The sequence below is a fragment of the Carcharhinus amblyrhynchos genome, unplaced genomic scaffold (genome assembly GCF_965287045.1).
Source record: "Carcharhinus amblyrhynchos unplaced genomic scaffold, sCarAmb.v2.hapA scaffold_419, whole genome shotgun sequence".
NCBI lineage: Eukaryota > Metazoa > Chordata > Chondrichthyes > Carcharhiniformes > Carcharhinidae > Carcharhinus > Carcharhinus amblyrhynchos.
Genome location: NW_027650159.1, coordinates 22,501 through 142,500, shown reverse-complemented (window position 1 = coordinate 142,500; position 120,000 = coordinate 22,501). Strand labels below are relative to the sequence as shown.

Sequence of the window (120,000 nt, the reverse complement as noted above, 5' to 3'; positions counted from 1 at the left end):
AATCCTTCAGACAAACCATAATGCAGCTGGCCCTCCCTGCTCCTGTACCAAAATCATCTCACTATGAAGGGACTTGGGTAGATTCCCTCCCCTCCTTCCCATTTAAAAGTTACTCACCTCAAGGAATCAACCTCATTGTTCCTTGGGAGCACTGAACAGAGGCAGCAATTTGTAGGAGGAGAGCTTGAGGGTGAGTTAAAGCTAACTGTGCTAGTTTCTTCTGACTTTTATAGCAGAAACAGGAAGCAGTTTGCAAAGGGACTTGGGTAGTTCCAGCCCCGCCCCGCCCATTTAAAAGTTACTCACCTCAGGGAATCAACCTCATTGTTCCTTGGGAGCACTTTACAGAGGCAGCGATTTGTAAGAGGAGAGCTTGAAGGTGAGTTAAAGCTAACTTTGCTAGTTTTTATTTAAATTTTATAGCAGAAACAGGAAGCAGTTTGCAAAGGGAATGGGGTAGTTCCAGCCCTGCCCTGCCCATTTACAAGTTACTCACCTTAAGGAATTGACCTCATTGTTCTTTGGGAGCACTGAAGAGAGGCAGCGATTTGTAAGAGGAGAGCTTGAGGGTGAGTTAAAGCTAACTTTGCTAGTTCTTTAAAACATTTTATAGCAGAAACAGGAAGCAGTTTGCAAAGGGACTTGGGTAGTTCCAGCCCAGCCCCGCCCTGCCCATTTAAAAGTTACTCACCTCAGGGAATCGACCTCATTGTTCCTTGGGAGCACTGAAGAGAGGCAGTGATTTGTAAGAGGAGAGCTTGAAGGTGAGTTAAAGCTAACTTTCCTAGTTTTTATTTAAATTTTATAGCAGAAACAGGAAGCAGTTTGCAAAGGGACTTGGGTAGTTTTTTTTCCTTACCATAAATTGGTCTGCTGAGGCATCCCGATACTCTACACAGGTAGATTATCCCACCCTCCCACCTCCTCTAACCTAAAAAAGAGAGAGAGGGGCTTGGAGTGAGAACAGATAAGTTGGTTTTTGTGATCTGTAAGGGCTTTGGCTCACAGGGTGTGGCAGTGTAAGTTTATAAGTTCCTATTACTTTTTTCTCTGTATTTCTAAAAAGGGCAAGTATGGGTGTGAGGCAAGTATGTGGTTACCAATGTAATATGTGGGAGGTCCTGGAAGCTTCTGGTCTCCCAGACATCCATATCTGTGCTCGGTGTGTGGAGCTGCAGTCCCTAAGGGACCAGGTTAAGGAACTGGAACTGCAGCTCGAGGACCTTCATCTCATTAGAGAGAACGAGGAGGTAATTGCCAGGAGCTACCGGCAAGTGGTCACACCGGGGCAACGGGAAGAAGGCAAGTGGGTAACCCGGCTAATTTATAACTCTCCAGTGTCCTAACTGAGCCTCCGCGTCTCAACTTTACATAAGCCTCCTTGTTCCTCTTCACCAGAGATTCGACTTCCTTAGTACGCCACGGTTCCCTCGCTCGACTGCTTCCTCCCTGCCTGACAGGTACATATTTACCGAGAACTCGCAGTAGCTGCTCCTTGAATAAGCTCCACATTTCAGATGTTCCCAGCCCCTGCAATTTCCTACTCCACCTTATGTATCCTAAATCTCACCTAATAGCCTCATAATTACCTTCCCCCAGCTATAACTTCTGCCCTTCAGTATACGCCTATCCCTTTCCATCACTAAGGTAAACGTAACCAAACTGTGGTCACTATCACCAAAGTGCTCACCTACCTCCAAGTCTAACACCTGGTCTGGTTCATTACCCAGTACCGAATCCAATGTAGCTTCACCTCTTGTTGGCCTATCTACATACTGTGTCACGAAACCTTTCCTCGACATTTCTGCAACTTTTTGGAGGCCTATAAGCAATTCCCAGCAGGGTGACCTCTCCTTTCCTGTTTCTAATCTCAGCCTCTACTACCTCAGTAGACAGGTCCACATCACACGTCCTTTCTGCCACCGTAATACAGTCCTTGACCGACAATGCTACGCCTCCCCCTCTTCTACCATCTTCTCTACTCTGACTGAAACATCTGAACCCCGGAACCTGCAACAACCATTCCTGTCCCAGGCACCGATTCAGGCTGCAAGTTCATCCACCTTTATTGCGTATGCTCCTCGCATTAAAGTATACACGCTTCAAACCACCCTCCCGCCTGCCGATACACTGCTGTGACCTAGAAACCTTATCCGTGACCTTCCTACTCTCAACCTCCTGTACGCTGGAGCTACAAATCAGGTTCCCACCCCCCTCTGAATCAGTTTAAACCCCCCTGAATAGCATTGACAAATTTTCCCCCCAAGGTATTAGTTCCCCTCTGGTTCAGGTGCAGACCATCCCTCTTGTAGAGGTCCCACCTACCCCAGAATGAGCCCCGATTGTCCAAGTATCTGAACCCTTCCCTCCTGCACCATCCCTTTAGCCACGACTTCAAATGTTCTCTCTCTATTCTTCTCCATGCTATCCCGAGGCACAGGTAACAAACCAGAGATAACCACTCTGTTTTAGCTCTAAGCTTCCACCCTAACTCCCTGAATTTCTGTTTTATATCCCCGTCCCTTTTCCTACCTATGTCGTGGGTGCCTACGTTGGTGAGGTATGAAAATCTTGTTTTTTGGGGGGTCTTTAATTAGATGTAAATTTATTCAAGTGATTGGAAATCAGGTTTTCACAGCTTCCAACTTGTATCTGTGTCAGATCGTCAAGAAAATCAGAAGGCCGTCACTCAAATAGAATTCTATCTTTAATCTGAAGGAAAATCTCCTCTACAGTCACTCGCATCACTGCAATCCCAAGTAACATGATATAAATATCGGTGACATTTGAGAAAGAAAAAATGTATAAATATATGGTGTTTTTCATGTCCAGGCATCACAAAATGGATAAAACCAGTATAGTTTTTCTTGATTATACAAAAATATTATCATAGAGTCATAGCAACAAAGGACCACCGGGTGGAGTTTTCTCAATTCTCAGCCAAGATGGTTTAAGCTCCTAAGGGATAATCTCTGTTTCCTCTGAAGCCGGCCACTGTGCGCTTTACTTTGAAGACACTACCGATCTGGCCAGTCAGATACAGGCAGGACACGTATTTGCAGAATGGATAGAGCAGGAGAGAATGCAAGAGAGACCTCAAATTATCTTCTCGTTGTTACCCACTCATTATCTATCTGATTCCAACCATACTGCAGTTTCTTCTCTAATTGAAATAGTTAGTTTGCTATCATGTGATTAACTGCCCAATTACTGAATATGGTCACAGAAGCTGAGGAAGCTTCATTCGAGGTGCATTGTTTATAATGACTGAATTAAATGGTCTGTGAAGCCCTCTTCTCAGCCAGGGTCCATTGTCCAAAGTGACTGAGTTTAATAGCACAGTCCACACCCACCTGGACAAACACATTGGCCAGAGTTGTCCCATCCCGCCTGCTGCTGGAATTTTAGCGGGTGGGTTGCAGCGAATGTGAAACCCCGTTGACGGTCGGGTGGGAATTTCAGGTTTTTAAACCTGTGCGGTCGGAGAAGTCCGCCCATTGTATCTGGATGTCTGTGAATAGTTCAGGGGATAGACCACTCTTGAATAAATCAATTTTCTGGGTGGGCTACTTTCAGACAGCGTAATTCCTTTCTAATGGTTTTGTAATTTTGCAAGGTGAAGTCGTGTAAATATTTCGCTATTTGCTGAAAAGCAAATTGATGGAAATATAGTTGGCTAGATTGGATTTGTCCTGCCTTTTATGGACAAGAGATACCCAGGCAAAGTATGACATTCGTGCCAGCGTTGTAGCTATACTAGAACAGCTCATCTCGGAGCAGTTAGTTCCAGACCGCAAGTCTTCAGTACTACTATTGAGATTTTGTCAGTGCCTTCAGCAGGTAGGTGGTAGTCAGCAGGAGGTTTCCTACTCCACGTTTGACATGAAACCGCAAAACTTAATGGGATCCGGAGTCAATATTCAGGACTCCCGTGGTCATTCCTGAGTGCATAACAATGTACCGTCAACTCTGATGGATCTGTCCTGCTAGTGGGGCTGGACGTACCCAGGTACGGTGATACAGCAGTCCGGGACATTGGTTGTAATCTGTCAATAAGCCATGCACGTTGACAAAAATGAGAGTGTACACTGGCTGGATTACATGTTCAAATTCTTGAGTTAGGTTTGAACCATTAACGTTCTGACAATGTGGTAAGGTTTCAACTATGGAGTCAAACTGTAAGCTATAGCATGCTTTACTATGTTAAAGATACTAAGTGCAAATAGGTGTTGTTGTAAATGGAACGTGCCATTTTTGAATCTATCGATCAGAAGATTGTTTACAATATTCAATTATGAAGGTCACAAAAGGTCTCAATGCACCCAGAGATCACCCTGCCTCCATCTGCTGGTGATGCTGTCTCAATGCACCCAGAGATCACCCTGCCTCCATCTGCTGGTGATGCCGTGTCAATGCACCCAGAGATCACCCTGCCTCCATCTGCTGGTGATGCCGTGTCAATGCACCCAGAGATCACCCTGCCTCCATCTGCTGGTGATGCCGTGTCAATGCACCCAGAGATCACCCTGCCTCCATCTGCTGGTGATGCCGTGTCAATGCACCCAGAGATCACCCTGCCGCCATCTGCTGGTGATGCCATGTCAATGCACCCAGAGATCACCCTGCCTCCATCTGCTGGTGATGCCGTGTCAATGCACCCAGACATCACCCTGCCTCCATCTGCTGGTGATGCTGTGTCAATGCACCCAGAGATCACCCTGCCTCCATCTGCTGGTGATGCTGTCTCAATGCACCCAGAGATCACCCTGCCTCCATCTGCTGGTGATGCCGTGTCAATGCACCCAGAGATCACCCTGCCTCCATCTGCTGGTGATGCTGTGTCAATGCACCCAGAGCCCACCCTGCCTCCATCTGCTGGTGATGCTGTCTCAATGCACCCAGAGATCACCCTGCCGCCATCTGCTGGTGATGCTGTCTCAATGCACCCAGAGATCACCCTGCCTCCATCTGCTGGTGATGCTGTCTCAATGCACCCAGAGATCACCCTGCCTCCATCTGCTGGTGATGCTGTGTCAATGCACCCAGAGATCACCCTGCCTCCATCTGCTGGTGATGCCGTGTCAATGCACCCAGAGATCACCCTGCCTCCATCTGCTGGTGATGCTGTCTCAATGCACCCAGAGATCACCCTGCCGCCATCTGCTGGTGATGCTGTCTCAATGCACCCAGAGATCACCCTGCCTCCATCTGTATGAAATACAGAGAGACAGAGAGAGACACACAGATACACAGAGATATATACAGAGAGACAGAGACAGACACATATAGCAATACAGAGACAGAGAGAGAAACACACAGATAGAGAGATATATACAGAGAGACAGAGAGGGGGAGAGAGAGAGAGAGAGACAGATACAGATAGAGACAGAGAGATGATAAAGTAAGAAAGATGAAATAGAGAGACACACACGTAAATACACGAATTGAGAAATTCAAAAAGAGAGATGGAACTAGGCAAAGTCAGATCTAGCTTTGCATTCAATGTTTATTTAAAAATTCAGAGAGTATTTTACAGGAAAATTGATTTTAAAGTTAACAAAAGTACATCTGTCCTTTTCAGCTTCACACTGAGATCAGAACCCATGCGATCTGAGCTGCCCGGTATCTGTACAACTGTGACAGAGACCACAAAGAGAAAAAACAGAGCTCAACATCACGGGAAATGAACAATTGTGAATAAGGTACAAGAAAAGTTCTTTATTTATACATGAAACTTAAACTCCAAGAAAACTATTAACTACAATTACATTACAACAAAAATCCCCTTATACATTTCACACTGAAAACTGCAATCCTGTCCACGATTGTCTCAGTTCCAGATTCAGAGTGATAAACAGAGACAATTTGACTGTTACAGTCACCGAGAGCAGATATTGTGTTTGTGTCACTCAGAGATCTTCATAATCAGCTGAGGGAAATCTACAGCGTCCAAAATTCAACCCATCACTTGATCTGTAAAAGAGAGATACACCAATGATCAGATATTTATGATGTGGGACATTAGAGTTTTTAATCAGTGAAACATTGAGAGATTTTTCAAATCCCTTCTGTCAGTTTAATAACCCAGTCTGACAGCAGTTCCATTTCACACTCTCTGCTCAGTCCTGTGTTGGAGGGGGGGGGGGGGGGGTTAGTGTCGGATCAGTGTTTGCTTTTCTCAAACTGCAGTGAGATCCCCAACAAGGGTAACAGACGTTTAAAAACTTAAACATTACAAAACTAAACCAGACAGAGAGTGATTGGGCCTCCTGCCTTCAATACAGCGATCTTCGCTCCAGAGATTGTGGGTTCAGCTCAGAGCTGAAAATACTAGGCCCTTAGCATCAAAACACACAGACACACACAGAGAAACACAGAGAGACAGAGACACAGAGAAACACAGAGACAAGAGACACACAGAGAGAAAAACACAGAGAGACAGAGACACAGAGAAACACAGAGACACACAGGGAGAAAAGCACAGAGAGACAGAGACACAGAGACAAAAAACACACAGACACACAGAGAAAAACACAGAGACAGAGACACAGAGAAACACAGAGACACACAGAGAGAAAAACACAGAGAGACAGAGAAACACAGAGACAAGAAACACACAGACACACAGAGAGAAAAACACAGAGAGACAGAGACACAGAGAAACACAGACAAGAAACACACAGACACACAGAGAGAAAACACAGAGAGAAAAACACTGAGAGACAGAGACACAGAGAAACACAGAGACAACAGACACAGAGAGAAAAACACTGAGACAGAGACACAGAGAAACACAGAGATAAGAGACACACAGAGAGATAGAAACCAAGAGAGACACAGATACACAGAGGGGATAGAGACAGACAGATATGGATACAGAGAAATAGAGAGATAGAGAGGCAGAGCGATAGAGACAGAGAGACACAGATACATAGAGATAGAGAGTCATAGATACGGAGAAATACAGAGACACAGAGAGACACACAGATACAGACAAGGAAACAAAGAGAAACAGATACAGAGAAATACAGAGACACAGAGACACATAGATACAGGCAAGGAGACAGAAAGAGACACAGATACAGAGAAATACAGAGACACAGAGAGATACACAGATACAGACAAGGAAACAGAAAGACACACAGATACAGAGAAATACAGAGACACAGAGAGATACACAGATACAGACAAGGAAACAAAGAGAAACAGATACAGAGAAATACAGAGGCAGAGACACACAGATATGTAGAGAGATATTTAGAGAGACACGCACACAAATTCATACTAACAGAGATATAGAGAAAGAGAGATGGAGTTAGACAAAGTCAGAATTAGTTAATTTTGCATTCAATGTTTATTTAAAAATTCAGAGAATATTTCACAGGAAAATTGATTTTAAAGTTAACAAAAGTGAATCTGATCTTTGAGTTCACACTGAGATCAGAACCCATGCGATCTGAGCTGCCCGGTATCTGTACAACTGTAACAGAGACCACAAAGAGAAGCAACAGGAGCTCAACATCACGGGAAATGAACAATTGTGAATAAGGAACAAGAAAAGTTCTTTATTTATACATGAAATTTAAACTATAAGAAAACTATTAACTACAATTAATAGACACTCTGTTATTACAATCTGGGCCTTGTATCAGTAACCTCTGCCCTAAACCTTTCCCATTATTACAATCTGGGCCTTGTATCAGGAAATACTGCCATAAAACTTTCTTGGTTATGACAATCAGGGCCTTGTATCAGTAATCTTTGTTGTAAACCTCTCTCAGTTATGACAATCTGGGCCTTGTATCAGTAATCTCTATCCTAACCTCTCAGTTATTACAATCTTGGCCTTGTATCAGTAACCTCTGTCCTAAACCTTTCCCATTATTACAACCTGGGCTTTGTATCAGTAATCTTTGCCCTAAACCTCACTCAGTTATGACAATCTGTGCCTTGTATCAGTAACCTCTGCCGTAAATCTCTCTCAGCGATTACAATCTGGGCCTTGTATCAGTAATCTCTGCCCTAAACCTCTCTCAGTTATTACAATCTGGGCCTTGTATCAGTAATCTCTGCCCTAAACCTCTCTGTTATTACAATCTGGGCCTTGTATCAGTAATCTCTGCCCTAAACCTCTCTCAGTTATTACAATCTTGGCCTTGTATCAGTAATCTCTGCCCTAAACCTCTCTCAGTTATTACAATCTGGGCCTTGTATCAGTAATCTCTGCCCTAAACCTCTCTCAGTTATTACAATCTGGGCCTTGTATCAGTAATCTGTGCCCTAAACCTCTCTCAGTTATTACAATCTGGGCCTTGTATCAGTAATCTCTGCCCTAAACCTCTCTCAGTTATTACAATCTGGGCTTTGTATCAGGAATCTGAACACAGGGATGTGGTTTCCTTTGGTATCTCAATCTGTGAACGATGACGGAGCCTCCACAGCCCTCCGGGATAGAGAATTCCAAAGATTTCCCATCCCGGAATTCTGGGAAAGTTGGGGAGATGGATTGGAAACTGGTTTAGGGTTTGGACACTGAGGGTGGGTGGTAGAAAGCTGTTTGAGTGACTGGAGGCCTGTGTCCAGTTGTGGGGTCCCACAAGGCTCAGTGCTGGGGGGGTTTATTATTGTTCTATATCAATGTTACAGAGGATAATCTGGGGGCAATGATCAGCAAGGTGTCCAGATGAGACCAAGATTGGTGGGATGGTTAATCGGGGAGAAGGTTGGAGGTTACAGGGAGATAGAACTGGGTTGGGTCAGATAGGCACAGCGTATGGGATTTAACCCTGATAAGTGGGAGCTGATGCCATTTGGAAGAAGTAACAAGGTGAGGGAGTATTTAATGAGTGGCGGGACACTGGGAAGCTCAGAGGAACATACGGATCTCGGGAAATGATTCCCAGATCCCTGAAGGCAGCAGAGTAGGTGAATCAGGGGGTAAAGAAGGCAGATGAAACACTTGCCTTTATCAGTCATGGTGTAGAGAATAAGAGTAAAGAGTTCAGGTTGGAGTTACACAGAGCGATGGGGAGGCTGGAACACTGTGTGCAGCTCTGCTCACCTCACTCGTCAGTCACGAGGGGACAGGGTTTTAGTCGGAGTGAGTCGGAGGGGAGTTGTGAGGAATGTTCACTCGGAGGGTGGGGAGAATCGGGGACACGCTGCCTGGGAAGGGAATGGAGGCTGGAAACCTTCCAATCTTTCAAAAACATTTGGATGAGCGCTCAAAACATCCCGACGTTCCCAGATACGGGACAAGAGATGGAAAACTGGGCTAGCACAGCTTTAGTGGGAGTTCCTGTTGGTGCAGAGTCGATGGGCCAAAGGGCCTGTTCTTCACTGTGTGACTCTATGACTCTGAGGGAAGAAATTCCTCCTCATCTCAGTCCTAAACATCCTACCCCCTCCCCTTACTCTGAGACAGTGCTGGGGGTCACTGTCTGTGTGAAGCTTGCACATTCTCCCCGTGTCTGTGTGGGTTTCCTCCGGTTTACTCTCACAGTTTGAAAGGTGGATCAGCTGTGCTAAATTCTCCCTCAGTGTAACCCAATCAGGTCCCAGAGCTTGGTGACTACAGGCTTTTCACAGTAACTTCATTGCAGTGTTAATATAACTCTACTTCTGACACTAATGAATCCATTTTCAAACCTGATACTAGATTCCCCCATGTTGGCCTTGTTCTGTCAGGGTTCATGTGGACGTTTAAAGATTAGTCAATAATTCTTTAAGGACAGATTAAAGAAATTCTCGTTTCCTCCCACAGTACAAAGAAGTGCGGGTTAGGTTGATTGGCCTTTTGTCTGTGCAGTGTGCAAGAAACCAAACCTTTCACTGCATCCCAGTACATGGGATAGGACAGCACGGGGACACGATGGTTAGCGTTGCCGCCTCACAGCACCAGGGACCCGGGTTCAATTCTCGGCTTGGGAATGGAGTTTGCACATTCTCCCCATGTCTGCGTGGGTTTCTTCCTGGTTTCCTTCCACAGTCCAAAGATGTGCAGACCAGGTGGAGTCTGAGACACAGCAGAAGCAGGGTAAAGATTTGAAAATGGAGGACTTCTAACAGACTTTTAAGAGACAGGGTTTAAAAATGTAAAGATTACAAAACCAGACAGAGTGATGAGGCCTCACACCTTCAATGTTGATCTTCTCTCAGAATCAGAGAGATTGTGGGTTCAGCACAGAGCCTAAAATACTAGGCCCTTAGCATCGAGACACAGAGACAGAGACAGATATAGAGAAATGCAAAGACACAAACACACACAGATACCCAGAGAGGTATTGACACAGAGACAGAGAGAGAAACACAGAGAAAGATACACAGAGATACAGAGAGAGACACAAATAGAGAGAAATACAGAGACAGAGAGACACACACAGATAAACAGAGAGATATATACAGAGAGACAGAGAGAGACACAAATAGAGAGAAATACAGAGACAGAGGGAGAGACACACAGATAAACAGTGATATACTGAGACAGAGAGAGACACAAATAGAGAGAAATACAGAGACAGAGAGAGACACACAGATAAACAGAGATATACAGACAGAGAGAGATACAGATAAATAGAGGCAGAGAGATGTACAAAACCACATAAAGATATAGATAGAGAGACACACACATAAATACACTAATCAAGAAATACAAAAAGAGAGACAGAATTAGGCAAAGTCAGGTCTAGTTTTGCATTCAATGTATATTTAAAAATTCAGAGAGTATTTTACAGGGAAATTGATTTTAAAGTTAACAAAAGTACATATATCCTTTTCAGCTTCACACTGCGATCAGAACCCATGTGATCTGAGCTGCCCGGTATCTGTACAACTGTAACAGAGACCAGAAAGAGAAAAAAACAGCTCAACATCACGGGAAATGAACAATTGTAAATAAGGAACAAGAAAAGTTCTTTATTTATACATGAAACTTAAACTCCAAGAAAACTATTAACTACAATTACATTACAACAAAAATCACCGTATACATTTCACACTGAAAACTGCAATCCTGTCCACGATTGTCTCAGTTCCAGATTCAGAATGATAAACAGAGACAATTTGACTGTTACAGTCACCGAGAGCAGATATTGTGTTTGTGTCACTCAGAGATCTTCATAATCAGCTGAGGGAAATCTACAGCGTCCAAAATTCAACCCATCACTTGATCTGTAAAAGAGAGATACACCAATCAAGTAGATAAGGTTGTTAAGAAGGCATACGGTGTCTTGGCGTTTATTGGTAGGGGGATTGAATTTAGGAGTCGTAGCGTTATGTTGCAACTGTACACAACTCTGGTGCGGCCGCACTTGGAGTATTGTGTGCAGTTCTGGTCCCCACATTACAAGAAGGATGTGGAGGCTTTGGAGAGGGTGCAGAGGAGGTTTACCAGGATGTTGCCTGGTATGGAGGGGAGATCCTATGAGGAGAGGCTGAGGGATTTGGGGTTGTTTTTGCTGGAAAGAAGGCGGCTAAGAGGGGATCTTATTGAAACATATAAGATGATTAGAGGTTTAGATAGGGTGGATAGTGATAGCCTTTTTCCTCTGATGGAAAAATCTAACACGAGGGGGCATGGCTTTAAATTAAGGGGTGGTAGTTATAGGACAGATGTCAGGGGTAGGTTCTTTACCCAGATGGTGGTGAGGGATTGGAATGCCCTGCCTGCTGCAGTCGTAAATGCGCCTAGTTTGGGGGCGTTTAAGAGATCTGTGGACAGGTTTATGGACGAAAAGGGATTGGTTTAGGTTAGTGGGTCATTGTTGTTGTTTTTTTTTAACTGGTCGGTGCAACATCGTGGGCCGAAGGGCCTGTTCTGCGCTGTAATGTTCTATGTTCTATGTTCAATGATCAGATATTTATGATGTGGGACATTAGAGTTTTTAATTGGTAAAACATTGAGAGATTTTTCAAATCCCTTCTGTCAGTTTAATAACCCAGTCTGACAGCAGTTCCATTTCACACTCTCTGCTCAGTCCTGTGTTGGGGGGGGGTTTAGTGTGGGATCAGTGTTTGCTTTTCTCAAACTGCAGTGAGATCCCCAACAAGGCTAACAGACATTTAAAAACTTAAACATTACAAAACTAAACCAGACAGAGAGTGATTGGGCCTCCTGCCTTCAATACAGCGATCTTCGCTCCAGAGATTGTGGGTTCAGCTCAGAGCTGAAAATACTAGGCCCTTAGCATCAAAACACACAGACACACAGAGAGAAACACAGAGAGACAGAGACACAGAGACAAGAGATACACAGAGAGAAAAACACAGGGAGACAGAGACACAGAGAAACACAGAGACACACAGAGAGAAAAACACAGACAGACAGAGAAACACAGAGACAAGAGACACACAGACACACAGAGAGAAAAACACAGAGAGACAGAGACACAGAGAAACACAGAGACAAGAGACACGCAGAGAGATAGAAACCAAGAGAGACACGGATACACAGATATGGATACAGAGAAATAGAGAGATAGAGAGGCAGAGCAATAGAGACAGAGAGACACAGATACATAGAGATAGTCATAGATACAGAGAAATACAGAGACACAGAGAGACACACAGATACAGACAAGGAAACAGAAAGAGACACAGATACTGAGAAATAGAGAGACACTGGGAGACACACAGATACAGACAAGGAAACAGAAAGAGACACAGATACTGAGAAATAGAGAGACAGAGAGATAGAACATAGAACATAGAACATTACAGCGCAGAACAGGCCCTTCGGCCCACGATGTTGCGCCGACCAGTTACAAAAACAATGACCCACTAGCCTATACCAATCCCTTTTCGTCCATAAACCTATCCAGAGATCTCTTAAACGCCCCCAAACTAGACGCATTTACAACCGCAGCAGGCAGGGCATTCCAATCCCTCACCACCCGCTGGGTAAAGAACCTACCCCTGACATCCGTCCTGTAGCTACCCCCCCTTAATTTAAAGCCATGCCCCCTCGTGCTAGCTTTCTCCATCCGAGGAAAAAGGCTATCACTATCCACCCTATCTAAACCTCTAATCATCTTATATGTTTCAATAAGATCCCCTCTTAGCCGCCTTCTTTCCAACGAAAACAACCCTAAATCCCTCAGTCTCTCCTCATAGGACCTCCCCACCATACCAGGCAACATCCTAGTAAACCTCCTCTGCACCCTCTCCAACGCCTCCACATCCTTCTTGTAATGCGGGGACCAGAACTGCACACAGTACTCCAAGTGCGGCCATCCCCACACCCCCACTTCTTGCCTTCAAACAACTGCACAACCTCAAACAGACCATTGTCTGCAGCAAACTACCCAGCCTTCAGGAGAACAGTGATGACGACACCACACAACCCTGCCACAGTGACCGCTGCAAGACATGCCGGATCATCGACACGTATGCCATCGACTCACGTGAGAACACCATCCACCAGGTACACGGTACATACTCTTGTAACTTGGCCAATGTCGTCTACCTGATACGCTGCAGGAAAGGATGTCCTGAAGCATGGTACACTGGGGAGACCATGCAGACGCTACGACAACAAATGAATGAACACAGTTCAACAATCATCAGGCAAGACTGTTCCCTTCCTGTTGGCGAACACTTCAGTGGTCACGGGCATTTTCCTCTAATCTGCAGGTAAGCGTTTTCCAAGGTGGCCTTCACGACACACACGACAGCACAGAGTCACTGAGCAGAGACTGATGGCTAAGTTCCGCATATATGACGGCGACCTCAACTGGGATCTTGGGTTCATGACACACTATCTGTAACCCCCGTGACTTGCCTGGGTTTGTAAAACCTCACTAACTGTCCTGTCTGGAGACAATACACATCTCTTTAACCTGTGCTTAACCCTCTCTCCACTCACACTGTCTGTATCTTTAAGACTTGATTACCTGTAAAGACTCACATTCCAACCATTATTCTGTAAATTGAGTTTGTGTCTTTATATACCCTGTTTGTGAACACGACTCCCACTTACCTGGTGAAGGAGCAGGCTCTGAAAGCTTGTGGCTTGTGCTACCAAATCAACCTGCTGGACTTTAACCTGGTGTTGTGAGACTTCTTACTGTGTTTACCCCAGTCCAAAGCAGGCATCGCTACATCATGACCTCCCCTATAGCCAGTCAGGATACAGAAATTTCTCTCAAGGCCCTGGCAATTTCCTCCCTTGCCTCTCTCAGTATTCTGGGGTACATCCCATCAGGCTCTGGGGACTTGTCTATTTTGATGTTTCTCAAGAACCCCAATACCTCCTCCATTTTGATCTCAACATGACTCAACCTATCTATATACTCTTCCCCAGATTCATCATCCACCAAGTCCTCCTCTTTGATGAATACTAACGCAAAGTACTTACTTCACACCTCGCCCATTTCCTCTGGTTCCTCGCATAGATTCCCTCCCCTGTCCTTGAGTGGGCCAATCCTCTCCCTGGCTTTATATATGTATAAAAAGCTTTGGGATTTTCCTTAATCCTGCTGACCAAGGCTTTTTCATGACCCCTTTTAGCCCTCCTTACTCCTTCCTTAAGTTTCTTTCTACTTTCCTTGTATTCTACACTTGCTTCGTGTGCTCCCAGAGCTGGGAGCTTTGACAAATGCTTCCTTTTTCTCTTTGACTAGGCTCACAATATCTCATTTTCCAAGGTTACCTAAACTTGCCATACTTATTCTTCATCCTTACTGGAATGTGCCGGTCCTGAATCCCTATCAACTTACACTTGAAAACAAATGTTAACATGTTAGATGTTGATTTGCCCCCAAACATTTGCCCCCAGTCTACATTCTTCAGTTCCTGCCTAATATTTGTGGTATTTTGTGGCACTTTGTGGTATTCCCCAAATGTCCATCCACAAGTGTGTGAAGGAGGTCACGGATGTCCTATATGCCAGACTGGCCAGTATATTACATTTGACCTGGATCAGGCCCAGCAGGAAGCCCAGGCTGCAGCATTTGCAGCCATCACAGGGATACAAAATGTTCAGGGGACTATAGAAAGCACCCACATCACCCTCAAGGCCCTGCAAAAGGATTCAGGAAAATTCACGAACAGAAAGGCCTCCATTCTGTTGGTGCAATTGGTGTGTGACCACAAGGTGAATGTCATTCACCCCGGCACAGTACATGACAGCTTCACATTGAGGATTTCCGATATCCTGGAGGTCTTTGAGGAGGAGGCTGCAGGGATGGCTGGTGGATGACATGGGGTACCTGCTTAGGACCTGGCTAATGATGCCTGTTCGGAGGCCAGAGGCTGCGGAGACCCACTATAATGAGGCCCACCTTGCCACCCGTCCAATAGTAGGGCACTACATAGCGCTCCTCAAGATGTGGTCCAGGTGCCTGGATTGATCTGACGGTGCCTCCAATATAACCCCCTGATATCAACCCACATTGCGGTGATGTGCTGTGCCTACACAACCTGGCACAGCAACAAGGAGACCTTTTTGAGGATGTGGAGGCCGACCAGCCAGGCATCGCTGAGAAGGAAGAGGACAACGAGCAACACCACTCGGGTGCTAGAGGGCTGGTGGTAGAGAGGGAGGCTCTGAACACCACACACTTTGGCCATTTTGGGCGTGGTTGCTGCACATGGGTTCCATCCCCCCGCACCCCCCCCCCCAACACCCTCCTGCCCCCGTTTGGAGACTGACAATCTCCTGTAACATTGTCCCCGCAGAGTGCTGGGCTGGGGCATGCTTTGTTAGCGAGTTCCTGTGGCAGGTTGGAGGATGATGATGACTTGTGGTGCACCACTGTAATGATGCAAAGCAGCCTGACTCCTGCCTGAACTCCGCATGCATGCTGGCACCTGGGCCCACACCTGGATGGTGGATAAGAGAGCACTAAACCACTAAACTGAGTCCTGGGGAAGGTGTGCTGTGGGCAGAGGGAGTTTCTTGTGGGTTCTGATGAAGTTGTGCCCATTCACCACCACCCCACCACCAGGGCCAATGGCTGACTGACATGATTCTCTCTCTCACCTGCCCCCAATCACCACAGAGGCACAAATCCCACCGTCCCTCCCACCCCATCAACATGGCTTTGCCTCCATGGTAACAAGGCAAACTTGCTGGAATGCTCTAATGGTTATCTGACTCACCCCTTTTTTATTGTCTCTTGTTCTTGCGGGTGGAACCAAGTAAACAAACAAATTATGTTTGGAGAAAGAAAAAGGGGACGGCTCCCCAAAAGGAGGGGGAACGGCCCGAACGGAAACAAAAAGCTGACTCACCCAAACTGCCTGCCACTGATCTGCCCAAACAAGGGCAAGCTCCATAAAAACCCCAACGATGGACAGACAGACAGGCAGGCAATGGACGAAGGAATGGTTGCCAGCTCCCAGATTTTCAGAATCAGACCTGACCAGCTTTCTGGAGGCAGTGGAGGAAAGGTGGGACACCCTCTTCCCACCCCAGCAGGACGTTGTCTCAGGGGAAAAGGTGGAAATGCAACCTGGGAGGCAGTGGCAGCATGCTCCAGATCTCTGGCCAGGAGAACCGGGAAGCAGTACTGCGAGAAGCTGAGTGACCTCATCCAGGCAGCAAGGTGAGGGTTAACCGCACCCAACATCTTCCCCCAGAGACCCCCACTCCCAGCACCTTGCTTTCAGCTCCTGATCCCCAATCACCTGCAATCTCGCACCCAAGAGTATCACAACGGTGCTGTCTGAGAGCCAGGGGTGTGGGGGGATAAGGGGGTCAGTAATACTGGGGGTCTCTGATGTCTATGATGGCGAGGGGGGTGGCTGTAGCTGGCCGCTGCACGGCGGGGGGAGGGGGAGGGTTGGCTGTACCTGGCCCGGGGGGAGGTGGGAGGTGGCTGTACCTGGCCCGGGGGGGAGGTGGGGGGTGGCTGCACCTGGCCCGGGGGGAGGTGGGGGGAGGCTGCACCTGGCCCGGGGGGAGGTGGGGGGTGGCTGTACCTGGCCCGGGGGGAGGTGGGGGGAGGCTGTACCTGGCCCGGGGGGAGGTGGGAGGTGGCTGTACCTGGCCCGGGGGGAGATGGGAGGTGGCTGTACCTGGCCCGGGGGGAGATGGGAGGTGGCTGTACCTGGCCCGGGGGGGAGATGGGGGTTGGCTGTACCTGGCCCGGGGGGAGGTGGCTGTACCTGGCCCAGGGGGAGGTGGGAGGTGGCTGTACCTGGCCCGGGGGGGAGATGGGGGTTGGCTGTACCTGGCCCGGGGGGAGGTGGGAGGTGGCTGTACCTGGCCCGGGGGGGAGATGGGGGGTGGCTATACCTGGCCCGGGGGGAGGTGGGGGGTGGCTGTACCTGGCCCGGGGGGAGGTGGGGGGAGGCTGTACCTGGCCCGGGGGGAGGTGGGGGGAGGCTGTACCTGGCCCGGGGGGAGGTGGGGGGTGGCTGTACCTGGCCCGGGGGGAGGTGGGGGGAGGCTGTACCTGGCCCGGGGGGAGGTGGGGGGAGGCTGTACCTGGCCCGGGGGGAGGTGGGGGGTGGCTGTACCTGGCCCGGGGGGAGGTGGGGGGTGGCTGTACCTGGCCCGGGGGGAGGTGGGGGGAGGCTGTACCTGGCCCGGGGGGGAGGTGGGGGGTGGCTGTACCTGGCCCGGGGGGAGGTGGGGGGAGGCTGTACCTGGCCCGGGGGGAGATGGGAGGTGGCTGTACCTGGCCCGGGGGGGAGATGGGGGTTGGCTGTACCTGGCCCGGGGGGAGGGTTGGCTGTACCTGGCCCGGGGGGAGGTGGGGGGTGGCTGTACCTGGCCCGGGGGGAGGTGGGGGGTGGCTGTACCTGGCCCGGGGGGAGGTGGGGGGAGGCTGTACCTGGCCCGGGGGGAGATGGGAGGTGGCTGTACCTGGCCCGGGGGGAGATGGGGGTTGGCTGTACCTGGCCCGGGGGGAGGGTTGGCTGTACCTGGCCCGGGGGGAGGTGGGGGGTGGCTGTACCTGGCCCGGGGGGAGGTGGGGGGTGGCTGTACCTGGCCCGGGGGGAGGTGGGGGGTGGCTGTACCTGGCCCGGGGGGAGGTGGGGGGTGGCTGTACCTGGCCCGGGGGGGAGATGGGGGTTGGCTGTACCTGGCCCGGGGGGAGATGGGAGGTGGCTGTACCTGGCCCGGGGGGGAGATGGGGGTTGGCTGTACCTGGCCCGGGGGGAGATGGGAGGTGGCTGTACCTGGCCCGGGGGGAGATGGGAGGTGGCTGTACCTGGCCCGGGGGGAGATGGGAGGTGGCTGTACCTGGCCCGGGGGGGAGGTGGGGGGAGGCTGTACCTGGCCCGGGGGGAGGTGGGGGGTGGCTGTACCTGGCCCGGGGGGAGGTGGGGGGAGGCTGTACCTGGCCCGGGGGGGAGGTGGGGGGAGGCTGTACCTGGCCCGGGGGGGAGATGGGAGGTGGCTGTACCTGGCCCGGGGGGAGGGTTGGCTGTACCTGGCCCGGGGGGAGGTGGGGGGTGGCTGTACCTGGCCCGGGGGGAGGTGGGGGGTGGCTGTACCTGGCCCGGGGGGAGGTGGGGGGGTGGCTGTACCTGGCCCGGGGGGGAGATGGGGGTTGGCTGTACCTGGCCCGGGGGGAGATGGGGGTTGGCTGTACCTGGCCCGGGGGGAGGTGGGGGTGGCTGTACCTGGCCCGGGGGGAGATGGGAGGTGGCTGTACCTGGCCCAGGGGGGAGATGGGGGTTGGCTGTACCTGGCCCGGGGGGAGGTGGGGGGTGGCTGTACCTGGCCCGGGGGGAGATGGGAGGTGGCTGTACCTGGCCCGGGGGGAGGTGGGAGGTGGCTGTACCTGGCCCGGGGGGAGGGTTGGCTGTACCTGGCCCGGGGGGAGGTGGGGGGTGGCTGTACCTGGCCCGGGGGGAGGTGGGGGGTGGCTGTACCTGGCCCGGGGGGAGGTGGGGGGGTGGCTGTACCTGGCCCGGGGGGGAGATGGGGGTTGGCTGTACCTGGCCCGGGGGGAGATGGGAGGTGGCTGTACCTGGCCCGGGGGGGAGATGGGGGTTGGCTGTACCTGGCCCGGGGGGAGGTGGGGGGTGGCTGTACCTGGCCCGGGGGGAGATGGGAGGTGGCTGTACCTGGCCCAGGGGGGAGATGGGGGTTGGCTGTACCTGGCCCGGGGGGAGGTGGGGGGTGGCTGTACCTGGCCCGGGGGGAGATGGGAGGTGGCTGTACCTGGCCCGGGGGGAGGGTTGGCTGTACCTGGCCCGGGGGGAGGTGGGAGGTGGCTGTACCTGGCCCGGGGGGAGGGTTGGCTGTACCTGGCCCGGGGGGAGGTGGGGGGTGGCTGTACCTGGCCCGGGGGGGCGGTGGGGAGGGGGGGGGGCAGAGCCAGTTTTTTTATTTTTCTGCATTCGTTCAATTCGTGGTTCCAATCGAATCTCCTGATAGTCTGGCCCCGCCCCCTGCCTCCGCTCTTGTGAGTCTGGCCCCGCCCCCTGCCTCCGCTCTTGTGAGTCTGGCCCCGCCCCCTGCCTCCGCTCTTGTGAGTCTGGCCCCGCCCCCTGCCTCCGCTCTTGTGAGTCTGGCCCCGCCCCCTGCCTCCGCTCTTGCGAGTCTGGCCCCGCCCCCTGCCTCCGCTCTTGCGAGTCTGGCCCCGCCCCCTGCCTCCGCTCTTGCGAGTCTGGCCCCGCCCCCTGCCTCCGCTCTTGAGTCTGGCCCCGCCCCTGCCTCCGCTCTTGTGAGTCTGGCCCCGCCCCCTGCCTCCGCTCTTGTGAGTCTGGCCCCGCCCCCTGCCTCCGCTCTTGTGAGTCTGGCCCCGCCCCCTGCCTCCGCTCTTGTGAGTCTGGCCCCGCCCCCTGCCTCCGCTCTTGTGAGTCTGGCCCCGCCCCCTGCCTCCGCTCTTGTGAGTCTGGCCCCGCCCCCTGCCTCCGCTCTTGTGAGTCTGGCCCCGCCCCCTGCCTCCGCTCTTGTGAGTCTGGCCCCGCCCCCTGCCTCCGCTCTTGTGAGTCTGGCCCCGCCCCCTGCCTCCGCTCTTGTGAGTCTGGCCCCGCCCCCTGCCTCCGCTCTCGTGAGTCTGGCCCCGCCCCCTGCTTCCGCTCTTGTGAGTCTGGCCCCGCCCCCTGCCTCCGCTCTTGTCACCGTGCGGATGTGCCGCCGTTGAACTGGGGTAAACACAGTAAAAAGTCTGACAACCGGTTGGATTAAAACCTGGTGTTGTCAGACTTTTTACTCCGCTCTCGTGACCCTGGCCCCCCCCACTGCCTCCGCTCCCGTGACCCAGGCCCCGCCCACTGCCTCCGATCTCGTGACCCAGGCCCCGCCCACTGCCTCTGGAAACGGTCTCGCCCGTATTTGCACAGATTGACTGGATAAGATTCCGCCTGAAAAACACATCAGCAATTCTCCCATTTTTATACTCGCGGGACACAGAAAAATTCTGCCTAGTGTCTCAAAAGCTCTTTTTTTTGACGCAAAACTCATTTAAGATGCAGCATTGAGCAAGTTTGTAGATACAGTGTGTCGGGTTTTATAGTCTTGTTCAGGCGAGACCGGAAATACTCGCCTGAGGTCAATGGAGGTTTCCTTTGTTGGACCCTCATCTACTCTGATTCCGAAGCGGGAGAGGTGGTAGAGGTCCAGCCGCTCTTTGTCTCGGAGACTGAGTAAGCAGAATCTTGCAAAATCAATAGACATCTCCAATTGTCCCTCATATGTTATCCCTTTGTCTCGCTCCTTTTTTCTCTCTCCTTGTCTCTTCTAATCTCTCTTGTCTTTCTCCCTGTACTGGTCATTTTCTCTCTGATCTCTGTCATGCCTTTGACCCTTCTTTTCACATGTTTCCCTTTCATAAATATACTCAATGTCCCTTTCCTCTTCTTTGCTGACCTTCCTTTCCCTTCATCCCCTCTTTCACTCTGGGTCTTCCTTGTTTTCATCTCTTTTGTCACGTACCTGCCTCAAATGCTCACATACTGTCCCGTCACATCTCCCTGATCCAACGTGGCCGCACTGTCCACACTAACCTTGCTTGCATTGTACTTTCTGTAAATAAATGTATAACAGCAGCACTGGACATCGTTTATTTTGTTATGAAAATTAAATGTTTTTGTTCTGAAGCCAGTTGTCTGGCCCAGGATTCTAATGAAACAGTTTCTTACAATCATATCAAATCATGCTGTCCGAAAGGACACACCCAACCACCACTCACCAAGATGCAGTTACCAGAAAGCTGTGAGTTTCAGGGAAGTTCCACAGTTCACAGACGTGCTGTGAGCTACAGAACGTGGCGGCAATGCAGATCTTTGCACACTACAAGCCTTTAAGCAGCATACAGATTGGGAAAGTAGCTGTTCTGATGTGTTTTGTGGATTAAACCATTGCTTATTCTGGAGAAGAACATGATCAAGGAACTTTGAACTTTCACCTCTGGTCAAATGTCCATTGGATAATGTGGAGCAAGTGTCAGCTCACACAATCCAAACACACAAGACTGAAAGGCAGTGTTTACTTTCTTTCACACGGGGTGTAGCGTAAACAGAACAGCGCCAGCTGACTGGGAAAGTTAACGCGGGCTGAAATGACTGCACGTTTATAATGCAGACTGAACGTGGGTAAAGGACCGGAATCTGGAAGCAGTCAGCGAGAATAAGAGTCACTCAAACTTGAGCTCATAAGCAAGCAGAGCAGGAAGTATGTGTATAATGGCCTGAGATGAGAGATATAAAGAATCCTTGTGTCTCCAAACTGGACTCGTGAAGCCTGTGCTAAGGAAGATCAGTCGCACTAAGACACTTTGATGAGTGATTAGATGATTTTTTTCCAAAGTATATCAGTTGGTGGAGGGATAATGAGATGCTGATGTGTGCAGTTCCTTATTCCTGTCTCCACAGCAGATACAGCTGATTTGCTTCCCCGCTTGGTGCAGCCTCTACCTACAGCCGAATAAGCAGAGTTCACTTTGTGGCTTCCCTTCTGGTACAGTCCTGCTATTTCCAAACAGACATATTGGTGAACTGTTAATTGATAAAGTGCAGTCTATTTCTTAAGGAACGATTTGGATTAATGTGTTTATTTACAGTGTTTTCTCCAGTTGGGGGATGACATCAACTGAAATTGCCAGAAAGGGAGGACCAGAAAGGTGAGTTCCAGGACTGGGAAATTCCAAATGGCTCAGTGAAAGAATACTTCTTATCAAAGAAGTCTTCTTATCGATAGTCACCCTCCTGCCTCTATTCCCAGGACTGTGAGTTTATTTCAGATTTACAGCTTTTGTTGTTTTGTGAATTTATCATTGAAATCTGTGATTCTGGAGAATGAGAATGAAGGAATACAGCAGTGAACAAAAACACATTGCACAGTCCCTAAAACTCTGCGTGAATTAACTGGTAACTTCACCAAAAAAAAACAAAAAAACTGCTTTTCTTGTCCAAATTTTTGCAAGCAATTTTGTGGCATAATCAACTTGTTTTAACAAAGAAACGAAACTTGCATTGCAAGGTTGCTGCTAGATTGCTATCCTGTCCAGGACTGCACTGCAGGTCCGAGGCCACAGCTTAGTCAGGTTGGCAAATTAGGAAGACCCTTGTCAAGTACAATATTATTTGGATTTGAACATGCTTGTTTTAACGTCTTAAACATTCTCTTGGAAGTGAAACTTGAGTTGCATAAAAGGTTCAAGCTGATGAAGTTTAGTTCCTCCAGGAAGTCACATGGTCATTTCCCTTTTCAAGTTCTTTCCCTCCGTTTCCAACATCTGCAAAGAAAGGAGGAAATTCTTGTCATTATTGTGAGGAGTAGCTGTAAATATGGAAACGGTTACAGATTGGGAATGAGATTACCAATCTGGGCGAGTGGCAGTCATGTGTCTAACATCTGTACACCCACTCACTGAGAGAGACTGTACAGCCCTGTTGAAAGGGCATGTAGCCCAGCAGCCAAGAGCTTACTCACTCTCACAGTGTCCAAATCCCATCTATTTTATATAACAGCAATCTTACAATTAATATCATAATTAAATTGTGGATTTTTTCATTAATTTAAAGGATACTGTTTCGCTGGCTAGGCCATCATACTTTGCATCTTCCCTATTTGCCCTTGAGGGTCACAGAACTCGGGCAGTAGGGTGGCATAGTGGTTAGCACAGCTGCCTCACAGTGCTAGGGACCCGGGTTTGATTCCTGGCAGCACGGTGACACAGTGGGTTAGCACAGCTGCCTCACAGTGCTAGGGACCCGGGTTTGATTCCTGGCAGCACGGTGACACATTGGGTTAGCGCTGCTGTCTGCAGCGCCAGGGACCCAGGATCGATTCCCAGCTTGGATCACTGTCTGTGTGGAGTTTGCATGTTCTCCCTGTGTCTGTGTGGGTTTCCTCCGGGTGCTCCGGTTTCCTCTCTCAGCCCAAAAGACATGCTGATTAGCTCCATTAGCCATGCTAAATTCTCCCTCAATGTACCCAAACAGGCGCTGGAGTGTGGTGATTAGGGGATTTTCACAGTAAATTAATTGCAGTTTAATGTGAGCCTACTTGCGACACTAATAAATAAACAGAACTATTAAAAAGAAGGCAGCTACTCGGTCCATTGTGTCTGTACTGGCTCTCCAATCCAGCATGGCGACTCAGTGCCATTCCCCGGCCTTTTCCCCGTCTCCCTGCACATTGTTTCCGTTCTAATCATCATCCGACTCCCTCTCGAATCCCTAGATCGAACCTGCCTCCACCACACTCCCAGACAGAACATTCCAGAACCCAACCACTTGCTGGGTGAGAAAGCTTTCCCTTTTTAAATTTATTTTATGGAACGTGAGTGTGACTGGTGCGGCCCATCCCAAACTGCCCTCCATTTCAGAGCTCACTTAAGAGACAACCACATTGCTGTGGACGTGGCCAAAAATTACAAAACATTGTGAATGAAGTGGAAGTATTAGTGAGAGGCAACATGGTTTTTGTGAAGGGGAGGTCGTGTCTCACAAACTTGATCGAGTTTTTCGAGGAAGTGACGAAGATGATTGATGAGGGTAGGGCAGTGGATGTTGTCTACATGGACTTCAGTAAGGCCTTTGACAAGGTCCCTCATGGCAGACTGGTGCAGAAGGTGAAGTCGCACAGGATCAGAGGTGAGCTGGCAAGGTGGATACAAAACTGGCTCGGTCAAAGACAGAGGATAGCAGTGGAAGGGTGTGTTTCTGAATGGAGGGCTGTGACAAGTGGTGTTCCTCAGGGATCAGTGCTGGGACCTTTGCTGTTTGTAATATATATAAATGATTTGGAGGAAAATGTAACTGATTTGATTGGTAAGTTTGCTGACGACACAAAGATTGGTGGATTTGCGGATAGCGATGAGGACCATCAGAGGATACAGCAGGATATAGATCAGTTGGGGACTTGGGCGGAGAGATGGCAGATGGAGTTTAATCCGGACAAATGCGAGGTAATGCATTTTGGAAGGTCTAATACAGATAGGAAATATACAGTAAATGGCAGAACCCTTAAGAGTATTAATAGGCAGAGGGATCTGGGTGTACAGGTACACAGGGCACTGAAAGTGGCAATGCAGGTGGAGAAGGTAGTTAAGGCATACGGCATGCTTGTCTTCATCGGTCGGGGCATTGAGTTTAAAAATTGACAAGTCATGTTGCAGCTTTATAGAACCATAGTGAGGCCGCATTTGGAATATAGTGTTCAATTCTGGTCGCCACACTACCAGAAGGATGTGGAGGCTTTGGAGAGGGTACAGAAAAGATTTACCAGGATGTTGCCTGGTATGGAGGGCATTAGCTATGAGGAGAGGTTGGAGAAACTTGGTTTGTTCTCACTGGAACGATGGAGGTTGAGGGGAGACCTGATAGAAGTCTACAAGATTATGAGGGGCACGGACAGAGTGGATAGTCAGAAGATTTTTCCCAGGGTGGAGGGCCGAAGGACCTGTTCCTGTGCTGTAATTTTCTTTGTTTTTTTTTTCTCCAAGGGTTACGGGAGTGTCAATTACAAGGGGGCACAGGTTCAGTGTGAGAGGGGAAAGTTTAAGGAAAATGTGCAGAAAAATTTTTCACACAAATAGTAGGTGCCTGGTATGTGCTGCCAAAGGAGGTGGTGGAAGCAGACATATTAGCAACATTGAAGAAGCAACTGGAAGGGTACATGAATGGGGAGGGAATGGAGAGATACAGACCGAGTAAGGACAGAAGATTTTTTTTAGGGTATTATGTCAGCACAGGCTTGGAAGGGCCTGTTCCTATGCTGCACTTTTCTTTGCTCAAAAGTCTGAGGTCACGTACCAACCAACTTATGAAACAGTTTCTTCCCTACTATCATCAGACTTCTGAATGGATCTACTATATATTAAGTTGATCTTTCTCTGTACCCTAGCTGTGACTGTAACACTAGATTTTGTAGAAGTCTGTTTATTGCTACTTAAATGGGTTTGTTTATTTTTACTCTGGCGTCTTTTATGACCTGCATTGTTAAGAGGAAGGTCATGTGTTTTGGGCGGGTTTCTTCTCCTTCCTTGTGAATTTAAGGTTTCATTTTCTGGTTTGTCTGTCAGTTAGTTTTAGAAGGGACATCAAGCTGGAAAGAAGTGTTTCTCTCTCTCCCTGGTTTTGAAAAGTCTGCTGGTTAGCTGAAAGCAAGGCTTCTTGCCTTCCTGGAGTACAGAATCTGCTGTTGGTGACTTGACCGGAGTCTCTCGCTGGTCTTCTGGGAAGCTGTTCTGACTTCAAACTATTTGGGGGTATCCAGAAGACTGTTAGAAGTTACAAGGCTGAGAAGTCAGTGTTTCAATTCTCCGACCAAAGAACTAAATTCCAGTATCACGTGAACATTAGTCTTTGCTGTGTTAAACCTGTGGAAAGGGTTTCTTTTTATGGGGAGTTTTGTTTGATTAGAACATTTTAGATACATTTGTTGAGGTTTATACATCATTGTCATTGATTTATTTTCTTAATTGATAGAAGTTTTTGCTAATTTTCTGACTATACGTGTTAACTATATTCTTACATTAACTTTGTTTGATAAAAGCTCCCTAGTGGGGCAGTTGAATCGTATCTGAAGTGAAACTACATGCTTATTCCCACCAAATTCAAGATGCAACACTTCTAATCCGGGCGGGCTCCAGAAACATTTTGGTGTTTCTGAATTATAACTGGAAGCTCTGGATTTGTTTGCCTGCCTTTCCCTTTTAAGGGACTATACCTTGGCAGTGTCTGGACTATTTCTGTATTGAAGGTTCATTGTTCAGCTACAGTTTTCCCACTAACATTTCATTCCAGTCTAACTGAACCAGTTCCGTTCTTTCCTCATTTGAAATCAGCTCTCCCCCAGTTTTACTCTATTGTCTTTTATCTTTTTCCATCATCGTTGTAAACCTCACAACACTCTTTCCTAACTGTTCCTTCACTGATAAATGATCTACGTAGCCCCATCTCATTTCCAAGAACCAGGTCCAACAGTGCATTGGACTGGATACACAATGCTGTAGAAAATTCTCCTGAACACAATCTAGGAGCTTATGCCCCTCTTCACTCTTTACAATCCCACTGTCCCAGTCTACATTTGGGTCAATAAAGTCCCCTATAATAACTATTTCATCATGTTTATATCTCTCTGTAATTTCCCTGCAGATTTGCTCTTCTACATCCTTCTCACTAGTTGGGGGTCTACAGACTATGCTCAGCAATGTCGTTGCACCCTTTTTGTCCCTTAGCCCTGGCTAGATAGGTTCTGCCCTTGAACCTTCTGGGATATTCTTTCCCCAGTAATGCAACACAACCATTCCTCCTCCATTCCATCCTTTTGCTATCCTTTCTTTACACCTTGTGTTAGGAAAACAAATGTAGTTTGAAGGGATTTATATTTGTATAGCTAAACATTAGAAATAAAGTATAGTTTTAGTTGGGTTTAGTTTAATATTTCTGTCAAGGTAATGATAGTGATTTGGGAAAGTATGGCATTGGTTAAGTTCTAACTGTGTTTCAATTGTGTTCAGAGAAGGCTATGATGTGAAAAATCAGGAAAACAAAGGCATTGCTTAGCAATAGGAGGCCACTTCCTAGAGACAAAGGACTTTCTGTTGTTCTTAGTTTTTTAAACTGGAAGTCAGGGCAGTTACAGATAGAAAGCAGAAGAGGAAACATCTCTCAGCTCTGCCCAAAGCAAGAGAAGTTGTATAGTTGTATAGAGTAATGTGCAAGAAAACAAGCTTCAGAGAAAGTCAAGAATGGTTGATTCTAAAAACCTGAAACTGGAACAGGATATTGTTCATAGACACAGCAGAGAAAGGGCTGCAGGGAAAAGCCTGGGAACTACAGGCCAGTGAGCCTCACATCTGTGGAGGGTAAGTTGTCGGAAGGTGTTTCGAAAGACAGAACCTACAGGCGTTTATAGACTGATTAGGGACAGTTAGCACGACTTTGTGAGTGGAAAATCACGTCTCTCAAATTTGGTTGTGTTTTGAAGGGACAAGCAAGAAGAGCAGTGCAGTTGATATTGTCTATGTGGACTTTAGCAAGGCCTTTGACAAGGTACCATATGGTAGGTTTTTGCATAAGGTTAAATCTCACAGCATCTAGAGTGAGGTAGCCTGATGGATACAAAACTGATGACAGAATGTGGAGATGCTGGCGTTGAACTGAGGTACACACAGTAAGAAGTCTCACGACACTAGGTTAAAGTCCAACAGATTTATTTGGTAGCAAAACCCATGAGCTTTTGGAGTGCTCGTCAGGTGAATGGGATTTTAGTTCACAATCAGGGCACATAATGACAGAAGCCAGAGGGTGGCTTTAGAGGGTTTGTTTTTCAGACTGGAGGCCTGTGACCAGCGATGTGCCTCAGGGATCGGTGCTGGGTCCACTGTTATTTGTCATTTACATTAATGATTTGGATGAGAATATAGGAGGCATGTAAGTTTGCAGATGATACCAAGATTGATGGCATAGTGGACACTGAAAAAAGTTATCTCGGATAATGGGATCTTGATCAATTGGGCCAGTGGGCTGATGAATGGCAGATGGAGTTTAATTGAGACAAATGTGAGGTGATGCATTTTGGTGGATTGAACCAGGACAGGACTTACTCAGTTAATGTGGGACTGACTTTCATAGCTCCTTGAAAGTGAAGTCATAGGTAGACAGAATGGTGAAGAAGGCATTCGGCATGCTTGGTTTCATTGGTTAGAACATTGAATACAGGAGTTGGGATGTCTTGTTGAAGTACAAGATATTGGTAAGGCCTCACGAGGAATACTGTGTACGGTTCTGGTCATCTTGTTTTGGAAATGATATTTAAAAATTTACTAGGATGCTCTGGGACTTGATGGATTGAGTTATAAGGAAAGGCTGGACAGAACATGGAACACAGAACACTACAGCACAAACAGGCCCTTTGGCCCACAAGTTGCACCGATTGTATCCATCCTACCAAGCCACAGAACTATCTGTAACTCCCAATCCCATTAAATCCCATATACTCATCCAGAAGTCTTTTAAAAGACACCAGCGAGTTCACCTCTACCACCACCGACGGCAGCCAATTCCACTCACCCGCTACCCTCTGAGTGAAAAACTTACTCCTGACATCTCCTCTGTACCTGCTCCCCAGCACCTTAAACCTGTGTCCTCTCGTAGCGACCATTTCAGCCCTGGGAAATACCCTCATAGAATCCACCCTATCTATACCTCTCAACATTTTATAAACCTCTATCAGGTCGCCTCTCAACCTTCGTCTCTCCAGGGAGAAGAGACCTAGCTCCCTGAACCTACCTTCGTAAGGCATGCCTCAAATCCAGGCAACATCCTTGTAAATCTCTTCTGCACCCTCTCAATAGCTTCCACATCCTACCTGTAGTGAGGCGACCAGAACTGCGCACAGTACTCCAAGTAAATAGACTGAGACGTTTTTCTCTGGAACATAGGAGGCTGAGGGGTGATCTTATAGAGGTCTATAAAATAATGAGGGGCACAGATCAGCGAGATAGTCAATATCTTTTCTCCAAAGGTAGGGGAGTCTAAAACTAGAGGGCAGAGGTTTAAGGTGAGAGGGGAGAGATACAAAAGTGTCCAGAGGGGCAATTTTTTCACACAGAGGGTGGTGAGTGTCTGGAACAAGCTGCCAGAGGTAGTCGTAGAGGCGGGTACAATTTTATCTCTTAAAAAGCGTTTAGACGGTTACATGGGTACGATGGGTAGAGAGGGATATGGGCCAAATGCAGGCAATTGGGACTAGTTTAGGGGTTTTAAAAAAAAGGGTGGTATGGACAAGTTGGGCTGAAGGGCCTGTTTCCATGCTGTAAACCTCTGACTCTATGAATCAGCCAGTGAGAAGCTAGGTATCTAAAGATTTCTAAAGAAATCCTAAAGTTTGGAGTGTCTTGCTGCAGATTATGAAACATATTTTAAAGTAATTGGAAAGACAGAATTGACCAGATACTTGTGTAACAGTGGAAGTCAATCCATGATAAAGGAATCCTGAAGGAGTTGCATTCACTGTTAAAGGTAGAGCAGAAGCTTTGTTTAAAAGTGTCATTTGAAAATCCTGGAATTTATTTCAGAAGCGTTAGAACAACAAACAAAGGACAGTACAGCACAGGTTCTTCGGCCCTCCAAGCCTGCTCCAATCACATTGTCCTATTGAGACCAACGACCCTCTATTCCCCGTCTGTTCGTGTGTCTATCCAGATAAGTATTAAATGTGGCTAACATATCTGCCTCAACCACCTCACTTGGCAGTGCGTTCCAGACCCTCACTACCCTCTGTGTATAAAAACAAAACTTTCCCGCACATTGCCACTGAACCTTTCCCCCCTTGTCTTGAACTTGTGTCCCCTTGTAATTGTCTATTCTGCCCTGGGGAAAAGCTTCCATCTGTTCACCCTATCTATACCCCTCATCATTTTATAAGCTTCTATCAGGTGGCCCCTCCATCTTTCCAGAGAGATTTTCCCCTCGGGGAGATTCTTTTCACACTATGACTGTGAGGCCAAATTCCTCTCCAATTTGATTTTCAAGTTTTCTGACGATACCACCGTAGTGGGTCAGATCTCAAACAATGACGAGACAGAGTGCAGGAGTGAGACAGAAATCTGGTGAACTGGTGTGGAAACGATAATCTCTCCCTCAACGTCAACAAAACGTAGGAGATTGTCATTGACTTCAGCAAGTGTAAAAAAGAACATGTCCCTGTCAACATCAATGGGGACAAAGTAGAAAGGGTCAAGAACTTAAAGTTTTTAGGAGTCCGGATCACCGACAACCTCTGGAGGTAGATTCTCTGGAGAGTAGGAGGCTGAGGGGTGATTTTGTAGAGGTCTATAAAATAACGAGGGGCACAGATCAGCTAGATAGTCAATATCTTTTCCCAAAGGTAGGGGAGTCTAAAACCAGAGGGCATAGGTTGAAGGTGAGAGGGGAGAGATACAATAGTGTCCAGAGGGGCAATTTTTTCACACACAGGGTGGTGAGTGTCTAGAACAAGCTGCTAGAGGTAGTAGTAGAGGCAGGTACAAATTTATCTTTTAAAAAGCGTTTAGACAGTCACATGGGTACGATGGGTAGAGAGGGATATGGGCCAAGTGCGGGCAATTGAGATTAGCTTAGGGGTTTTAACAAAAAGGATAAGTTGGGCCAAAGGGCCTGTTTCCATGCTGTAAACCTCTATGACTCTATGACTGTGTGACCTGTCCTGGTCCTCCAGGACATGCTGAGACACTATAGCTCACCAATGCCTCCCCTTTCTCAGAATAAGGAAATTTGGCATGTCAGCTACGAGTCTCATCGACTTTTACAGATGCATCATAGAAAACGTTCTGTCTGTATCACAGCTTGGTATGGGCTCCTGCCCTGCCCAAAACCGCAAGGAACTACAAAAGTCATGAATGTAGCCCAATCCAATACGCAAACCAGCCTCCCGTCCATTGACTCTGTCTACGCTTCACGCTGCCTCGGCAAAGCAGCCAGAATAATTAAGGACTCCACGCACCCTGGACGTTCTCTCTTCCACCTTCTTCCTTCGGGAAAAAGATACAAATGTTTGAGGTCACGTACCAACTGACTCAAGAACAGCTTCTTCCCTGCTGCTGTCAGACTTTTGAATGGATTTACTTTGCATTAAGTTGATCCTTCTCTACAACCTACCTATGACTGTAACACTACATTCTGCACTCTCTCCTTTCCTTCTCTATGAATGATATGTTTTGTCTGTCTAGCACGCAAGAAACAATATTTTTCACTGTATGTTAATACACGTGACAATAATAAATCAAAATCAATCCCAGTTTATTCAATCTCTCCTCATAGCTCATAACCTCCATATCAGGCAGCCTCCTGGTAAACCTTCTCTGTATTCTCTCCAAAGCGTCTACATTCTTCTGGTAGTTGGTGACTAGAATTGGACACATTACCCCAAATATGGCCGAACCAATGTTTTATAGAACAGTAACATCATTTGCCAACTTTTATACTTAATGACCCGTTCCATGAAAACAAGCATGCCATATGCTTTCTTCACCACCTTTTCCATCTGTTCTGCCACTTTTAAGGACCTGTGGACCTGTACTCCCAGATCTCTCTGTGTCTCTATGCTCCTGATGGTTCTACCATTTATTTATAGCTCCCACCTGAATTGGATCTACCAAAAGCCTTCACCTCTCATTTCTCTGGGTTAAATTCCATCTGCCATTTTTCCAGCCAATTTTCCAGCCTATCTATATCCTGCTGTATTCTCTGACAATCTTTGTCACTATCCACAACTCCGCCAATCTTAGTATCATCCACAAACTTGCTAATCAGACTGGTTACATTTTCTTCCAAGCCATTTATATATATATATATTACAAACAGCAGAGGTCACAGCACTGATCCCTGTGGAACACCACTCGTTACGTTCAGAAAAACACCCTTCCACCACTACTCTCTGTCTTCTATGGCCAAGCAAGTTCTGAATCCATCTAGCTCGTTCACCGTTGATCTTGTGTGATTTAGTCTTTTGCAACAGCCTGCCGTGAGGGACCTTGTCGAATGCCTTGATAACATCCAGGTAATAACATCTACGTTCCCTCATAAATCATTTTACTGTGAGAGGAGCGTTTAAAGTGTGTTCTTGGGAGCAGAGTTTGGAAACTCTTGCGTGACAATTGTGATATCCACAAACGCTTCCTTGGCTTCAGAGTGCAGTGTGTGCATTTGACTGAAGGGATTTTGTCCCTTCACAAGACCAATGTAGCTTCAAATGTACTTTCTCATCTGTGTCAATCCTCAGTCCTGTGTGTAATCATTAAACGAAATGGGGGAGTAAAGGAATATTATTTTATAACCGTGAGGAAAACTATTTGGAATGGAAGCACTTTTAGAATGTCCTCTACAGGTATGAAAAGGTTCTATAAGTGAATGTCTCTATTCCAGTCAAAGACTTGGGATTGCAATCTTTCTTTCTCTACATACCTATGTTTAAAAAGAATCAGTAGATGTGATGTTGTCTGACTAATGCTAATCTTCTACTTGTACCCCTGTACAGTTCTCCTTGCTTTCTGATGTAATCGCCAGGTAATCCGATCTGTGTGAAAAAGCAGAACATCACACAACACTTATCAATGAGTTACAATGTCAGCAAGAACACAACACTTCATATCGACTTGTAAATGTGATTTGCAACTTTCTAGCTGGAGTTCTGTAGTTTCCACATTTTGAAGGATGATAAATTTATTTGTTTCACCTGAGATGCCGACATCTCACGAGAAAATCATTTTTAAAATTATCTTCCATGCAATTGCAGTTACTTCACTTGAATCCTAATCATCCGGGCTGATATATTCTGTTTCCATCATCGGGGAATTAATATTGGTGACATCTTGATCTCTCCCATCCAGTTTAATATATCTCAAATTATATCAAATTGTATCCTCAGGCTAAACAACAAAGGTAATTTATAAGTCAAAAGTAAAAGTCAGCAGGTAACTTTCAAATATTTCTGGAACCAGTTGTTGTTGTTGTTGTTGTTTTCTGCAATTGGGGAATGAATTGAAAATTAGTAGCTGCCCTTTGAGGACAGAAATGAGAGAAGGTTTGGATTTTCAGATTTGTGGAGGTGGAGTCATTGAATATTTTGTAAGACGGAAGTAGATAGATTCTTATTAGATAAGGAAATCAAAGATTATCGGATAGGAACGTGAAACTCAACACAAAAAGATCAGTCGTGATCTTATTAAACGGTAGAGCAGACTTGAAGGGCTGAATGGCCTATTCCTGCTTCTAGTTTCTACGCCTTTTAAGGGAGAAGTCTCCAGATTTCCATTCCCCATTGTACAAAGCACTTTTCATTCATTCATTCATTCATAGGATGAGGGCATCATTGACTGGGCCAACATTTGTTGCCCATCCCTGAGGGCATTTGAGAGGGCATTGCTGTTTCCCTGTAGGCCAAGCTAAGAACAGCAGATTTCCTTCCCTGAAGGATATTAGTGAACCAGATGGGTTTTCTTACAACAAGTGACAAAGCTTTCATGATCATCATTTGACTTTTAAATCCACATTTTTTTTCATTTACTTCAAATTTCACAATCTGCCACAGTGGGATTCCAACCCAGGCACCCAGAGCATTACCCTAGGTCTCTGGATGTTTAATCTAGCGATGAGGGTGACATGGTGGCACAGTGGTTAGCACTGCTGCCTCACATCACCAGGGACCCGGGTTCAATTCTGACTTTGGGTCACTGTCTGTGTGCAGTCTGCACATTCTCCCTGTGTCTGTGTGGGATTCCTCCGGGTGCTCCGGTTTCCTCCCACAGTCCAAAAGATGTGCAGGTTAGATGGATTGGCCCAGTTAAATTGCCCCTTAGTGTCAGGGGGATTAACAGTGTAAATATGTGGGATTACGGGGATAGGGCCTGGGTGGGATTGTTGTCATCGCAGACTCGATGGGCTCCTTCTACACTGCAGGGATTGTATGATTCTGTGGTGATGCCGCTACTTACCCCTCCACTGGCACCTTTATTCTAACTTCACCCCTGAATGACCTTGGTCTAAGTTTAAAATTGTTCCCATTTGTTCTGGCCTCCCCACAACCCAATGGAAATAATTTATATCAAACATATGGAATCATTTCATCATCTTTAACACATTAATTAAATCACCCCTTAATATTTAAAATATCCTCACAAACAAGGGTCTTGCTAAACGTGGCTTTGTGGATAAAGCTTGCACACCTTCTCAATTTATTACCAATTCACATCAGCGATAATTTAAATAATTTTAAAAGTAATTTAGTTTGAACTCTTACAATGAACAAAGAAGCTCTGGCTACAACTTAAACCAAGGTAAAAGTGGGCACAGTAGGTAGTCTCACAATACCAGGTTAAAGTCCAACAGGTTTATTTGGTAGCACAAGCTTTCAGAGCACTGCCCCTTCATCAAGTGAGTGGATTCCAGGAGCAGCGCTCCGAAAGCTCGTGCTACCAAATAAACCTGTTGGACTTTAACCTGGTGTTGTGAGATTTCTTACTGTGCTTACCCCAGTCCAATGCCGGCATCTCCACATCATGGTAAAAGTGAAAATATCTGAGGTCTTTTTTCAAACTGTTTCTGGTATATATCATTGCCAGTCAGAGGATGTATATTCATAGTGACAAACACTTCGATCACTTGGAACTTTACCCTGTATTCTGACATAATATTCTTAATGCAAAGCTGATTGGCCGCATCACTGTTGTGAACTCTAGCTGACTCTCTAGTAACCGTTGGAACTGAGAGATGTCAGTCAAGCTGTGGGAAAGTTTAAACTTCTCCCTGTGATTCGAATGTCTGTTCAATACTCACGCATTTTCCTGAATAGCTTCCTCCCCAGCTGCAGCAATCTTCTTGTAACAATAAATCATCTCTGCGAATAGCCACAATGTCAGCACGACATTCAGAAAGTACATCATAATTTCACCAATGATGGAGGCCAGTTTTCGGTTCTCTGTATAAAAAAGGAATTCCAAATAAAATTACCAAAGACCAGAAGGGTCAAAAATCCCTCAAATCACCAACATTCACCATAAAGTATTCCAATGAGAATCTTGTGCAATGTCCTTGAGTTTTTCTTCTCTCAGAAGCAAAAATACAAGTTCTGTTATCATCTGACAAGAGGCTAACATTTAACATTCTACTCTCCTCTTGTGTTTAGGATTGTGTTGACAATTGAGAATGATTTTAAAATTAGGATTATGTTTAAGATCAGGGTTGTATTTAGAAACTAGAAGCAGGAGGAGGCCATTCGGTCCTTCAAACCAGGCTGATAATTAAGTTAAATAGCCTGATCGCCCCCTTCCCCCTATACCTCCTTTGATTCCCCTTCACCCCAGGTGAAGTTATATCTAATTCCGTCTTGAAAACATTTAGGTAGGATTCTCCCAAAAAAATTCTGAGCCTGCAATTCCCGTGAAAATGGAAGTAACGCCTGCCAATGTTTTTAGCAGGATTTTCAGAATCATTTTCTGACACTTGGATCACTGCAGAGCGCCCAATTGTAAATCAGTCCAAATATCAGGAGGCAGAGCTTATTCCCACTGGAAGGCCTGGCAGCACAGTGCTGAGTGCGCCACTGCGCATGTGCCAATCTGGCAGCACCGAGATCGGTACATGCGCAGTAGCCCCCCCATTGCTGGTCTCCCGATTGCCAGGCAGCCCCACGACCCTGCTTCACTGCCCCTCCGACTACCCACATCCACCCCCCCATTGCTGGCCTCCTGGACCTCCCCCAGCCAGTACCCAATGTCCCCCACCCCCCAGACCCCCTGGCAGCCCTGATCCCCAGCAATCCTGACCCGCCGAACCCTCCTGACCCCACCCCCCAAACTCCCGGAAGCCCCAATCCTCTGACCGGCACCAACCCCCGCCCCCCCCCCCCCCCCCCCCCCCAATCCCCAAACTCTTGGAACTCCCAACTCCCTCTGCAGCGCCCACCCCACTCCTGGCAGTCCCAACTCCCTGACCCCCCCGGCAGCCCCAACACCCCCCTGTCGCGCCGACTTCCCCCTGCAGCCCTGACCACCCTCTCCCCACCCGGATAGCCAACCCCGATCGCCGTCCTCCCACCCCCTGCCAGCGATCCCAAATGCAGAGTGACACTGGAACCCCCCACCCCCACCGATCAACCCTCAACAGGCCCCACCCCTTTGGGTATTGCCAGTTTGTCCCTTGATAGTGCCAGGGTGCCACTATGGTGCCTTTTAGTAGTAAAGGTTCTCCTGTCTCGATGGCTAGCCTGGCCTCTGTATCTTCCAAGCTCAGGACTTGGAATCCCGACAACAGGAGCTTATATGTCTGTCCAATAAGAGACTGCAGCTACTGTGTCCACCTCTATCTTCACGGCATAGCCATTCACAAGGAATTCTACTATTATTGGGGGCAATTTTTTTTTGTCATGATATGATTCTGTTGTTTGTTCCTGTGTCTGGGAGAGGGGATACCAGCATGGTACGAGCAGCTAACAACCTCGGATTTTTCATTCGGCGAAGCACATTTTGCCGACTCAACAAAGAAGAAAGTACAGTGCAGAACAGGAACAGGCCCTTCGGCCCTCCAATCCTGTGCTGATCATGATGTCCTAATGAATTAAACACCTTCTGCTCTTACTTGGTCCGTATTCTGCTATTCCCTCCCTATTTACGTACACATCCAGATGCTTTTTAAATATCACTAATGTTCCTGCTTCCACCACTGCCTCTGACAGCGCGTTCAAGGCGCCCATCACTTTCTGTGTAAAAACTTCCCCTGCACATCTCCCTTAAACTTTCCCCCTCTCACCTTGAGCCTGTGCCCTCTTGTAATTGACACTTCCACTGTGGGAGAAAGCCTCTGACTATCCACCCTGTCTGTGCCTCTGATAATTTTGTAGACCAGGTCCCCTCAGCCTCCATTTTCCCAGTGAAAACAATTTAGTTTCTTGAAAAATCACCAAGACTGTGTCCTTTGTAATAATCCATTTTCTGGCAATTGCACGTCTCTGGAATATGTTCTCCTTATACTCCTGGGGTCATCACTGCTGTTCCTTGATTGACAGGTGGTGCCATTAGCTTCCTCTATGGAAAGGGGCCCATTAACACCTGATTTACACAAGCACTCTCCATTGAAGACTGGTCCTTCCCTCGAGCTGGAAGAAATTGCAGCCCCTTCAGTTCTTCAGCCTGTTCTCCTACATTCTCAAGTGATAAGGCTACTTCAATGGCTTGTTGAAAGTGTGAGCCACAGCTTGTCTTCGAAGGTTCGGTCATTTCTGCCATATACCAATCAGCCCTGCAACTTTTCACTTAGAGGTGGTCTACATTCACAGTGTTCAGCCAATTTCCCCAGCCTAGCCTGGAACTCAGTTACAGATTCCACAGGTGTTTCCCCAGTCATGTTGAAATGATACCAGCAGAGAATTATAGGGGCTCCAGTTTGCAGTGATTTTCTCCTAGCTCAGTAAGTCTTTGAGTTGAGGCATCGGGATAGGTCAGACTTTATATCACGCTGAAATCAGTGCCCCACATGCTGTCAGCAATACCACTTCCTTCAATGTATTGGGCCCAATCTTCCCCACTGGTCTCGTACAGTCAAGCTTCCCAAAAAGAAGCAAAGTGGTTTTTGTCCTGCCAGAGATCATTTTTGACTTAAGGGGATTGTTCGGAGATAAATTCGGAGAAAAAGAATTCTCCTCGTCGCCAGAATAGTAATTGAACCAGATGCCAATTTCCTATCGGTGACACCCTTTATCAAGCACCAAAGGGAAGGTCCGCAGCTGTAGCTAAAGCCAAACTGTCTCTGCCTTGGACCCTATGATGCCTGTCCAGCTCTGGACATCAGGAAACCCCAACTGTCTGCTTCTCGTTGGCCGAGCATTCGTTCACTCCAAAAGGATGTTTGTGTTCTACAAAGGGGGGGATTAGTTGATGGTCCCCATGCCCTTTATGGCCATTGGAAAATCCTACCATCTCCTCTGATGATTATTGGTACTGTCCCTGGTCCCATTTCTCTCCTTCATAGTGCCCGAGACTCTGTCCCTCTTCCTCTGACTGTTAAATTTGAATGGATTTTTGTCAGGTTTAACAATTGGAACTGTGCAAAAAGAATCTGGAAATTCTCCAGGGATCCATGAAAATATCAAATCTATTTGACTGTGCATGCAGGTACCTTTAGCAACCACCACCAATTCAATGGTCTTGTTTACTTGTGTGAAGAAAATAAACTCTCCACTCCTGTAGGAAAAGGTTCTGTTGAAGAAACATCGATAAGTTCCAGCATCACTGAAGCTGACATTCTGCAGCATAATTGTTGCTTCCTGAATGTCTTCCGTCTCTTTGCTTCCGTGCCACTTAATCCGATTCTCAAACTGCCCGTAGGCAATGTCCACGTCTGGGAAAGCATATTCATAAATCTGAAAGAGACCAAGGTTAGAAACGATCACACACCAGTCTTCTCAGCAATCCTTCAAGATATTACCTCAATGTTGGTTAAAAAACCTTTTAAATCACAATGTGAGGAAGATGAAAGCTGTTTGGATGGAAGGGGCTGTTGGGTGAGTAGCTGTTACACAGTAATGATTCCGGACACAGGAACACTCTAATTTATTTCCATCAATGAATTATTAATGATGGTCAGTTATGGAGAAATGTCACTCAGTATAACATGGTGACACATTGGTTAATACCGTTGCCGCACAGCACCAGGGACCCATGTTCAAGTTCCTTAGGGCCTGATTTTACCATTTTCAGGTGCAAAATCGTGGTAAGGTTGGGTGTGAGGCCATTAATGCAACCTATGTCCACATCCGTGCAGATGGCCACTTTACTGAAACCCGGGAATGGCCGCAATCCGAATTGCGCCCGAAACGGGTGCAATGTCGATTTCAGCTATTTACCATTTATATAGATGATCTGGAGGAGGGAACCGAGTGTAGGGTGTCGAAATTTGCTGATGACACCAAGATTGGGGGAACGGCAAATTGTGCGGAGGGTGTGGAGAGTCTACAGAAGGATCTAGATAGGCTGGGCGAATGGGCCAGGAACTGGCAAATGGAATTTAATGTTGGCAAGTGTGAGGTGGTCCACTTTGGTAGGAATAATGGTAGGAAGGACTATTACTTACGGGGCGAAAAACTGCAGCAGACGACGGTGCAGAGGGACCTCGGGGTCCTTGTGCATGAGTCGCAAAAACCCAGCCTGCAGGTGCAGCAGGTGGTCAGGAAGGCGAATGGGATGCTGGCCTTCATAGCGAGGGGGATTGAATATAAAAGTAGGGAGGTCTAGCTGCAGCTGTACAGGGCATTGGTGAGGCCACAGCTGGAGTACTGTGTGCAGTTTTGGGCGCCGCACCTGCGCAAAGATATTTTGGCCTTGGAGGGAGTGCAGAGGAGGTTTACTAGGCTGATACAGGAGTTGAGGGGGTTGAGCTATGAGGAGAGGCTGAATAAACTAGGCTTGTACTCGTTAGAGTTTAGAAGAATGAGGGGAGATCTCATTGAGACGTATAAGATGATGAATGGGATGGATAGGATAGAGGTGGAGAGACTCTTCCCGCTCAAAAAAGACAATAGGACTAGGGGGCACAGCCTCAAGATAAAGGGGGGGCGGTTTAGAACAGAGTTGAGGAGGAACTTCTTCACTCAAAGGGTGGTGAATCTCTGGAATTCTCTGCCCGTTGAAGTGGTGGAGGCTGCCTCGCTAAATATTTTTAAGACGCGGGTTGATGGGTTTTTGATAGGAGAGGGGATTAAGGGTTATGGGGAGAGGGCGGGAAAGTGGAACTGAGCCACGACAGATCAGCCATGATCTTATTGAATGGCAGGACAGGCTCGAAGGGCTGGATGGCCTACTCCTGCTCCTATTTCTTATGTTCTTATGTTATGTTCTTAAATGTATTTGTATGCATTTAAATTGAATTAATGAATCCCCTGCCCAACTTTATCAATGTTTCCTCCTCGAGCACCGCATTCGCTGATCCGAAATCACGCCGAAATGGATGTGCTGAATAAAAGTCTGAATCAGGTGCTCCAGCTGCTGAAGAAGTGAGTTCAGCGCTTCCAACAGTTCTCTGACTCAGATCAGTGTTTAGGGGGGAAGTTCTGTCCGAGAATTGGTGCAGACTCAGTGGGCCAAATGGCCTCCTTCAGCACTGTAAGGGTTCTATGAACAACCTCTTTTCAATCTGTGCCATCAAATACATTTTGGCTCCAAATAAAGCACTCCGTCACTACACTCCCTCCGACAGTGCGGCGCTCCCTCAGCACTGACCCTCCGACAGTGCGGCGCTCCCTCGGCACTGACCCTCCGACAGTGCGGCGCTCCCTCGGCACTGACCCTCTGACAGTGCGGCGCTCCCTCAGCACTGACCCTCTGACAGTGCGGCGCTCCCTCGGCACTGACCCTCTGACAGCACTGTAACAGAGTCACCGCACTATGTTCTTTCTGTTTTGACAGTGTTCCAGTTGAGGACGTGCCATCACTTCATGTTATAGAGTCATAGAGTTCACAGCTTGGAAACAGGACCTTCAACCCAACTTGTCCATTCTGCCCTTTTATTAATCCCTAAGATAAGCCCAATTGCCCACATTTGGTCCATATCTCTCTATACCCATCGTACCCATGGAACTGTCAAAACGTTTTTTAAATAACAAAATTGTACCCACCTCTACTACTACCTCTGGCAGCTCGATCCAGACACTCATCACCCTCTGGACCCTTTTGTATCTCTCCCCTCGCACCTTTAACCTCTGCCCTCTAGTTTTAGTCTCCCCTACCTTTGGGAAAAGATATTGACTATCTAGCTGATCTGTGTCCCTCATTATTTTACAGACCTCTACAAGGTCACCCCTCAGCCTCCTAGGCTCTAGAGAAAAAGTCCCAGTCTATCCAGCCTCTCCTTATAACACAAACAATCAAGTCATCGTAGCATCCTAGTAAATCTTTTCTGCACTCTTTCTAGTTTAATAATATCCTTTCTATAAAGGGTGACCTGAATTGCACACAGTATTCCAAGTGTGGCCTTACCAATGTCTTGCACAACTTCAGCAAGACGTCCCAACTCCTGTATTCAATGTTCTGACCGATGAAACCAAGCATGCCGAATGCCTTCTTCACCACTCTGTCCACCTGTGACTCCACTTTCAAGGGGCTATGAACCTGTACCCCGAGATCTCTTTGTTCTGTAACTCTCCCCAATGCCCTACCATTAACTGAGTAAGTCCTGCCCTGGTTCAATCGACCAAAATGCATCACCTCACATTTATCTAAATTAAACTCCATCTGCCATTCGTCAGCCCACTGGCCCAATTGGAGACAACTTTCTTCACTGTCCACTATGCCACTGATCTTAGTGTCATCTCCAAACTTACTAACCATGCCTCCTAAATTCTCATCCAAATCATTAATATAAATGACAAATAACAGTGGACCCAGCACTGATCCCTGAGGCTAGTCAGCTAGTTTTTTGCAATTTTACAATCACTATTTCTCTCACCATCCAGTTCTGGTGAGAAACTGTAGCAGATGGAAATGTTACTGCTTCGTGTCTCTGGGGAACCCCTTTGGAATATGTAGGGTTAATCGCTGGGATGTGCTAATGTATGATGATAGTGGGCAGGGAAGAATTTGGAGTCACAGTGACTGCTCTGAACTCCAGTTGGAGCGTGAATAAAGAAATGTGAGTAGATACCAGAGTCTGACATCCCAGGGTCATAGTCCAAGATTTCAGAACCCAGTCTCCCGGTAAAGAGATCAAACTAAAAGGCACATGGCACAGAGTAAAGACATCTCTGAAAGCAGTTCGATGAATGGTTCAATGGAAGAAGGCGGCATACTAGAGTGGTGTAATGATGGCCATACCCGGGGAACAGTCCCTGCCTTTCCTCCATCTGTAGGGTCCCTCCAGGACGCAGAGACACAGTAGCAATGGGAATTCAAGAAATTACCTGGCACTGAGCGACAGCAGGTATCCAGTCAGTTTGTGTTTTTATACAGTACTGCAGTAACTGCTGACACCATGAGATGCACAGGAATCTACCATGAACCTTCTGAGGGTGGTGAGGGACTGGAATGCCCTGCCTGCTGCGGTTGTAAATGCGCCTAGTTTGGGGGCGTTTAAGAGATCCGTGGATAGGTTTATGGACGAAAAGGGATTGGTTTAGGTTAGTGGGTCATTGTTTTTTAACTGGTCGGCGCAACATCGTGGGCCGAAGGGCCTGTTCTGCGCTGTAATGTTCTATGTTCTATTGTTGATGTCTTTGATTCCTTTTGTAAGCTAAAGATCAAGGTAATTGAATTGAGGGTCAGAGATTTTAAAGCAGTACTCACTACAACCTGGCAAATTGATTGAATTCTTTTTGATTGTCATCCAGCTCTGGAGAATTCAGTCGATCTCTAATTTCCAACACCCTTCGCTGTCCTTCAAATCTCCCCGGCAGCTTCCCATTGGGTCAGCTTTCACTTACTCAGTAAGGTAGCTCATACTCCACAAAGCCCATTGCCCACGGCCTTTTCTCCTCCCCACTAAGGCCCGCATCTCTCCGAGCGCCCCACTGCCACCGTGTTCTGCCCATTATTTGATTTTATTCGGAGGTGGGGCTGGCTCAGGTGGTGTAAACCGAAGAGGGGAGCTTCTTTTCCAGAGGGAATGTCGCAGAGTTACCCAAAGGATTCCTCCTCAGATTCCGCTTCATCCCGGAGGCCCAATTCTTCAGTCTCCATCTGCGAATCCATACCTTCACCAGCTAGAATTTAGCCAACAGGGAGTCAGCCTGAAGCTGAGGGCTGATACTGACAGCAGTTATATCCCGAGGGACAATGGCAGCTGCTGCTTGGGTAAGGACTCTGGTGATCTGAATGCTTCTTTTACACTATACCCTGAACTTTGATCTTGTAAGATACTGGCCCTGTTTTAAGAACAAAGAACAAAGAAAATTCCAGCACAGGAACAGGCCCTTCGGCCCTCCAAGCCCACACTGACCATGCTGCCCGACTGAACTAAAACCCCCTACCCTTCCAGGGACACCCCTTAAAAGTCACTACCGTATCTGCTTTCATTCCCTCCCCCGGCAGCGAGTTCCAGGCACCCACCCCACTCTGTGTAAAAAATCTGCCTCGTACATCTCCTTTAAACCTTGCCCCTCGCACCTTAAACCTGTGTCCCCGAGTAATTGACTCTTCCACCCTGGGAAAAAGCTTCTGACTATCCACTCTGTCCGTGCCCCTCATAATCTTGTAGACTTCTATCAGGTCTCCCCTCACCCTCCATTGTTCCAGTGAGAACAAACCAAGTTTCTCCAACCTCTCCTCATAGCTAATGCTCTCCATACCAGACAATAGAACATAGGACATAGAACATTACAGCGCAGAACAGGCCCTTCGGCCCACGATGTTGCGCCGACCAATTAAAAGCAATGACCCTCTAACCTAAACCAATCCCTTTCCATCCATAAACCTATCCACGGATCTCTTAAACGCCCCCAAACTAGGCGCATTTACAACTGCAGCAGGCAGGGCATTCCAATCCCTCACCACCCTCTGGGTAAAGAACCTACCCCTGACATCCGTCCTATAACTACCACCCCTTAATTTAAAGCCATGCCCCCTCATGCTAGCTTTCTCCATCCGAGGAAAAAGGCTATCACTATCTACCCTGTCTAAACCTCTAATCATCTTATATGTTTCAATAAGGTCCCCTCTTAGCTGCCTTCTTTCTAATGAAAACAACCCCAAATCCCTCAGTCTCTCCTCATAGGACCTCCCCTCCATACCAGGCAACATCCTGGTAAACCTCCTCTGCACCCTCTCCAATGCCTCCACATCCTTCCTATAATGTGGGGACCAGAACTGCACACAATACTCCAAGTGCGGATGCACCAGAGTTTTGTACAGTTGCAACATGATGTTGCGGCTCCTAAATTCAATCCCCCTACCAATAAACGCCAAGACACCATATGCCTTCTTAACAACCTTATCTACTTGATTCCCAACTTTCAGGGATCTATGTACACATACACCTAGATCCCTCTGTTCATCAACACTATTCAGAGTCCTACCGTTAGCCCTATACTCTACCCATCTGTTATTCCTGCCAAAGTGAATTACCTCACATTTTTCCGCATTAAACTCCATCTGCCACCTCTCGGCCCAGCTCTGCAACTTGTCCAAGTCTCTCTGTAAACTATGACACCCCTCTTCACTATCTACCACTCCTCCGACTTTGGTGTCATCAGCAAATTTACTGATCCACCCAACTATACCCTCATCCAGATCATTTATAAAAATTACAAACAGCAGTGGCCCCAAAACAGATCCCTGAGGCACACCACTTGTAACTGAACTCCATGACGAATACTTTCCATCAACCACCACCCTCTGTCTCCTATGTGCTAGCCAGATAGGAGACAGATATCCTGGTAAATCTTTTCTGTACCCTCTCCAAAGCCTCCACGTCCTTCTGGTAGTGTGGTGACCAGAATTGAACACTATATCCCAAGTGCGACCTGACTAAGGTTCTATAAAGCTGCAATATTGTGGTTCACAGCATGGAAAAGGCCCTTCAGCCCAACTTGTCCATGCCACCCATTTTTTTTAAACCCCTAAGCTAATCCCAATTGCCCTCATTTGACCCATATCCCTCTTTAATCCATCATACACATGTAACTGTCAAAATGCTTTTTAAAAGGTAAAATTGTACCCGCCTCTACCACTACCTCAGGCAGCTTGTTCCACTCACCATCCTCTGTGTGAAAAATTGCCCCTCTGGACACTTTTGTGTCTCTCCCCACTCACCTTAAACCTATATCCTCTAGTTTTAGACTCCCCTACCTTTGGGAAATGATATTGACTATCTACCGTCTCTATGCCCCTCATTATTTTTTAGACCTCTATACGGTCACCCCTCAGCATTCTGTGCTCCAGAGAAAAAAGTCCCAGTCCAGGGATATTGATAGGCTGGTTGATTGTGCAGATACATGGCAAATGGAGTTTAATCCGGATAAATGTGAGGTGATGCATTTTGGCTGGAATAATGTAGGGGGGAGTTATATGCTAAAGGGTAAGCCCATAAGGAGTACAGAATCGCAGCGAGACCTAGGGGTGCAAGTGCACAAGTCTTTGAAGGTGGCAGTGCAAGTGGAGAAGGTTATGAAGAAAGCCTATGGTATGTTAGCCTTCATTGGAAAGGGTATAGAATATAAGAGCTGGAGTCTAATGTTGTAGTTGTACAGAACGTTGGTTAGGCCGCATTTAGAGTACTGTGTCCAGTTCTGGTCGCCTTACTACCGGAAGGACGTGGAGACTCTGGAGAGAGTGCAGAGGAGGTTTACCAGGATGCTGCCTGGTATGGAAGGACTGTGGTATGAGGAAAGATTGAAGAAATTGGGGCTCTTTTCCCTTGAAAGACAGCGACTGAGGGGGGATCTAATAGAGGTATATAGATTATGAAGGGTATAGATAGAGTAAACAGAGGTAAGCTATTTCCTCTGATAGAGACACATAGGACAAGGGGCCATGGGCTTAAGGTGAGGGGGGAGAGGTATAACACAGATATTAGAGGGAGGTTTTTCACACAGAGGGTAGTGGGGGTATGGAATGCTCTGCCAAGTAAGGTGGTGGAGGCAAACACGCTAGAGTCATTTAAGAGTAACTTAGACAGGCACATGAGTGGGTTGGAGATGGGTGGATATAGGAGATTGTTTTAAATAAGGTTCATTAGCATTGGGACGTCCCTGGTAAGGTAAATGGATATGGTATGATAATAATGTTTTTTTTTCCCTTTTCATTCACAGGTTTTAAGTCGGTCCGCCTCGTGTCCAATGAGGGGCATACACGCGATGGGTCGTACTGGGGCTGCTCTTGGTTGTTCGAGATTGGCCTAGAGCTTCATGTCGTTAGTGTGTGCCTAAACTGGACCAGATACTGGGCAAGACGACAGCTCAGTGACTATCACTGATTGCTGTGCAGATACATGGATTTGGGCCGGTGTCTGTGGGAGTTTGCACATTCTCCCCGTGCTTGCGTGGGTTTTCTCCGGGTGCTCCGGTTTCCTCCCACACCCCAAAGATGTGCTGTTAGGCTGATTGGTAGTAATAAACTGTCCCTAAATCAGTTTCCCTCAATCTGGATGGCCATACAACCTTAGACAAGGGTTGTGGGTGGAGAGGGGGACTGGTGCTGTTCAGATGGCAGCGCGGGCTCATTGGGCCGAAGGGCCTGTTTCCCGGGATGTTTTTTGTTCTTTGTTCTTTTGTTCTTTGTTCATTCAGCCTCTCCTTATAACTCAATCCATCAAGTTTCGGTAGCATCCCAGTAAATCTTTTCTGCTCTTTTTCTAGTTTAATAATATCCATGACTTGCCAATTTTTAAACTCAATATCCCTGGCCGATGAAGGCAAGCATACCGTATGCCTTCTTGACTTCCTTCTCCACCTGCATTGCCACTTTCACTGCCCTGTATACCTGCACACTCAGATCCCTCTGCCTATCAATACCCTTAAGGGTTCTGCCATTTACTGTATATTTCCTATCTGTATTAGACCTTCCAAAATGCATTACCTCACATTTGTCTGGATTAAACTCCATCTGCCATTTCTCCGCCCAAGTTTCTAACTGACCTATATCCACTGATCTATATCCTGCTGTATCCTCTGATGGTCTCCATCGCTATCTGTAATTCCACCAATCTTTGTGTCAGCCACAAACTTACTAATCAAACCAGTTATATTTTCCTCCAAATCATTTCTATATATTACAAACAGCAAAGGTCCCAGCACTGATCCCTGAGGAACACCACTTGTCACAGCCCTCCATTCAGAAACACACCCTTCCACTGCTACCCTCTGTCTTCTTTGACCGAGCCAGTTTTGTATCCACCTTGCCAGCTCACCTCTAATCCCGTGCAACTTCACCTTCTGCACCAGTCTGCCATGAGGGACCTTGTCAAAGGCCTTACTGAAGTCCATGTAGACAACATCCACCGCCCTACCCTCATCAATCAGCTTCGCCACTTCCTCAGAAACTTGATCAAGTTAATGAGACATAACTTCCCCTTCACAAAACCATGTTGCCTCTCGCTAATATGTCCACTTATTTGCAAGTGGAAGTAAATCCTTTCTCGAAGAATCCTCTCTGATAATTTCCCTGCCACTGACATAAGGCTCACCAGCCTGTAATTACCTGGATTACCCTTGCTATCCCTCTTAAACAAAGGAACAATGTTGGCTTTTCTCTGAGGCCTCCTCTTTGCCAGTGAGGATACAAAGATTTCCCTCAAAGCCCCAGCAATTTCCCTCCCTTGCCTCTCAGTATTCTGGGGTATATCCCATCAAGCCCTGAGGACTTGTCTACCTTAATGTTTCTCAAGAACCCCAATACCTCCTCCTTTTTGATCTCAACATGACCTAAACTATCTACACACCCCTTCCCAGACTCATCATCCACTAAGTTCTTCACTTTGTTGAATACCGATGCAAAATACTCCTTTAATACCTTACCCATTTCCTCTGGTTCCATGCATAGATTCCCTCCCTTGTCTTGAGTGGGCCAACCCTCTCCTTGGCTACCCTCTTGGTCTTTATATATGTATAAAAAGCCTTGGGATTTTCCTTAAGCCTGCTGGCCAATGACTTTTCGTGACCCCTTTTAGCCCTCCTTACTCCTTCCTTAAGTTTCTTCCTACTTTCCTTGTATTCTATACTTGCTCCATGTGTTCCCAGCCTCCTAGCCTTGACAAATGCTTCCTTTTCTTCATAATGATCCCAGGGACCCAACTGGGACCATTCCCAAAGTTCCTGACATAAACTGAATTACCCGTTGTAAAAGTTTTTTCTGTCCTTGCAGAATCATTTTTTTTGGTTTTCTTGACTCCACCCTCCCCTCCACGTTTGGGAATAGTTGGCTCAGTCTAGTTCGAAATCATCACCCCATCAATAGTTCTGTTGGAACAATACCTGTTGTGTGTGGGATGATCCTGTAATCAAACAAACATTGTACAAGTTTGGTCTCCATGGGTTCTGCTGCTTGCTTTCTCATGTCATTTTTGGAGATTTGAACTGCCCATTTTATTGGACGACGGGTGATAAGGTGCAGTCCCAACGTGTCAGATACCATTAGAGAGAACAGAGTTCTGTAAATCGTCACCAGTTGAAGCCATGTTGTTATTGGAAACCGGGACTTCTGGAATTCCATGTACGCTAAAGCTTTGCTGCATTTTCTCAATTGTCTTGGAGCCATGTGATGCACCTCCAACTATTTGGAGTGCGCTTCCACGATGATTAGGAATGTAGAATCTGGAAAGAGACCAGCAAAGTCCACATGAACATACAGCCATGGCCTGCCAGGTCACTCCCATGGGTGGAGGGTGTCTAAGGGTGAGAACTTTTGGTTTCTCTGATGTAGATCACATGACTTCACCAAGTCTTTGATGTCTGAGTCAAGACCTGGCCACCAAACGTAACTCTAGCATCTTCAATTCTGATATTCCCAGGTGGCCGATATGTTATTCCAACATTGTCCTGAGGCTGGAGAAGTTACTCAGAGCCCCAGAAGAGATCTCAATGTTCTCAACACTGAGTTCAGATTTCACTCTAGGGAACGAAAAGAGAAAGTTCCAGGAAGATTGAAGTTGAAAGGAAAACAGGAACTGGAATTCGAGCAGGTCACAATTGATTGAGGTCAAAGACCGGGCTGCAAACGTAAACCTGGGTGAAACAGTCTCTGAAAAGCCAGATTTTTGAAGCAAGCACAGTGTGGGCTTTCTTATTTCCAGTCTTTGAAATGACAGTATTTTGTTCGAGGCTGAGTAACTGAGAGTTTGTGTGTAACCTTGAATGCATGTGGCTACTCATGATGAAGGAATACTGGAAGGAGAGTTGGGAATCATGGAAGGAGATCCTTGCTGAAAATGGCAGTGGAAAAGCAACATTTAAAAGAAGTTTTTTTGAGAATAGAGTTTGGTACATTCATCTGGGGGAAATTTGTGGAACAATCCATGGAAATTCGTTTGGGTGACATCTTCCACTTGGTTTCAGAGTGAGGTGTGTCTGACTACAATCGAGTGCTGGTTTGCAATACCTGTGTATTTTACTGAAAACATTTTAGCAAAAGGTAGATTTTGTAGCCTGTGTTAGCTTTAAAATCTGAGAATATTTGTGATGATAAGTGGGAGCGAAGGAGTATTGTATTAGAGTCAAACTTTTCTAAGGCAATTCTTCCAGCTGTGTGCTGCTTTTGGAGCTCAGTGAGTTAGGGGACTCAAGCGGGGGGCCATTGAGCAGGGTCCCTGCTGGGCACCACAGCCTCCCAGCGTCAGGTTTCCAGTGCTGGGAATCCGCGTGGAACTGAATCAATTCAAATTTGTTTTCAATCCCATTAGTGGATCCGGAACTGAATTCTTTGAGCCGTCTGAGGGGTTGGGGCTGCAGGGAGTGTCAGGGCTGGAGAGGGGTGGTCGGGGCTGGAGAGGCGGGGCTGCGGGGGGGGGGGGGTTCGGGGAGGGGGGCCGGGGGGGGGTCAGGGCTGCGGGGGAGGGGGGGTCGGGGCTGCAGGGGAGGGGGAGTCGGGGCTGCGGGGGGGGGGTCGGGGGAGGGGGGAGGGGCTGCGGGGGGGGTCGGGGGAGGAGGTCGGGGCTGCGGGGGATCAGGAGATCAGGGCTGAGCATTGAGGCAGAATGGGGGGAGCGGTGAATCTCCCATGGCCTCTGCTGGTCCGGGCATGTTTGGGAGGCCAGCATTTGATGGGATGGCGAGGGGTGGCACAGTTGGCGATGTGGGGATCGGGAGGCCGGCTGTGTGGGGCTATTGTGTATGTGCCGACCTCGGCACCGACAAATCGAGCCCTGCACAGTGGCGCACTCAATGATGTGCTGCCGCCTCTCCAGCAGGAATCGGACCCGTCCCCTGATTTCTGCACTGATTTACACTGAGGCAGTCTGCAGAGTGGGAGAGATTCACTTTTAAAATCCCGTTGAAAAACCCAGTTTTTATGTCAATTCAGCACTTGGAATTTTTGTTCACAGCTAACTGGTAACTTTGTGATTCCACATTTATTGAAACTACATAGCAGCACTGGTCTTTTGAGCCGGGGTTCAGTTTTGGGACCTACTCATCCAATTATTACACAAACTGGGAGGTTTGGGGCTATGGGGGGGGGGGGGGGGGGATGGTTGGAACTGCTGGGAGGAAGGGCAGAGATCGGCGGGGGGGTGGTGCAGGGATGCGGAGATTGGGGTTTTGGGTGGGGTGAGGGAAGGTTGAGGCACAGCGACATTGGCTCCCTCCAGGAACCCTGGAAAAATTTCATCCTGCTGAATATTTGAATGATTCATTGGCTGGAATTTTCTCCCGCTGCCACTGAAATCCAGGAGAGAGATTCCTGCACTCAGCAAATCTCTGTTCACTGCCTCAGGACCAAGGAATCCTGCTGGTGTGGTCTGCCAGAAAATTCCAGCAATTGTCTTCCTTGTGACGGACATTAAACCTTCTGTTTAGAAGCAGTGGAAATTCTGCCTTTAGAAGTTGTGTAGATTCTACACTCATAAAGTTCCTTTTTCTCACTGAGGCACTATCCAGAAGCCAGAGCAGAAATTGAAGTGATGATTCAAAGAGGCCAGAGATGGGGAGAGAAAACTTGGCAGCAGATCAAGACCTGTAGAATCTGCAGGACCTGAATTAACTGCTGAGAGTAATGAATGTGAATCTCTGGCAAGACGGAAAGATCTCTTGGAGGCTGAGGTGGAGAATGATTCCTTCATTGACGATGCATCTTAATAGTTGTGTTTCTGTTGGCTGAGCAGTCTTCAGGACTCAGTTCCACTGAATGCATCAATGAAATGCTGACTTTATCTTCTTTTGCCTCAGATTATCCTCCAGAGAGGAATCTTCACCTGAATCCATCAAGGTTCCCCTCACTATCCCAACTTGGAAATATATCGGCCGTTCCTTCACTGCCGCTGGGTCAAAATCCTGGAACTCCCTCCCTAACAGCATTGTGGGTGTACCTACACCACACGGGGACTGCAGTGGGTTCAAGATGGCGGCTCACCCCCCCCCCCCCGCCGTCCACCATCCCGAGGGGTAATTAAGGATAGGGGTAAATGTTGGGGCTGGCCAGCGACACACACATCCTGTGAATGAATATTAAAAATCTCTTCCGTTTTCTCTTTCAGGGAATGCACTTTCTTGTCTTCCTTCATTCTGCTTCCTCAATCTGTTGCTAAAGTGTTGTTGATACTCACCATGGTGATCTCTGAACAGATGCTGAACTAACTCCTCATGTCTCTAAGGTGCCATCAGTCTGGCTTGCAAACCCTATGGGAGATTGAAAACTCCAGGCTGGGATTTTATGGCTTTGCTCATCCCGAAACCGTGAAATCCCACCCAAGATCAATGGGAATTTCTGTCCATTCCGATTCCCGTGGCGGGGGGTAAAATTCCGGTGCAGGAATATGATTGAGAAAACAGATTGGAGCTGGTTCAAAACTTGTTGTGAAAAGTGATTTAAATTCACAATGTTGATCGCTAAGCAAAGGGAAGGTACTGGTAATTCATGGGATTCTCCCATAGTGTCGAATTTGGGTAAAAACTGGAGTAGATCACACTGGTTTTTCAAAGGGAATTTCAAAATGAATCTCCCACATTCTGTCTTGCAGAGAGCATCAGACTGATTTGTGATGAAAATCCGGGATGGGGCCTATTCCCGCTGGAGAAGCCGACAGCTGAATAGCCCACAGTCAGCTCCAAGATCGCTGTGTGTGCTGTAGTCCTGCACTGCCGGTGTCCTGGATCACTGACCAGTCCCATGTCTCCACATCGCTGTCTGTGAACCCACCCTCCCCCCGGGGCCCAATCGCTGGCCAGTCCTGTGACCCCATATCACTGTCTGTGTGTGCCCCCCCATGACCCCATATCACTGTCTGTGTGTACCCCCCCCGTGACCCCATATCGCTGTCTGTGTGTGCCCCCCATGACCCCATATCACTGTCTGTGTACCCCCCCATGACCCCATATCGCTGTCTGTGTGTACCCCCCCATGACCCCATATCACTGTCTGTGTGTGCCCCCCATGACCCCATATCACTGTTTGTGTACCGCCCCATGACCCCATATCGCTGTCTGTGTGTACCCCCCCATGACCCCATATCGCTGTCTGTGTGTGCCCCCCCCATGACCCCATATCGCTGTCTGTGTGTACCCCCCCATGACCCCATATCGCTGTCTGTGTGTGCCCCCCCAAGACCTCATTATCACTGTCTGTGTGTGCCCCCCCATGACCCCATATCGCTGTCTGTGTGTGCCCCCCCATGACCCCATATCACTGTCTGTGTGTGCCCCCCCATGACCCCATATCGCTGTCTGTGTGTGCCCCCCCATGACCCCATATCGCTGTCTGTGTGTGCCCCCCCATGACCCCATATCACTGTCTGTGTACCCCCCATGACCCCATATCACTGTCTGTGTACCCCCCATGACCCCATATCACTGTCTGCGTACCCCCCCATGACCCCATATCGCTGTCTGTGTGTACCTCCCATGACCCCATGTCACTGTCTGTGTGTACCCCCCCATGACCCCATATCGCTGTCTGTGTGTACCCCCCCATGACCTCATTATCACTGTCTATGTTTCCCCCCATGACCCCATATCGCTGTCTGTGTGTACCCCCCCATGACCCCATATCGCTGTCTGTGTGTACCCCCCCATGACCCCATATCGCTGTCTGTGTGTGCCCCCCCATGACCCCATATCGCTGTCTGTGTGTGCCCCCCCATGACCCCATATCGCTGTCTGTGTGTACCCCCCCATGACCCCATATCGCTGTCTGTGTGTACCCCCCCATGACCCCATATCACAGTCTGTGTACCCCCCATGACCCCATATCGCTGTCTGTGTGTACCCCCCCATGACCCCATATCGCTGTCTGTGTGTACCCCCCCATGACCCCATATCGCTGTCTGTGTGTACCCCCCCATGACCCCATATCGCTGTCTGTGTGTACCCCCCATGACCCCATATCGCTGTCTGTGTGTGCCCCCCCATGACCCCATATCACTGTCTGTGTGTAACCCCCATGACCCCATATCACTGTCTGTGTGTACCCCCCCATGACCCTATATCGCTATCTGTGTGTACCCCCCCATGACCCCATATCACTGTCTGTGTGTACACCCCCATGACCCCATATCACTGTCTGTGTACCCCCCCATGACCCCATATCGCTGTCTGTGTGTACCCACCCATGACCCCATATCACTGTCTGTGTGTACCCCCCCATGACCCTATATCGCTATCTGTGTGTACCCCCCCATGACCCCATATCACTGTCTGTGTGTACACCCCCATGACCCCATATCACTGTCTGTGTACCCCCCCATGACCCCATATCACTGTCTGTGTGTACACCCCCATGACCCCATATCACTGTCTGTGTACCCCCCCATGACCCCATATCGCTGTCTGTGTGTGCCCCCCCATGACCCCATATCGCTGTCTGTGTGTGCCCCCCCGACCCCATATCGCTGTCTGTGTGTACCCACCCATGACCCCATATCGCCGCTGTCTGTGTACCCCCCCATGACCCCATATCGCTGTCTGTGTGTGCCCCCCCATGACCCCATATCGCCGCTGTCTGTGTACTCCCCCATGACCCCATATCGCTGTCTGTGTGTGCCCCCCCATGACCCCATATCGCTGTCTGTGTGCCCCCCCATGACCCCATATCACTGTCTGTGTGTGCCCCCCCATGACCCCATATCACTGTCTGTGTGTGCCCCCCCATGACCCCATATCACTGTCTGTGTGTGCCCCCCCATGACCCCATATCACTGTCTGTGTGTACCCCCCCAAGACCCCATATCACTGTCTGTGTGTGCCCCCCCATGACCCCCCATGACCCCATATCACTGTCTGTGTGTGCCCCCCCATGACCCCATATCGCTGTCTGTGTGTACCCCCCCCATGACCCCATATCACTGTCTGTGTACCCCCCCAATGACCCCATGTCACTGTCTGTGTACCCCCCATGACCCCATATCACTGTCTGTGTACCCCCCCATGACCCCATATCGCCGCTGGCTGTGTACCCCCCCCATGACCCCATATCGCCGCTGGCTGTGTACCCCCCCGCTATGGCTCAATAATTGACCATCTTCCCTCTGCCTACAATCCCACATGCAAAGTGCCAGCAGGACCCCCTCAACCCCACCAATCACATCCCCTTATAGACCCCCCCCCCCTCTGGCCCCACTCATTTGGCACTGACTGATGACTGGTGGACAGTGCCAGGAAGCCAGGCTGGCACCGCATAGGGGGCACCCCCTTCTTCCTGACCACCAGACTCACCCGCTACAGTGACACACTCCTGGTGGGATGTGGGGGAAGAGGTGGCGGTGTGGGCAGGCCCATGAACGGGATACAAAATCTCATCTCCAGAGATCCTACAGCTCCGTACAATTCCTGGTGCTGAGCCGATGGTGCCGGAATTCTGGCAGTGGGATACTCACAGAGACCTTAGTGCCCAGCAGGGATCCTCAGCAGACTGGGAAAATTTCCTCAAGATATCTTTAAACATGATATGAATGATCTCATGCTATTGATTTCCGAATGTCAGGATCAGATATTGGGGAACGAGGCAGGAATAGCTCATCCCAGTGTATCCCAACACCCTGTATCACATCCCAGTGTATCCCAGCACCCTGCATCACATCCCAGTGTATCCCAGCACCCTGCATCACCTCCCAGTGTATCCCAGCACCCTGCATCACATCCCAGTGTATCCCAGCACCCTGCATCACATCCCAGTGTATCCCAGCACCCTGCATCACCTCCCAGTGTATCCCAGCACCCTGCATCACATCCCAGTGTATCCCAGCACCCTGCATCACATCCCAGTGTATCCCAACACCCTGTATCACCTCCCAGTGTATCCCAGCACCCTGCATCACCTCCCAGTGTATCCCAGCACCCTGTATCACCTCCCAGTGTATCCCAGCACCCTGTATCACCTCCCAGTGTATCCCAGCACCCTGTATCACATCCCAGTATATCCCAGCACCCTGTATCACATCCCAGTGTATCCCAGCACCCTGCATCACCTCCCAGTGTATCCCAGCACCCTGTATCACATCCCAGTGTATCCCAGCACCCTATATCACCTCCCAGTGTATCCCAGCACCCTGCATCACCTCCCAGTGTATCCCAGCACCCTGTATCACATCCCAGTGTATCCCAGCACCCTGTATCACATCCCAGTATATCCCAGCACCCTGCATCACCTCCCAGTGTATCCCAGCACCCTGTATCACCTCCCAGTGTATCCCAGCACCCTGTATCACCTCCCAGTATATCCCAGCACCCTGCATCACCTCCCAGTGTATCCCAGCACCCTGTATCACCTCCCAGTGTATCCCAGCACCCTGCATCACCTCCTAGTGTATCCCAGCACCCTGCATCACCTCCCAGTATATCCCAGCACCCTGTATCACATCCCAGTGTATCCCAGCACCCTGTATCACCTCCCAGTATATCCCAGCACCCTGTATCACATCCCAGTGTATCCCAGCACCCTGTATCACCTCCCAGTATATCCCAGCACCCTGTATCACCTCCCAGTATATCCCAGCACCCTGTATCACCTCCCAGTATATCCCAGCACCCTGCATCACCTCCCAGTATATCCCAGCACCCTGTATCACATCCCAGTGTATCCCAGCACCCTGTATCACATCCCAGTATATCCCAGCACCCTGTATCACCTCCCAGTGTATCCCAGCACCCTGTATCACATCCCAGTATATCCCAGCACCCTGCATCACCTCCCAGTGTATCCCAGCACCCTGTATCACATCCCAGTGTATCCCAGCACCCTGTATCACATCCCAGTATATCCCAGCACCCTGTATCACCTCCCAGTATATACCAGCACCCTGTATCACATCCCAGTGTATCCCAGCACCCTGTATCACATCCCAGTATATCCCAGCACCCTGTATCACCTCCCAGTATATACCAGCACCCTGTATCACATCCCAGTGTATCCCAGCACCCTGCATCACCTCCCAGCGTATCCCAGCAGATTTACAAGAATATTGCCTGGATTGGGCGGCATACCTTATGGGGATAGGTTGAGAGAGCTTGGTCTTTATCCTTGGGGAGACGAAGGATGAGAGGTGACCTGATAGAGGTGTATAAGATGTCGAGCGGTATTGATCAAGTGGATTCTCAGAGGCTTTTCCCAGGGCTGAAATGGCTGCCACAAGAGGACGCAGGTTTAGGGTGTTTGGAGTAGGTACAGAGGAGATGTCAGGGGTAAATTTTTCACTCAGAGGGTGGTGGGTGAGTGGAATCGGCTGCCGGCAATGGTGGTGGAGGTGGATTTGATAGGGTCTTTTATGAGACTTTTGGATGAGTACATGGAACTTAGTAAGATAGAGGGTTATAGGTAATCCTAGTAGGTAGGGACATGATCAGCGCAACTTGCGGGCCAAAGGGCCTGTTTGTGTTGCAGTTTTTCTATGTTCTATGTTCTCTGTGTTCTATCCCAGTGAATCCCAGCACACTGTAACAGATCCCAGTGAATCCCAGCATACTGTATCACAACCCAGTGAATCCCAGCACACAGTATAACATCCCAACACACTGTATCACATTCCACTGTATCCCAGCACACTGCATCACATCCCAGTGAATCCCAGCACACTGTATCACATCCCAGTGAATGCCAACACAGCGTATCATATTCCAGTGCATTCCAGCACACTGTATCACATTCCAGTGCATCCTAGCACACTGTATCACATCCCAGTGTAACTCTGCACACTGTATCACATCCCAGGGTACCCCAGCACACTGTATCACACCCCAGTGAATTCCAGCAGACTGTACCACATTCCAGCACGCTGTATCACATCCCAGTGAATCCCAGCACACTGTATCACATCCCAGTGAATCCCAGCACACTGTATCACATCCCAGTGTATTCCAGCACACTGTAACAGATCCTATTCTATCCCTTCACACTGTTTCACACACCAGTGTGTCCCAGCACACTGTATCCCATTCCAATGCATCCCAGCGCATTGTATAGAACCTAGAACATTACAGCACAGTACAGGCCCTTCGGCCCTCAATGTCCAAAACCAAGATCAAGCTCTCCCACTCCCTATCCTTCTGGAGTGCTCCATGTGCCTATCCAACAACCGCTTGAAAGTTCCTAAAGTGTCCGACTCCACTATCACAGCAGGCAGTGCATTCCACACCCCAACAACACTCCGAGTGAAGAATCTACCTCGGACATCCCTCCTATATCTCTCACCATGAACCTTATAGTTATGCCCCCTAGTAACAGCTTCATCCACCGGAGGAAATAGTCTCTGCACGTCCACTCTATCAATCCCTCTCATCATATTAAACCTCTATTAAGTCATCTCTCATCCTCCTCCGCTCTAAAGAGAAAAGCCCCAACTCCCTCAACCTTTCCTCATAAGACCTACCCTCCAAACCAGGCAGCATCCTGGTAAATCTCCTCTGCACTCTCTCCAATGCTTCCACATCATTTTCACAATGAGGTGACCAGAACTGCACACAATATTCCAAATGTGATCTCACCAATGTCCTGTATAGTTTCCCCTGTTAATAAACGCTAACACACTATAAGCCTTCTTCACGGCTCTATCCACTTGAGTGGCAACCTTCAGAGATCTGTGGATATGGACCCCAAGATCTCTCTGTTCCTCTATATTCTTCAGAATCCTGCCGTTGACCCTGTAATTCGCATTCAAGTTTGTCCTACCAAAATGAATCACCTCACACTTATCAGGGTTAAACTCCATCTACCACTTTTCGGCCCAGCTCTGCATCCTATCAGTGTCTCTTTGCAGCCTGCAAGAGCCCTCCACCTCATCCACTACTCCACCAATCTCAGTGCCATCAACAAATTTACTAACCTACCCTTCAGCCCCCTCTTCCAAGTCATTGATAAAAATCACAAATAGCAGAGGACCCAGCACTGACCCCTGTGGTACACCGCTGGTAACTGGCCTCCAGTCTGAAAATTTTCCCTCCACCACCACCCTCTGTCTTCTATGATACAGCCAGTTACTTATCCAATCGGCCAAATTTCCTTCTATCCCACACCTCACTTTCTTCATGAGCCTACCATGGGGAACCTTATCAAATGCCTTACTAAAATCCATGGAAACGACATCAATAGCTCTACCTTCGTCCACACACTTAGTTACCTCCTCAAAGATTTCAATCAAACTTACCCCTCACAAATCCGTGCTGACTATCTTGGATTAAACTGCATTTTTCCAAATGATCATAAATCCTATCTCTCAGGACCCTTTCCATTAACTTACCGACCATTGAGGTAAGACTAACCGGCTTATAATTATCAGGGTCATTCCTATTTCCTTTCTTAAACAATAGTATGGTAAAGCTAAGGCCTAAAGTCCATTGCCCTACAGCCAAATCATCTTGGATTACTGTGGGAGCTCCATTCGGTGTCGACCTAGTTCTATTAAACGACATGGTAGCGTACAATGGCACCTATTTTGTCTGTGGAAATAACGCCTATCCCTGGCTTCCCTGGGACTGGTCTGGATCTTGCTATCCAGCGTATGTGGTCCCCTGTGTCCGACATTATGACTCCCTGCATGTCCACCCCGAGATATACCTGCTGAGATCAGGCCATCACCAGAGCTGAGCAATTTTGGATGATAGCCTTTCCTGCCTATGGGACAGCAAGGGCAGCTCGAGAGCTGATCAATATGGCATCAGCGCTTGAGAAAATAGCTAATGATACTGCGGATGGATTTAGAGGATGTCAGCACCACTATCTCCAAAGTTTCAGCTAAAGTCATAGCTGTACAGACGGTGGTACTTCAAAATCAAATGGCTTTAGATTATTTGTTGGCAGCTACCGGAGGCACCTGCTCCCTAATAGGTTCTGAGTGCTGTACATACATTCCAGACTCCTCCCACAATATCATTGATATAACTGAGCACATGAGAAAGACGGATGACAAAATTAGAACTGAGGGGTAGAACTTTAAGGACCATAATCCCCCTGGCTGGTGGCCCTTTGGTAACCTCTTTGGAGACTGAGGAGGAATGATAATTCATTTGGCAATCATTATTCTGGTGGTTTGCTTATTACTGTTCTTGCTACAATGTGTTTGTCGCTGCCTGGCCTATAACAGAGCACAAACTCCTCTCTAAAGGTTAAAATTATCATGAAATGATAAAAGGAGGGAATGAGATTTTCATGGTTAACATCACATGCAACTAAGAACTTCTGAATTGATTTAAGAACATAAGAAATAGGAGCAGGAGTAGGCCATCTAGCCCCTCGAGCCTGCCCCGCCATTCAATAAGATCATGGCTGATCTGTCATGGCTCAGTTCCACTTTCCGGCCCTCTCCCCATAACCCTTAATCCCCTCTCTTATCAAAAACCCATCAACCCACGTCTTAAAAATATTTAGCGAGGTAGCCTCCACCACTTCAACGGACAGAGAATTCCAGAGATTCACCACCCTTTGAGTGAAGAAGTTCCTCCTCAACTCCGTTCTAAACCGCCCCCCCTTTATCTTGAGGCTGTGCCCCCTAGTCCTACTGTCCTTTCTGAGCGGGAAGAGTCTCTCCACCTCTATCCTATCCATCCCATTCATCATCTTATATGTCTCAATGAGATCTCCCCTCATTCTTCTAAACTCCAACGAGTACAAGCCTAGTTTATTCAGCCTCTCCTCATAGCTCAATCCCCTCAACTCCGGTATCAGCCTAGTAAACCTCCTCTGCACTCCGTCCAAGGCCAAAATATCCTTGCGCAGGTGCGGCGTCCAAAACTGCACACAGTACTCCAGCTGCGGCCTCACCAATGCCCTATACAGCCGCAGCAAGACCTCCCTACTTTTATATTCAATCCCCCTCGCTATGAAGGCCAGCATCCCATTCGCCTTCCTGACCACCTGCTGCACCTGCAGGCTGGGTTTTTGCGACTCATGCACAAGGACCCCGAGGTCCCTCTGCACCGTCGCCTGCTGCAGTTTTTCGCCACGTAAGTAATAATCCTTCCTACCATTATTCCTACCAAAGTGGACCACGTCCCACTTGCCAACATTAAATTCCATTTGCCAGTTCCTGGCCCATTTGCCCAGCCTATCTAGATCCTTCTGCAGACTCTCCACACCCTCCGCACAATTTGCCGTTCCACCAATCTTGGTGTCATCAGCAAATTTCGACACCATACACTCGGTTCCCTCCTCCAGATCATCTATATAAATGGTAAATAGCTGAGGCCCCAGCACCGACCCCTGGGGCACTCCACTAGTCACCAACCGCCAATCCGAATAGCACCCATTGACCCCCACTCTCTGCCTCCTATTTGACAGCCAATCCTCTATCCACGCTAACACCCTACCCCCAGCTCCATGTCCCCTGACCTTCTGCAATAACCTCTTGTGCGGTACCTTGTCAAACGCCTTCTGAAAATCAAGAAAGACCACATCCACCAGCTCTGCTCTATCCACTGCCCTAGACACATCCTCATAGAACTCCAGTAAATTTGTCAGACACGACTTCCCCTTAACGAAACCGTGCTGCGTCTGCTCTATCAAGCAATTCCCCTCAAGATGCCTCACTATTTCCTCCTTGATGACGGATTCTAACATTTTACCTACAACAGACGTTAAACTAACCGGCCTATAATTCCCTGCCTTTTGCCTGGCACCCTTCTTAAACAATGGCGTAACATTAGCCATTTTCCAATCTTCCAGCACTTCCCCGGAATCCAGCGACGTCTGGAAAATAACCACCAAGGCATCCACTATCACCTCCGCCATTTCTTTCAGAACCCTCGGATGCATTCCATCCGGTCCTGACGACTTGTCCACAATCAGCCCCTCCAGTCTGTCGAGCACCGCCTCTCTAGTAACAGTAATGTCATTAAGACCCTCCAGTCCTACCACCTTTCCATCTCTAACACCCGGCAAATTATTCACGTCCTCCTCCGTGAAGACCGAAGCAAAAAGGTTTAAGACATCTGTGATTAATGAATTTACCCTTTAACAGTTCTCTTTCTTTCAACATAACGATATTATGACCTTAGAAACCATAGAACCATAGAAAATTACAGCTCAGAAACAGGCCTTTTGGCCCTTCTTGTCTGTGCTGAACCATTTTTCTGCCTAGTCCCACTGACCTGCTCTTGGACCATATCCCTCCACACCCCTCTCATCCATGTACCAGCCCAAGTTTTTCTTAAATGTTAAAAGTGACCCCACATTTACCACTTTATCCGGCAGCTCATTCCACACTCCCACCACACTCTGCGTGAAGAAGCCCCCCCCTAATATTCCGTTTAAGCTTTTCTCCTTTCACCCTTAACCCATGCCCTCTGGGTTTTTTCTCCCCTAGCCTCAGTGGAAAAAGCCTGCTTGCATTCACTCTATCTATACCCATCTCACCTTATACACCTCTATCAAATCTCCCCTCATTCTCCAGGGAATAAAGTCCTAACCTATTCAATCTCTCTCTGTAACTCAGCTTCTCAAGTCCCGGCAACATCCTTGTGAACCTTCTCTGCACTCTTTCAGTCTTATTTACATCCTTCCTGTAACTAGGTGACCAAAACTGTACACAATATTCTAAATTCAGCCTCACCAATGCCTTATATAACCTTACCATAACACTCCAACTTTTATACTCGATACTCCGATTTATAAAGGCCAATGTACCAAAAGCTCTCTTTACCACCCTATCCACCTGTGACGTCACTTTTAGGGAATTCTGTACCTGTATTCCCAGATCCCTCGGTTCAACTGCACTCTTCAGAATCCTACCATTTACCCTGTACGTTCTACTTTGGTTTGTTGTTCCAAAGTGCAATACCTCACACTTGTCTGCGTTAAATTCCAGCTGACGCCATTTTTCAGCCCATTTTTCTAGTTGGTCCAAATCCCTCTGCAAGCTTTGAAACCCTTCCTCACTGTCCACTACACCTCCAATCTTTGTATCATCAGCAAATTTGCTGATCCAATTTACCACATTATCATCCAGATCATTGATATCGATGACAAACAACAATGGACCCAGCACTGATCCCTGCGGCACTCCACTAGTCACAGGCTTCCATTCAGAGGAGATGTCAGGGGTAAGTTCTTCACTCAGAGGGTGGTGAGTGAGTGGAATTAGCTGCCGTCGGTGGTGGTAGAGGCAAACTTGCTGGTGTCTTTTAAGGGACTTCTGGATGAGTATATGGGATTTAATGGGATTGTGAGCTTTAGATAGGCCTGGTAGGTATGGATATGATCGGCGCAACTTGTGGGCCGAAGGGCCAGTTTGTGCTGTAGTGTTCTATGTTCCATGTTCTAGAAGCAATCCTCCACAACCACTCTCTGGCTTCTTCCATTGAGCCAGTGTCTAATACAATTTACTACCTCCCCATGTATACCTAGCAACTGAACCTTCCTAACTAACCTCCCATGAGGGACCTTGTCAAAGGCCTTGCTGAAATCCATGTAGACAACATCCACCACCTTCCCTTCATCCACTTTCCTGGTAACCTCCTCGAAAATCTCTCATAGATTGGTTAAACATGACCTACCACGCACAAAGCCATGTTGACTCTCCCTAATAAGACCCTGTCTATCCAAATATTTGTAGATCTTATCACACCTTCCAATAACTTGCCAACCACCGATGTCAAACTTACTGGACTGTAATTTCCCGCATTTCTTTTGGAACCTTTTTTAAACAACGGAACAACATGAGCCTCCCTCCAATCACCCGGCATCTCCCCCGTGAATACTGACATTTTAAATATGTCTGCCAGGGCCCCTGCAAGTTCAACACTAGAGTCCCTCAAGGTCTGTGGGAATACCCTGTCCAGTCCTGGGGATTTATCCACTCTGATATGGTTAACCTGACTAGAACAAAGGGTGGCTTGTGATTAGCTATATTGTATCAGATCGCATGTGATCTGAAGGATTATAACAGCTACATAAAGGAGGACTGTTGCATTATTCAGCGCACCTTTGCTACCTGATTCCCAGCACTGGGCAGAAGTTACGTACAAAGGTTTGCCAGCTTGCATATGTAAGAAGAATAAAGAGCTTTTGAACCAGACAGCAATTGGTGTTTGCCTTTATATCAAGGACGGAAGAGTCTCGCGAAAAACAAACTTAACACTGAGGAATGTGGAGGAACAGAGAGAACTTGGGGTTCATATCCACAGATCTCTGAAGGTTGCCACTCAAGTGGATAGAGCCGTGAAGAAGGCTTACAGTGTGTTAGCGTTTATTAACGGGGGTTTGAGTTTAAGAGCCACGGGGTTATGTTACAACTGTACCGGACATTGGTGGGACCACATTTGGAATATTGTGTGCAGTTCTGGTCACCTCACTATAAGAAGGATGTGGAAGCATTGGAGAGAGTTCAGAGGGGATTGACCAGGATGCTGCCTGGTTTGGAGGGTAGGTCTTATGAGGAAAGGTTGAGGGAGCTGGGGCTTTTCTCTTTGGAGCGGAGGAGGATGAGAGGCGACTTAATAGAAGTTTATAAGATGATGAGGGGGATAGATAGAGTGGACGCTCAGAGACTATTTCTTCGGGTGAATGTAGCTGTTACTAGGGGACATAACTATAAAGGTTCATGGTGGGTGATATAGGAGGGATGTCTGAGGTAGATTCTTCACTCAGAGAGTGGTTGGGGTGTGGAATGGACTGCCTGCTGTGATAGTGGAGTCGGACACTTTAGGAACTTTCAAGCGGTTATTGGATAGGCACATGGAACATACCAGAATGATAGGGAGTGGGATAGCTTGATCTTGATTTCGGACAAAGCTCGACTCAGGGCCGAAGGGCCTGTACTGTGCTGTACTGTTCTATGTTCTATGTTCTATCTACCTCCTCCAGCCTATCAGCCTGTATCACACTCTCATCCTCAAAAACATGGCCCCTCTCATTGGCGAACACTGAAGAAAAGTGTTCATTTTCTCTCCTATCTCTTCTGACTCCATGCACAAGTTCCCACTACTGTCCTTGACTAGCCCTAACCTCACCCTGGCCATTCTTTTATTTCTCACATCAGAGTAAAAAGCCTTGGCGTTTTCCCTTATCTGACCCGCCAAGGACTTCTCATGCCCTCTCCTAGCCCTCCTAAGCCCTTTATTTAACTCATTCCTTGCTACCTTGTAACTCTCAAGCAACCCAACTGACCCTTGTTTTTTCATCCTTACATATGCTTCCTTTTTCCTCTTGACAAGACATTCAACCTCTTTTGTGAACCATGGTTCCCTCACTCGGCCATTTCCTCCCTGCCTACCAGGGACATACCTATCAAGGACATGTCGTATTTGTTCCTTGAAAAAGCTCGACTTTTCATTTGTGTCCACACCTGACAGTTTCTACTCCCATCTTATGCTCCCTCATTCTTGCCTAATAAAGTGTTTTATTTTTGCCTGTATATAAGTTGGGCAGTTCCTAAACCCGAGACACTATACTTACAGTGTCCCCCACCCTCTAACCTAAAGGAGTGAGTGAATATCAGGCAAGCTCTTTCTTTTTCTTGTTTTATCCGCAAGTTATTTAGAGGGAATGGCAGGGAAGGCAGTGCAATATTCCTCCTGCAGGATGTTTGAGGTGAGGGATGCCATCAGTGTCCCTGCTGATTTCACCTGTGGGAAGTGCATCCATCTCCAGCTCCTCAAAAACCACGTTAGGGAACTGGAGCTGGAACTTCAGGAATGATGATGGATGGGTGACAGTGAGAGGGCTGGGAGGAAGTAGTCAGTGCAGGGATCCCTTGTGGGATATAATGCATTGGATACTGTTGAGGGGGATGACCTACCAGTGGTAAACCACGGTGACCGTATCTCACCCCAGTTTATCATCCCAGGTTATCCCACACACTGTACCACATCCCAGCACACTGTATCAAAACCTACTGTGTCACAAGTGTATCCAACACATTCCACCACATACCAGTGTATCCCAGCACACTGTTTCACACCCCAGTGTATCCCAGAACACTGTAATGGTACCCAGTGTATCCCAGCAAAATTATCACATCCCAGCACACTGTAACAGATCCAATTCTATCCCCTCACACTGTATCACATCCCAGTGTACCCCAGCGTACGGTATCAAATGCCAGTGACCTCCTAGTCTCTCACTGAGTAGCCTATCTACCGTGGGCAAACATACATTGAGTGTAAATAACCACAGGTGATTCTGAGCCTGTTAGAAAACAGGACAAGCTGTAGATTCCAAGTGACTACAACTTGGGGATAACTTGTCATTCCCAAAGTAGCAATTGAAGGGAAGGTGTCACAATTACAATGTCTCTTGGCCCAAACATTCAAACTGAAAGCATTCTCAAAGCATTCTGTCCATCAGCATTTACAGAGGCTGGAGGAGTGGAACAGAAACACTGAACGTCTGGCTCACACATCGGCTCGCCCTGAACGCCCCTACCTTGTAAAAGGATTCATTTTTGCGTGGACGGAAGAACCACTCAGTAACTGTCGTGGCCTCAGTTTCCCCACGTTTCTTACAGGAGATGCACCTCAGTTTCATTTTGCGATCTTTAACAGCTTCAGTGTCTGACTCCACTTCCACACAGCCAGGATTGGAACAGTCGGCTGGAATACAAACACAACATGGTAAAGAATGGATTCCGGGGAGCAGCGTCGGAGAGCATGAAGATGGATCTCACTCACTGGGAAAAGGACTCTCAAACCTTGGGGACAAGAACCTTTAAACCCCCATAGGGACAGGAACCTCAATCCCCCACCCTGGGGATACAGACTCTCAAACACCCCACCCACTCCCCCCAGGATAGAGACTCTCAATCCCCCTCGCCCCTCCCCCTCCCCTATGGGGATGGGGGGGAAGGGGGGGGGTAGTTGAGGGACCCTATCCTTCCCCCCTCCCAGGGATAGGGACCCTCAACCTCCCTGCCCCCAAAGGGGACAGGGACTCTCAATCCCCCTTCCCCCCACCTCCCGGGGACAGGGACTCTCAGTTCCCCTCCCCCCCACTCCCCAGGGATAGGGACTGTCAATCCCCCTTCCCCCTGGGGATAGTAATTCTCAAACCACCCCCCCCACCACCACCTCGCTGAGGACACTGTGCCACTCCTTGGGTGATAATCATTCTCTGTCCTATCAATGCAGGTTGTAATAGATGTCACACTAGCGCGGAGGTCATTACACGGCATTGTCCGCTGGGCAGAACTTAACTCATTGATAAATTCTATGAGATTGTGTGTGAAATAAAACAACAACAAATTCCCATTTGGAGCAGATGTTACCCATTGACTGAGAGACAGTAGTAACCACGGCCATAGGATTCTCACAAAGCATTGTTCCACCCCATTTCCAAACACATTGCAGATTTCTACTTGGAATAGAGGGTTGGACATAAATTATCACCTTCTAAACCATTCTTGTGAAAGACTGTATTAATTCAAACTCTTTCAGCACAAAAAGACAAAATTTGACCCCCTGCCCCAGCCCATTCTGAACATGCTGTCATTTAAACATTGAATTCTGCACCAATCACCAGGCATGATTTGGAGATGCCAGCTTTGGATTGTCCATTCACCTGGTAAAGGGGCAGTGCTCTGAAAGCTCGTGATACCAAATAAAGCTGTTGGACTTTAACCTGGCAAGTTCTGAGATTGTTAGAAGCCTCACAACACCAAGTTAAAGTCCAACAAGTTTATTTGATAGTAAACCTTGATAGTAAAACCCAAGGTTTACTATCAAATAAAGTTGTTGGACTTTAACCTGGTGTTGTGAGACTTCTTATTGTGTTTACTCCAGTCCGCCGGCATCTCCACATCAATTTCTAAGATTGTCAGTTCAACCATTAATTTAATTCAATCTTAAATTACTGATGTCTGTCTGATGGAATGGAGACTGAAAAATGGGGTGAGGTGATTAATCCGGGGTTCGCTGTAAGAATGAGATGCTGGAACTGGTTGGATCTCTGCTGGATTACCGTCTGAAAGATGATATACTGAGGTTTGGACTGGAATGACTAAAGTCTCTCCAACTTTTACAGATGCACCATAGAAAGCATTCTTTCTGGCTGTATCACAGCTTGGCCTGGGCTCCTGCTCTGCCCAAGACCACAAGGAATTACAAAAGGTTGTGAATGTAGCCCCCAATCCATCACACAAACCAGCCTCCCATCCATTGACTCTGTCTACACTTCCCGCTGCCTCGGGGAAAAGCAGCCGGTATAATTAAGGACCCCACACACCCCGGACATTCTCTCTTCCACCTTCTTCCATCGGGAAAAAGATACAGAAGTCTGAGATCACGTACCGACTGACTCAAGAACAGCTTCTTCCCTGCTGCTGTCAGACTTTGAATGGATCTACCTCGCATTAAGTTGATCTTTCTCTACACCCTCGCTGTGACTGTAACACTACATTCTGCACCCTCTCCTTTCTTTCTCTATGAACGGTATGCTTTGTCTGTATAGCGTGCAAGAAAGAATTCTTTTCACTGTATACTAATACACGTGACAATAATAAATCAAATCAAATCTACAAACTGTGACCTAATTATTGGCCTCAAATGCTGAGTTCAGATTCCACCACCATTCCTGCTTTTCACATTGAATAAATCAGCAAGAAGACAATCATTCTCCACCTGATTCAGCATGAAGACGGATTCTCTGACCTCGCAGCTAGCCGGGATTTTCCAGTCCCGCTGCAATGAACAGAGATGTTACTGAGTGCCAAATTCTCCATTCTCGCTGCAGCCTTGGCAGGGCGTGAATGGCCAGAGAATTCCAGCCAATGATCTTACAACAGATCTTTTGCTGGGATTGTGAAGGTCATTCTGAATCTTCATTCGCTGGTTTGCTGTTTGATAGTGACAGCGTCAGCAGCTCCAGGCGTCAGGGCAGAATCTCTCTCTAAATATACTTCACAGAATCAATTATTTAGCAAACATCTTTAGAATTGGAACTGCATTAATGACACAGCCTCAATGCGCTGCTTCAGCCAAACACATTGGAGCATTCCTATCCCACTGATCCTGAGTATGTATGTTCCAGATCTGACCCAGAGAGGTAGAGCTGCAAGAGCCCTTCTGTTCCGGGTTTTGCAAATCTTTTTTGTGGTAAATATTACAGCTTCACACCACAAGGGACCCGGGTACAATTCCGACCTTGGGTCACTGCCTGTGTGGAGTTTGCACATTCTCCCTGTGTCTGCATTGGTTTCCTCCGGGTGCTCCAGTTTCCTCCCAGAGTCCAAAGGTGAGGAAGTTAGGTGGATTAGCTACGAATGAGTGCAGTTACAGGATTTGAGTCGGGGTTGGTGGAAGGGGTCTGGCTAAGATGCTTTTTTGGTGTGGATTCAATGGGCTGAATGGCCTCCATAAGGCAATAAGTCCAGAAGACATAGGAGCAGAAATAGGCCACTCGGCCCATCAAGTCTGCTCCACCATTCAATCGTAGCTAATATTTTTCTCCTCCCCATTCTCCTGCCTTTTCCCCATAACCCCTGATCCCCTTATTAATCAAGAACCTACCTATCTCTGTCTTAAAGACACTCAATGACCTGGCCTCCTCTGCGGCAAAGAGTTCCACAGATTCACCGCTCCCAGGCTGAAGAAATTCCTCCCCATCTCTGTTTTAAAGGATCGTCCTTTCAGCCTGAGGTTGTGCCCTCTGGTTCTAGTTTTTCCTACTAATGGAAATATCCTCTCCACGTCCACTCTATTCAGGCCTCGCCATATCCTGTAACTTCCAGTAAGATCCCCCTCACCTTCTAAACTCCAACGAATACAGTCCCAGAGTCTTCAATCACTCCTCATACGACAAGCTCTTCATTCCAGGGATCATTCTCGTGAACTTCCTCTAGACTCTTTCCAAGGCCGGCACATCCTTCCTTAGATACAGGGCCCAAAACTGCTCACAATCCTCCAAATGGGGTCTGACCAGAGCATCATAAGTGTGCCTTGCTAAGAGCCTTTGGTAGAAATAATGGTGGGAGGGATTATTATTTAAAGGGTGAAAAGCTGCAGCATGCTACAGTGCAGAGGGACCTGGGGGTCCTTGTGCACGAATCGCAAAAACCCAGTCTGCAGGTGCAGCAGGTGGTCAGGAAGGCGAATGGGATGCTGGCCTTTATAGCGAGGGGGATAGAATATAAAAGCAGGGAGGTCTTGCTGCAACTGTACAGGGCACTGGTGAGGCCGCAGCTGGAGTACTGTATGCAGTTTTGGTCGCCGTATTTGCAAAAGGATATTTTGGCCTTGGAGGGAGTGCAGAGGAGGTTCACTAGGCTGATACCAGAGATGAGGGGGTTGGACTATGAAGAGAGACTGAATAGACTGGGTCTGTACTCATTGGAGTTTAGAAGGATGAGGGCGGATCTTATAGAGACGTATAAGATAATGAAGGGGATGGATAGGGTAGAGGTAGAGAGATTCTTCCTGCTTAGAAAGGATAGCAGGACTAGAGGGCACAGCCTCAAGATAAGGAGGGGGGGGGCGGTTTAGATCAGAGTTGAGGAGGGACTTCTTCACTCAAAGGGTGGTGAATCTCTGGAATTCTCTGCCCGTTGAAGTGGTGGAGGCTGCCTTGCTAAATATATTTAAGTCACGGGTAGATAGGTTTCTGATAGACAGGGGAATTAAGGGTTATGGGGAGAAAGCGGGAAAGTGGAACTGATCCACTTCAGATCAGCCATGATCTTATTGAATGGCGGGGCAGGCTCGAAGGGCTAGGTGGCCGACTCCTGCTCCTATTTCTTATGTTCTTATACAACCTCAGAAATACACCCCTGCTCTTGTATTCTAGCCCTCTCGACATGAATGCTAACATTGCATTTGCCTTCCTAACTGCTGACTGAACCTGCACGTTAACCTTAAGAGAATCATGAACAAGGATTCCCAAGTCCCTTTGTGTTTCTGATTTCCGAAGCATTTCCCCATTTGGAGAATAGTCTATGCCTCCATTCCTCCGTCCAAAGTGTATAACCTCTCACTTTTCCACATTATATTCCATCTGCCACTTCCTTGCCCACTCTCCGAACCTGTCTAAGTCCTTCTGCAGCACCCCCCGCTTCCTCAATACTACCTGTCCCTCTACATATCTCTGTATCATCTGTAAACTTAGTAACAGTGCCTTCAGTTCCTTCCTCCAAATGGTTAATGTATATTGTGAAAAGTTGCAGTCCCAGCGCAGACCCCTGAGGCACCCCACTAGTCACAGGCTGCCATCCTGAGAAAGACCCCTTTATCCCCACTCTCTGCCTTCTGCCAGTCAGCCGATCCTCTGTCTGTGCCAGGGTCTTACCCCTAACACCATGGACTCATTCTGCAGCAATTCTATGGGCAGGATTTTAAGACCTCACTCGAACAAGACCGGAAATTCTCACCCAATATCAACAGACATTTCTGTTATCCAACTGCTCCGATTCCATGGAGGCAAAACGGTAGAATTCCAGTGACTGACTCTATACTAAATACCAATAAGGTAACAATTTAAAATGTCTGCTGGTTCAGACTCAATACTGCATGAAGGAGAGAAGGAGGGTATAGGGCCCCAGCTGATAGCTTGTCCATGTTGCCATTTTTGTACCACTAAGCTATTCGCAATTGGCCCATATCCCTCTATACGCATCTTACTCATGTAACTAAATGTTTTTCAAAAAATAAATTTGTCCCCACCTCTACTACTACCTCTGGCTGCTCGTTCCAGACACTCACCACCCTCTGTGTGAAAAAATTGCCCCTCTGGACACTTTTGTATCTCTCCCCTCTCACCTTAAACCTCTGCCCTCTAGTTTTAGACTCCCTTACCTTTAGCAAAAGATATTGACTATCTAGCTGATCTGTGCCCCTCATTATTTTATAGACCTCTATAAGATCACCCCTCAGCCTCCTACACTCCAGAGAAAAAAGTCCCAGTCTATCCAGCCTCTCCTCATAACTCAATCCATCAATCCATCAATCCTCTTTATTTTATAGACCTCTATAAGATCACCTCTCAGCTTCCTACGCTCCAGAGAAAAAAGGCCCAGTCTATCGAACCTCTCCTTATAACTTAAACCATAAAGTCCCAGTAACATCCTAGTAAATCTTTTCTGCACTCTTTCTAGTTTAATAATATCCTTTCTATAATAGGGTGACCAGAATTGTACACAATATTCCAAGTGTGGCCTTACCAATGTCTTGTACAACTTCAACAAGACGTCCCAACTCCTGTATTCAATGTTCTGACCGATGAAACCAAGCATGCCGAATGCCTTCTTCACCACTCTGTCCACCTGTGACTCCACTTTCAAGGAGCTATGAACCTGTACCCCGAGATCTCTTTGTTCTGTAACTCTCCCCAATGCCCTACCATTAACTGAGTAAGTCCTGCCCTGGTTCAATCGACCAAAATGCATCACCTCGCATTTGTCTAAATTAAACTCCATCTGCCATTCGTCAGCCCACTGGCCCAATTGATCAAGATCCCGTTGCAATTGGAGATAACTTTCTTCACTGTCCACTATGCCACCAATCTTGGTGCCATCTGCAAACTTACTAACCCTGCCTCCTATATTCTCATCCAAATCATTAATATAAATGACAAATAACAGTGGGCCCAGCACTGATCCCTGAGGCACACCACTGGTCACAGGCCTCCAGTTTGAAAAACAACTCTCTACAACCACCCTCTGGCTTCTGTCAAGAAGCCAATTTTGTATCCAATTGGCTACCTCATTCTGGATGCTGTGAGATTTAATCTTATGCAACAACCTACCATGTGTTCCCTGTCAACTTTTATAAGACACTAGTTAGGCCTCATCTGGAGACTGTGCCCAGTTCTAGGTGCCATTCTTGAGGAAGGATGTGAAGGAACTGGAGGGAGTACAGAGGAGATTCACAGGAATGATTGTGGATAAAGTACCAAAGCTATGAGGATAGATTGGAGAAGTTGGGACTGCTTTTTCCTTGATGGAGATATTCAAGGTCCCAGGGACATGGACAGGATAAATAGTGAGAAACTGTACCTTCTCAAGAGCATCAAGAACTAGAGGTCAGATTCAAACGAATTGGCCAAAGGAGTAAAAGTGATGTGAGGAAAGGTTCTTTCACCCAGAGAGTGTTTGGAGTTTGTAATGAACTTCCTGAGAGAGTAAGGGAGGGAGGTTCGATTGAGGTTCCCACAAGGAGTTTATATTTTATCCTGTCATGGGGTTTGGGCTTTGCTGGCTGGGCCAGCATTTATTGCCCATCCCTAACTCCCCTTGAACTGACTGGCTTGCCAGAGCAACTCAAGGGGCTGAATGGCCTCCTACAAGTATAAAGCTTCTAAGATTCTGTGACCAGTGCCCGATACAACTGAAGTATAACCCTCCTACTTTTATAATCAAATCCCTTCGCAGTGAATGATAACATTTTCTTCATCATTCACTGACCTTTTGTGATTCAATGTACTAGGACACCCAGATCCCTCTGAATCTCAGAGCTCTGAAATTTCTTGCAGTTTAAATAACATGCTTTTCTTTATTCTTCCTGCCAAAATGGACAATTTCACATTCACCCACATTATCCTCCATTTGCCAGCTCTTTGCTCACTCACTTAACCTCTCTGTGTCCCCTTGCAGTCTCCTTACATTATCTTCACAATTTACCTTCTGACCTATCTTTGTATCATCAGCAACTGTAGCCATTTCAATCCCTTCATCCAAATCAGTTCTAAAAAAGGTTGAGGCCTCAGCACTGACCCCTGTGGCACACCATTCGTTACATCTTGCCAACCAAAAAAAAGACCCATCTCTGGTACCCTCTGTTTTTTGTTAGTGAACCAATCTTATAGAGACACAGAATAATATAGCACAGAAACAGGCCCTTCAGCCCAAACAGTCCATGCCAACCATGCTGCCCTCCCAGCTAGTCCCAGTTGCCTGTCTTTGGCCCATATCACTCTGATCCTTCCCCATTCATGTACTTATCCAAATGTTTTTTAAATGTTGCTGTTGAATCTGCCTCAGCCACTTTTTCTGGCAGCTCATTCCATGCACACATCACCCTCTGCATGAAGAAGTTACCCCCTCAGGCCTCTTTTAAATCTTTTCCCTCTCACCTTTAACCTATGCCCTCTAATTTTCAGCTCCCCTTTCCTGGAAAAAAGACTATGTGTATTCATCCCATCTCTGCCCCTCATGATTTTATGCACCTCAATAGGATCACCCCTCATTCTCCTACATTCCAAGGGCTAAAGGCCTAGCTTGGCCAACCGCTCCCTGTAACCCAGGCCCTGCACTCTTTCCAGTTTATCAGTATCGATGCTATAACAGGGTGACTAAAACTGTTTACAATACTGAAGTACGGCCTCAACAATAACGTATACAACTGTAACATAATGTCCCAACTCCTACACTCAGTGCCCTGTCTGATGAAGGCCAATGTGCTAAACACCTTCTTCACCACTCTGTCTACCTGTGACACCGCTTTCAATGAACTATGTACTTATACTCCTAGGTCCCTCTGTTCCTCAACACTCCCCAAGGCTCTACCACTCACTGTAAGTCCTACTCTGACTTTCCAAAATGCAGCACCTCACACCTATCTGTATTGAAATCCATTTGCCAATCCTCATCCCACTTCCCTAACTGTTCAAGATGCCCCTGTAATTTGTGATAACATAAGAACATAAGAGCTAGGAGCAGGAGTAGGCCATCTGGCTCCTTGAGTGTGCCCCGCCATTCAATAAGATCATGGCTGATCTGATAGTGGTTCAGTTCTACTTACCCGCCTGCTCCCCATAACCCTTAATTCCTTTATTGGTCAAAAATCTGTCTACCTGTGACTTAAACACATTTAACGAGGCAGCCTCCACTGCTTCATTGGGCAGAGAATTCCAAAGATTCACTATCCTCAGGGAGAAGAAATTCCTCCTCAATTCTGTTCTAAATCGACTCCCCCGTATTTTGAGACTATGCCCCCTTGTTCTTGTTTCCATTGTAAGTGGAAATAACCTCGCTGCTTCTAACCTGTCTAGCCCCTTCGTTATCTTATATGTCTCTATAAGATCCCCCCTCAAACCTTCTAAACTCCAATGAGTACAGGCCCAGTCTACTCAATCTTTCCTCATAAGCTAACCCCCTCATCTCCGGAATCAACTGGGTGAACCTTCTCTGCACTCCCTCCAAAGCTAATATATCCTTTCTTAAATAAGGGGACCAAAACTGCACACAGTACTCCAGCTGCGGCCTCACCAGTGCCCTGTACAGTTGCAGCAAGACCTCCCTGCTTTTATATTCTATCCCCCTCGCTATAAAGGCCAGCATCCCATTTGCCTTCCTGACCACCTGCTGCACCTGCAGACTGGGATTTTGTGATTCGTGCACAAGGACCCCCAGGTCCCTCTGCACCGTAGCATGTTGTAATTTTTCATCGTTTAAATAATAGTCCATTTTACTATTATTCCTTCCAAAGTGGATAACCTCATCCTTGCCAACATTATACTCCATCTGCCAAGTCCTTGCCCACTCACTCAGCCTATCCAAATCTTTCTGCAGACTTTCTGTGTCCTCCATGCAATTTACTTTCCCACTCATCTTTGTGTCATCTGCAAACTTTGTTACCTACACTCGATCCCCTCCTCCAGATTGTCTATGTATATGGTAAACAGTTGAGGCCCCAGCACCGATCCCTGCAGCACGCCACTAGTCACCAACTGCCAACCGGACAAGCACCCATTTATTCCAACTCTCTGCTTCCTGTTAGACAGCCAATCCTCAATCCATGCTAATGAATGGGCCAGGAACTGGCAAATGGAATTTAATGTTGGCAAGTGTGAAGTTGTCCACTTTGGTAGGAATAATGGTAGGAAGGATTATTACTTACATGGCGAAAAACTGCAGCAGGCGACGGTGCAGAGGGACCTCGGGGTCCTTGTGCATGAGTCGCAAAAACCCAGCCTGCAGGTGCAGCAGATGGTCAGGAAGGCGAATGGGATGCTGGCCTTCATAGCGAGGGGGATTGAATATAAAAGTAGGGAGGTCTTGCTGCAATTGTATAGGGCATTGGTGAGGCCGCAACTGGAGTACTGTGTGCAGTTTTGGTTGCCGCACTTACACAAGGATATTTTGGCCTTGGATGGAGTGCAGAGGAGGTTTACTAGGCTGATACCAGAGTTGAGGGGGTTGAACTATGAGGAGAGGCTGAATAAACTAGGCTTGTACTCTTTAGAGTTTAGAAGAATGAGGGGAGATCTCATTGAGACATATAAGATGATGAATGGGATGGATAGGATAGAGGTGGAGAGACTCTTCCCGCTCAGAAAGGACAGTAGGACTAGAGGGCACAGCCTCAAGATAAAGGGGGGGCGGTTTAGAACGGAGTTGAGGAGGAACTTCTTCACTCAAATGGTGGTGAATCTCTGGAATTCTCTGCCCGTTGCAGTGGTGGGGACTGCCTCGCTAAATATATTTAAGACGCGGTTGACAGGTTTTTGATAGGCAAGGGGATTAAGGGTTATGGGGAGAGGGCGGGAAAGTGGAACTGAGCAGCGACAGATCAGCCATGATCTTATTGAATGGCGGGGCAGGCTCGAAGGGATGGATGGCCTACTCCTGCTCCTATTTCTTATGTTCTTATGTTCTTATGTTTAACACTTTATCCCCAACTCCATGTACCTTAAATTTCAGCGGAAATTTATTCCGATGGTCAAAAAGGATAGTAGGAGGAGAGGTAATAAGCCGTGGATAACGAAGGAGGTGAAGGAAAGTGTTAAACTAAAAGCGGAGGAATTTAGAGTAGCTAAGAGTAGTGGGCGAGAAGAGGATTGGGAGAGGTTTAAATGTCAACAAAGATTGACAAAGAAGTTGATAAAGAAGGGTAGGAGAAACTATGAAGCTGGGCTAGCGCTTAATATAAAAAAGGATAGCAAGAGTTTTTATAAATATATAAAAAGGAAGAGGCTGGCTAGGGTGAATGTTGGTCCTTTAGAGGATGAGAAAGGGGACCTAGTGATAGGGGATGGGGATATGGCTGAGGTCTTGAATAACTTTTTTGTTTCTGTCTTCACGGAGGAGGACGTGAATAATTTGCCGGGTGTTAGCGATGGAAAGGTGGTAGGACTGGAGGGTCTTAATGACATTACTGTTACTAGAGAGGCAGTGCTCGACAGACTGGAGGGGCTGTTTGTGGACAAGTCCCCAGGACCGGATGGAATGCATCCGAGGGTTCTGAAAGAAATGGCGGAGGTGATAGTGGATGCCTTGGTGGTTATTTTCCAGACGTCGCTGGATTCGGGGAAGTGCCGGATGATTGGAAAACGGCTAATGTTACGCCGTTGTTTAAGAAGGGTGCCAGGCAAAAGGCGGGGAATTATAGGCCGGTTAGTTTAACGTCTGTGGTAGGTAAAATGTTAGAATCTGTCATTAAGGAGGAAATTGCGAGGCATCTTGAAGGGAATTGCTTGATAGAGCAGACGCAGCACGGTTTCATTAAAGGGAAGTCGTGTCTGACAAATTTACTGGAGTTCTATGAGGATGTGTCTAGGGCGGTGGATAGAGGAGAGCCGGTGGATGTGGTCTTTCTAGATTTTCAGAAGGCGTTTGACAAAGTGCCTCACAAGAGGTTATTGCAGAAGGTCGAGGGACATGGAGTTGGGGGTAGGGTGTTAGCGTGGATAGAGGATTGGTTGTCAAATAGGAGGCAGAGAGTGGGGGTCAACGGGTGCTATTCAGATTGGCGGATGGTGACTAGTGGAGTGCCCCAGGGGTCGGTGCTGGGGCCTCAGCTTTTTACCATTTATATAGATGATCTGGAGGAGGGAACCGAGTGTAGAGTGTCGAAATTTGCTGATGACACCAAGATTGGTGGAACGGCAAATTGTGCGGAGGGTGTGGAGAGTCTGCAGAAGGATCTAGATAGGCTGGGCGAATGGGCCAGGAAATGGCAAATGGAATTTAATGTTGGCAAGTGTGAGGTGGTCCACTTTGGTAGGAAGAATGGTAGGAAGGACTATTACTTACGGGGCGAAAAACTGCAGCAGGCGACGTTGCAGAGGGACCTCGGGGTCCTTGTGCATGAGTCGCAAAAACCCAGCTTGCAGGTGCAGCAGGTGGTCAGGAAGGCGAATGGGATTTAAATTTAAATTCTAAATTTCCGCACTTACGCAAGGATATTTTGGCCTTGGAGGGAGTGCAGAGGAGGTTTACCAGGCTGATACCAGAGTTGAGGGGGTTGAACTATGAGGAGAGGCTGAATAAACTAGGCTTGTACTCGTTAGAGTTTAGAAGAATGAGGGGAGATCTCATTGAGACGTATAAGATGATGAATGGGATGGATAGGATAGAGGTGGAGAGGCTCTTCCCGCTCAGAAAGGACAGTAGGACTAGAGGGCACAGCCTCAAGATAAAGGGGGGGCGGTTTAGAACGGAGTTGAGGAGGAACTTCTTCACTCAAAGGGTGGTGAATCTCTGGAATTCTCTGCCCATTGAAGTGGTGGAGGCTGCCTCGCTCAATATATTTAAGACGCCGTTGACAGGTTTTTGATAGGCAAGGGGATTAAGGGTTATGGGGAGAGGGCGGGAAAGTGGAACTGAGCAGCGACAGATCAGCCATGATCTTATTGAATGGCGGGGCAGGCTCGAAGGGCTGGATGGCCTACTCCTGCTCCTATTTCTTATTTACCTTTATCTTATGCAGTAACCTTTTGTGAGGCACCTTATCGAATGTCTTCTGGAAATCTAAATACACCACATCCATCAGTTCCCCCCTGTCAACCGCACTCATTATATCCTCAAAAAATTCCAGTAACCTTTTTCGCTCTCAACGATACCTCCTAATTTAGATTTTAATCTTTTATCCATGTCAATTTGTTACCCCCTTTATTACACCATGAGCTTTTACTTACCTCCCTTAGTGACCCTCATTATTTTATAGTGATACAAGATCAACCCTAAGCCCCCCATGCTCCAGGGAAAAATGTCCCAGTTTATCCAGCCTGTCCTTATAACTTAAACCATCAAGTCCCATTAGCACCCCAGTAAATCTTTTCTGCACTCTTTCTAGTTTAATAATATTCTTTTCATAATAGGGTGACCAGAACTGTACACAGTATTCCAAGTGTGGCCTTCCCAATGTCTGGTACAACTTCAACAAGACGTCCCAACTCCCATATTGTGCATCAACTACCTCATTAGCCACTGATTTTAAGATCCTAGGATGAAGTCCATCTGGAACAGGGGATTTGTCAGACCCAATAATTTGTTTCCCTGGGGATTGTAATTTTCCTGAGTTTCTCTCTCCCTTCCATTCCCTGATTTACAGCTATTCCTGGGATGCCACTGGTATCTATAGTGAAAACTGATGCAAATTACCTGTTGATATCATTAGCCATCTCCTTATTTTCCATCATTAACTCACCAGATTTATTTTCTGTCAGACCAGCTCTCACTTTGTGAATTCTTATTTAACTATCTGCAAAAACTCTGACTTTCCACCTTGATATTTCTAGTTAAATTGCTCTCGCTCTCTAACTAATTTCTAATCCTTATTTATCTTTTAGTCATTCTTTATATTCTGACCAGAGAGAACTCCCAAAGCCAGGCCTTAACCTGAAATGTTCATTCTAAATCTCACTTTGTCTCTCACAGTCTCTGTCTTTGGAGATTTTGTTGTCTTCTGAAAAACTCTTGAATACTTCTGGCCTCTTGAGCATCTCCCAATTCCCATCACTCCACCATTGGCAGCCGTGTCTTCAGCTGTCTGGGGGAGGGGGATAAGCTCCGGAATTCCCTCCCTGAACTTTACTGCCATGCTTTCTTTTTAATAATTTGCATCTCTGAACGATGTTTCTTTTCCTCAATCTCCCAACATCTCCTTCAGCTCAGTGTTCACTGTGTCCCTGATTGAAATGTCCAAGGTGCTACAGAAATGCAGGCTGTTGCCAGCTCTGAGAATCAGTTTTCAGCCAATCTCTTGCCTAGAAATTTGCAACTGTTGAAAAGAAGAAAGCTCCACATTGTTGCAAAACACCGACATCAAACAAAGGTATTTCTGTCACTGAGAATTGAGGCAAACTGTAAGAGTGAGAGAGAGGAGGGGGAGACAGGGAGATAGAGGGGGTTACTGGGGAGAGAGATATAGACAGAGACAAAGACAGAGACGAGGAGGGGGGAACTGGGGAGACAGATATAGAGAGAGAGAGAGAGAGATAGAGGAGGGGGGAACTGTGCAGATACATGGATTTGGGCCACTGTCTGTGGGAGTTTGTGCATTCTCCCCGTGCTTGCGTGGGTTTTCTCCGGGTGCTCCGGTTTCCTCCCACACCCCAAAGATGTGCTCTTAGGCTGATTGGTGTAACAAATTGTCCGTAAACTATTCTCCCCTGAATCTGGTTTCCAATGGGGGTACCGTACACATACACACGGGTCAAGGTACATGTAGGAAAATGCTTTGTTAAGATGGCGGCGCGGGCTCGTTGGGCCAAAGGGCCTGTTTCCTGTGCTGGGTTGTTCTTTGTTCTTTGCTCTGGGGAGAGAGATAGAGAGGGAGAGAGAGACAGAGAAAGTGAGTGAGACAGGGAGATAGAGAGAAGGGGGGGACCGGGGGCAGAGAGAGAGGACAGGGTATGGGGGAGAGAGAGAGGGTGAGAGATAGAGAGGGTAAGACAGGAAGATTGAGGAGGAGGAGGGACAGGGGAGAGACAGAGAGACAGGGAGATAGAGAGAGGAGGAAAGGGACTGGGGGGACAGAGAGTAAGCCAGAGAGATAGAGGAGGAGTGGGGACGGGGGAGAGAGAGAGAGAGAGAGAGGAGGAGGGGCAACAGGGGACATAGAGAGGGAGGGTGAGACAGGGAGATAGAGGGAGGTGGAGGGACATGGAAAGAGAAGGGGGATGGAAAGAGAGAGGGGAAGGAGAGAAGACAGGGAGATAGAGGAGGAGAGGGACAAAGGAGAGAGAAAGGAGGGGGAGATACAAGTGGAGAGAGGGGAGGGTGAAGGAAAGAGGGGGATGGGGGGGAAGGAGAGGAGGGGAGAGGGGAGACAGGGAGATGGAGGAGGAAAGGGGGCAAAGGAGAGAGAAAGGAGGGGGAGACACGTGCAGAGAGGGGAGGGGGATGGGAGAGAGGGGGAGGGAGGGGGAAGGAGGGAGGGGGGAAGGAGAGGAGGGGAGGGGGAGGGGGGAAAGGAGAGGAGGGAAGGGGGAGGGAGGGGGAGGGAGGGGGAAAGGAGAGGAGGGGAGGGGGAGGGAGGGAGGGAAGGAGAGGAGGGGAGGGGGAGGGAGGGAGGGAAGGAGAGGAGGGGAGGGGGAGGGAGAGGAGGGGAGGGGGAGGGAAAGGGGAGGAGGGGAGGGGGAGGGAAAGGGGAGGAGGGGAGGGGGAGAAAGGAGAGGAGGGGAGGGGAGGGGGAAGAGAGGAGAGGGGAGGAGGGGAGGATGGAAAAGGGAAGGGGAGGAGGAGGGGGGAGGGGAAGGGGGAGGGAGGCAAGAGGAGGAGGGGAGAGAGGGAGGAACAGAAGAAGAGTGGGGGGGGAAGGGAAAATGGAGCTTTTCATCTGCTTCCCTCTCCTTGGGATTAAATCCAATGCAGAATATTTCCGATTGCCAGCAGAAACAGCTGGATCCACATCTGGATTCTCCATCAGGCGGGGAGAAGCCGAGAGCAGAAAGAATCGGCTGGATTTTCAGATCGAATCCGCGCGGCCTCGACAAACACTTACCCCAAAAAAGGCAGAATGCGGCATAGAGCAGAATCTTCTTTAATACATCCATCTCTGCTCCACAACAGCGCCCAGATACCCGCAATCCCGGCAAGGAGAGATCACTGACACTCAGATCCCACTCCTTAATCCTTCATCTACAATTCATCGCAAAATCCATCAGTTTGTCCTTCCAGCCTGACGGACTCTGCCCAGGGAAGCTCCGATCCCAGCTGCCTTGTCTTGGGGGGAAGTATTTTTAGCCGAGGTTCCTGCCACACGATCCGATCTCTCCCTGCAAGTCAGAGAGATCAAGTTCTGTTTACCAAAGCTCCGCACTGCCAGAGATTGGGGGAGACAGTTGGCTGCAGCAGAGTTACAGAGAGGGGAAACTGAGAGAGAGAGGCTCTGTCTGAATAGAGAGATCTTCTGTGTCACACTGACAGGCAGCAGGTGAAAGAGAGAGTGGAGAGAGAGAGGGAGGCAGAGAGAGAGAGACAGAGAGAGAGATAGTGGAGAGAGAGAGGGAGGCGGAGAGAGAGAAAGAGAGTGGAGAGAGAGAGAGGGACACACAAAAAGAGAGAGACAGAGACAGAGAGAGACAGAGAGATATTGGAGAGAGAGGGACAGAGAGAGAGAGACAAAGAATGAAACAGAGATGGAGAGAGAGAGAGAAATGGAGAGGGAGGAACAGAGAGAAAAGAGAGAGAGACAGAGAGAGATAGAAAGAGATAATGGAGAGAGAGGGGGACAGAAGAGAGATTGTCTCAAAGAAAAAGAGAGATAATGAAATAAAGAGGAGACAGGGCAGTTTCCATGTAATAACCTCAATTATATAATAGAGAATAGATTTATATAAAAAGAAAGAATATTATAGCACGGGAGAAGGCCATTCAGCCAATCAAGGCTGTACTACCTCATTGAATGATCTATCCAATTAGTTCCCATTCTTTACCCCCGCCCCCAATTCCTGCAAATTTTCTCCCTTCCAGTATTTCCCCCTTTTGGAAAAGTCCATTTATATATTTGTTCATAGAATAACAGTGTCACTGGCTGGGCTGATACTTACATTACTATGGATTAAAGTTTATTTATTTATTAGTGTCACAAGTACACTTACATTAACACTGCAATGAAGTTACTGTGAAAATCCCCCAGTCGCCACACTCCAGCACCTGTTCGGGTACAGTGAGGGAGAATTTAGCACGGCCAATCCACCTAACCAGCGCGTCTTTCGGACTGTGGGAGGAAATGCACACAGACGTGGGGAGAACATGCAGACTCCACACAGACAGTGACCCAAGCCAGGAATCGAACCCAGGTCCTTGACACTGTGAAGCAGCAGTGCTAACCACTGTGCCACTGGCTTCACTAATATCCTTCAGGGAAGGAAATCTGTTGTCCTTTCTGGCCTATATGTGACACTATATTCAAATAATTACGACTCTAATCCTAACCCTAACCCTAACCCTTACAGCCCTCACTGATGGGCATTTAAATGTCGCACAAAATAAAAGCAAAATACCGTGGATGCTGGAATCTGACACAAAAACAGAAAATGCTGGAAAATCTCAGCGGGTCTGACAGTCTCTGTGGAGGGAGAATAGGACCAATGTTTTGAGTCTGAATGACCCTTCCTCAGAGCTGAAGACAAGGAAAATAGGACAAGATTTACATTTTGAGGCAAGGATTTGGGGGGAGTGGGGTGGACATTGATTGATACAGATGGCTTTGGCATGAGGGCAAAAGGAATGGAATTGATGATTAGAAAGGTGAGGAATGGTGCTAATAACATCCATGAAGAGATACTACTAAATGGCAGTAAACGCTGGCCCAGCCAGCAACACCTACATCCCATCCTATGGAAAAATAAAAAAAACCTGGAAGCCATCCAGAACCCTTCCTGTCAACCTCTTCTTCACATCTGCCATCTAATAAAGTGTGTCATAGCGAATAGATAATATTTTCAAAGCTGTTTTTAAAGAAAGCAAATGAGATCCTCAGCTTGATAAATGGAGGCAATAGTCAGGCAAGTTTTGGAAACTTTGATAAACATTATTTTAGGTTGGGGATTTTAGGAAGGATATTGAGACTCAGTAAAGTGCTGGGGAGGCAATGTGACAGGAAAGGAAGTGTCAGCAATTTTTCAGATGAATGGAAGGTGCAGTGAGGCAGCGGATGTCAGTGAAATAATTGATGATGACTTTGTATTGGTGCATATCAGGGAAGAGGATTTTGTCAAAGCTCTAATAATCAAGGAGGTTGTTGGGATACTGGAGGAGATAAAAATAGATAAAGCGGAGGTTCTAAAAAAGGCTGGCAGTATTTAAAGTGGATACATCATGCAGGCTGGATGGAATGAAGCCTAACTTATTGGGAAAAGTAAGAGCAAAACAGCCAATGTGCTGGTCACAATCCAACAACCCTGATATAACAGGGACATGCTACAGATATTACCCCCTTGTACACAGGCAACATGGTGGCACAGTGGTTAGCTCTGCTGCCTCACAGTGTCAGGGGCCCAGGTTCGATTCCTGTCTGTGCGGAGTCTGCACATTCTCCCCATGTCTGCATGGGTTTCCACCGGGTGTTCCAGTTTCCTCCCACAGTCAAAAGATGCGCAGGGTAGGTGGATTAATCATGATACAGTTTGTGGGGTTATGGGGATAGCATGAGGGGGGATCTAGATAAGATGTCCTTTCAGACATGATGTGATGGGCTGAGTGGCCTCTTTCTGCACTGTAAGGATTCTATGTTCAAAGAAACAGGCAATTTCTGGTCACTGGTGATGGGGGATGTTTGAGAAACAGTAACACTGGAGGTAGGGACAGTATAAAATCATAAAGAAAACTGCAGTGGATTTGATATTGGGAATTTGAATTTGAGAAGGTTGGTTGAATTTTGGATCTGGTGACAGTGGATGAAGGCAGCGCAGTTAATGTGCATACAGACTTTCAAAAAGACTTTGAACTAAACTGTAGAGGTACATGTACATAGGTCCTTGAAAGTGGAGTCACAGGTGGACAGAGTGGTGAAGAAGGCATTCGGCATGCTTGGTTTCATTGGTCAGAACATTGAATACAGGAGTTGGGACGTCTTGTTGAAGTTGTACAAGACATTGGGAAGGCCACACTTGGAATACTGTGTACAGTTCTGGTCACCCTATTATAGAAAGGATATTATTAAACTAGAAAGAGTGCAGAAAAGATTTACTAGGATGTTACTGGGACTTGATGGTTTAAGTTATAAGGAGAGGTTCGATAGACTGGGCCTTTTTTCTCTGGAGCGTAGGAAGCTGAGAGGTGATCTTATGGAGGTCCATAAAATAAAGAGGAGTATAGACAAGGTAGGCAGTCAATATCTTTTCCCAAAGGTAGTGGAATCTAAAACTAGAGAGCATAGGTTCAAGGTGAGAGGGGAGAGATACAAAAGTGTCCAGAAGGGCAATTTTTTCACACAGAGGGTGGTGAGTGTCTGGAACAAGCTGCCAGAGGTAGTAGTAGAGGCGGGTACAATTTTATCGTTTAAAAAGCATTTAGACAGTTACATGGGCAAGATGGGTATAGAGAGATATGGGCCAAATGTGGGCAATTGGGATTAGCTTAGGGATTTAAAAAAAAGGGCAGCATGGACAAGTTGGGCCAAAGGGCCTGTTTCCGTGCTGTAAACCTCTATGACTCTATGACGTGAGTCTCCTGGTGAGAGGGGAGGGGAGAGGAGCAGGGTAGAGCGGGGAGGTTTAAAATCACTATGGATTTAGTGATGGGCAGGCTGTGCTAGTGAGTGGAGCACAAGACTGAAATTGGCCTTGTTCACTAACCATGATCCCATGAATAAGATTCAATACATTTAAAATGCACCAAATATTTCATAACAAATTCGAGAGCATCATTCACATATTCAGAGATTTATCATTGACCTCAAATAGTAAAAACAAAGTAAAATGTTTACACTGTGGATGCAGAGAGAACTTGGTCAGCATGAATGTCACTCTCCATATCCTTACCCTGTGGATGCATCATTTTAGTGATATTGGTAGGAAAAATACCACATTGACCAAATGCGATAATTTGGCCTGTCAACAAAACATCTCCTGGGCCATCCTCAGAATGCAGATGCCACTGCACATGTTGCCCCGGGGTCACAGGTTGTTCACTATTGGCCTAAATAAGAGAATAAAGAGAAATTATTTTCCATTGCTGAAGAATTGATGATGAGAGCGCACAGGTTTAAGGGAATTGGCTACAAGAGGATTGGTTTTTATACAACAAGTGTTCAGAGCCAGGGATCACAGTTTGAAGGATTCAGAGTAGACCATTTAGCACTGAGATGAAGAGAATTTCCTTCACTCAAAATGTGTGGAATTCACCTCCACAGGAAGTAGTTGAGGCCAAAATGTGTGTTTTCAAAAAGGAATTAGATATAGTTCTTGGGGTGAAGAAGATCAAAGGATATGGGAGGAAGGCAGGATTAGGCTATTGAGTTGGATGATCAGCCATGATCATAATGAATGGCAGAGCAGGCTGGAAGAGCTGAGTGGCCTCCTGCTCCGAGTTTCTATGTTTTATGAGGGTTTGGAATGCACAGCCTGGTAGGGTGGTGAGTATAGATTCAGTGCTCACTAACACTCAGGTAGAATTGGATTCTGCTGGAAGATAAACAGCAGGAGCCTGGAGAAAGAGCTATATACTCACTGAATTGAGTTGTGCATGAACCAGAACAGATTTGATGGACTGAATGGCCTCCACCTGTTCCATGACTACAATTCTAGAGCAGGAAAATGTTGGGGGGGCAGGGGGATCGCTGATTTAAAATTATGAAAGGTTTTGATTCGGTAGAAAAAGGAGAAATGCAACAAGTGAACAACGTTTCAGACAATTGACAAAACAATTCACTGGGACATTTATTGAGCAAGTTGTTACAGTTTGAACCCCTTTCCTGAAAGGGCAAAATCCTGGAACTTCCTCCCTCACAGCACTGTGGATGTACCTACACCAGACGGGTTCAAGATGGCAGCTCACCCTCCACCTTCTCAAGGGGCAATTAGGGATGGTGAATGAATGCTGGGCCTGGCCAGCAATGCACCAAATTGTGAGGACTTACATCTGAACCAAGAAAAATAAAGCGTTTTACTTGGTAAGCAGAAATAGGATAACAGAGAAAGAGGATCTGCTAGATAACTCACTAGAGACAGCAACACAGACTAACAAGACCATAACAAACCAAGCGCTGGCTTTCAATTCTAGAGGAATAGAATTGAAAAGTAACAAATTTATGCTCAACTTGCATCAAAACTTGGTTAGATCATGTGTCGCTATGTTCAAAAATAATGTTGAGGTCATAGATGTGAGGTATTGGAGAGAGCGCAGAGATTTACAAACTGATCCAAGAAAAATGATCTTGTACTCAACAGCAAAATAGAAAAATGAGGAGTAAGTTAATCGAAGCTTCTACTATTCAAAAAGGCTTCAATTGGATAAATAGATGAGTGAGTTTCCTCTTGTACTTAGACTCACAGAGTGCAACACAGAAAGGTCCTTTGGCCCATCGAGTCTGCGCAAACTTGAAGCCATCAATGTAAGATGGTCACCAAAAAAGTTTCAGGAGAAACTTCTTTACATAAAGGTATGGATTATAATTTCCTTCAATAATAAGAGATTGACCATTGACCTGGAAGCAGAATCAACTGGGATTTGGCAGGGAGAGAAGTAGGTTCACTGAAACTCTCTAGCATTTAAACAAACAACATTTCAGGTTTGCTTTTGCTGTTTTAAGAAATTGACATGATTGCCACGGAGGCACAAGCCTTTTCGAGGGAGGCCATCTGAACCACAGGAATGTGAACAGCTGAGGAAAGATAATTTCCTGCTGCAGCAGGAATCTTCAATGGAAGATTAGGAGCTAAGAGGGCTAAGACCCTCAAAGAATTGGATGGATATCTGGGATCTGAACAATCCTACAATGCAGAAGGAGGCCATTCAGCCCATGATGTCTGCACTGAATCTCCAGCAGAGTTTCCTACGCAAGCCCGCTCCATATATTTACCCCACTAATCCCCTAAACTGCTTATCTTCAGACACTAAGGGATAATTTAGCATGTCTAATCCATTTAACCTGCACATCTTTGGACACTAAGGGGCAATTTAGCATGGCCAATCCACCCTAACGTGCACATCTTTGAACAGTGGGAAGTAACCAGACCGCCCGGAGGAAACACACGCAGATACTGGGAGAATGTGCAAACTTCACACAGACAGTGACTCAAGGTCAGAATTGAACCTGGGTCCCTGGCGCTGTGAGACAGCAGTGCTAACCCACTGTGTCACCGTGACCCCGGGAATCGAACCCGGGTCCCTGGCGCTGTGAGACAGCAGTGCTAACCCACTGTGTCACCGTGACCCCGGGAATCGAACCCGGGTCCCTGGCGCTGTGAGGCAGCAGTGCTAACCCACTGTGTCACCGTGCCCCCGGGAATCGAACCCGGGTCCCTGGCACTGTGAGACAGCAGTGCTAACCCACTGTGTCACCGTGACCCCGGGAATCGAACTGGAAATATGCATTGTGCAAAGAAAATGGGTGAGAAAGTCTGTACTGGAGTGGCTGGTGAACAGGACTGGGGGTGGGGGGGGGAGAGGGGCTGCTGGGGAATAGGTCTGGGGGGGAGGGTTGCTGGGGAACAGGACTCTGAGGGGAATGGGGCTGTGGGGGGAGCCGGGCTACACTGGGCTCGGGGGAGCTGGATGTGCTGGGCTGTGTGGGGCTGAGTTGTGCTGGGATATGCTGGGCTGTGTGGGACTGAGCTGTGCTGGGATGTGCTGGGCTGTGCGGGAGCTGTGCTGGGCTGTGCTGGGCTGTGCTGGGCTGTGCTGGGCTGTGCGGGAGCTGTGCTGGGCTGTGTGGGAGCTGTGCTGGGCTGTGCGGGAGCTGTGCTGGGCTGTGTGGGAGCTGTGCTGGGCTGTGCGGGAGCTGTGCTGGGCTGTGCTGGGCTGTGCTGGGCTGTGCGGGAGTTGTGCTGGGCTGTGCTGGGCTGTGCTGGGCTGTGCGGGAGCTGTGCTGGGCTGTGTGGGAGCTGTGCTGGGCTGTGCGGGAGCTGTGCTGGGCTGTGTGGGAGCTGTGCTGGGCTGTGCTGGGATGTGCTGGGCTGTGTGGGAGCTGTGCTGGGCTGTGCGGGAGCTGTGCTGGGCTGTGCTGGGCTGTGTGGGAGCTGTGCTGGGCTGTGCTGGGCTGTGCGGGAGCTGTGCTGGGCTGTGCGGGAGCTGTGCTGGGCTGTGTGGGAGCTGTGCTGGGCTGTGCTGGGCTATGCGGGAGCTGTGCTGGGCTGTGCTGGGCTGTGCTGGGCTGTGCGGGAGCTGTGCTGGGCTGTGCTGGCCTGTGCTGGGCTGTGTGGGGGCTGTGCTGGGCTGTGCTGGGCTGTGCTGGGCTGTGAGGGAGCTGTGCTGGGCTGTGCTGGGCTGTGTGGGGGCTGTGCTGGGCTGTGCTGGGCTGTGCTGGGCTGTGAGGGAGCTGTGCTGGGCTGTGCTGGGCTGTGCTGGGCTGTGCGGGAGCTGTGCTGGGCTGTGCGGGAGCTGTGCTGGGCTGTGCTGGGCTGTGTGGGAGCTGTGCTGGGCTGTGCTGGGCTGTGCGGGAGCTGTGCTGGGCTGTGCGGGAGCTGTGCTGGGCTGTGTGGGAGCTGTGCTGGGCTGTGCTGGGCTATGCGGGAGCTGTGCTGGGCTGTGCTGGGCTGTGCTGGGCTGTGTGGGAGCTGTGCTGGGCTGTGCTGGGCTGTGCTGGGCTGTGCGGGAGCTGTGCTGGGCTGTGCTGGCCTGTGCTGGGCTGTGTGGGGGCTGTGCTGGGCTGTGCTGGGCTGTGCTGGGCTGTGAGGGAGCTGTGCTGGGCTGTGCTGGGCTGTGCGGGAGCTGTGCTGGGCTGTGCTGGGCTGTGTGGGGGCTGTGCTGGGCTGTGCTGGGCTGTGCGGGAGCTGTGCTGGGCTGTGCTGGGCTGTGCGGGAGCTGTGCTGGGCTGTGCTGGGCTGTGCTGGGCTGTGTGGGGGCTGTGCTGGGCTGTGCTGGGCTGTGCTGGGCTGTGAGGGAGCTGTGCTGGGCTGTGCTGGGCTGTGCGGGAGCTGTGCGGGAGCTGTGCTGGGCTGTGAGGGAGCTGTGCTGGGCTGTGAGGGAGCTGTGCTGGAGCTATCCCGGGCTGTGCTGGAGCTATCCCGGGCTGTGCTGGGCTGTGTGGGAGCTGTGCTGGGCTGTGCTGGGCTATCCCGGGCTGTGCTGGAGCTATCCCGGGCTGTGCTGGGCTATCCCAGGCTATCCCGGGCTGTGCTGGGCTATCCCGGGCTGTGCTGGGCTATCCCGGGCTATCCCGGGCTGTGCTGGGCTATCCCGGGCTGTGCTGGGCTGTGCTGGGCTATCCCGGGCTGTGCTGGGCTGTGCTGGGCTATCCCGGGCTGTGCTGGGCTATCCCGGGCTATCCCGGGCTGTGCTGGGCTGGGCCCGGGCTATCCCGGGCTATCCCGGGCTGTGCTGCGCTGTGCTGGGCTATCCCGGGCTGTGCTGGGCTATCCCGGGCTATCCCGGGCTGTGCTGGGCTATCCCGGGCTGTGCTGGGCTATCCCGGGCTGTGCTGGAGTCGCTGTGTTGCAGTCTCTGCATTCGGCGCAATGCAGCAATCCGGGTTGCCTGCAGGGTTGGAACCGCAGCAGCAGCGGCTGGATCAGAGAGGTTTCTAAATATTCCGTACAAGGTGTTTCTCCAGATTTAAATAGTGAATTCCCTGACAGAATTAACAGAGAATTACTGCAGAAATCCTAAAGTGAGAATTGAAACCAGAGCGATCTGTTCCTGTCTGAATAGACTGGGGCCATTTATTCCGAGTAAATTCCCCAAACGGCGGGGAAAGGATTCACATTTTACCGGCTAATGCAGCCAGTATTGGAGGAATTTCATTCTTTGAATTAAAAGGCAGTGTTTAATTCTTTGATTATTGTGATTCCTGTGAGCCTGGAAATGAATTCTATCTGAGGTTAACCCTCTCAGTCAATCTTCCGGAAGATATTCATCACTGAAGCGAAACTAAATAATTTCGCAATTCCAGAACCTCACTCCAGAAAAAACCTAAAAACACCTCCAGCCCCGATACTCCCTCCCTATCTCTGTAACCTCCTCCAGCCCCGATACTCCCTCCCTATCTCTGTAATCTCCTCCAGCCCCTACACCCCCTCCCTATCTCTGTAACCTCCTCCAGCCCCGATACTCCCTCCCTATCTCTGTAATCTCCTCCAGCCCCTACACCCCCTCCCTATCTCTGTAACCTCCTCCAGCCCCTACACCCCTCCCTATCTCTGTAACCCCCTCCAGCCCCTACACCCCCTCCCTATCTCTGTAACCTCCTCCAGTCCCTACATCCCTCCCTATCTCTGTAACCTCCTCCAGCCCCTACACCCCTCCCTATCTCTGTAACCTCCTCCAGTCCCTACATCCCTCCCTATCTCTGTAACCTCCTCCAGCCCCTACACCCCTCCCTATCTCTGTAACCTCCTCCAGCCCCTACACCCCCTCCCTATCTCTGTAACCTCCTCCAGTCCCTACACCCCTCCCTATCTCTGTAATCTCCTCCAGCCCCTACACCCCTCCTTATCTCTGTAACCTCCTCCAGCCCGTACACCCCCTCCCTATCTCTGTAACCTCCTCCAGCCCCTACACCCCCTCCCTATCTCTGTAACCTCCTCCAGTCCCTACATCCCTCCCTATCTCTGTAACCTCCTCCAGCCCCTACACCCCTCCCTATCTCTGTAACCTCCTCCAGCCCCTACACCCCCTCCCTATCTCTGTAACCTCCTCCAGCCCCTACACCCCCTCCCTATCTCTGTAACCTCCTCCAGCCCCTACACCCCCTCCCTATCTCTGTAACCTCCTCCAGTCCCTACACCCCTCCCTATCTCTGTAACCTCCTCCAGCCCCTACACCCCCTCCCTATCTCTGTAACCTCCTCCAGTCCCTACACCCCTCCCTATCTCTGTAACCTCCTCCAGTCCCTACACCCCTCCCTATCTCTGTAACCTCCTCCAGCCCCTACACCCCTCCCTATCTGTGTAACCTCCTCCAGCCCCGACACCCCTCCCTATCTGTGTGACCTCCTCCAGCCCCTACACCCCTCCCTATCTGTGTAACCTCCTCCAGCCCGTACACCCCCTCCCTATCTCTGTAACCTCCTCCAGCCCCCACACCCCTCCCTAACTCTGTAACCTCCTCCAGCCTCTACACCCCCTCCCTATCTCTGTAACCTCCTCCAGCCCCTACACCCCTCCCTATCTCTGTAACCTCCTCCAGCCCCCACACCCCTCCCTAACTCTGTAACCTCCTCCAGCCTCTACACCCCCTCCCGATCTCTGTAACCTCCTCCAGCCCCTACACCCCTCCCTATTTCTTCAACCTACTCCAGGCCCTACACCTCCTCTTTTCTCTGTAGCCTTCTCCAGCCCCTACACCCCCTCCCTATCTCTGTAACCTCCTCCAGCCCCCACACCCCTCCCTATCTCTGTAACCTCCTCCAGCTCTACACCCCCTCCCTATCTCTGTAACCTCCTCCAGCCCCTACACCCCTCCCTATTTCTTTAACCTACTCCAGCCCCTACACCTCCTCCCTATCTCTGTAACCTCCTCCAGCCCCCTACACCCCCTCCCTATCTCTGTAACCTCCTCCAGCTCCTACACCCCCTCTCTATCTCTGTAACCTCCTCCAGCCCCTACACCCCTCCCTATTTAGAACATAGAACATAGAACATTACAGCGCAGAACAGGCCCTTCGGCCCACGATGTTGCGCCGACCAGCTTTAAAAAAAAACAACACTAACCCACTAATCTAAACCAATCCCATTTCGTCCATAAACCTATCCACAGATCTCTTAAACGCCCCCAAACTAGGCGCATTTACAACTGCAGCTGGCAGGGCATTCCAGTCCCTCACCACCCTCTGGGTAAAGAACCTACCCCTGACATCAGTCCTATAACTACCCCCCCTTAATTTAAAGCCATGCCCCCTCGTGCTAGCTTTCTCCATCCTAGGAAAAAGGCTATCACTATCCACCCTGTCTAAACCTCTAATCATCTTATATGTTTCAATAAGGTCCCCTCTTAGCTGCCTTCTTTCCAGCGAAAACAACCCCAAATCCCTCAGTCTCTCCTCATAGGACCTCCCCTCCATACCAGGCAACATCCTGGTAAACCTCCTCTGCACCCTCTCCAAAGCCTCTACATCCTTCCTGTAATGTGGGGACCAGAACTGCACACAATACTCCAAGTGCGGCCGCACTAGAGTTGTGTACAGTTGCATCATGACGCTGCGACTCCTAAATTCAATCCCCCTACCAATAAACGCCAAGACACCGTATGCCTTCTTAACAACCTTATCTACTTGATTCCCAACTTTCAGGGATCTATGTACACATACACCTAGATCCCTCTGCTCCTCCACACTATTCAAAGTCCTCCCGTTAGCCCTATACTCGACACATCTGTTGCTCCTACCAAAGTGAATTACCTCACACTTCTCCGCATTAAACTCCATCCGCCACCTCTCGGCCCAGCTCTGCAACCTTTCTAAGTCACCCTACAAACTATGACACCCTTCCTCACAATCTACCACACCTCCGACTTTGGTGTCATCAGCAAACTTACTAATCCACCCAACTATACCCTCATCCAGATCATTAATAAAAATTACAAACAGCAGTGGCCCCAAAACAGATCCCTGAGGCACACCACTCGTAACCGAACTCCATGACAAATATTTACCATCAACCACCACCCTCTGTCTCCTATCTGCTAGCCAATTCCTGATCCAATTACCTAGATCACCCCCAATCCCATACATCTGCATTTTCTGCAGAAGCCTACCATGGTGAACCTTATCAAACGCCTTACTAAAATCCATATACACCACGTCAACTGCCTTACCCCCATCCACCTCTTTGGTCACTTTCTCAAAGAACTCGATAAGGTTAGTAAGGCACGACCTACCCGTTACAAAACCATGCTGACTGTCTCTAATCAATTCATTACTCTCCAAATAACTATAAATCCTGTCTCTAATAATCCTTTCCAAAACCTTACCCACCACAGAAGTAAGACTCACCGGTCTATAATTCCCAGGGAAGTCTCTGCTCCCCTTCTTAAACAATGGGACAACATTTGCTGTCCTCCAATCTTCCGGTACTATACCAGAGACCAACGACGACCTGAAGATCAGAGCCAGAGGCTCCGCAATCACCTCTCTTGCCTCCCAGAGAATCCTAGGGTAAATCCCATCCCGACCAGGGGACTTATCTATTTTCAAACCCTCTAGAATATCCAGCACATCCCCCGTATCAACTGCAATACTATCTATTTTACACCCCTGCACCCCAGTGTCCTCCTCAGCTACATTCATGTCCCCTTGCGTGAACACCGAAGAGAAATATTGGTTCAACGCCTCTCCAATCTCCTCCGGTTCCACACACAACTTCCCTCTACTGTCTGTAACTGGCCCTAATCTTGCCCTAACCAACCTTCTGTTCTTGACATACCTGTAAAACGCCTTAGGGTTCTCCTTAATCCTATCAGCCAAAGTCATCTCATGTCCTCTTTTAGCCCTTCTTAACTCCCTCTTCAACTCCCTCCTAGCCAATCTAAAACTTTCTAATGCACTACCTGAGCCCTCAAGCCTCATCCGAACATAAGCCTCCTTTTTCTTCCTAACCAACGAATCAACTTTTTTAGTGCACCACGGTTCCCTGGGCCTACCAAATCCTCCTTGCCTGACAGGGATATACCTATCACAGACCCGCAGTAGCTGCTCCTTGAAAAATCTCCACATCTCGGACGTTCCCAGTCCCTGTAATCTCCTAGTCCAACCAATGCTTCCTAATTCTCTCCTAATAGCCTCATAATTACCCTTCCCCCAGCTAAAACTACTGACCCGAGGTTCATGCCTATCCCTTTCCATCACTAAGGTGAACGTAATCGAATTGTGGTCACTATCCCCAAAATGCACACCAACTTCCAAGTCTAGCACCTGGTCTGGCTCATTACCCAGCACCAAATCCAATATAGCCTCACCTCTAGTCGGCCTATCTACATACTGAGTCAAAAAACCTTCCTGCACACTTTGAACAAAAACTGACCCCTCTAACGAGCTAGAGCTATAGCAATTCCAATCAACATGAGTAAAGTTAAAGTCCCCCATAACAATTACCCTATTACTTTCACTCCTAACAAGGATCGTCTCCGCAATCCTTTCCTCAACCTCTCTAGAACTTTTTGGAGGTCTATAAAAGACTCCCAACAGGGTGACCTCTCCTCTCCTATTTCTAATCTCCGCCCATACTACCTCAACAGACAAGTCCTCATCAAAGTTCCTCTCTGACACTGTGATACAGTCCTTGACCAATAATGCTTCTTTAACCTACTCCAGCCCCTACACCCCTCCCTATCTCTTAACCTCCTAGAACTCTCTGAGATCTCTGCGCTCCTCTAATTCTGTCATTTTGACCATCTCCCGATTTCCATCGCTCTGCCATTGGTGGCTATGTCTCCAGCTGTCTGGGGGCCCTAAGCTCTGAATTCCTTCCCTAAACTTCTCCACCAAACGCAGGAATCAGACAAAGTTTGATACTGATTCTCAGAGTGAAACTTTAAAGTCGGAGATCAGAAATTTATCAGATACAAATGGTGAAGCAATGATATGAGTAGAGGATGGGGATAGGGAATGAGAGAGGCATTTCAGGAAGAAATTCCAGAGCTCAGGATCCCCAAGGAAACATAGAAAATAGGAGCAGGAGGAGGCTGTTTGGCCCTTCAAGCCTGCTCTGCCTGCCATTCATTATGATCATGGCTAATTATCCAACTCAATCGCATAATCCCCTCATCCCACCATATCCTTTGATTCCCGTTGCCCCAAGTGCCATAACAGCCTCTTGGAAACATTTGACTGCTTCCTGTGGTAACGAATTCTACACATTCACTACTCTTTGGGTGAAGGAATGTCCCCTCATCTCTATCCTAAATGGTCTACCCTGTATCCTCAACCTGTGACCCCTGGTTTTGGACTCCCCCCACCATCACATCCTTCCTGCATCTACCCTGTCTAGTCCCGTTAGAATTTTATAGATTTCTATGAGATCCTTCCTCATTCTTCTGAACTTCAGCAAATACAATCCTAACCATCTCAATCTCTCTCATACGTCAGCCCACCATCCCAGGAATCAGCTTGGAAAACCTTCGCTGTGCTCCCTCTATAACAAGGACATCCTTCCTCAGATAAGGAGATCAAAACTGCACACAATACACCAGCTGTGGCCTCACCAACGCCCTGTACAATTGCAGTAAAACATCCCTATCCCTATACTCAAATCCTCTCGCTATGAAGGCTAACATATTATTTGCCTTTTTTACTGCCTGCTGTAGCTGCATGCTTACCTTCAGTGACTGGTGTACGAGGGCTCCCAGGTCTCACTGCACACTCCCCTCTCATCACTTATGGCCTTTCAGATAAGTAATCTGTCTTCTTATTATTGCTACCTAAGTAGCACCCATCCCCCAACACCCCCACTTCTCCATCCCCCAATAATCTCACAGCCCCCCGTGCATTCCCCAATCCTGACTCCTCCATTCCACCAGCTCCCCACTCCCCCTTCCCCCAGTCTCTCCAGTTGAATCATTTCCCCTAATGCTCCAGGGCAGAGAATAAACCTCCAACAGCACTCAGTAAGTAGAACCCAAGGTTAATGAATCCTACTGAACATTAACTTACGTGAGGTTGGTGGTCATTGTGTTGCATTTGGGGAACCAGATTCTGTTTCAGAAATTGGACATGAAACTACAGAAACAAAGTAATGATCTTTGTCTGTCCACCCACAGTCTGTTGCTAAAGAGCAAAGAAATTGAATCAGTCCTGTCCCTCCCTCCAAACACGGTGATTAAATCTTTAACTCCATTGTGGTCACAAACTACAATTGGCTCAAGACAGTCACTGGTCTCTTTGAATTTTATCCTACTGAATAAGTGCACAGCAAGCTCCATCTCCATCTGCCAATCTCTGGCATCAACCTGAGAGACCTCCACTTAGAGCAACCCCACAGTCTGTTATTATTATCCACAATCACTTCAGCCAGTCCTATCTCCCTCTTTGTCATTCCTGCATATACTGGGGCCAGAAATATTAATCTTTTAAAATGTTTTGTTTTATTTATTCGTGTCACAAATAGGCTTACATTAACACCGCAGTGAAGTTACTGTGAAAATCCCCTAGTCGCCACACTCTGGCATCTGTTCAGAGAATTTAGTGGAATGCAGTGGAAATTTCCATTCCAATGTTTAAAGTAAGTCTTTGATATAGCTTCAAAATAAAAGCATCATATCTATCTGCAATTCATCAACTTTGCACAGAAAGCCTCACAAACTTTCTACTAATCAGCTTTGTTCATGAATTTGATACAGTTGCTGTTCTTCATCCACAAAGATAAATTCAGTAATTATTCTTCACCCTCTGGGTCTCCTCACTGTAGTTGTTCCAGAATGTCCATATGCCCAGCAAAAGAAACTGTCCTCTGGAAAAGATAGTGTACCCACTCTGGGAAACAGTGTACACTCTAGGAAACATCGTATACTCCGGGAAAGATAGTGTACCCACTCTGGGAAACAGTGTATACTCTAGGAAACATCGTATACTCCGGGAAAGATAGTGTACCCACTCTGGGAAACAGTGTATACTCTAGGAAACATCGTATACTCCGGGAAAGATAGTGTACCCACTCTGGGAAACAGTGTATACTCTAGGAAACATCGTATACTCCGGGAAAGATAGTGTACCCACTCTGGGAAACAGTGTATACTCTAGGAAACATCGTATACTCCGGGAAAGATAGTGTACCCACTCTGGGAAACAGTGTATACTCCAGGAAACATCGTATACTCCGGGAAAGATAGTGTATCCACTCTGGGAAACAGTGTATACTCTAGGAAACATCGTATACTCTGGGAAAGATAGTGTACCCACTCTGGGAAACAGTGTATACTCCAGGAAACATTGTATATTCCGGGAAAGATAGTGTACCCACTCTGGGAAACAGTGTATACTCCAGGAAACATCGTATACTCCAGGAAAGATAGTGTACCCACTCTGGGAAACAGTGTGTACTCTGGGGAAGAGAGTGTACTGACTCTGGGAAACAGTGTATACTCTAGGAAAGGTAGTGTACCCACTCTGGGTAACAGTGTATACTCTAGGAAACATCGTATTCTCTGGGAAAGATAGTGTACCCACTCTGGGTAACAGTGTGTACTCTGGGGAAGAGAGTATACTGACTCTGGGAAACAGTGTATACTCTAGGAAAGGTAGTGTACCCACTCTGGGTAACAGTGTATACTCTGGGAAAGACAGTGTATCCACTCTGGGAAACTATGTAGACTCTGGGAAAGATAGTGTACTCACTCTGGGAAACAGTGTATAGTTTGATTTGATTTATTATATTCACATGTATTAACACACAGTGAAAAGTATTATTTCTTGTGCACTATACAGGCAAAGCATACTGTTCATAGAGAAGAAAACAAGAGTGCAAAATATAGTGTTACAATTATAGCTAAGGTGTAGGGAAAGATCAACTTAATGCAAGATAGGTCCGTTCAAAAGTCTGACAGCAGTAGGGAAGAAACTGCTCTTGAGTCGGTTGGTACGTGACCTCAAACTTTCATATCTTTTTTCCCAATGGAAGAAGGTGGAAGAGAGATGTCCGGGCTGTGTGGGATTCTTAATTATGCTGGCTGCTTTGCCAAAGCAGCAGGAAGTGTAGACAGAGTCAATGGATGGGAGGCTGGTTTGCGTGATGGATTGGGCTACATTCACAAAATTTTGTAGGTTCTTGCAGTCTTGGACAGGGCAGGAGCCCATACCAAGCTGTGATACAACCAGAAAGAATGCTTTCTATGGTGCATCTGTAAAAGTTGGAGAGACATGCCAAATTTCCTTAGTTTTCTGAGAAGTACAGGTGTTGGTGGGTTTCTTAACTATAGTGTCAGCATGGGGGGACCAGGACAGGTTGTCAGTGATCTGGACATCTAAAAACTTGTAATTCTCACCCCTTTCCATTCCGTCTCCATTGGTGTAGACAGGGATATGTTCTCTTCTACGCATCCTGAAGTCAATGACAATCTCCTTCATTTTGTTGACATTGAGGGAGAGATTATTGTTGCCACACCAGTTCACCAGATTCTCTATCTCATTCCTGTACTCTGTCTCAGCATTGTTTGAGATCCGACCCACTACGGTGGTGGCATCAGCAAACTTGAAAATGGAGTTGGAGGGGAATTGGGCCGCACAGTTAGGCTGAGAACACAGCCTTGTGGAGCACTGGTGTTGAGGATGATCGTGGAGGAGGTGTTGTTGCCTATCCTTACTGATTGTGGTCTGTGAGTTAGGAAGTTCAGGATCCAGTCGCAGAGGGAGGTGCTGAGGTCCAGGCCACAGAGTTTGGAGATGAGTTTTGTAGGAATAATGATGTTGAAGGCTGAGTTGTAGTCAATAAACAGGAATCTGACATAGGTGCCCTTGTTATATAGGTGTTCCAGGGTTGAGTGCAGGGCCAGGGAAATGGCATCTGCTGTGGACCTGTTGAGGCGATAGGCAAACTGTAGTGGATCCAGGTAATCCAGGAGGCTGGAATTGATTCGTACCATGACTAACCTTTTGAAGCATTTCATAATGATGGGTGTCAGAGCTACCGAACGATAGTCATTAAGGAACATTGTCTGTTTATTCTTCGGTGCTGGAATGATGGTCATCTTCTTGAAGCAGATAGGGATCCCAGATTGTTGTAAAGAGAAGTTGAAGATATCTGCGAATACCCACGCCAGCTGATCCATGCAGGATCTGAGTGCTCATCCGGGTATCCCTTTCGGAACAGGATCTGAGTGCTCATCCGGGTATCCCTTTCGGAACAGGATCTGAGCGCTCATCCGGGTATCCCTTTCGGAACAGGATCTGAGTGCTCATCCGGGTATCCCTTTCGGAACAGGATCTGAGTGCTCATCCGGGTATCCCTTTCGGAACAGGATCTGAGTGCTCATCCGGGTATCCATTTCAGAACAGGATCTGAGTGCTCATCCGGGTATTCCTCTCGGAACAGGATCTGAGTGCTCATCCGGGTATCCCTTTCGGAACAGGATCTGAGCACTCATCCAGGTATCCCTTTCAGAACAGGATCTGAGCGCTCATCCGGGTATCCCTTTTGGAACAGGATCTGAGTGCTCATCCGGGTATCCCTTTCGGAACAGGATCTGAGCGCTAGTCCGGGTATCCCTTTCGGAACAGGATCTGAGCACTCATCCGGGTATCCCTTTCGGAACAGGATCTGAGCGCTCATCCAGGTATCCCTTTCGGAACAGGATCTGAGTGCTCATCCGGGTATTCCTCTCGGAACAGGATCTGAGCGCTAGTCCGGGTATCCCTTTCGGAACAGGATCTGAGCACTCATCCGGGTATTCCTCTCGGAACAGGATCTGAGCACTCATCCGGGTATTCCTCTCGGAACAGGATCTGTGTACTAGTCCGGGTATCCCTTTCGGAACAGGATCTGAGTGCTCATCCGGGTATCCCTTTCGGAACAGGATCTGAGTGCTCATCCGGGTATCCCTTTCGGAACAGGATCTGAGTGCTCATCCGGGTATCCCTTTTGGAACAGGATCTGAGCGCTAGTCCGGGTATCCCTTTCGGAACAGGATCTGAGTGCTCATCCGGGTATTCCTCTCGGAACAGGATCTGAGTGCTCATCCGGGTATCCCTTTCGGAACAGGATCTGAGTGCTCATCCGGGTATCCCTTTTGGAACAGGATCTGTGTACTAGTCCGGGTATCCCTTTCGGAACAGGATCTGAGCGCTCATCCGGGTATTCCTCTCGGAACAGGATCTGAGTGCTCATCCGGGTATCCCTTTCGGAACAGGATCTGAGTGCTCATCCGGGTATCCCTTTCGGAACAGGATCTGAGTGCTCATCCGGGTATTCCTCTCGGAACAGGATCTGAGTGCTCATCCGGGTATCCCTTTCGGAACAGGATCTGAGCGCTCATCCGGGTATCCCTTTCAGAACAGGATCTGAGTGCTCATCCGGGTATCCCTTTCGGAACAGGATCTTAGCGCTCATCCGGGTATCCCTTTCCCAACAGTTGCTTTCTGTGGGTTGAGAAAGCTGCTCTGACATCTGCAGTGGTGACTCCAGTTACAGCTTCATCCAGAGCGGGATGCTCTTGCTGACCTCTTGCTCAAAATGGGGGTGGAGCTCATCAGAGAGGGGGGCACTGGAGCTGCCTTCATCTTGTAGCCCACAAAGATAGTGCATCCACTCTGGGAAAGATACTGTATCCACTCTGGGTAACAGTGTACATAGAGTTATAGAGGTTTACAGCAGGGAAACAGGCCATTCGGCCCACCTTGTCCACGCCACCCTTTTTTTTAAACCCCTAAGCTAATCCCAATTGCCCACATTTGCCCCATATCCCTCTATACCCATCTCGCCCATGTAACTGTCTAAATGCTTTATAAACGATAAAATTGTACCCACCTCTGCTACTGCCTCTGGCAGCTTGTTCCAGACACTCACCACCCTCTGGGTGAAAAAATTGCCCCTCTGAATCTTTTGTATCTCTCCCCTCTCACCTTAAACCTATGCCGTCTAGTTTTAGACTCCGCTACCTTTGGGAAAATATATTGACTGACTACCTTGTCTATACTCTGCAATATTTTACAGACCTCTGTAAGATCACCCCTCAGCCTCCTACGCTCCAGAGAAAAATGTCCCAGTCTATCCTGCCTCTCCTTATAACTCAAACCATCAAGTCCCAGTAACATCCTAGTAAATCTTTTCTGCACTCTTTCTAGTTTAATAATATCCTTTCTATAATAGGGTGACCAGAACTGTACACAGTATTCCAAGTGTGGCCTTACCAATGTCTTGTACAACTTCAACAAGACGTCCCAACTCCTGTATTCAATGTTCTGACCAATGAAACCAAGCATGCCGAATGCCTTCTTCACCACTCTGTCCACCTGTGACTCCACTTTCAAGGAGCTATTTTATATTAATATAAACAGGGCCTAGTTTTATGTCTGATAAAATTGGATATCCTAAATTAAAGAATTGGGCATATTTAAATCAAACACAGTCAAACCTCAGGCCAATTGTACAAACACACAAACATGTCTGGGTCTGATTCATCAATTTCCCATTGAAGGTTGTTGCACCTTACTGATACTTAGGAGGAGATCATTGCACCCCATTGAAATGCACCGGCCTATTGTCAGAAGCCCAGATTGGGCCACACTTTCTGTCACCGTATCTGATAACACCAGGTTAAAGTCCAACAGGTTTATTTGCTAACAAATGCCACTAGCTTTTGGAGCGCAGCTCCTTCGTCAGGTGAATGGGCATGTTTGAGAAAGCTGCTCTGACATCTGCAGTGGTGACCGCAGATACACGCTCATCCCGGGCTTCCAGGGTGGAGGGCATGTTCTCGCTGACTTCTAGCTCAAAATGGGGGTGGAGAATGCATTGAGCTCATCATAAAACTCCCCACTCACCTGATGAAGGAGTAGCGCTCCAAAAGCTAGTGGCGTTTGTTACCAAATAAACCTGTTGGACTTTAACCTGGTGTTGTAAGACTTCTTACTGTGTTTACTCCAGTTCAACGCCAGCATCTCACACTGTATCTGATAACAGATTACATGTAAGCAACATCATGGAAATGGACACCTGAGGGCGAACCCTGGTGTCCTGTCAGGCAGACATTAAGAAAACCCACTGGGTATTGGAACCCCCTCCTGGGACCTCGTTGCCCGGAAGCCAGAGAAATTTCTGGAAAGGCAAGTAGGCAGGGGGATAAAGGTACACATCTCAGATACACCAGCAGCGAAGTACTCAAAGAGGGAGGCGACCCTTGACCATCTGGAAGACTGACCAGAGAAGGAAGGAAGAAGCTGCCATCAAGACTCACCTTCATGACGACAGACAGAGAATCGAGCCTGCAGTTTTAACCAAACCATCTTTGCAGGTAGTAAACTTGAATCTGGGATATCCTCTTGTTTTATGTGGATAATTCAAGGGTATTAGTGTTATTATTAATAAACTTGTTGAACTTTTACTTGTGTTTGTCCTTTGTCCATCTTGCAAATAAGGGCACCGGGGTAAAATCTTAGAATAAGCAAACTGGTTGAAAGTGTCTGACAGTTAACAGGTACAACACTATGAACCTGTACCTCTAGATCTCTTTATTCTGTAGCTCTCCCCAACGCCCTACCATTAACTGAGTAAGTCCTGCCCTGGTTCAATCGACCAAAATGCATCACCTCACATTTATCTAAATTAAACTCCATCTGCCATTCGTCAGCCCACTGGCCCAATTGATCAAGATCCTGTTGCAATTGGAGATAACTTTCTTCACTGTCCACTATGCTGCCAATCTTGGTGTCATCTGCAAACTTACGTCTCCTATATTCTCATCCAAATCATTAATATAAATGACAAATAACAATGGGCCCAGCACTGATCCCTGAGACACACCGCTAGTCACAGGCCTCCAGTTTGAAAAACAACTCTCTACAACCACCCTCTGGCTTCTGTCATCAAACCAGTTTTGTATCCATTTAGATCCCTCACCCTGGATCCCGTGAGATTTAACCTTATGCAACAACCAACCATGCGGTACCTTGTCAAAGGCCTTGCTAAAGTCCATGTAGACAACATCAACTGCACTGCCCATCTACCTTCTTGGTTACCCCTTCAAAAAACTCAATCACATTTGTGAGACATGATTTTCCACTCACAAAGCCATGCTGACTGTCCCTAATCAGTCCTTGTGTCTCTAAATGCCTGTAGATCCTGTCTCTCAAAATACCTCCCAACAATTTACCCACCACAGATGTGAGGTTCACTGGCCTGTAGTTCCCAGGCTTTTCCCTGCAGCCCTTTTTAAACAAAGACACAACATTTTCCACTCTCCAATCTTCAGGCACCTCACCCGTGACTATCGATGATTCAAATATCTCGGCTAGGGGACCCGCAATTTCCTCCCTAGCCTCCCACAGTGTCCTGGGATACACTTCATCAGGTCCCAGGGATTTATCTACCTTGATGCACTTTAAGACTTCCAGCAGCTCTTTCTCTGTAATATGTACATTCTTTAAAACATCACTATTTATTTCCCCAAGTTCCCAAACATCCATGCTTTTCTCAACAGTAAATACTGATGAGAAATATTCATTTTGGATCTCGCCCATCTCTTGTGGATCCACACGTAGATGACCTTATTGGTCTTTAAGAGGTCCTACTCTCTCCCTTCTTACCCTTTTGCCCTTTGTGTATTTGTAGAAGCTCTTTGGATTCTCCTTTGCCTTACCTGCCAAAACAATCTCATGTCCCCTTTTCACCCTCCTGATTACTCTCTTAACTCTCCTCCTACACTCCCTGTACTCTTCAAGAGGTTCATTTGATCCTAGCTGCCTATCATGTCATGTGCCTTCTCCTTCTTCTTGACCAGGGCCTCAATATCCCAAATCATCCAGGGTTCCCTACTTCTACCAGACTTGCCCTTCACTCTAAGGAATGTGCTTATCCTGAAAACTTCCCACTTATCAGATGTCCCACAGACTCCCCCAATTAACTGTTGAAAGTTCCTGCCTGATCCCATCAAAATTGGCCTTGCCCCAATTTAGAATTTTAACTTTTGGTACAGACCTATCATTCTCCATCGCGATCTTAAAACCAATAGAATTATGGTCACCGGTCCCAAAGTGATCCCTCACTAACACTTCTGTCACCTGCCAGGGATCTAGGTTCAATTCCCGGCTTGGATCACTGTCTATGTGGAGTTTGCACATTCTCCCTGTGTCTGCATGGGTTTCTTCTGATTGCTCCAGTTTCCTCCCACAGTCTGAAAGACAAGCTGATTAGGTGCATTGGCTATGTTAAATTCTCCCTTAGTGTACCTGAACAGGCACTGGAGCTTGGCAACTAGGAGATTTTCACTGTAACTTCATTGCAGTGTTAATAAAAGCCTTACTTGTGACTAACAAATAAACTTTAAAATTTTAAAATACTCTATCCACTCTGGAGGACAGTGTACGCTCTGCTGAGATTTTCTGGCTTGGGTCATTGTGCGGACTCTGTATGTTCTCCCCATATCTGCATGGGTTTCCTCTGGGTGCTCCTGTTCCTCCCACAGTCCAAAAGATGTGTTGGTTAGGTGGATTGGCCATGTTAAATCGCCCTTTAGCATCAGGGGATTAGCAGGGTAAATACATGGGGTTTTGCAGACAGGACTTGGTCAGATTGTTGTTGGTGCAGACTCCATGGGCTGAATGGCCTCCTTCTGCACTATAGGGATTCTATAAATTATGGACAGAAAATGCTGGAAAATCTTCAGTAGGTCTGACAGCAGAGAACATAGAACATAGAAAAACTACAGCACAAACAGGCCCTTCGGCCCACAAGTTGCACCGAACGTATCCCTACCTACTAGACTTACCTAGAACCTTCTAGCTTACTAAGTCCCACGTCCTCATTCAGAAGTCTCTTAAAAGACCCTATCAAATCTGCATCTGTGGAGAGAGATTAGAGCCAACATTTCAAGTTGAAAATGACCCCTATCCGAAATGTTCGCTCTATTCTCTCTCCACACACACACTCAGCTGCTGAGTTTTTCCAGCATTTTCTGTTTTTGTTCCTAACTCTTACTCTGAGCCCCTTCTCCCTCCCTATCAGTCTGTGTGTGTGTTTCTACCTCTCCCTCCCCTCTCCAGAGAACCATTCCTGACTATTTAAATAACTTTGTGTTTCACTAGCTGGGGGACTTTGAGCCCAGGTTAATGTTTCACCGACAGGAACATGTCGAAGCAGCAGGGAGATGGGGGCGGGGGACAGACAGGTTCTACCTGGGCTGGGTCTCTGTGAGTCTATCCCAGTTACCCGCCCAGTTCCAGTTCCACATTCCCACCTGGCAGACAGTGATTTTAGATTGGGATTTGCAAATACTGGCAGGCTGTCTACAAAACTGGGATTGAAGTCTCCCCTTTTGCTGATCCATTTCACTCTTTGGTTCCGCCTTTTGTAACAAGTTCCCGCAACTACCTGCCGGCTTCTCCCATTCCCAGAGCCGGGAGGGGGAGGACATTGCTATTCAACCAGAGCTCAGGTTCAGGAGTGCTGCAGTGAGTTAGTGAGGGGGTGATCTGCCCTGCTACAGATTCTGACCCACTGCCCAAGGGGGTACAGACTGCTCTGGGGGTCAGTGGTCCAGTTTGTGAACTTGTTGCTGAGTTAAACTCCCCTCTCTGTCTCTGATGGTCTTGGCTGAGAGTGAACAAGGTGTTTGTGAGGATTTCCAGCTCAGTTTCTGCTCCTGAAGGTGTGGATTGTCCAGTTTCTGCTCCTGAAGGTGTGGATTGTCCAGTTCCTGCTGTTGAAGGTGTGGATTGTCCAGTTTCTGCTCCTGAAGGTGTGGATTGTCCAGTTCCTGCTCCTGAAGGTGTGGATTGTCCAGTTCCTGCTGTTGAAGGTGTGGATTGTCCAGTTTCTGCTCCTGAAGGTGTGGATTGTCCAGTTCCTGCTCCTGAAGGTGTGGATTGTCCAGTTCCTGCTCCTGAAGGTGTGGATTGTCCAGTTTCTGCTCCTGAAGGTGTGGATTGTCCAGTTCCTGCTCCTGAAGGTGTGGATTGTCCAGTTCCTGTTTTTGAAGGTGTGGATTGTCCAGTTCCTGTTTTTGAAGGTGTGGATTGTCCAGTTTCTGCTCCTGAAGGTGTGGATTGTCCAGTTTCTGCTCCTGAAGGTGTGGATTGTCCAGTTCCTGTTTTTGAAGGTGTGGATTGTCCAGTTCCTGTTTTTGAAGGTGTGGATTGTCCAGTTTCTGCTCCTGAAGGTGTGGATTGTCGAGTTCCTGTTCCTGGAGGGAAGGAAGCAGGGGAAATGATCGGGAGCTTGCTGGCAGCTATCACTGCCCTGGCAGGTAAAATGCTGCAGATGGTCTGCGCTGGACCCAGAGACTGAGCACAGCTAGATCCCAGTGAATTTATTCACCGCAAAGCTTCACCCTCCCACCAACCCCCTGGGCTCCAACCCTGGCCGCACTGACTTGCTGGTCAATTTGGGGGATTGAGTGGGCCTGGCTGTGAGTGAGGAAGTCCTGGTGGGTGGGGGTCTCACTGGGGGTGGGGGACTCCCTGGGTTGGGGGTGGGGGAGGTGGCGAGGGTGGGTAAAGCTGGCTCATGGGGAGTTCCAGCTCCAGGCTGACAGTCACTGTGCTCCACTGTAGGAGTGTTAATCTGTGGGGTCATTCCTGGATAGGTCAATACTGGAGCGGACACTGGCATATCCCTGCAAAGAGCTAGTATTTGTAGGAGAGGCTGAATGGCCTCGCTATGGTTCTGAGAGGCAGGCTGACAGTGACTGCGGGAATCGAACAAATTGTGGAACTTTAGATATTTAAAAGAAGGATTTTTGTTGTGTAACTGGTGAGTATCAGAGTGGAATCAGTGTATTAACAGGAGATTGGGGGTGAATTCACAGCGGTTACTCCCTGTTGTGACAGACTCTCAGATGGCAGAGAGTGAAAGATCTGCACAACTCAGAGTCCAATCTGGCTGGGGGTCAGGGTGTCCCTGGGGGGAGGGAGGGGGTGGGGGGGTCAGGGTGTCCCTGGGGGGAGGGAGGGGGTGGGGGGGTCAGGGTGTCCCTGGGGGGAGGGAGGGGGTGGGGGGGTCAGGGTGTCCCTGGGGTGGAGGGAGGGGGTGGGGGGTCAGGGTGTCCCTGGGGTGGGGGGAGGGGGGTGGGGGGTCAGGGTGTCCCTGGGGTGGGGGGAGGGGGTGGGGGGTCAGGGTGTCCCTGGGGTGGGGGGAGGGGGTGGGGGGTCAGGGTGTCCCTGGGGTGGGGGGAGGGGGTGGGGGGTCAGGGTGTCCCTGGGGTGGGGGGAGGGGGTGGGGGGTCAGGGTGTCCCTGGGGGGAGGGGGGGTGTCAGGGTGTCCCTGAGGGGAGGGGGGGTGTCAGGGTGTCCCTGAGCAGGGTGGGGGGGTGGTGGTTGGTGGGGAGTGATGTTGTCTCTGGGGTCAGGGTGGGGGTAGCTGGGGGAGATCTTGCCTGGGGCTTTCCCACACAGTTGACAGCGCCAGTGTCAGGGAAGGTGTTGAGATTGTCAGGACTGATTGTGTGCCACACTGGGACTGATCCATTTGCGTAGAAAAAGCTCAGGCAGTTACATAAGTAAGAACATAAGAAATAGGAGCAGGAGTCGGCCATCTAGCCCTTCGAGCCTGCCCCGCCATTCAATAAGATCATGGCTGATCTGTCGTGGCTCAGTTCCACTTTCCCGCCTCTCCCCATAACCCTTAATTCCCTCTCTTATCAAGAACCCATCAACCCGTGACTTAAATATATTTAGCAAGGCAGCCTCCACCACTTCAACGGGCAGAGAATTCCAGAGATTCACCACCCTTTGAGTGAAGAAGTCCCTCCTCAACTCCGTTCTAAACCGCCCCCCCCCACCCCGAACTTATCTTGAGGCTGTGCCCTCTCGTCCTGCTATCCTTTCTAAGCGGGAAGAATCTCTCTACCTCTACCCTATCCATCCCTTTCATTATCTTATACGTCTCTATAAGATCCCCCCTCATCCTTCTAAACTCCAACGAGTACAGACCCAGTCTATTTAGTCTCTCTTCATAGTCCAACCCCCTCATCTCCGGTATCAGCCTAGTAAACCTCCTCTGCACTCCCTCCAAGGCCAAAATATCCTTCCGCAAGTGCGGCGACCCAAACTGCACACAGTACTCCAGCTGCGGCCTCACCAGTGCCCTATACAGCTGCAGCAAGATCTCCCTACTTTTATATTCAATCCCCCTCGCTATGAAGGCCAGCATCCCATTCGCCTTCCTGACCACCTGCTGCACCTGCAGACTGGGTTTTTGCGATTCGTGCACAAGGACCCCCAGGTCCCTCTGCACCGTAGCATGCTGCAGCTTTTCGCCCTTTAAATAATAATCCCTCCTACTATAATTTTTGCCAAAGTGGATAACCTCACACTTGCTAACATTATACTCCATCTGCCAGGTCCTCGCCCACTCGTCAGCCTATCCAGATCCCTCTGCAGACTTTCCACACCCTCCACGCAATTTGCTTTTCCGCTCATCTTCGTGTCATCAGCAAATTTCGTCACCCTACACTCAGCCCCCTCCTCCAGATCATCTATGTAAATGGTAAATAGCTGAGGCCCCAGCACCGATCCCTGCGGCACTCCACTAGTCACCAACCGCCAACCAGAATAGCACCCATTGATACCAACTCTCTGCTTCCTATTAGACAGCCAATCCTCTATCCACGCTAACACCTTACCCCCAACTCCCTGCACCCTAACCTTCTGCAGCAACCTTTTGTGAGGCACCTTATCAAATGCCTTCTGGAGATCTAAAAACACCACATCCACCGGTTCCCCTCTGTCTACCGCACTAGTCACATCCTCATAGAAATCCAATAAATTCGTCAAACACAACTTCCCCTTAATGAATCTGTTTGGAGGAAGCGAGCTGGAGCAGGAAAAGCAGACGGAGTTAGTGATCACAACCCCCTGGGAGAAGACTCCCTTGGATCAGTGAGTGGGATCAGCCTTAGAGAGTCAGCAATGGGAGGAACCGAGAGAACATTTACCCTGGAGATGGAGTTTAAAACCAATTCCCCCAAACAGGCAAACAAACGGAGGGAGTTCGGAATAAATCCCCCCCTCACCCCCCTCCCTCCCTCCCTCTCCCTCCCCTCCCTCACTCCCCTCCCCCACCCCCCTCACCCTCCCCCTTCCCATCTGTCTCCCTCCCTCTCCCCCTCTGTCTCCCTCCATCCCTTCCTCTCCCCCTCTGTCTCCCTCCCTCCCTCCTTTAAGACCTGTTGGTAGAGGTGAGATAGAAGATGAGCCATGGTTGCTGAGGGAACAGATCAAGGGGCTGAACGGCCTTTATTTCAAAGTCCTTCATTGTAGAAAAACATCCCACAATTTTTCAGCGGCCGAATGAGGAATGAAACTGACGTCACGGTGAAAAGAGAGTTGGATGGAGGAACTGAAAGTTTATTGGAGGGGATCGGGGATGTTTCGGGAGGGGATCGGGGATGTTTCGGGGGGGGATCGGGGATGTTTCGGGAGGGGATCGGGGATGTTTCGGGAGGGGATCGGGGATGTTTCGGGGGGGATCGGGGATGTTTCGGGAGGGGATCGGGGATGTTTCGGGAGGGGATCGGGGATGTTTCGGGAGGGGATCGGGGATGTTCGGGGGGGGTTTGGGAAGGTTTCTTGAGGGGATCGGGAAGCCACACAACCAGTAACGAGTAAAGGGCAGGGAGAGGAGATTGTAGACGCAGGGCAGGGTGTGAGGGCCTAGGGTTTGGGCTGAATCAGGAAAGGTTGTGCTTGAGAAAGTTTAGTGTTGGAAGTACAAAGCCTGTGTCGCTGGTGAGCTTGATGGCTGATGGGGGAACGCCTTGCTTGAAGTTCGACATGAGGCAGGTGTGAAGATGGGAGATTGGCACAGATGGCCTCCTTCACTCTTGAAACATTAACCAGGGAGAGCTGAATTGATTGGGTGGAGACTAAGTTCAAACTTCCAGAAGATTAGCAGAAGGGGATTTACCCGGATATTGCTGCATTGGAAAGGGAGCAGAGAGATTTACCCGGATATTGCTGCATTGGAAAGGGAGCAGAGAGATTTACCCGGATATTGCTGCATTGAAAAGGGAGCAGAGAGATTTACCCGGATATTGCTGCATTGGAAAGGGAGCAGAGAGATTTACCCGGATATTGCTGCATTGAAAAGGGAGCAGAGAGATTTACCCGGATATTGCTGCATTGAAAAGGGAGCAGAGAGATTTACCCGGATATTGCTGCATTGGAAAGGGAGCAGAGAGATTTACCCGGATATTGCTGCATTGAAAAGGGAGCAGAGAGATTTACCCGGATATTGCTGCATTGGAAAGGGAGCAGAGAGATTTACCCGGATATTGCTGCATTGGAAAGGGAGCAGAGAGATTTACCCGGATATTGCTGCATTGGAAAGGGAGCAGAGAGATTTACCCGGATATTGCTGCATTGGAAAGGGAGCAGAGAGATTTACCCGGATATTGCTGCATTGGAAAGGGAGCAGAGAGATTTACCCGGATATTGCTGCATTGGAAAGGGAGCAGAGAGATTTTCCTCTGGGTCCCAATCTCTGTCCATTTGATTGGCAGGTTCCGCCGGCTTCCAGCCAATCCTCACCATCTGTTTGAGCCAATGGGCTATGTGATTTTGCTGTGTTTTGATAGGCTCAAACCTGAGTGGACAGATTCCGAGTCTGGACAATAGGGTGAGGGGTGGGAGGGGTGGGGGTGTGCTGTGGGGGTGGGAGGGGTGGGGGTGTGCTGTGGGGGTGGGAGGGGTGGGGGTGTGCTGTGGGGGTGGGAGGGGTGGGGGTGTGCTGTCGGGGTGGGAGGGGTGGGGGTGTGCTGTGGGGGTGGGAGGGGTGGGGGTGTGCTGTCGGGATGGGGGGGTGGGGGTGTGCTGTGGGGGTGGGAGGGGTGGGGGTGTGCTGTCGGGATGGGAGGGGTGGGGGTGTGCTGTCGGGATGGGAGGGGTGGGGGTGTGCTGTCGGGATGGGAGGGGTGGGGGTGTGCTGTCGGGATGGGAGGGGTGGGGGTGTGCTGTCGGGGTGGGAGGGGTGGGGGTGTGCTGTCGGGGTGGGAGGGGTGGGGGTGTGCTGTGGGGGTGGGAGGGGTGGGGGTGTGCTGTCGGGATGGGGGGTGGGGGTGTGCTGTCGGGGTGGGGGGGGTGCTGTCGGGAGGTGCTGTCGGGGTGGGAGGGGTGGGGGTGTGCTGTCGGGGTGGGAGGGGTGGGGGTGTGCTGTCGGGGTGGGAGGGGTGGGGGTGTGCTGTCGGGGTGGGAGGGGTGCTGTCAGGGTGGGGGTTGCTGTGATGGTTGGGTGTTGTATGGGGGTGGGGGTTCTGTGGGGGTGGGAGGGGCTCGGGGGGTGGGGGGATCTGTGTGGGTGGAGTGGTGCTGTGGGGGTTGGTGGGTGGGGGGGGGGGCGGGGGTGGGGGGGATGAGTGAGGGAATAAGGCAGAGGGGTCAAGCTGGCAATTCCAGTGGGGAATTTGATGAGATCATGGCTGAAAGGCCTGAAAAGTGGAAGAGATTGGAGAATCCCTTTGTGGGAAGCAGGAGTGGGAGATGCCGGGTTCCTTGTGAATGCCGGATGGGGGCAGGAACAGCAGAGTGTGGGCATTAGGGAAGAGGAACAGAGTGAGGCTGAGGTTCTGGGCTCGGCACAGATGGTCTGGCGGGGTTATTGTTGGGTGAAGCATCGAAACTAGAAGCAGGAAGAGGCCACTTGGCCCTTCGAGCCTGCTGCACCATTCATTCTGATTATCGAATCCAATATCCTGATTTCAACCCGCCCCCCAATATCCCTCGATTCCCCAAGAGTGATACCTCATTTCTTCCTGAAATCACAAAACGTTTTGGCCTCAATGACTTTCTGTGGGAGTGAATTCCACACATTCCCCACCCTCTGGGTGAAGAAATTTCTCCTCACCTCAGTTCTAAAAGGTTTACCCCTTATCCTCAAACTCTGACCCCTAGTTCTGGATCCCCCCACCATCAGGAACATTCTTCCTGAATCTACCCTGTCTAATCCGAAGAATCCAATACACTGTTAATCCTTACCGCTGGCCATCATTATCCCTCTGAATATATATTAACAATTCTGCCTGGCCAATTATTGCCCAGACTTGGACTTTTTATTGAGAAGGGAAAAAGATTTCAAAGGCCCTTTCTTGGGTTTGTGTTTGGACATAAAGCTTTCCCCCGACCTGCTGAATGGAGCCGGATTCTGATATCCGGGGAGCAGAAGGTAACCGGGGCCAGACAGGAACAAGTAAACCTCTCATATCCTGGACAACCTCACCATGAGACCGGCAGATTCCTTCTACATGGCAAGATCCCAATGATACTGTCTCTTTAATCTGTTAGTCACATCTGAGGGACAGGTAACCCCAGAACGTTGGGGAAATCAGAAATACAATAAAAGCAACATATCATGGATGCTGGAAACCAGACATAAAGACAGAAGATGCTGGTTAAACTCAGCAGGCCCGGCAGTGTGTGTGGGGAGAGAGGCGGAGTGAACATTTTCAGTCCGATAGATTCCGAGCTATTTTCCTATCTTACAATCTGCTGGAAAGTGGGATCTTTGAAACTTCCCTGAGTACAGGGAGGAGAAACTTTGGGAATGACTTTGCTGGGAGATGTGGGAGGAACAGTGATGGCGCAGCTTAATCTCAGCATTGTGATTGGGTGGACAGTTTGTTTTGCTGTTGCAACATGTCCCAGATTTCCTCATAGTTCTGATGTTGTGACTAAAACGCTCCCTCAGCACTGACTCAGCCGTCTGGGGCTCCCTGTGAGATACGTACTAACCACACCCTGATACTGGCTGTACAAACAAGTCATTCTACAAACTCCTGTTAGAAACCACTGATAAGGAGAGGTCGGGGGGTGGGGGTGGGCACAATTTGCCAGGTACTGGGCTGGTGAGGAGGGTGGGGAATGGACTGCGGGACAAAGTCTCCCCGGGGTGCTCTATGGTTGGCTGATTTGTGTGATGCTATCTTTATTGGATCTTTCTGTGCTTTGCAGGATTCTCCACAGCAATCCAGGTGACGGTTCAAAATCCTTGGAACGTTGTGATTCTCTTCCAGCCCATTGTCCTGAGATGTAACTATGACACTTCAAGCACACAGCCACCGATGGTTGTTTGGAAATACAAGTCTTACTGCCGTGATCGAATTCTGGACGCCTTTAACCCCAGCAGCACTGACAACCAAATCAATGACCAGCTCCAGCAAGCTGACCCCAACTATGACCCATACGTCAACTGTCCGGACAGCTCTCGCACTGTCCGAGTTGTCGCCTCCAAGCTGGGCAAAGCCGTGACACTGGAAAACTACTATCAGGGGCGCAAAATAACCATCATCAATGGTAAGAACATAAGAAATAGGAGCAGGAGTCGGCCATCTAGCCCTTCGAGCCTGCTCCGCCATTCAATAAGATCATGGCTGATCTGAAGTGGATCAGTTCCACTTTCCCGCTTTCTCCCCATAACCCTTAATTCCCCTGTCTATCAGAAACCTATCTACCCGTGACTTAAATATATTTAGCAAGGTAGCCTCCACCACTTCAACGGGCAGAGAATTCCAGAGATTCACCACCCTTTGAGTGAAGAAGTTCCTCCTCAACTCTGATCTAAACTGCCCCCCCCCCCCTTATCTTGAGGCTGTGCCCTCTAGTCCTGCTATCCTTTCTAAGCGGGAAGAATCTCTCTACCTCTACCCTATCCATCCCCTTCATTATCTTATACGTCTCTATAAGATCCCCCCTCATCCTTCTAAACTCCAATGAGTACAGACCCAGTCTATTTAATCTCTCCTCATAGTCCAACCCCCTCATCTCCGGTATCAGCCTAGGGAACCTCCTCTGCACTCCCTCCAAGGCCAAAATATCCTTTCGCAAATAAGGAGACCAAAACTGCACACAGTACTCCAGCTGCGGCCTCACCAGTGCCCTATACAGCTGCAGCAAGACCTCCCTGCTTTTATATTCTATCCCCCTCGCTGTGAAGGCCAGCATCCCATTCGCCTTCCTGACCACCTGCTGCACCTGCAGGCTGGGTTTTTGCGATTCGTGCACAAGGACCCCCAGGTCCCTCTGCACCGTAGCATGCTGCAGCTTTTCGCCTTTTAAATAATAATCCCTCCTACTATTATTCCTGTCAAAGTGGATAACCTCACACTTGGTAACATTGTACTCCATCTGCCAGGTCCTCGCCCACTCGCTCAGCCTGTCCAGATCTCTCTGCAGACTTTCCACACCCTCCGCACAATTTGCTTTTCCACTCATCTTCGTGTCATCAGCAAATTTCGTCACCCTACACTCAGCCCCCTCCTCCAGATCATCTATATAAATGGTAAATAGTTGAGGCCCCAGCACCGATCCCTGCGGCACTCCACTAGTCACCAACCGCCAACCAGAATAGCACCCATTGATACCAACTCTCTGCTTCCTATTAGACAACCAATCCTCTATCCACACTAACGCCTTACCCCCAACTCCCTGCACCCTAACCTTCTGAAGCAACCTTTTGTGAGGCACCTTATCAAATGCCTTTTGGAGATCTAAAAACACCACATCCACCGGTTCCCCTCTGTCTACCGCACTAGTCACATCCTCATAGAAATCCAATAAATTCGTCAAACACAACTTCCCCTTAATGAATCCATGCATCGTCTACTCTATCGAACCATTCTTTTCTAGGTGTCCTGCTATTTCTTCTTTCATGACGGATTCCAGCATTTTTCCAACTACAGATGTTAAACTAACCGGCCTGTAGTAACCCGCCTTTTGTCTACTTCCTTTTTTAAACTGGACTCACAATACTTGAAGCAGAAACAGTGGGGGGAGGGGTGGTGGGTGGGTGTGGGGGTAGGGAGGGAAGGGGCATGGGGGATAGGGAGGGACATGGGGAATGTGGGGAGGGGCATGGGGAGAACGGGGGCAGGGCAGGTGATGGAGAGGAAGTGAGGCACAGGGGGTCGTGGGGAGTGTGGTAGGGAATAAACTCCAGTGAATACAGGCCTGACCGACCCAATCTCTCCCCGTACGACACTCTCTCCAACCCAGGGATAAACTCCAGTGAATACAGGCCCGACCGACCCAATCTCTCCCCGTACGACACTCTCTCCAACCCAGGGATAAACTCCAGTGAATACAGGCCCGATCGACCCAATCTCTCCCCGTACGACACTCTCCCCATCCCAGGGATAAACTCCAGTGAATACAGACCCGACCGACCCAATCTCTCCCGTACGACACTCTCCCCATCCCAGGGATAAACTCCAGTGAATACAGACCCGACCGACCCAATCTCTCCCCGTATGACACTCCCCCATCCCAGGAATCAGTCTGGTGTATCTTCGCTGTGCTCCCTCTGTTACAAGTATGTCCTTTCTTAGATAAGGCGACTAAAACTGCACAATATACAGGACTGGTTTCACCAAGGCCCTGTACAACTGAAGTACCTTGCTCCTGTTCTCAAGTCATCTTGCGATGGAGAGCAACATATTATTTGCCTTCCCAATTGCTTGCTGTCTCTGCACACTTGTTTTCAGTGACTAACATAGCAACACACTCAGGTCCCTTTATACATCAACAGTTCCCAATCTCTCATTGTTTAACCAATACTCTGCTGTTCTGTTTCTCTGTTGGTACAGATAACTATCCATGTTATATTGTACCTGCCGTGTCTTTGCCACTTCCTGGCCTCATCCTTGGATCGAATACTAGACAATTTCCATCTCTCCACCTCGATGGAAATGATCATGTTATTGTTCCTCATCCTCAAGAGGCCTCGCGCCTGTACCGTGGCCAGGTATCCCTGGAGAGGGAGCAGGCGCTGTCCACGGGTGCAGTTGACGCCTTCCGTACTGGTTGGGCACCGCAGGGTCTGGGGTGCGTAATAGACCCTAATAACCATATTTTAATTTGACGTTTTTAAGTCTCCTTTGTACTTTGTTTTTGTTTGGGCTGTTCCCCTTCCTTTTAGGGAGTTGGCCCTTTTATTTTGTCCTAATTTAGTTCAATTTTGTTCATTTGGCTTGACCTTAAAAAAGGCCCAAGAGGTTTCACGCAGCTCATTACACAATTCCCGGTCTAGGACGCCCTGCTCTGCCGTTGGTCCCGGAAACTATCCTGGAATTCTTTCTCCGTGGTATTGTGACTCATTTTGTTTGCAGATTAAAATCTCCCATCATTTCTGATGTTCCTTTATTGTATTTCTCTAATTTCCTGTGTAATGACATTCCAAACATTACCGTTAGAACTCAGAGCTGTGAATCCATCCCCCAGCAGTGTCTTCGCCCTTTGGTGTTCCTGATTTCCATCCACACAGAGAAGCAGGAGGAGGCCATTCTCCCCTTCCGGCCTGTTCATTCTGATCGTGGCTGATCATCGAATTCAGTATCCTGATCCCCCCCCTCCCCCAGATATTCCTTTCGCCCCAAGAGCGAAATCTAATTTCTTCCTGAAATCTCCCAGCGTTTTCTCCTCAGCTCCTTCCTGTGGGAGTGAATTCCACACATTCCCCACCCTCTGGGTGAAGAAATTCCTCCTCCCCTCAGTTCTAAAAGGTTTCCCCCTTATCCTCAAACTCTGACCCCTAGTTCTGGACTCTCCCCCACCATCGGGAACATTCTTTCTGAATCTACCCTGTCTAACCCTGTGTGAATTTTATAAATTTCTATCAGATCCCCTCTCACTCTTCCAAACTCCAGTGAATATAATCCTAACCCACTTAGTCTCTCCTCATATGACAGACCTGCCATCCCAGGAATCAGCCTGGAAAACCTTCGCTGTGCTCCCTCTATAGCAAGGACATCCTTCCTCAGATAAGGAGACCAAAACTGTACCCAATACTCCCGGTGTGGCCTCACCAACACCCTGTACAATTGCAGCAAAACATCCCTATCCCTATCTCTCAAATCCTCTCGCTGTGAAGGCTAACATACCATTTCCCTTCTTTACTGCCTGCTGTACCTGCACGCTTACTTTCAGTGACTGATGCACGAGGACTCCAAGGTCTTGCTGAGTATCCACCTCTCTCAATTTACACCCATTCCAGTAATAATCTGTCTTCCTATTATTGTTCCCAAAGTGGATAACCTCACATTTATCCACATTATACTGCATCTGCCATGCAGATACCCACACACTCAGCCTGTCCAAATCACACTGAAACATCTCTGCATCCTCCTCACAGCTCACCCTCCCACCCAACTTTGTATCATCTGCAAATCTGGAGATAATACAAAGAACAGTACAGCACAGGATCAAGCCATTCGGCCCTCCAATCCTGCGCTGATCACCTTATCCTATCTAGACCAACCGCCTGTATCCCTCTATTCCCTGTCTGTTCACGTGTCCATCCAGATAACTTAAATGTCACTAACATATCTGTCTCAAACACCTCACTTAGCAGTGCATTCCAGGCCCCCATCGCCCTCTGTGTAAAAAACTTCCCCTGCACATCTCCACTGAACCTCTTCCCCCCCTTTACAAAGATCAAAGAAAATTCCAGCTCAGGAACAGGCCCTTCGGCCCCTCCAATCCTGCACTGACCCGTGCTGCCCCCGACTGAACTAAAACCCCCTCCCCTTCCGGGGACCGTATCCCTCTATTCCCATCCTATTCATGGATTTGTCCAAACGCCCCTTAAAACTCACTATCGTATCCGCTTCCACTCCCTCCCCCGGCAGCGAGTTCCAGGCACCCACCCCCCTCTGTGTAAAAAATCTGCCTCGTACATCTCCTTTAAACCTTGTCCCTCACACCTTAAACCTGTGCCCCCGAGTAATTGGCTCTTCCACCCTGGGAAAAAGCTTCTGACTATCCACTCTGTCCGTGCCTCTCATAATCTTGTAGACTTCTATCAGGTCACCCCTCAACCTCCGTCGCTCCAGTGAGAACAAACCAAGTTTCTCCAACCTCTCGGAGGAAACCCACGCAACCACAGGGAGAATGTGCAAACTCCCACGGACACTGGCCCAAATCCATGTATCTGTGCAGCAAACAGTGATGGTCACTGAGTTGTTGTGGTGCCCATCTGCTGGTCCAGTTTTAAGCAGACACAAACGACGCGAAGTACTAGGCCACTCTTGAACTTTCAAGAGCAGCCCACGCACGACCCAGCGTGTGCATGCCCCTCGTTAAACAACAAGGTGGACCGACACACCCGACGAAGGCAAGCATGCCGTATGCCTTCCTGACTACCTTCTCCACCTGCATTGCCACTTTCAGTGCCCTGTGTACCTGTACACCCAGATCCCTCTGCCTATCAATACTCTGAAGGGTTCTGCCACTTACTGTATATTTCCTATCTGTATTAGACCTTCAACTTGAGCCCCCTCGTACTTGTCATTTCTACCCTGGGAAAAAGCTTCCAACTGTTCACCCTATCCATACCCCTTATAATTTTATAAACTTCTATCAGGTCACCCCTCAACCTCCGTCTTTCCAGGGAGAACAATCCCAGATTCTCCAACCTCTCCTCATAGCTAAGACCGTCTATACCAGGCAACATCCTGGTAAATCTTTTCTGTCCCCTCTCCAAAGCATCCACATCCTTCTGGTAGAGTGGCGACCAGAATTGAACACTATATTCCAAATGTGGCCCAACCAACGTTTTATATAACTAATATAATTTGCCAACTTTTATACTCGATGCCCTATCCAATGAAGACAAGCATGCCGTATGCCTCCTTCCCCACCTTTTTCACCAGTGCTCCCACCTTTAAGGATCTGTGGAGCTTTACTCCCAGATCCCTCTGTGTTTCTATTCTCCTGATGGTTCTACCATTTACCAAATACATTCAGTTCCCTCTTCCAAATCATTAATATATATTGTGAACAGTTGGGGGTCCCAGCACAGATCCCTGCGGAATCCCACTACTCACTGACTGCCAATCAGAAAAAGACCCATTTATGCCAACTCTTTGTTTCCTATCTGCTAACCAGCTTTCTGTCCATCTCGAGACATTACCCGCAATCCCATGTGCTTTAACTTTACACAGTGGTCTGTTATGTGAAACCTTGTTAAAAGCCTTCTGAAAGTCTAAATAAATCACACCCATTGGTTCTCCTGGGGCAGCTCTACTCGTTACATCCTCAAAGTAGACCCCCCAACCGATAGGGCCGTGTGACACCCCCCCCCCCCCCCCCCCACCGATAGGGCCGTGTGACACCCACCCCCCCCCCCCCCCCCAACTGCCCGATAGGGCAGTGTGAACCCCCGGACCCTGGTTCCTCTGTGATTTGTCTGTTTGGCTGCAATGTTAGATTTCAGACGGAGCTGGAGCTTGGATCAGGATTTTGTATTCTCCCATTCGTTTGATTCATATTTCTGTTTGATCCAGACGCTGACCTCAGTATCGAGCAGACAGCTTGGGGTGACAGTGGGGTTTATTACTGCACAGTTAACGCCTTCGGAGATATGGATGGAAATAACGAAGCTTACGCAGAACTGCTTGTCCTCGGTATGTATCTCACCCCTTGCCCCGCGTCCGCACGGACCCTGGCCCCATGCCCCTCGGGTACGGCTCCCACACACACTGACTCTCACTGGGGTACGGCTCCCACACACACTGACTCTCACTGGGGTACGACTCCCACACACACTGACCCTCACTGGGGTACGACTCCCACACACACTGACTCTCACTGGGGTACGGGTCCCACACACACTGACTCTCACTGGGGTACGGCTCCCACACACACTGACTCTCACTGGGGTACAGCTCCCACACACACTGACTCTCACTGGGGTACGGCTCCCACACACACTGACTCTCACTGGGGTACGGGTCCCACACACACTGACCCTCACTGGGGTACGACTCCCACACACACTGACTCTCACTGGGATACGGGTCCCACACACACTGACTCTCACTGGGGTACGGGTCCCACACACACTGACTCTCACTGGGATACGGGTCCCACACACACTGACTCTCACTGGGGTACGGGTCCCACACACACTGACTCTCACTGGGGTACGGGTCCCACACACACTGACTCTCACTGGAGTACGGGTCCCACACACACTGACTCTCACTGGGGTACGGGTCCCACACACATTGACTCTCACTGGGGTACGGGTCCCACACACACTGACTCTCACTGGGGTACGACTCCCACACACACTGACTCTCACTGGAGTACGGGTCCCACACACACTGACTCTCACTGGAGTACGGGTCCCACACACATTGACTCTCACTGGGGTACGGGTCCCACACACACTGACCCTCACTGGGGTACGACTCCCACACACACTGACTCTCACTGGGATACGGGTCCCACACACACTGACTCTCACTGGGGTACGGGTCCCACACACACTGACTCTCACTGGGGTACGGGTCCCACACACACTGACTCTCACTGGGGTACGGGTCCCACACACACTGACTCTCACTGGGGTACGGGTCCCACACACACTGACTCTCACTGGGGTACGGGTCCCACACACACTGACCCTCACTGGGGTACGGGTCCCACACACACTGACCCTCACTGGGGTACGGGTCCCACACACACTGACTCTCACTGGGATACGGGTCCCACACACACTGACTCTCACTGGGGTACGGCTCCCACACACACTGACTCTCACTGGGGTACGGCTCCCACACACACTGACTCTCACTGGGGTACGGGTCCCACACACACTGACTCTCACTGGGGTACGGGTCCCACACACACTGACCCTCACTGGGGTACGGGTCCCACACACACTGACTCTCACTGGGATACGGGTCCCACACACACTGACTCTCACTGGGGTACGGCTCCCA

The 120,000-nt window shown here is 48.5% G+C and overlaps 2 protein-coding genes across 2 annotated transcripts in view; one reads left to right on the top strand and one right to left on the bottom strand.

The window, feature by feature from the left end:
• Positions 1-20,950: 20,950 nt before the first annotated feature.
• Positions 20,951-80,999, bottom strand: LOC145339352 (sodium channel regulatory subunit beta-1-like). Its single transcript, XM_080183796.1, has 6 exons — positions 80,549-80,999; positions 65,325-65,491; positions 38,026-38,269; positions 34,690-34,831; positions 32,320-32,431; positions 20,951-22,637 (listed from the first exon to the last, which is right to left on the bottom strand). Exons 1-5 carry the CDS (start codon positions 80,598-80,600, stop codon positions 32,365-32,367), a joined length of 672 nt encoding a protein of 223 aa, XP_080039922.1. The 5' UTR covers positions 80,601-80,999; the 3' UTR covers positions 20,951-22,637; positions 32,320-32,364.
• Positions 81,000-105,271: 24,272 nt separating this feature from the next.
• LOC145339353 (lipolysis-stimulated lipoprotein receptor-like) overlaps positions 105,272-120,000 on the top strand; it is a gene marked incomplete at its 3' end in the record, with an annotated part of 35,945 nt that continues 21,216 nt past the window's right edge. Inside the window, exons 1-4 of the mRNA XM_080183797.1 lie at positions 105,272-105,357; positions 105,418-105,534; positions 112,232-112,573; positions 118,558-118,677. Of these exons, the coding sequence (XP_080039923.1) occupies positions 105,495-105,534; positions 112,232-112,573; positions 118,558-118,677 (502 nt within the window). The remainder of the gene's footprint in view (positions 105,358-105,417; positions 105,535-112,231; positions 112,574-118,557; positions 118,678-120,000) is intronic.

Coding starts and splice junctions, on each gene's coding strand:
- LOC145339352 (XM_080183796.1), bottom strand. CDS start 80,600: ATGGATGTATTAAAGAAGATTCTGCTCTATGCCGCATTCTGCCTTTTT. Junction 65,492..80,548: donor CGCATTCTGCCTTTTTTGGG/GTAAGTGTTTGT, acceptor TTTGTATTCCAG/CCGACTGTTCCAATCCTGGC. Junction 38,270..65,324: donor AAAATGAATCCTTTTACAAG/GTAGGGGCGTTC, acceptor GGTCTCTTTCAG/ATTTATGAATATGCTTTCCC.